The sequence below is a fragment of the Telopea speciosissima genome, chromosome 11 (assembly GCF_018873765.1).
Source record: "Telopea speciosissima isolate NSW1024214 ecotype Mountain lineage chromosome 11, Tspe_v1, whole genome shotgun sequence".
NCBI lineage: Eukaryota > Viridiplantae > Streptophyta > Magnoliopsida > Proteales > Proteaceae > Telopea > Telopea speciosissima.
Window position 1 is genome coordinate 16946506 of NC_057926.1, and position 121896 is coordinate 17068401.

The 121896-nt window shown below is 40.6% G+C and overlaps 1 protein-coding gene across 6 annotated transcripts; it reads right to left on the minus strand.

Annotated features, from left to right (window-relative positions):
* Positions 1–2406: 2406 nt before the first annotated feature.
* On the minus strand, positions 2407–121670 carry LOC122646492 (DNA (cytosine-5)-methyltransferase CMT2-like). Of its 6 annotated transcripts, XM_043840059.1 has the most exons (21): positions 120362–121534; positions 119782–119813; positions 119573–119672; positions 99012–99119; positions 98791–98910; positions 98543–98636; positions 85451–85656; positions 85280–85345; positions 84962–85189; positions 75922–75980; positions 75781–75847; positions 75358–75687; positions 75152–75220; positions 74973–75059; positions 74806–74893; positions 45709–45827; positions 45519–45623; positions 45198–45241; positions 45049–45118; positions 44844–44947; positions 2407–2620 (listed from the first exon to the last, which is right to left on the minus strand). In XM_043840059.1, exons 1-21 carry the CDS (start codon positions 121523–121525, stop codon positions 2443–2445), a joined length of 3438 nt encoding a protein of 1145 aa, XP_043695994.1. In that variant the 5' UTR covers positions 121526–121534; the 3' UTR covers positions 2407–2442. The 6 variants fall into 6 exon arrangements, with proteins under 6 accessions (XP_043695994.1, XP_043695995.1, XP_043695996.1 ...); XM_043840060.1 differs by lacking the exon at positions 98791–98910; XM_043840061.1 differs by lacking the exons at positions 119573–119672; positions 119782–119813.
* Positions 121671–121896: the final 226 nt, after the last annotated feature.

Consider the following 121896-nt stretch of genomic DNA (forward strand, 5'->3'; position numbering starts at 1 on the left):
TGTTTACTGTCAAATCAGCATATTACTGTTCCATTTCCTTCCCGCCCCCCCCCCCTCCCCCCACTTTTGATCCTTTTGGGGGTTTACTATGGAAACTTAAAATTGTTCCCAAGATTAAAATGTTTGTCTGGAGATGCTTTCAAACTCTATTGCTGTTAAGCAGTGCTTAATGAGTCGTAATCTTGTCTCTGATGCTCTTTGCCCATTTTGTCGTAGTAATGAGGAGACCATTGTGCATGCTATGGTCTCTTCAAATGCTTATTCGCTGCAGATTGTTGGTTAGTCTCTCCTTTACGTTTTAATGTTCATGATTTCAATGGTATGTATTTTAAAGATTGGCTAACTTTTCTTTTCTCAAAATATAAGAGTGCTCCTAATATGATGGATTTTCACATCATCTGGACTTCTGTGCTATGGCAGATTTGGAAATCTCGGAAGAATGTGATTTTTAACCATGCTGAGCTCAATCTTCATGGGACGGTGGGTGCAATTATGGTGACAATTCAGGAGAGTCATGTATGTGCAGCTGCTTGGATTCTAGTTCTATACCAGGCACTTCATCATCAATTCAAACGGTGCTTTGTATGCACACTCAAAGAAAGGTGGTCGAGGCATCCTCATCCGAACCAATCAAAGGTGTTTTTATAGCTGCAAAGATCAAAGCTGGGATCAGTTTCTCTGCTGCTGCCATGGAAGCAGAGGCCATTAAAGATGGTATTCCACTGGCCAGATCGCTGGCTCTATCTGTTGTGCATGTGTTTAGTGACTGTTTGGCTGGCATTCTTAGCCTTCCAAGGAGCTGTTAGTGCTCTTGACGGGCAACTAAAGCCATTGTTGACGATTTTCTAGATCTTGTTTCTTGTTTCTCTACTTTTGCTTTTAGTTTTCTTCCACGAAATTTTAATACAGAACTTCTTAGCTAAAGGTGTTCTTGTTTTAGGTATTTCTCGAGTCTGGTGGCTTCACCAACCTCAGTGTCTTGTAAACTCTTTTTTCCTGCTTCATTGGGTTGTGCTTAATAAATTGTGTTTTTTCCAGAAGATCGCAAAGCATCAAGAAAGAAGTCTTCATCCACATTTGGTATAGCCTTTAAAACATTAACCACATTCTCTAGAGTATTGGATGAATCATTCTCTTTCTTATTTGCCTGTGAAGTAACAGCAATTGCCATTTCACGAAAAGTATCCACCATCACTTGGTCACACCGCCCTGTATTTTTTGAGAATGTCCAACAGTTGATGGCAGAGCAGGGCTTTTGTTTGGTTGATTAGATATATCCACAGCCCTATCAGATTGAGATGATGACTCCTGCGAGTTAATAAGTGGACTTCCATGGCCCACAGACTGGAGACATTGGTTCCTCCCACACTTTTTTTTTGGATCCCACTGCACGAGGCTCCCGCTACTGCAGGGTCTAGGAGGGGCAAATGTAAGCAGCCTTACTGCTGTTTCACCCGTGTTTCAAACCCGCAACCTGAAGGTTACGATACTTCAATTTAACCCACACTTCATGCTAGCTAATGATAATGTCATGTCATAAAAGCTGTCTGAATATTACATGCACCTTTAGATAATCATCCCAAACATTATCATCAGCTGTCACCATTTGTTGTGTTTCATCCCATCGAAAACCATTGTGATCAAAAAGAGCTTTCAAAGCATTTTATTGCATCCTCAATTTCCAGTATCGGTTCCTAAGAGCCTCCTTATCCAATTCCAACCCGAATTTAGCATCAAACAATGCAAGCATTTGTGCCCATACTTCTTTCCTAAATGCATTACCAACCTTGTACCTTTTTTTTTGGATAAATAAAAAAATTCATTACCAAAGGAAAGAGGAAGGGGGGGGGAGGGGGACCATACAAGCACAAGCCAATTACAAGACCCTGCAATTACAAAGGGGGAGGCAAGGGCCTGCAAAAGAGGAGGGAAGAGCCCCAATAAACTACAACACTAAAAAGGGGAGAAGCCTGATCACAGCATGACAACCAAACCCAATCTCGACAAAAGCGCTCTACCCAGGATAAGAAGGATCCGTATTCCCACAACAGAGGGCATGACCTCTGATATCCATGCTTAGAGGAAAAATCTTCTCGTTGGTGGGCAAGTAGTCTTGATCCATCATTAATTCAATGAAATAACAGTCCAATTAGTCTTCAAACAATCATTAGTTGGAGGATCTTGGTCATCTATTCCTTCAAACTGAGAAGACCTATATCGCAAGAAAATATGACATAATTGGAACACATGTTTCCGAACTAAAGCATGGAAACACCAAACTAGAAAAGATATGTTAACTAAAGAAAAAGGAGACCAAGACAGCTTGGTATCTTTTCAATTTGGCATCACATTGTCCATTCAATTAAAGAGGCAAAAGTTACCTGTCCAAAAAAAAGAGGCGTTCATGCTGGCACATGGTAAAATCGATGGGAGAGATTGAATTTATTCTTCTACCACCGGAGATGAGGACTGTACCAATTGAAGGGCAGTAGAATGGGAAAACTTGGGCGGGAGGGTCATGAGTGGTTCATCCCCAGTCAGCTTCAGTGATGCCATCCCCAGTGCATATCCAAGAGCTCTTGCAACAGGAACAGCCACTGCATTTCCAATCTGACAATATCTGCAGAGGGGACAAAAAAAAAAGCAAATGAGTAGAGCTACGTTTGACGTGGTTCACTAAGAAAACTCAATTGGGAAGACAAAAATTTGAGACCAAATGAATGATCAGTCAAGTAATGTCTCATGACTCAATAATCAGTCCTGTTGGAAGCATTCCATGTGAATGTCGCTGATGCAAATTCATCACCCAAATGGGCTTATTTCATTAGGAATAAATCTAGGGTTGAGATATATATATGTTGGGCCTTTGATCCCAAGGGTTTTCTATGTAATAGGCCACTTTAATGAGCCTAAACTAGGGGTATATAGGTTGCATACGGGATTTGCCCAATACTTAGTTATTTTTATGTTTTTTAATTGAACCAGTTCAAATTGGTTGCATCCAATTGGTTCAATTTAAGTGATCATGTGACTTGGTTAAGTGGTCATGTGGTTTAAGTTGGGCTGGATTAGGACTCTATAAGTCCACCCATGTTTTTAGTCTATTTCCTCTAGTATTCTAGTTTCCTAGTCAGTTTAAGTTACCTAATAGGTTAGGGATAGGGTTAGGCTATTCCTTTTTAGTGTCTAAGTCTATTTTTGAATCTTCTATATAAGTTTGTAAGGGAGGCCAACATTATATACGAATTTGATTAACAAAAACTCAGCTTTATGATTGCTGCCTTTGTTGCTGCCTTTGCTCCATTGTGAGCGTGCCTTGTGAGTAATATCAAGGTGAATGGATTGGTGGATCTCCAATCGACTCCTTGCATCTTGTAGATCGGGAGGTCCTCTCTTAGCTTTTCTTCAATCTGCTACTGTTGGAGATCAGTGTTAATTCAAGTAAGTAGTTTTATAATTCTGCAATTTAATTCCTCTTCTTAATCCTCCACTTAACCCTAATCAATTCCTATAACCCTAGCCTCACTCTAAAATCTGTCCAGCCTTATCCCTCCACTCGATCTCAGTTGTAGCCAAATCTGTCCATCAAAACCCTAAATCCAATTCTGCCCTAAATTGCAGAATTTCATAACTCATCCAAACCTTAACTTCTTTATATCAAAATAACCCCCTAGACCTGCCCATTAATACCCTATAAACCCCTTTCCCAAAATCCACCCCTAAACCCTAGATCCTGAAAACACTCCATTTTTACAAGGCCTCTAACCCGAAACCCTAGATTTCCAACTTCATTCAAATCAATCCAAACCTACACCAATAGACTCCTAAAACCTGCACATCATTACCAAATAAAACCCTAGCTTGAAACCCTAATCCTAACCCTAATTCTGCCCTAATTAGCCTAAGCTGTCCCAATCAGCCAGCCTTGTTTGGTGATCCTATTACCCTGGTTCCTAGTGGGACTACTCCTACCTAGGACTACATTAGTCGCAGGTAGAGAATTCATCAAGTTTCTATTATACAATTGTATTTCTTTTACGAAGCCAATGAACCGTTAAGAGTAGAAGATAATGTTATTGTCCCTTAAGAAATCCTTGAGTCAGATCCTATCCTGCCATTAGGCCTTCTTAATCTTCCCTATTTTGAAAGGTAAATACAAGAGTGCAGAGTTGGAAGCTTGAGTAAGAGAGGAGTGGGTAACGAATTGTTAATGAAGTTGTAATGGCTATTTTCAAGGAACAGCCAACCTCCATTACAGCTGAATGAGAGAGAATTTTTGAGAGTTCCAAAGCATGCCAGTCCTTTAATTGATCTAGAAATAAATACTGAGTTAAAATGTTACAATGTAAGTAAATAGGGTGTTGAATGTTGGCACCTCTACCAACTCTCCCCATTAAAAATGTAAGAAGATCCTCAAGGACTCTAAACTGTTTACAAATTTCTCAAGAATCCAACTACAAAATCTTGTCCCCACTACAACAATAACAAACTCAGCCTTATCCCAACTTAATTGGGTTGGCTACATGGATCCAATCAAGCAAAGTAGGTAAAAACTGCGAAGTGAAAGAGAAGAATAGGAAATGAGATGAGAAGTGAAAAATGAAAAATAACAAATGAACAAAGGAAAATACAAGAAAAGTGAAAGAGGAAAAAGGCAGTCCAGCAAATCAAGAGAATCTTAGCTAAATAGGGTCTGCTACATGGATCCTAGCCCTCCAACAGGCTCTATCCGAGGTCATACATGGCACGAGACCTAGATTATGCATGCCCTTTCTCACAACTTTTCCTATGGTCATTTTAGGCCTACCCCTTGCTCTTTTAGCTCTATCAATCGGAATTATATCACTCCTTACTGGGGCGTCCCTAGGCCTTTGTTGAACATGACCAAACCACCTCAGACGTCTCTCTCGGAGCTTGTCATTGATCTGAGCAACTACCAAATCAGCTCTAATACGATCATTCCTTACTTTATCCTTGTTTTTCCACACATCCATCTTAACATCCTCATCTCTGCCACACAAAGTTTCTCAATATGATACTTATTAACTGCCCAACATTCGGCCCCATACATCATAACTGGACGAACAACAGTCTTATAGAACTTTTCTATAAGATTTAAAGGAATACGTCGATCATAGAACACTTCGGACGCACCTCTCCACTTCAACCATCCCACTTTAATTCTCTGTGAGACACATCATCTTCTATGTCACCTTCGTTATTTATGATTGACCTCAAATATCTAAAATAGTCACTTTGTGGTATCTCTCTTTCCTCAATTCGCACCATGTCAGTATCCATCATAGTGTGACTAAAATTACACATCAAATACTCCGTCTTTGTTCTACTAATCTTAAAACCTCTTGTTTCTAGGGTTAATCTCCATAGCTCTAACTTAGCATTAATCCATGCTTTTGTCTCATCCACCAAAACAATATCATCAGCAAAGAGCATACACCACGGGACCTCGTCTTAAATGCTCTTGGTTAGGTCGTCCATGATAAGTGCAAAAAGATAAGGGTTTAAGGCTGATCCTAGATGGAGCCCAGTCGTAATTGGGAATTCCTTACCCTGACCTCCCACAGATCTCACACTAGTCACCACGTCCTCATACATAACCTTTATTATATCCACATATTTACTCGATACCCCTCTCTTCACTAGAACCTGACATATTAAATCTCTAGGGACTCGGTCATAGGCTTTGTCCAGGTCAATAAAGACCATATGGAGATCCTTCTTGCTATCTCTATATCTTTCCATAAGCCTCCTCAATAAGTAGATAGCTTCATTCGTGGATCTACCTGGCATAAAGCCAAATTGGTTCACCGAGATATGGGTCTCTTTTCTCAAACAAGCTTCAATAACCTTCTCCCAAAGTTTCATAGTGTGACTCATAAGCTTAATGCTTCTTTAGTTATTGCAGCTTTGGATATCACCTTTCTTCTTGTAGATCGGGATAAAATCTTGTCCCCACTAAAACAAAGGCATACCCAGTGCACAAGGCTCCCACCATCGCGGGGTCTGGGGAGGATCATAATGTATGCAGCCTAACAATTAAATGACTCATGGACCCTAACACTGTAATATTATTTATTATTAACTATCTTCCCAAATTTATTGCATCTGGCTTAAGGTGAAATCCATGTTATCAAGGTGTTGAACAGCACATTATATTGTCATTGGTGTTGTTGGATTGTATGGGCCAGAATACCGTGGGGGTATTTTGGACTTTTTACCTATTTTATGATATGTACAGCCATGTCGGCTTTGTTAGGGACAGTTCTGTCCATGTAATATTTTCTATTGATTATAAATATATGGCTTGGGGTCTGCCTTAGACTATCCAAGCATTCAGCTCTAATTTTAATCCTGTTAACATGGCATCAGAGTAGGTTTGGAATTAGGGCCTCTCCTCTTTCTTTTTTCAGCCTTCGCTTTCCCATCTCTCTCTCTCTCTCTCTCTCTCTCTCTCTTCCTCCCTTTCTTCCCTTGTTTCTCTTATCCCTTTCTCACCTCATTCAATGCAAGAAAAATTCGGATCGATAGGAACCTCCTCCCTGCCTGCAATATTTGAAGCTTCAAGTTCTTGAATTGTTTCCCCCTGAACTTATTGGAACCAATTCCTCTTATTGAAGATCAAGACCTACAACAGATTTTTTTCCGAACAAGTTCCTATCTACAGCCACCTATTGTGAAGACCTCCTTGGATCGATTACTCCCAAAATCAGGGTTTTCTCAAAACCTTGACATATATCGATCTTGGAGTTAGAGGTTTCTGTTGGTGCTGATATTTGAAGGACTGATCAAGCCCATTTAGAACTCCACTCGACCAAAGTTTTAGCCCCAAACAGTGTTTTTTAAAAGGATTCTCCCCTCCATCGATTTCATCCAAAATAGGGTTTTTTTTCAAAACCTTGACAATGTTGATCTAAGGGATTCCCTTGTCTGCTACTACTGATTTTTGGAGACATACATTCTCCCATTGAAAGAGGATTCTCCACCAAATTTCAGCCCTTACCTTGAAGGGATTCTTGGGTTTCTCATCCCACCAACTTCTTTGTGATCATGGGTGACTCAGTTAACTCGACTACAACTTCTATTGGTGATGGCCAAGGCTGTTGGAATATGGGTATTCGTGTGACATGGGTCGACCCATGGGGTGTTTTTCTTATTCTAGTTATTATTTTCTATTCCTATTCCTAGTTCTATTCTGATTATTATTACAGTCAGTTAGTTAGAGTTAGAGTTTTATTTGTAATTGGTTTATGCTTGAACTTCTATTATAAATAAATCGTGGAGGGCTACCACATTGGTAAGCCATTCAATTATTTCTTCATGGTATCAGAGCTGAAAATCGATACCTGAGAGATAAATCCCACATTCCAAAAATCGATCTCCCTCTTTGAGATTGATTTATTCCCTCATCCATCTTCTCCCTTCAAGGTCAATCTCTCCTAGATCGATTAACTCAGGTATTCTAAACCCCTAAACCCACCGAGACCCTTCTTCTCTCCTCTTCTCAAGTCTCCACTGTTTCATGGGGGCGGTACTTTGGGGTGATCTAATAATGATCTAGTACCTGCCCTAGATCTTACCTCCTTTCTTTTATCCTTTTTTTATGATCACCATACAAAGTGAGATCACTGTTTGAAGTTGAAGACCTGCAGATTTTTTCTGTTCGAAGGTCTACAGATTTTTTCTGTTCGAAGACCTGCAGATTTTTTGTTTGAAGACCTGCAGATTTTTTGTTTGAAGACCTGCAGATTTTTGTTTGAAGACCTGCAGATTATTTCAGTTTGAAGACCTGCAGATTTTTTGTTTGAAAACCTGCAGATTTTTGTTTGAAGACCTGCAGATTTTTTTGTTTGAAGACCTGCAGATTATTTTTCAGCCACTGCAGAAGATTCTGCAATTTTTTTCTGAAGATTCTCGGTTATTGAGGCTCTCGGCATTCTAGGATTTATATTTGGTTTTCATCTTATTTTTTCCTGCACTATCAGATTGGAACCATAAAGGATCCCATCTACTACACAAAGCCGAGACTTATTTCTTTTGCAGGAATCGATACCTGCACTTTTCACATCATATTTATACTTTTGGTTTTTTTTGATCATCAGTATGCCTGATTCAGATGTATCTACCACCACCACTGGCCAATCTTCTACACAAGGGAACCATCATGATTATCCCTCTTTTCCAGCCAGCCCAGTGAAGCTCGATGGCACTAATTATTTACTCTGGTCTACATCAGGCTTTCTTTCCATTGATTCAAGGGGCTATAAGGGATATATATATGGTACCACTGTCAAGCCAAGTGAGGCTGGTTCATTACAAGATAAGTGGAGTTCAAGTAACTCCCTGGTTATGTCCTTTCTTCTCAGTGCTATGACTCCTTCCATTGCCCGTGGCTATGTACTACTTGATTCAGCTGCCAAAATTTGGAAGGCTGCTAAAGATACTTATTCCCAGGTAGGGAATGATGCACAAGTTTATGATATTCAAAGAAAACTCCATGCAACCAAACAAGGTGAACTTACTTTATCCCAATACTACTCTGAACTCCGTAGTCTGTGGCAAAAGCTTGACTACTATGATAACTTTCAACTTGATTGTCCTTCTGATATTACTAAATTTCAGCATAGGGAGGATAAATTCAGGGTATATACTTTTTTGACTGGACTTAATGTGGAATATGATCAGCTTCGGTCTCAAGTTTTGAGTCGTTCCCCTTTTCCCAATTTGGAGCAAGCCTACTCTATGATACAGTTGGAAGATACTCGTCGTTCCACCATGTTACCACCTACACAGCAAGAGAGAACAGCTTTACTTAATTCTGGGGGTGGCCCTTCTAATACTGGTACACGTTCCTCGTCTGAGAAGGAACCTCTTATATGTTCCCATTGTGGAAAAGAACGACATATTGTGGATTATTGCTGGAAATTGCATGGTCGGCCATCTGACTCATCTGATGGTCGTAGTGGTGGTCGTGGTCGAGGCCTTGGTCGTGGTCGTGGTGGTTGTGGTGGCACACAAGCCCACCTTTCTGAAGCTACTGAAACAGCCCCTACTACCACGCTTTCTGCAGAAGAACTTGCTGTCTTTCGTCGTATGATGACCAACTTTGGGTCTCTCACATCTTCATCTGCATCTACCTCTACCTCGACTGTGGTTCCCTCTTCTGAATCCAACCATGTTCTCTCCAAACCAGGTATTTCTTTTGCTAGTCATTGTGCTTCGGCATTATCTCATCCTTGGATAATCGATTCCGGAGCCACTGACCACATGACTAGTCAATCTAAATTATTTTTTCGCTATTCTCCTTATCTGGCAAAGATAAAATTAAAATAGCCGATGGTTCTCTTTCCTCTGTATCAGGGAAGGGAGCCCTCCATTGTTCTCCTTCTTTATCCTTGTCCTCTGTTTTACATGTCCCTAAGTTAACTTCTAATCTGCTTTATATCAGTAGTTTGACATCTGATCTTAATTGTAAAGCTTTTTATCCTTCACATTGTGTCTTTCAAGACTTGGGGACAGGGAGAACGATTGGAACTGGTAAAATGCGTGGTGGCCTTTATTTGCTTGACGATGATCTGGATAATAGGACTGTTTGTGTTCCTTATGTGCAATCTGGAGAACAGTTGGCTGATGTGCTCACCAAAGGATTAAGTGGCAAAGTTTTTCAACCTCTAGTGTGCAAGTTGGGCATGACTGATATCTATGCACCAGCTTGAGGGGGAGTGTTGGAATATGGGTATTCGTGTGACATGGGTCGACCCATGATATGTGGTCGACCCATGGGGTGTTTTTCTTATTCTAGTTATTATTTTCTATTCCTATTCCTAGTTCTATTCTGATTATTATTACAGTCAGTTAGTTAGAGTTAGAGTTTTATTTGTAATTGGTTTATGCTTGAACTCTATTATAAATAAATCGTGGAGGGCTGCCACATTGGTAAGCCATTCAATTATTTCTTCAAAGGCAAATCAGAATTTTAGACCTTTCCTCCTAATCCTATCAAACTAGATGGTTCCAATTACTTGCTTTGGTCTCGGTCTGCTTCCTTTGCCATTACTGGCCCTGGCCTTACTGGTCACATTAATGGCACTAGTGTTATGCCAACTGAGACTGGTCATGCTCAAGATAGATGGCTTGCCAATAATGAGATGCTCATGTCATAATGCATTGGTTCGATGACTTCAGATCTTGCGCACGCATTTCTTCTCCTTGATACAACCTCTCAAATATGGGCTGCTTGCAAGGAAACTAATGGGCAGCTTGGCAATGATGCCCAGGTGTATGAACTTAGGCAAAAGGTCCTTTACACTACTCAGGGAGAGTTGTCAGTCTCCAAATACTATGCTACTTTGCGCAACCTTTGGCAGCAATTGGACCACTTCTCTAATTATGACCCTACTACAGCTGCTGACATTACTTCTTACCATGGTACAAAAATTTCGAAATTTAGGTAATTTTGGTAGGGCCGAGACGAGATGGGCTTCCGAAATGAAAAAAGTTCAAATTTTGGCGAAATTTTGGTATATTTCGTAGAAATACGGTGTATTGAGCAGTATATTTCGGTACATTTCGGTATATTTCGGTAAATTTCGTAGAAATACTTTGTGTATTGAGTATTGAACTATTGTCTATTATGAAGTTTATGAGTTATGACTTATGTGCTTATGACTTTATGACTTTAAACTTTAAACTAAAGGCTACATTTGACTTTATTTTTGTTTCATTACTTTGTTTAAATTTCTTATTATGTCTTTTAGTACTTAAACAATATGTATTTAACTATTTTATACAACAGGGTCCGACCGTATACAGTCAATCAAGGGTGCAAACCCAAAACACCACTTTGAGTTCATTTTTTTTGCAATATGAAGGTTTAAATGTGTTTATTTAGCTTAAATAAGGGTGTCCATGAAGTATCAGGCCTAGATATGGCCAAATACCCATCGAGATGGACTCTCGAAATATTGCAAAAAAAATCCAATATTTCGGCGAAATTTCGCCAAATTTCGGATATTTCGGATATCTCGGTAGGCCTGAGATACCGATATATCGCGAGGTATAGTACTATGCTTCTTACAAGAAGCATGTGGACAAGATCAGAGTTTATAATTTTCTAACTGGTTTGAATGTGGAGAATGACCAAATTCGGGTACAGGTGTTGGGCCATAAACCTTTTCCCACCCTTGAACAGTCCTATGCTTCGGCCTCCTCTGAGGAAAATTGTAGGGCTGCCATGCTGCACCCACCTATTACTGACAAATCAACCCTTAAGGCTGTTGCCCTGGCTACTCATGTACCTGTTGGCACTGCTTCTTTTGGTGATTCTACTATTGGGACTGTTGTTTGTGAGCACTGTCACAAACCCTACCACACCAAAGAGAAGTGCTGGAAACTTCATGGGAAACCAGCTGACTTTGAAGTTAAAAGGGCTGCCAAGACAAAGACAAAGCCAAAGAACAAGGCTCATCACATTAGGACTGTTATTACAACCCCTTCTACTGACATTGGTCTATCCCAGGATGATCTACAGGCATTCCTACATGTGCTAAGGATTTCCGCTGCTGCTGCCTCTACTACATCTACTGATACTGCCAACTCTTCTGCTCCTTCAGGTTCACACTTTGCCCGGTCAGGTATTCCATTTGGTGGTCACTGTGCCTCTGTAGCTTCCCATCCTTGGATCATAGATTCTGGAGCTACAGATCACATGATCGGTTCTTCTAGCCTGTTCCATCGTTATTCTCCCACTTCTAGGAAAGACAAGGTCAAAGTAGCTGATGGTTCCCTTTCTTTCATATCTAGAAAAGGAATCATCAACTGTACTTCCTCTCTTCCTTTGTCCTCTGATTTATATATTCCTAATTTTACTACTATCCCTCTTTCCATTAGTAGTATTACTCGTGATCTTAATTGCAAAGTAAGTTTTTTCCTTCCCATTGTGTTTTTTAGGATCTGGACCCTGGGAAGACGATTGGATTGGGTAAAGTATACGGTGGATTGTACCTGCTTGAAGATGGTCGTCCCTCTCCACCACCATTACCTACTCTGTTACATCAGAACTCTTTGGTCTCTTTTGAACTTTACCAATGACACTCTAGATTAGGTCAACCTCCATTAAGAATTTTAGCACATTTATTTCCTAGTTTGGTCACCCAATGTACTAAGGATGACTTTTTTTGCGAGGCTTGTGTTCTGGCCAAACAGACACGATCAACTTATTCCTTATCAAATAAAAGTTCTTGTTTTCAATTGGTGCATTCTAATGTTTGGGGTCCTAGTCGTAAAACATCTCTTTCTAGTCACTGTTGGTTTGTTTCTTTTATTGACTGTTACTCTAGGAACACATGGGTGTATTTTTTACACACAAAAAATCAAGTTTTTTATTATTTTCGGCATTTTCATAAAATGGTCCAAACTTAGTTCCAAGCTACTCTCAAAATATTGAGAAGTGATAATGGAACCGAGTGCAAAGAATCTCAGTTTCAAAAATATCTAACTGACCATGGTATTGTTCACCAGACTAGTTGTGTTGATAACCTTGTCCCAGAATGGTTAGAAAGAAAAAACTGCTACTTGTTAGAGGTGGCCAAGGCTTTGATGTTTGCTAGACATGTCCCATCTCAATATTTGGGAGATGTTGTCATCACTGTTGCCTATCTCATCAATAGGCTACCTTCTTGGGTTCTTGACTCCCGTAGTCCAGCTGAAGTTTTACTAGGGAATTCCTCCTTTGTTGTTACTCCCAAGGTGTTTGGTTGTGTGTGTTATGCTAGAGATACAAAATCTCCAGGCAAACTTGAACCTAAAGGATTACGTTGTATTTTTTTGGGTTATTCTCCAACCGAGAAGGGTTATTAGTGCTACCATCCCCCTTCCCGTCGTACTTTGGTCAGTATGGATGTTATTTTTCATGAGACCCTTTCCTATTATTCTCTACCTCTTCAGGGAGAGAGTTCTAGTGAAGATGTGCTGTCCTTTGAGGTTCCTCCTCTTCTAACCCCTATGGCTGCTGTCCAGCTCTCTACGGCTGTTGCCCAGCCCCCCAACCTCCTCTGGCTGTTCCCCCCTCATCCAAAGGGAATCCTTTATAGGGGGAGCCCATGGAAAAGAGTGTTGTTGATGTTCTTAATCAGGGGGAGCTGACTCCAGTCCAGAGAACTATTGGTGAGTTTCAGAAGAAGATTGGCAACTCCAATATGATCACCTATAAAAAGGGAAGCACCAAAAGGGGGCAGCTTCAATCCACTGTAGCACCGATACCCATCCAGTTGCCGGCTTAAGATCCAGATCCTTCCTCTCTTGGTAAGCCCTCTTCTTCCTGTTAAGAGTACTTAGTTTCAGGGGTATATTTGTACTTAGACACTTACTTATGTATTTTATGTGCTATTTGTATCAGGCTAAGGGCCTGAGTGTAATTAGATATTCTTCTCAATATAAGGCTGTTTGTCTCAAGTTGAGAGACATAACAGATTACACCAAATCGTGTTTGAACTTTGCCTCCCTTGGAGCTTTTCTCCTCTCTTCTCTTTCTCCTCTAAAACCTAACACTTCCAACCTACCTATTGCTCATCGCAAAGGTGTACTAGGACTTGCACTCTGCATCACATATCTCATTTTGTTTTTTATAGTTCTCTTTCTCCATGCATTTGTATCTTCTCTTTCTTCTGTTTCCATTCCTAAAAATTGGCAGGAAGCATCTACAGATGAAAAGTGGAAGGCAGCAATGTTGGAAGAAATGAGAGCACTACACAAAAATAATACGTGGGATCTTGTGGCTCTTCCTCCAGGGAAAAAACCAGTTAGATGTAAATGGGTCTTTGTGGTCAAACAGAAGGCAGATGGGACAGTGGATCGTTATAAGGCACGACTGGTTGCAAAGGGGTTCACTCAAACTTATGGAGTTGACTATTAGGAGACCTTCGCACCAGTGGCGAAACACAACACTGTAAGGGTGTTATTGTCTTGTGCTGCAAATCTTGGGTGAGATCTTCAGTAGTTGGATATAAAGAAAGCCTTCCTCCATGGGGAGCTTGAGGAAGATGTATATATGGATATTCCACCAGGCTTCTCTGATGACAGGACCAAGGGCAAGGTCTGTAAATTGAAGCGTGCTTTTTATGGGTTGAAGCAGTCACCTAGAGCCTGGTTTGGCAGGTTTCACAAGGCCATGATTTCAGCAGGATATAAGCAAAGCAATGCTGATCACACTTTATTCATCAGACGAGTTGGTGACAAAGTAACTATTCTCATAGTCTATGTGGATGATATTGTGGTCACTAGTAATGATGGTGATGCTATCAAGAAATTGAAGCACTTCCTCGGCCGTGAGTTTGAAGTAAAGGATCTAGGGACTCTAAAATATTTTCTAGGGATAGAAGTTGCTCGATCTTCAAAGTGCATCTTTCTTTCTCAAAGAAAATATATCCTAGATCTATTGTCTGAGATTGGGTTGCTAGGTTGTCATCCTTCAGATACTCCTATGGAAGCTTCTACAAGACTTAAGGAGAAAGAAGGTGAACCTGTTGACAAAGGCTGTTATTAGCGATTAGTGGGCAAACGAATCTCTCTCACACACGACCTAACATAGCAATTGCTGTAAGTTTGGTGAGCCAGTTTATACATAATCCTTATTCCTCTCACATGGAGGTAGTCCTTCGTATTTTACGATATTTGAAGTTTGCTCTAGGAAAAGGAATCTTTTTCTCTCCCAATGGTCATCTAAAGATTGAAGCTTATACTGATACCGATTGGGCTGGCTCTACTGACAGAAAGTCAATTTCTGGCTATTGTTCCTTTGTGGGTGGAAACCTTGTCACATGGCATAGACAAAAGCAGAAGGTTGTGGTAAGGTCCAGTGTTGAAGCAGAGTTCCGTGCAATGGCACAAGGAATTTGTGAACTTTTGTGGCTTAGAGGATTGTTACAAGATATTGGTGTTGCTGTCCATCTTCTCAAGATGCTTTATTGTGATAATAAAGCAGCCATTAACATTGCTCATAACCCTGTCCAGCATGATCATACTAAGCATGTGGAGGTTGACTGATATTTCATCAAGGAGAAGCTCGAAGCCGGACTCATCTGTGTTCCCTTTGTGAAGTCTGCTGATCAGTGAGCCGATGTGTTCACTAAGGGACTAAGTGGAAAAGTGTTTCTTCCTATCTTAGTCAAGTTGGGCATGCATGACATATATGTTCCAACTTGAGGGGGAGTGTTGGATTGTATGGGCCAGAATACCGTGGGGGGTATTCTGGACTTTTTACCTATTTTATGATATGTACAGCCATGTCGACTTTGTTAGGGACAGTTCTGTCCATGTAATATTTCTATTGATTATAAATATATGGCTTGGGGTCTGCCTTAGACTATCCAAGCATTCAGCTCTAATTTTATTCCTGTTAATAGGTGTCACCACAAGTACACAATGTGTACAGTGCATGAGAGTATCAGAAAAGCAAGTGCATGGCTGTCCAAGTAAGTTGGTGATGCAATCCAGTAGATTCTATTATTGACTGGTTTGGTTTATGGTTTAGTCAATAAGCTAGTTTAATGGTTCAATCATGAACCATCTCAAATTGAGATGATGATATCAAGCTCTCGGTTACAATTGTTTCAGCATGTTGCTTAAGTGGAGTGTCGGCCAGCTCATTGTATGGCTAAGACATTTAATTAATGGCCATCTCAGCAAGGTGAGTCAAGCAGCCTATGAGTATCGGCCAGCACTGAGTCAAATCAGAGAGACTCATTTCAACAAGGTGGTTATGACCAGCCTCTTAATTCTGGTTCAGACTTGATATGATTGAGTGGATAATGTCTTGGTTATAAATTGGCTGATTGAATTCATCTAGGATCTTCTTTTTTTTTTTTTTTGCAGCTCGGCTGTATAATATCACAGCAAATTAGATAAGGTGGAATGATGACATCAGCACTTTGGATGGTGGATAGAAGGATAAAGGATAACGAACTCAGCAGCTCTTCAGACATTGTTCCAGTAGGTGAGATAATGGACTTAGCCAGCTGTGTAAATAGAGGGTGACAAGGAAACAAATAGCAGCACTCGGCCAGCAGTTATACAAAGAGAATGCTTGCTGTCACAGCTTCATGCATTGAGTTAATAAATTAAAAATAAATAAAAAAGGATCGACCAGAAACTCAGTTGAAGTGTTCAAGGGAGAGTCTCAGATATAGTATATTACAGCAAGATTACTTAAGAGTCCTATACAGATTCAGCAAGCAGCTCCAGTATTTGTTAAAAATATAAAAGAAAAGCAATTATACAAATATAAGTGGCAAGACTTACAGCACACCAGTTAAAGATATAGCAGCTCGTTGAACAGCAAAGGAGGCAAAGTAGGACTCCTAAGTAATGACTCAGCAGCTTCTCTCAAAACTATTTCAGTAGTTGAATCTGTGGAATTTCATGAATACTGGCTTGTGAACAATGTGCCCACAGCCCCTTTATTTATAATAGGAGGAAGAACATTCTAGAATGGATACAATGACCATAATACCCCTATAGCAGAATTAACCTTGTACCCATTACATTACAACACTCCCCCTCAAGTTGGTGCATATATATGAAGCATGCCCAACTTGCTAATTACAGAAGAAAAAGACTTGTGACAAAGACTTTTTGTAAGAACATTTGCTAGCTGATCAGTAGATTGAACAAATGGGACACATACAACTCCTTGCTCCAGCTTCTCTTTGATAAAGTGCCTATCAATCTCCACATGCTTGGTACGATCATGTTGGATTGGGTTGTGTGCTATACTAATGGCAAATTTACTGTCACAGTAGAGATGCATGGGAAGAGTTATTGGAAGGTGTAGGTCCTGTAGAAAACCCTGTAACCATTGTAACTCACAAACTCCATGTGCCATAGCCCTGAATTCAGCTTCAACACTTGATCGACCAACAACAGACTGCTTCTTGCTCGTCCAAGTGACTAAGTTATCTCCAACGAAGGTACAATACCCTGATGTAGATCTCCTGTCGTCAGGTCAACCGGCCCAGTCAGCATCCGTTTATGCTTCCACTCGAGTATGGCTATGAGGAGAATATAAAATTCCCTTTCCAGGGGAAGACTTCAAGTACCACAAGATTCTGTAGGCAGCCTCCAAATGAGAAGAGAGAGGATCATGCATGTATTGACTGACCAAGCTCAAGGCAAATGCTATATCAGGTCGGGTATTAGACAAGTATATCAAGCGACCAACTAATCTCTGGTAGCTGCCTTTATCAATCGGATCTCCTTCCTTGCTCTTCCGATGAGTAATAGGCTCCAGTGGTGTGTCTGCAGGTTTACATCCTAGCATTCCCGTTTCACGGAGCAAATCAAAGGTATATTTTCATTGGGACAGAGAGATGCCACGAGCTGAATGGGCAACCTCAATTCCCAAGAAATATCTAAGTTTCCCTAGATCCTTTACTTCAAATTCAGTTCCCAGGTACTTTTTTAACCTCTTCACTTCTTCGGTATCACTCCTAGTGATCACAATGTCATCAACATAGACAATCAACACTGTGATATGCTGCCCCACTTTCTTTATGAATAATGTGTGATCAACATTACTCTGCTTGTAGCCGTTTGACACCATAGCTTTGTGAAATCTCCCAAACCAAGCTCTTGGTGATTGCTTTAAGCCATACAATGCTTTCTTTAGATGACATTTTTCCCTCAATCTTTGAAGTAGCAAATCCGGGTGGAATTTCCATGTAAACTTCCTCTTCTAGATCACCATGGAGGAAGGCATTCTTTACATCTAGTTGTTGAAGTTCTCAACCTTGGTTAACAGCACAGGAGATTATCACTCTAACTGTGTTCATCTTCGCAACTGGGACGAATGTTTCCCTGTAATCAATGTCGTGGGTTTTGGTAAATCCTTTTGCAACTAATCTGGCCTTGTACCTTTCAACAGACCCATCTGCCTTTTGTTTGATGGCAAAGACCCATTTGCAGCCAATCGGTTTCTTTCTAGGTGGAAGAGATGTCAATTCCAAGGTTTTATTTTTTCCCAAAGCACTCATCTCCTCATTCATTGCTTCTTTCCACTTCTGTTCAGCAATAGCCTCCTGCCAAGAGTTGCGAATGGAAACAGAGGATAGAGAAGAAACAAATGCTTGAAAGGAAGGGGTTAGAGAGTCATAAGACACAAAATTAGAGATGGGATGTTGGGTACAACTCCGTTTAGGTTTCCTAACAGCAACAGGTAAATCAAGACTAGGATCATAGACAAGGTTACTAGGAGTGGAGCTTGGACTAGGTTGAGTAGAACTTGACCCAGTAGTATAGGTGGAGATGGTTCAGTGGTGGTAGTCTTTTTGTGCCATGTTCCTCTGGCGAATGTTTCATCGAAGTAAGGATATTTTCCAGTCTCTCCCTGAATAATAGGCTGCTCAACTTCTCCTTGTATTAGAGGCTGGTCTTGTTCCTACCCAGTGATCCCTTCTTAAAGCTCTATTTCTGTAGATGGTTCTTCAACAGTGGGAATCTCAACTTCTAATGGCTTAATGAGAGGAGACACATCTTCACTCCTAGGCTCCCCTGAAGAGGTGTAGTGGGTGAAAAATATGCCTCAGATTCACGGAAAACAACATCTATAGTAACAAACATCCACCGTGTGGGGGGATAGTAGCACTTATAGCCGTTTTGAGTGGCATAATACCCCAAGAATACACACCGTAGTCCTCGAGGATAAAGCTTACCAATATGGTGATGATTGCGGGCAAAAACAACACACCCAAATACCTTTGGAGGGACAAAAAAAGATGAATTACCTAAAAGGACTTCAAGGGGGCAGCAAGCATCCAAGACCCAAGTAGTTAGGCGATTAATGAGATAGGAGGCAGCAAGAACAACATCTCCCCAAAACCGTGGAGGGACATTCATGATAAACACGAGAGAGTGAGCAACCTCTAAGAGATGGTGGTTTTTTTGCTCAGCAACACCATTTTGGGCCGGTGCGTCAACACACGAGGTCTGATGTATAATCCCATGAGAGGCAAAGTAAGCGTGAAGGCAGCTGTCCATGTACTCCTTCCCATTGTCAGTGCGCACAATCTTCACTCGGGCATCAAATTGAGTCTCAACCATTTATGAAATAATTTGAAGCAAGTAAAGACATCACTTTTTTGATTCATCAAGTAAACCCATGTGGTTCGACTAAAGCAATCAATGAAAGTAATGAACCAAGGAAACCCAGAAGTCGATACACACCGGGCAGGGCCCCACACATCCGAATGAATCAGACCAAAAAGAACTAAACTTCTTTTGTCAGAAATGGGATAAATAGCTCTAGTTTGTCTAGCAAAGGTGCAAGCATCACAACTAAAATTCTTTGGATTACAACTCTTAATCAAAGTAGGAAATAACGTAGATAACATGCCACGAGAAGGATGGCCAAGACGACAATGCCATTTATTGAGTTCAACAAGGGCAGAATCTGAAGTGCCAGAAGTAGAACCGGGAGAAGCCAAAGCAAAATTTGCAGAAGAGGATCCGTCAAGCACATAGAGACCACTGACAACCTTACCACTACCAATCGTACGACCCTTATCCAAGTCTTGAAACAAACAGTGAGAAGGAAAAAAGGTTACTTTGCATTTCAAGTCCCGGGTAAAACTACTAATAGATAAGAGATTAGTAGAGAATTGCGGGACATGTAAAACAGAGGAAATACGCATAGAGGGAAAGCACTGCACAGTCCCTTTTCCAGAGATGGGAGAAAGGGAACTATCAGCAACACGAACTTTGGAATTACCAAGTAAAGGAGAATAAGTCAAAAAATTAGAAGGAGAACCTATCATGTGATCTGTTGCGCCAGAGTTAAGTACCCAAGAGGTGGAATCAACAAAGGAACAACTACCACTAAAAGACATACCTAAACAGAATTTTTGGGCAAGAAAATGGCAAAGGCAGCCGTAGACGAAGCAGAGGAAGAATTAGTGTCCAGCTTGGTCATCAAAGTGCGAAGGTGTTGAATCTCATTCTGGGAAAGAGGCCCGGTTGGATCAGAGAAGTGATCATCAAAAACAGCTTGGTCTGCTCGAGCAGAACGGTTGGAACCACGTCCCCAGGTACCTGCAGGGCGCCCATGAAGCTTCCAACAGCTGTCCTTGGCATAGTTGTTAAGGCACCTAGGCGAACCAAGGCGAGTGAGGGGATTAAAAACCAAGGCGACAAGGCGACACCAGAAACCAAGGCGAGAGAAAGGCACCTAGGAGACGCTTTGACAACTATGGTCATTGATATGACGTTCTTTGCCACAATAATCACACTTGACCGGAGGACGATCATTGCCCATATGATAAATCCCAATACCACGGGCACCAGACTGAGAGCCAGAGAGGAGCCAATAGTTCCTGGGTAACCGGCTGAATCATTGCTGCCGGCGATCGTCTTTAGCAGCAACAAAGGAATATGCTTATTCAAGAGAGGGAAGAGGATCTTGATTGCGTACGGATGATCGGATTTGATCAAACTCAATGTTGAGTCCAGCAAGAAAATAAAAAACACGCAAGTCCTCTACCCACTTCTGAAAAGCAGTAGTATCGGCATCACATGTAGCAGTCAAAGTCCTATAAAAATCCAGCTATTGCCACATGGTACACAACTTGGAATAATACTGGGAAAGGGTCAACTCCAGTTGCTTGGTTTGAAGAATTTTTTGGCGAAGCTCATACCAAGCAACAACATTGCCAACCTTAGAGTAAGTATACTTAGCTGTCTTCCAAATCTTCGCTGCCGTGTCAAGAAGAAGATAACGCCCGATGATTTCTTATTCCATAGAGTTGACAAGGTATGACATGATAAGAAAATTAGAACTCACCCCACTTGTCCTGTGCAGAACCAACATCAGTTAGTTTGGCCACTATTCCAGTAATATAGCCAGAGAGACCACGGGAACCGACAGTAAATAGGCAGGAGCGAGACCACAGTAAGTAATTGCTACCATTTAATTTAATGGAGCTGGTTTGGAACTGAAGGAAATCATGCTGAGTCGTGCCTTCGTCTCCAGAGGAGACAGCGGTGATGTTGGAATCTCCTGGCATGATGGCTGGTTGTAAAAACTCAAACAATAAATTACCGAGAAGGGGAAAAAATCTGGACAAAGTGTTTAAGGCATAGAGATCAGAAACACCCCTTGGTGGTGAGTCAACTCATCACCAAGGGTGAAAAGTGGTGGCGATAGCAAGGTGTGGAGAAACCCTTCCGCAAAAAAGGAAAAGAGGGGTGGAAGGGCCTAGGGAGGTGGAAAAAAGGTAGGGAGAAGGGAGGCAAAAGGGATGGGGGTATCCGAAGGTGGTAGTGAGGCGGAAGGTGTGGGAGGGTGGCGGAAGGTAGAAGGGAGGCAGAAGAAAGGGTGGCTGGCAGTGGTGGTTGGTGGGGCTAGGTCACAATCACGAGAGAGAAGGGAGGAGAAAATCGGAAAAAAAAATTCTCTAGGATTCTCGGATGGATTCCCACTCTGATACCATGTGGAATTTCATGAATACTGGCTTGTGAACAATGTGCCCATAGCCCCTTTATTTATAAAAGGAGGAAGAACATTCCAGAATGGATACAATGACCATAATACCCCTATGGCAGAATTACTCTTGTACCCATTACATTAATCTAACTAGGATTCCTTGCTCTTGCGTGAATTGTTCTTTCATTAATATTTCAGCTATATTATATATATTTCAGCAACTATCTTTTGCCAGAAATGTAGATTTCGATCAGAAGTATTCCCAGGTTCAAAAGGACTCTCTTCATACAAGGACAACATAATGGGGGACAGAATAGGAGAAGAGAGAAGTTACAAAGAAATCAGAATTTCAGAATTGTAGGGGGGAAATCTGAGAAGAAATCAGAGTGGGGGTGGGGGGGGGGGTTGTGTGTGCACACGCACAAACTCACTTTTTTTTTTCAATTCATTCTTGCATAATCTCTAATGATAGGGAATTACATCATTTATAAAGAGAAATAAAAGGCACCCAAAATTAAGGACTCTTAATTACTTACTAAAACCAAGCTAACTAAAATAGAAACCTGTTGGAATATGGGTATTTGGGTATTACGTGTGACATGGGTCGATCCATGATATAAGATCGACCCATGGGGTGTTATTTCTATTTTAGTTATTTTCTCTTTCCTAGTTCTATTCTAGCTCTATTTAACTAGTTAGAATTAGAGTTATATTTGTAATAGGTGTCAACCTTTCTTCTATTATAAATACATATCGTGGAGGGCTATCATTATTAAGCCATTCACTTATTTCTACATGGTATCAGAGCTTAAACTCGATACCTGAAAAATTAATTCTGCTCTCCTCCATCGTCTCCCTCCACAATTGATCTCTCCTAGATCAACTAACCCATTACCCTAAAACCCTAAATCAACCGAGACCCTCCTTCTCTCTTCCCTTCTCTCGTTTCCATTATTTCATGGGAGCAGTACTTTGAGGTGATCTAAATATGATCTAGTACTTGCCCTAGAGTTTACCTCCTTTACTTTATCCTATTTTATGATCTCCATGCACAGTGAGATCCATGTTTGAAGATTGAAGAACTGCAGATTTTATTTTAGAAGACTTGCAGATTTTTTTCTCGAAGATTAAAGACCTGCAGATTTATTTTTTCTCGAGACCTGCATATTTTTTTTCTCGAGACTTGTAGAATTTTTTTCGAGACCTGCAAATCCATATTGTGCGAAGATCTGCAGACTCCTTTCCTCTTTTTTTGAAGACCTGCAGCTGTTTTAAAACACCTGCAACAGTTTTTTATTGAAGACCTGCAATTTTTTGAAAACCTGCAGCAGCTGTTTATTGAAGATCTGCAGATTTTTTTGCAGGAGTGTAGTATTTTTTTAAAGACCTGCAGATTTTTTTCTGTATACAGATCTGCAGCTTCTCTTTGTTTGACAACACTGTAGTTATTTATTTTACAACCTGCAGAGTATATTTTGAAGAACTGCGGCCTATTTACCTATTGCAGAATATTCTGCAATTTCCTGCACTTCTCGGTTACTGAAGTTCTATCAGTATGCCTGATTCAGCTGCATCCACTGCTACCACCAACACTGGCCAATCTTCTACACAAGGGATCCATCATGATTATCCCTCTTTTCCAGTCAGCCCGATAAAGCTCGACGGCACTAATTATTTACTTTGGTATACATAAATGTTTCTTTTCATTGATTCAAGGGGCTATATACTGTCAAACCAAGTGAAGCTGGTACATTACAAGACAAGTGGAGTTCCAGCAACTCTCTTGTTATGGTTTTTCTTCTCAGTGCAATGACTCCATCCATTGCCCATGGCTATACACTACTTGATTCAGCCGCAAAAATTTGGAAAGCTGCTAAAGATACCTATTCCCAGGTAGGGAATGATGCATAAGTTTATGATATTCAACGAAAAATCCATGCAACCAAACAGGGTGAACTTACTTTATCTGAATACTACTGTGAACTCCGTAGCCTGTGGCAAGAGCTTGACTATTATGATAACTTTCAGCTTGATTGTCCTTCTGATATTACCAAATTTCAGCTTAGGGAGGATAAATTCAGAGTATACACTTTCTTGACTGGCCTTAATGTGGAATATGATCAGCTTCGGTCTCAAGTTCTAAGTCGTTCACCTTTTCCCACTTTGGAGCAAGCCTACTCTATGATACAATTGGAAGATACTCGTCGTTCCACCATGTTACCAACTACACAGCCAGAGAGATCTGAAACAGCCCCTACTACCACACTTTCTACAAAGGAACTTGCTGCCTTTCGTCGTATGATGACTACCTTCGCCTCTTCATCTGCACCTGCCTCTACCTCGACTGTGGTTCCCTCTTCTGAATTGAACCTTGTTTTCTCCAAACCAGGTATTTCTTTTGCTGGTCATTGTGCTTCAGCATTATCTCATCCTTGGATAATCGATTCCGGAGCCACTGACCACATGACTGGTCAATCCAATTTATTTTTTCGTTATTCTCCCTGTTCAGGCAAAGATAAAATTAAAATAGCCGATGGTTCTCTTTCCTCTGTCTCAGGGAAGGGAGCCATCCATTGTTCTCCTTCTTTATCTTTGTCCTCTGTTTTACATGTTCTTAAGTTAACTTCTAATTTGCTTTCTATCTGTAGTTTGACATCTGATCTCAATTGCAAAGCTACTTTTTATCCTTCACATTGTGTCTTTCAGGACTTGGGGACAGGGAGAACAATTGGAACTGGTAAAATGCGTGGTGGTCTCTACTTGCTTGACGATGATCTTATCTCTAATGCTGTTACTATGTCTGGCCAGGCTCTTACTGCTACTTCTGCTGAACATCATTTATCTGAATTGCACCGATGGCATCATCGACTGGGCCATCCACCTTTAGGAACCTTAGCTAAGATTTTTCCTATTTTATTTCAGCATTGTAAACCTCACTCTTTATTATGTGAGGCTTGTGTTTTTGCAAAACAAACTTGTTCTGTTTATTCTAGTTCAAATAAAAGATGTTCTAAGCCTTTTTCTATGATTCATTCTGATGTCTGGGGTCCCTCACGTACCTCTTCTATTTCTGGCTTTAAGTGGTTTGTCACCTTGATTGATTGCCACACACGCACCACTTGGGTTTACTTAATGCGACACAAGAGTGAAGTTTTTTCCTGTTTTAAAGTCTTTAATAGCATGGTTCAAACTCAGTTTCAAGCTACCATTCAAACTCTCAGGAGTGACAATGGTCGTGAATATTTAAATGGAGCCTTTCAATTATTTCTTGCTACTCAGGGTATTATTCATCAAACCAGTTGCGTTGACACTCCACCCCAAAATGGAGTGGCTGAACGCAAAAATAGACATCTTCTTGATGTAGCTCGCTCTATTATGTTTGAAATGCATGTTCCTTCTCAATTCTAGGGAGAGGCTGTTTTAACAGCTGCTTATCTTATCAATAGGATGCCCTCTCAGGTACTTGACTATAAATCTCCTCTTGATCTTATGAAAGGGGTCTTCTTCTTATATTATTCCTCCCAAAATTTTTGGGTGTGTTTGTTTTGTTCGAAACCACTATGCCCATGGCAAACTTGATCCCCGCGGTCTCCATTGTATTTTCATTGGTTATTCTCCCACCCAAAAGGGGTATAAATGTTATCATCCTACATCTCGTCGTGTTTTTGTTTCCATGGATGTCGTTTTTCATGAGGCCGTGGCTTTCTTTCCATCTTCGGCACCTCTTCAGGGGGAGTCCATTCCTACTCTAGAAGAAGCGCCGATTCCCATTCCTCCTCTACATGAACCCATTGATGACTATCATGTACCTTTAGATAATGATGTTCAAGGGGAGCAGCAGGTACAGCCAGTGAAAGATTTCACACAGCAGTATTATCGAAAGAAAAAAGGGCAACAACAGCCCACCACTGCAGCATTACCAGACCAAGAGTTGTTCTCTGACCCAGGATCGAATGACACCTCCTCTGGTAATATTTCTAATCCTTTAGATGCTGCTACTTCTCCTATTACTTCTGATCCATCACTTGATCTACCCATTGCTCTTAGAAAGAGAAAAAGGTCTTGTACGCAACATCCAATATCATAGGTTGTTTCGTATGAATCTTTATACCCATCATTTCATGCTTTTGTTTCCTCTTTATCCTCTGTTTCCATACCACAGACTTGGCAGGAGGCATTTGAAGATACTAGGTGGAAGGAGGCCATGATCGAACAAATGCTAGCTCTAAAGAAGAGTGGTACATGGGATCTTGTCACATTTTCAGCACAAAAGAAGACTGTTGGCTGCAAGTGGGTCTTTGTAATTAAACAAAAAGCTGATGGAACTGTTGATCGTTTTAAAGCAAGGCTGGTTGCTCGCAGATTTACTCAGACATATGGGATAGATTATTTGGAGACTTTTGCACCTGTTGCCAAAATGAACACTATCAGGGTAATTCTCTCTTGTGTTGTGAACTTAGGATGGAGTCTACAGCAGCTTGATGTTAAAAATGCCTTCCTCCATGGCGAATTAGAGGAAGAGGTATATATGGATGTCCCTCCTGGGTTCTCATCTGCTGCAACTCATGGCAAGGTTTGTAAACTTAAGCGTGCGTTGTATGGTCTGAAACAATCACCACGTGCATGGTTTGGTCGTTTTCAGACAGCGATGTTGACATTTGGTTATAAACAAAACAATGCAGATCATACTTTATTTATCAAGACATCGGGCAGCATTATTACTCTCCTCATAGTATATGTCGATGATATAATTGTAACTGGAAATAACCCTGCTGAAATTTCCAAGTTGAAGAATTATTTGGCCAAGGAATTTGAGATGAAGGATCTAGGCATACTTCGCTATTTTCTAGGGATTGAAGTGGCCCATTCTTCTCAAGGGCTGTTCTTTTTTTTTTGGGTGAATTCCCAAGGGCTGTTCTTATCTCAACGCAAGTATACTCTAGATCTTCTTTCTGAAACTGGCATGTTAGGCTGTTCCCCTGTGGATACTCCCATTGAGGCAAATGCTCGTTTCCAAGACACTGATGGTGAACCAGTGGACAAAGGGAGATATCAGAGGCTAGTTGGGCGACTAATTTATTTATCTCACACTAGGCCTGATATTGCCTATGCTGTGAGTCTTATCAGTCAATTTATGCATGATCCCCGGTCTAATCATCTGGAAGCAGTATTCAGGATTTTGAGATACTTGAAGTCGGCTCCTGGTAAAGGAGTATTATTCTCTCGTCATGATCATCTACAGATTGAGGCCTACACTGACTCAGATTGGGCTGGTTCCCATGATCGAAAATCCACCACAGGTTACTGTACATTTGTGGGTGGAAATTGTGTCACATGGCGCAGCAAGAAGCAAACACTGGTGGCCCGTTCTAGTGCAGAGGCTGAATTTAGAGCCATGGCTCTTGGTATTTGTGAACTATTGTGGCTCAAGACTTTGTTACAAGATTTGAGTATTCCTATTACTCCGCCTATGCGACTCTACTGCGACAGTAAATCAGCAATAAGCATTGCCCATAATCCAGTGCAGCATGATAGGACGAAACATATTGAAATTGATCGTCATTTTATTAAGGAGAATCTGGATAATGGGACGGTTTGTGTTCCTTATGTGCAATCTGGGGAACAGTTGGCTGATGTGTTCACCAAAGGCTAAGTGGAAAAGTTTTTCAACCTCTAGTGTGCAAGTTGGGCATGACTGATATCTACGCACCAACTTAAGGGGGAGTGTTGGAATATGGGTATTTGGGTATTACGTGTGACATGGGTCGATCCATGATATAAGATCAACCCATAGGGTGTTATTTCTATTTTAGTTATTTTCCCTTTCCTAGTTCTATTCTAGCTCTATTTAACTATTTAGAATTAGAGTTATATTTGTAATAGGTGTCAACCTTTCTTCTATTATAAATACATATCATGGAGGGCTATCATTATTAAGCCATTCACTTATTTCTACAAAACCCAATAAAACTCAAATTGGAAATTTCCCATGTGTCTAATAACTACCTTAAAATAAAAAGATTACATAATAATTTCCCAAATAAAATAAACTTCCTAAAATCCTACTAGATCCAAACACTCAAACTGGACCCGGTTCAACTGGGTTTGGGTTAGTCCAATGTATTACACCAGTTGGGTCGGCCCGGTCCAAGATTGTCCTGCATCAATCGCCCGATGTTGAGAAAAACTTATCCATGAGTTTTAAAGGAGGAAAGGATCAGCACCACTAAATCAGCATCCACGATCAAAAGCTTAGTTGGGACGGTGATCCCGCACATCTCCCGATTAGCCATTACGATCTCTTGATGGTCGTCAACAAACGATATGATTTTGATTGGAATCCGATTGCGAGGTTTTACTACTGCAATCGGACCATTGGTCGGCTCTTCGGTTGCAACCTTGATCGGATTCAGCTCCACCCTTTTTTGAACGACTATCGACGCCATCACTTCCATCAGTGGTGGCTTGCCTTTTGGCTCTTCAGAGACATCTTCAGTAGAGTCTTTCGTTAGTGCAATAGAATCTCCTGGAAGTGATTCAGTCGGTGATGCTTCAATCATAGTTTTTCCTGTCTATCTGTTCCAAAGGCACGGATGTGTTCGTAAAACCCGTTGACCATTTGTAGTTCAATTCTACCTCACTTAGGCATGAAAATTGAATGTTCAGTGTACAACAATCATCATAAATATTACGGCCTTGAAGAATATTCCTTGCTCAAACGGCACTCAAGAGTGAGTGATATTGGACAAAAGCTTGACAAATAATAGCAGGCTGATGAAAAATCTTGATCTTTTCAACAAATCCATGAGGAGAAAACACTTGATGCAACGCTTTCACAGTTATAGGATAGAGCAGCTGGTGGATTTTAACTAAAAGATTCGGTTGGGTAGTGGTTTGGAGAACATTGATAGCACAATTGTAAATACAATGAAGGTTATAAGGACGGTGTCAGAATTGTAATTAAACTGAAATTGCAAAATGGATGGCAGATTTGTAATTATGGAGATTCAACTAAAATTCTGAATGACACATGAGAGATGGAGGGGTATACTTGGAATAAAAGGAAAATAAAGGGTAAGTTAGCATTGGACAAAAGGGGGAGGGTAGTTTAGGAAATAAAAATAAATGAAGAAACGAGACAAAAGTTGGATCGTGGGTGGGGTTACTGTTGGGAGTTGGACTTAGTTACCCCAACAGTGCAAAAATGGCGGAAGCAAAGGACCTTTGGCAGAATCGAAGAACCAGTGTGCGACTTCCATAATACTAAATCTCGCGAAATCTCGGTCAAGATCCCGAATATTTCGAATATCTCGACCTGACCGAAATGAAACAGCAGCTCAAATAAAAAAAATGCAAAAACTCGGTCAAAATTTCGACCATCTCGCGATATCTCGAGACAAAACCAAAATCTCGCGAGATATCGAGATTCCTTTTTCAAAAGTAGCTTTATAAATACCAAAACTCGTTAGTCTCGGTCGAAATTTCGACCGAGACTTAACAAGCTCTGGTTTTTTGGCTTTTTTTTTCTCCTTGTTCTTCATCCTTTCACTTCTCCTTATTGATTCTTGCACCGGGCTTCGAATCTTCGCCGCATCTACGCCGGAGAACACGCCATTAGCACATCTGTGTAGCCTTTCCACTATTCCAGGTAAAACCATTTTCTCAAAATTTGTTTTTTTTTTTGAAAAATGCATGATCAATATTTGTTTGTTTGTGATGAAAATAATATATGTCAGATACCGGAGGCCAATCTACAACCCCACGGTGTCGAAATTTTTTTTCAGTATATATATTATTTATTTTTTTTTTCTGCTTCAAAATTTTGATTTTCCTACAACAAAAATTTAAAAATAATAGGGGTTATGTACATTGTATGGTTATCAATTAAATATATGTAAGACACCATTGACCGATCTACGGCCTCACGGTGTCGAAAATAATTTTTTGTACATGATTAATTATTTTAATTTTCGGAAATTATAAAAAATATTTAAAAAATTCCAAAAAAAATGGAAAAAATATGAGGTTTTTGTTTTAAAATTAATGAAAAATATAAAAGTAAATTGTACATGTTTTTTAATTGCTGCCCATTTGCATATCATTTCGGTTTTGTTGTGCTAGGCTAATATTTATTTGAAAAGTATTTTAAAAATGAGAAAAATATGAGGGTTAGGGGAAAAATACTAAATAGCTATAAGTAAATTCTACATGTTTTTTTTTGCTGCCCATTTGCATATAATTTTGGTTTTGCTGTGCTAGGCCAATATTTATTTGAAAAATATTTTAAAAAATTGTTTTTAAAAATGAGAAAAATATGAGGGTTAGGGGAAAAATACTAAATAGCTATATACTTGTTTTAGTGCTCTCAAACTAAAAGAATTGATGTGCTTCAGTGATTAATGAATTGTCTTTTATTCATGCAACAGTAAACAAGTTCGATTATGGCGGACCGTAGTAAACGACAGAGCCAGAGGCAGGGGGCCAGAGGTAGGTGGCCCAGGCCCAGGGGGAGGAGAGAACACCCAGGCGCACTAGGGGTGACATTGTATGGTTACACGGCACTCCAATTGATGGGGATAAAAGAAAAACATAATGCAATTACTGTCACCAGAAGTTTTTGGGAGGTGGTGCCACTAGACTCAAACAACATCTAGCTGGGAATTCTCCTGAAGTGGTCTCATGTCATGGTCTCTGTTGAGGTATCTAGGGCTGTCATTGAGTACATGAAGGGAGGGAGTACGAGGAAGGCTCAGAGGGAGAAGGCAAGGGTAGACCTGGAGGATGCAGTGAGGTGTACAGCAGGAGGCTATAATGATGTTGATTATGGTAATGATGATGACAGTGATGATCCTGTCTATGTTTATGATGATATAGAGACTGAGCGAGAGGCTAGGGATTGGAGACAAGCACAGATGATGAGCAGAGCCACTTATCATGAGGATCAGGAGAGACAGAGAGTAGGTGGTAGTGGAGGAGCTGGTACCTCTAGAGCTGGTGCTAGTGGTAGTGGAGGAGCAGGTACATCTAGAGCAGGTGGTAGGCAGCCTGGGTTACCTAATCTCTTTAGGAGATCACAGAGTACAAGGGCAGCTCCATCTCCACCACCTCCAGTAGTACCACCACGAGATGACCCAGTACTTCACCAAGCACCTGGTGATTACAGAAAGAAAGGCAACAAGCAACCAAAAATCAAGGGAGTATAGAAAAATCTGAAGGGGATGGAAGGAATCTATAGCTAAGTGGATGTTATACAATACCATCCCAACAAACACAACACAAGGCCCCTTTTATAAGACTATGATAGATTCCATTGCTGAGGTTGGCCCAGGGTATAAGGGGCCCACCCCACATGAGATCATGAATGTGTATTTGCCTCAACAGAAAAGAGAGATTCAAGAATATATAAATGAAATGAGGGGGATGTGGGAGAGCTATGGGGTGACCATAATGTGTGATGGTTGGACTGGTCCTACAAGAAAGTCCATCATCAACTTTATGGTGTATTGTGATGGGAGGACAGTCTTTCTCAAGTCTGTTGATGCATCCAAGGAGAAAGAGGATGCAAAGTATATCTACAAACTGTTGAAGGAAGTGGTAGATGATGTAGGAGTGGGGAAGGTTGTCCATATTGTAACGGACAAGGGAAGTAACTACAAGAGTGCCGATGAGAAGTTGATGAAAAACAGTAAGTACCGGCTGTTTTGGACTCCTTGTGCTGCCCATTGTATAGACCTCATGTTGAAGGATACAGGAAAGATCAAATTGGTACAACATGTTGTGGAAAAGACAAGACAAATGACCAACTTTGTGTACAACCATGAGTTTGCTTTAAACCTCTTGAGGGAGAAGCGTGGGGGTGACTTAGTGAGGCCGGGCATAACTAGATTCGCCACCAACTACATTGCACTCAAGAGTATAGAGACCAAGAAATCCGGACTTAGATCAATGTTTGCTTCTGAAGACTGGTTTAACTGAAATGGGTCCAATACCCATAGTGGTAGGGAAGCACAAGCTACCATTTCATCAGATGACTTTTGGTTAAAGTTGCATAAACTGGTACAACTTTTGGACCCAGTGGTTAAAGTTTTGCACATAGTTGATTCTGCTCTCAAGGGACTAACCATGCCACATTTATATACTGCCATAGACTTGATGAATGAAGGTGTTTACAACGCGAATCCACGAGGTAGCAAACACTTTCTCAAATTATCAAGGAGCGTTGGGAAAATCAACTTATGCATCCACTACGTAAGGCTAGTGAGTGTAGTTTGTTTTTTATGCAATTACATCTTTTAAAATTAATTTGAAAGATATATTACTAACTATTAAGGCATTAACAATATGTAATGTCAATTTCAACATACTATTTGAACCCTAAGTACCAATACAATCATAGGCTTGGGTTGAATAGTAGTCTTATTGAAGCAGTAAAACAAGTAGTTGCCAAGTTGGAGCCGAATAGTAAATTACAAGCTATATGCAACAATGAGGTGAGTCTTATAAGTTGGTAAACTCGCTTTTTGTGCTACCATCAACCAAATTTGGATGGAGCGTAACATTAGGAAATGGACTTCCAACTCCAGGACTATTGGCCAGATTTGGGATTCCATCTCCTTCGACATCAAAGGAAAACTCACAAATGTAACTTCCCGTTGTATTGATTCCCCAAGGAACAGCCATATTGTTGTCTCCTGGGATCTACCCCTTTCTTCCCTCCAGCCGACCTCCTCCTCTGTTTGAGGCTGTGTTAGCTTGTCTTTTGTTGTCTCCCCTTCTTTGGGGCCTTTGTAGCTTCTTTCTCTTTGGTAATATAATTCTTTATTCACCCAAAAAAAAACAATGAGGTGAGTCTTATAAATTATAATTCATTTGGAATTACCTCAGTAAATACTAAATAGTAATGAGTCATTACTAATTTTAAATATTTTCCAAATGATTATGGTTGAAGTGATGCAGCACCAAGTAGGAAGAAGAAGAAGAAGAAGAAGTCCTGAACTTAGGATTTAATTAGGGAGCCATAGGTTAGGTTTATTTTGCTTGCATTTTCCATACTTAGTTTATTTTCTGTTTTTTAAATTGAACCGATTTAAATTGGTTGCATCCAATTGGTTCAGTTGGTCTATTTAAGTGAAGTGCTCCTATTGGCTAATAGGTTCTTAAATCCTATTGGCTAGTAGAGAATCTTCTTTTAAATTAGTTGTCTTTAAGTTAGATTCTTTTTTTAAGTTTTAGGGGTATCTTGGTCATTTTCTATGTTAATTAATGAGTTTAGATTTAAACCTCTCCCTTCCACGATTTTGTGAAGGAGAAGTCATTAAGTTGTATTAGGATTTGGCATAAAGCCATATTATAAATAAAGTAAATCGTGGAGGCTCCCCCACAATTGAATTTTTTTTTAAAAAAGAGACTGTTAGTTGGCTGCCGATTGCTGCTACTGCTGCTCCTTGGAGTGTTGCCTTGTGAATCTATCAAGGAAGAAGGACAGGTGGATTTCATGTGAGTCCTTACGCCGTGACGGCTCGGAGGTTCTCTTTGTGAAGGTGGTCTATCCTTTAATGTTAGATTTGCTGCCGGTGGATATTTGCTGTAAGTCTGAATTTAAATATCTGTTTTCATTCCATTCTTCTTTCCCCCCATTCAATCCCTCTTATTTTTCTGTTTGAATTTTAAAAAACCCTAAATCATCTAAGTCTTGCCCAGCCTTCATCCTACATTTGTTTTTCACCAAAATCAGATCACAGCCTCCCCATACCAATCCCTCCACTCGATCAGACCTGCAGCCCATTCTGATTAGTCCAAACCCTAGTTTCCCCTACCACCATTAACACCCCAAAACCCTAAAATAGTCTAAAACCTGTACAGCCTATTCTAACCATCAGAATTGGCCTAAACTTTGATTGAACCTTGTTCCCCCTGCCAGTAAAACTCGACCTCAGTCCCAGCCCAAAAATCCCATCCTAAACCCTAGTTTTCAACTTAGATCCTAAAACCTCAAACCCAAACCCTAACCCTAAAATTCTGAAATTTGATTCATAACTTATAAAAATCTGTTTTAATAGCTTCCCCTAAGCCTGCCTATTAAAATCAGATATACATTACCCCATTCCCCCATACCTAACCCTAGAATGTAACCTAAAAACCCTAATTCTGCCCAATCAAACCAGCATCCCTTTTTAGATCCTATTGCTTGGCCTCTAGTGGGATTTTTCTCCTATCTAGAGCTACATTATGAAGACTTTTAGGGATGCATTGGGGAGTTTTGGAATCGATGCTGTAGAGCAAGGCCGGACACGTGGTGATGCCGGTACTCATTAGTCATTACTCAATTCAATATCTTATTCTTTAAATTATGTATGTATTGAAACTTTTGAAATGAATATAACATGTCTCTTTTGTTGTAATGCAGCTGAATAGTGGGTGTTGTATGGGGGTTCGGCAGAGAATTTAAGGAAAATAGCAATCAAGGTTCTCTCTCAGACATGTTCCGCATCTGGCTGTGAATGCAATTGGAGTACATTTTCTCTCATCCACTCCAAGAGGAGAAATAGATTGGGTTTTGAATGTCTATTTGACTTGGTGTATGTGCATTACAATTTGAGATTGAAGATGCAACACATACGCATGGGACAAGAGGGTATTAGGGAAAATATCGATCTCGCCGACATTTTCCAGGTGGAGTCAGATGATGAAGATACTATTCTGGATTAGGTGAGGTATAGAGGTAAGCCAGTGTTAGATCAGCCTGGAAGTAGGCGGTAGGCCTGACCTTATGATAGCCGAACATATAGAAGCTAATGTGGATGAGTTCATGGCTGAAGAGGGTGAGGTAGATGCATGGGACACGTCACCCATACCATTCCAGCCTACTGGTGGCAATGTTGATGAGGAGGACGAAGATTGGCCCGTGTCCTCCGGTGGCGGTGGTGGGACTCGGACTCAGACTCAGACTCGTAGAGATGATGATGGTGTTGATGGTAGTGATGGTGGAGATGGTGTCCGTGTCCTCCGGTGGCGGTGGTGGACTCGGACTCAGACTCAGACTCGTAGAGATGATGATGGTGTTGATGGTAGTGATGGTGGAGATGGTGTCCGTGTCCTCCGGTGGCGGTGGTGGGACTCGGACTCAGACTCAGACTCGTAGAAATGATGATGGTGTTGATGGTAGTGATGGTGGAGATGGTGGAGATGGTGATGATGGAGGTGATGGTGGTCAAGCATATGAGGGAACTCGAGTCCCGTATGTGGTAGAAGAGCAGCAAGAGGCACTCCGATTCACTGGAGAAACACAATTTGATCATGCCACACAAGATATAGACCACGATGCACGTGCCCCCACACCGGCCACCTCGACCTACTCAAGACAGCGTCGTGGCCAGTCCCGTCCTCATGGTACTAGTAGGCATGCTGATCTTATGGACATTGATACCTTATCTGGCTATGTTGGTGGATTGAGTATTGGTGATAGGGACAACAGATCGAGTGGGCATTTTCGTGCCCCATCTTTTCAAATAGAGAGCAGTCCATCTCTAGCACAATCAGAGTATAGTTCATCTCATTCACATCCATATGGCGAAGGGCAGTTGACTTTGGGGGGGGGGGGGAGCATATATCTTCTCCATCCATTCCCGGTTTTAAGTATGACTCCCACTCACAGGGACGTAGTGGATCGTCTTTTGTGGATGACATCTTTTCCTACCCAACCCACCAGCCTTACGGCCCATACCCGTACATGCTCCCAGAGGCATCATATCATAGTGGATCAATGGGTAGTACTTCTTCACAGTTTGGTAACCCATATCCTAGGATAGCATGTTGATGATGCAATTTACATGGCCACTGTGGATGACTACACTCGTTTCTCCTCCCAGACTATGACGTGGCATTTATTTGTCCTACAGTCGAAGAACAATACACGTCGGCTCCATCGGACTATGAGTAGGGTCGATCCTGGACGGCGGAGTAATTATTTTTAGAAAATTTGTAAACATTTGAGTCACTTGATGACTACTTGACTTGTATTGGACTATTGGGGATATTGTCATATTGACATCATCTTCTTAAGTTGTTAACTTGTTATTGACTTAATGTACTTAATATTATGACTTAAGTTATGACTTATGAGTCATCCACTTTATGTTTCCAACTTCCAAGTCAATTTACTTGTTTAAATTGCTTATTAATCATTAATTTATTATGTGCTTTAGTACTTAAAGTCTTAAACAATGTGTATGTGTAATTAACTAAGTTATACATTAGGATTCGACCGTACATTGCCAATCAATGGTGCAAATCAAAAACACCACTTTGGGTGACTATTTTTGCATTTTGAACATATAGCTTAAAATAGGGTTTCCATGAAGTTTCAGGCCTTAACTTGGGCTAAAACCCACCGAAACATAACAGAAAAAATGCAAAATTTCGACCGAAATATCCACAATTTCGGATATTTCCGCCAGCCCGAAACACCGTAACAAAACGAGTTTTCGAACTATGGCAACTACGACTCCAAGGGGAAGACGGTGACTATGAGTGAGGGCGTCGAATCACAGCGGGAACTCGAGACACCAGAAGCTAGGTATGTAATGTTTCTTTGTCCTGTACTGTCTCTGCCCTCTCTTCTATTCTTCTTTCTCTATCTCGCATATTTTTTTTGTTCAGTTCTGGCTGAACCAAGGAAGTAGGTAATGATGGGTTGGGGTTATGCTGAGGGAATCGAAACAGATGGGATTTTGGGTTTGTCTGTAGGAATCGCAGGGGTGGGATGGGTCGACAGAAAGAGTAAATCTGCTTTTTTTTTTTTTTTTTTTCGGGTTCGCTGTTACAGCGAGGAAGAAAGGAAAGGGAAGGTGGACTGGATTCTGCTAAGAGGATGGAACGAAGGGAAGGCGTGGTTGCTGGAGTCAAAGGAGTTTTTTTTTTTTTTTTTTTGATGAGAATCGCAGGGGTTGCTGCTTGGGTTTCAGTAGAGTCGAAGGACAGGGAAAGGGGGTAGGGTTTCAGCGGGAGATAGGAGAGAGAGAGTTGCTGTGGGAAGGGAACAGAAACGGTTTTATTTATTTATTTTTCACTGCTGATATCGGCAGAACAATGGTGGGGTTAAAGAATAGGGAAAAGGAAAGGGGTTGCTGATGGTGCTGTTCGATCACAACCACAGTGAAAAGAAAAGAGGGAGAAGAAAAACAGAATGGGGAGAAAGATCACTGAGAAGAATAGCAGGGAAGAGAGACTGAGAGGACGAAGAATCAGAGAGAGAGAGAGAAGGGAAGAGATTCACCCAGGTTTGGGCTCTAATACCAGATAATGGGGGACAGAATAGGAGAAGAGAGAAGTTAGAAAGAAATCAGAATTTCAGAATTGCTGGGGGGAAATCTGAGAAGAAATCAGAGGGGGTGGGGGGTGTGTGCACACGCACAAACTCACTTTTTTTTTTCAATTCATTTTTGCATAATCTCTAATAATGGGGAATTACATCATATATAAAGAGAAATAAAAGGCACCCAAAATTAAAGACTCCTACTAAAACCAGGCTAACTAAAATAGAAACCCAATAAAACTCAAATTGGAAATTTCCTTGTGTCTAATAACTACCTTAAAATAAAAGATTACATAATAATTTTTCAAATAAAATAAACTTCCTATAATCCTACTAGATCCAAACACTCAAACTGGACCCGGTTCAACTGCGTTTTGGGTCGGTCCAATGTAGTACACCAGTTGGGTCGGCCCGGTCCAAGATTGTCCTGCATCACAACAGCCTTTAAAGGAAGATTTGGACACAAAAACCAAGGATATTGAGAGCCCGAGAAGAGGTTGATCTTAAGATTATGTTACCGGTGCATTCAAAGTCCATTGCACATGTCCATGACACCTCAAATGACTTTCTCTGAACTTATCATGCATCGGAGCTACTCTTAAATTAGCTCTAATTTGTTATTTCCTTATTATCTTTTTCTAGTTTTAGCCCTCATCCATCTCAACATCGTCATTTCAACAACACTAAGTTTGTTTATATGTTGTTTCCAAGGTTCAAAATCTCGCGAAATTTCGGCAATATTTCGCCAAATTTCATATATCTCGAGCTGTCCGAGATACGATACCAATCCGAAATGGAAAAATACCATATTTTGACGATATCTTGTGAGATATCGACGAAATATCGTGGACTCACGATATATCGCGAGATATTGAAAAAGTCACTAAAAGTGTCACGTGCAATATTTCGAATATTTAAGAAATTTCGGTCATCTCGTTTTGGAAATTTCGGAAATCTCGGTAATCTCGTTTCGAAAATTTCGGAAATCTCGGTTATTTTGGCATTTTACACCCACAGAAAAATACCATATTTCGACGAAATTTCGGTATCTCGAAAATTTCGATCAAACCGAAACACCGAAACGAAACGAGATTTAGTACCATGGTCGTTTCTCCACCTCCCAATATTCAACCAAATCATTTCTGGTCTAATCATTGTCCTGTAGAATTATCCTTAAGTTTTAATGGAATACATTGATCACAAAAAAATCCATAAGTACCTCTCCACTTCATCCATTGCTCTGATTATCTAAGCAACATGTCCTCTATTTCTCCTTTATCTATTATGCTTTAACCTCCACCTAAATTATCACTTTGAGGTATCTCCCTATCATCAATTTTTCACCACCTCACTTTATTCCAATTTTTACTAAAATTACTCTCCATACAGCAAAATTACAGGAGATGCAGTAGATAGACGTATCTCAATCCACTTCCCTCATTTAGCCCTAAACCAAAATTACATGCATTGCCTCATCCAAAACCACATGATCATAAGTTTTCTCTAATTCAATTTGGCATAGTAGTCCTTCATCATTTGCCATGTAGAGTCAATATCTCATAAGCTATAAGAACCCTATCCAAGATGTGTCATCTAGCGATGAAAGTTCCTTAATGAGGACTGAAACACTCCTTTAGAACGGACCACAGTTCCCAGCAACCACCTTATCAACCATATTATAAAGATTAGGAATAAGATTTTTTGCTTTAGATTTCCTTATATCTTCAACCAATGTTCGGCAATGAGAACAATAAAGGTGTTGAAATTTCCATTCCAACTCTCCCTTGTATGAAACTTGAAAAATACCAATAGCACTCGAACACCAAGAAAGAGGTTCTGGGAAGAGCCGTAGGAATGACTAGGGTTTAAAGTATAAGAAATTATGAATGAGTAAGAAATAAGGAACTGTTATGGGGCTGTGAACAATACTCTCGAACAGTAACTTTCAAGAAAAGTACAAGAACAAGGGGAAGAAGCTGTTCCAATGGGGAAACTAGAAACAATTGAAGTTGCTGGTTGCTCTTGGAGATCTATAAAGAGAATAAGTAGCTATATAGTTGTTTCAGTGGTCTCAGTTGATGTGCCTCAGTTATTAATGGCTTGTTTTCTTTATGCAACCATACACTGGTGAGATAATGGCACAGGGAAGGCAATAGGGGAGAAGGCAGGGGATGCGACAGGGGAAACATAGCATGGAGTTCCCATTGATTGTGACAAGAAAAAAAAAGTGTAATTATGGTCACAAGAAGATTATGGTAGGTGGAGTCATAAGACTGAAACAACATTTGGCTGGGAATGCCAAAGATGTGGCTACATGCTCAATGGTTCCTGTGGAGATTTCTAGGGCCATAGCTACACACATGAGGGGAGAAAATCGGAGGAAGGCAGAAAAGGAGAAGGCGATAGAATTTGAGTAGGCAGTTCATGCAACCTAGGAGGATAATGATAAAGATGATGACTGTAATGAACTTGTGTATGTGCCTGATAATGTGCAGACAGAGTAGAGACTAGAGGTTTTCGGCAGGCACAGGCGAGGAGTAAAGCCACTTTCAATGAGGAACAGGATAGACAAATAGCCTCTATGAGAGGAGCTAGTCCGTCTAGAGCAAGTGGTAATGATAGTGGATCTGCATAGCCACAAGGAAGGAGGCAGGATGTGTTGCCCTTCAGGAGATCACAGAGTACAAGGGCAGCTCCACCTCCAGTACTACCACAACAAGATCCCGTACAAGAGCAAATTGTTAAACCTGCCCCAGACTGACTGGAACTTTGCTTGAAGGATATGAGCCTGAGACCAATCACCCAAGCACACTGTAGTGTGTCACCCCTGTGGTTGAATTTAGTGGAGAACCTGCAAGGATGTCATCCATCATACCTGTGAAGAGATGGGTTGCAGACCCATGCAGCTGCTCAGCCCATAGCCTGATGTACAATTCCAACTCCAGGTAATCTCTCTCTCTCTGACACATATATGGGGGCCATGCCCATTCAGATGTTCATTTTGCCTTGGAAATGGTACTGGTGAAGTGCCCAAGTGGAAGCCTCAACCCTTGTGCAAGGCCAAAGCAAATACAACAGAGATCCATTCTCTGGGCGATGCACTGGGCGATTGACCCAAACGCCCAGAGTGGCTAAAACTCATATTTTGGATTCCAAACCAATGGGAACAATGCATATTGCTTGTGAACACCCCCTACAGGTAGATGGGAATTTTAGGAACCATTACCCATCTCTAGAACCAAGTGGGCCCCACCTATGCAGCTGGAATGGGCCGGAATGCAATTGAAAATGCATTTTTAAAGAGGGGACAGCATGGCCAAACAGGCCTTAAGGCCATGAGGTCTATAAATAGTGGGCCCAGCCTCTTATTTCATTTCCACTGTTCCTACAGTAAAGAGAAAGGAAGAAAGAGAGAGAGAGAAGGAAGAAGAAGAGAAGGAAAGAGAAGAAAGGGAGGAAGGAGTAGAGGATTGGATTTGAGTGTGGATTGTGCATCACCATCACTTGAAGGTAATGAGACTTAGCTCATAACACTGCTGTCCACTTAATGCTGCACTTGATTCATATGGCTATAAGTGAAGTTTCTAGCTAGTAATGCTAACTTGCTAAGAACATCACCTGGGTGCCTAGGGGAGCTTTGGATCATGCATGCATGTCCAATGCATGTATGATCTGACCATTAAAATGGGATTTGGAAGCTGTTACTGTGTAGGAAATAGGAGTCAGTCTTAGAGATGAGCTAAACTTCAGAGTTACACTTAGATCATGCAGTGTAAGCAGATCTTTGCATGCATGTGACTTTCTTCATGTCTTAGCTTAAGACCAAGCCTGTTTTAGATAAACATAGGTGATCCATGCTTTGCATGCAATAGATTTCGAATTCAAGCCAGAGCATAGCCATGACAGGTCATTCTCTGTGATGTCAGAACCCAAACCAACTCCCAAATGGATAACCAGACCTTGGATCCCTTAAACCCAGTCCATCTAGCTTCATTTTAGGGTCATAATCCCCCTGAGGACTTCCATGATCGAAATCTTGGCCAAACCAGCAGCCAAATCCTGTTTTTGGAGCCAAAACTCGTGTTTAACAGGCACTGGGCGATAGACCCAAACGCCCAGTGGTGCTATTTGGGCTCAGATTTGTTTCCAGCCTTTTGGACCTTCACCAACAGATCAAGGACAGTCTAGAGAGAATGAAAATGACCTGAAAACCTTACCCCATTGGTCCTTGCTGTTATCCACACCTTGGATGCTCAAGTGGACCCCACAGAGCCAGGAACCCACACATAGACTAGCCCAACATTAGCTGGGAACCTTGGTACTGTTTTATGGGATTGATAGGGCCATGCATAGGCAAACCCTGCTGCAAAAATACATAAAAGATGAACTTTGCATCTCTGGATGATGCACTGGGAGTTTGACCCGAAAGCCCAGTGCAAGACCCAGAGAATTATAAACAATACTCGTGTGTTCAAAGCTGAATCCAACTGAACCTAGACCAACCCTAGGACATTAATATACTTTTGAACTTTGATTGACATACTTTAATGATCCGGTTAACTTAGGTTTTGACCCCGAGCTAACTACAGAGCAAGCGAGACTAGTGCAAGGTGAGTGGAATTACACCATGTGTGTAAATGTAAAATGACTAACAAGTCATGAAAATTACAACAACCTTATTTACTGTCTTCAATTACTTTAATTGCTTTATGTTCTGTCTAAATGTTGAATTCTTATATGATGAACATTGGGAATAAATGATGATACCTGTGTGTGAAATTGTTAGATTAGATGTCGTAGTCGGCTTGGAAATGAGGCCTGTGGTAGCCCGTAGAATGGGATGCGGTTGACACCACCCGACTCATACTATGCCATATAGAATGCATTGGGCTAGAGTATCATCACCAATGTTACGAACCCTTGCCAACAGGGGTTAAGGTGTTGGATGTCTGTGGAATAACCTATATTAAAGAGAAAAAGGAATAGAATTGTGTTACACCGAAAAGGTGATTATGTGGCTAAATGTCAGAGAAAGAAAATGTTATACCGGAATGGTGATGGGTGATCCACAGACTAATCCTAGAGGGCTGGTCGGGCTGACCTTGGTAATTGATGCGGCAGCTGACTGGTCTTCTCCGACAACTCAATGGGTGTATCGTGGGCAGGGGATAGAAGCCCGCACCAGGGATACATGTATTGGGGATTGTAGTAGCACTTTTACCTGCCTTAGTTGTGATGTTAGGTGGCTAATTAATAAAATGGACTGCCTTGCATGTAGGACTCATTTGGTTGTGCTTGCATGTGCATACATGGTCATATTTCATTCACGGGCTCGGTGGAGCTCACACTCTTGTATATGTCTTTTTGTTAGATGATATTGCAGGTGCATTTTACGATAGCGGGGAGGCTCATCTCGTGCAAGCGGGCCATGATTATTATGACTGTGTGGGTTTGGACCCGGTCGGAGGTCATTCCTCTGGTGTAGGTGTTTTCGGTGATAGTTGATGATGACCCGTAATGGGTGGGCAGCTGACTTTTCTTCTAACCTTGGGATTCTTTTGTTATAGATAGAAATCTACTAACCAATCCCCTTTTGTATAGCTTTATTTGGGGCCCAGGTTGTCTTACCCCTTTTATTATTTTGTAAAGTTTGGTTTAAAGAGTTGGGACTGCCGGTGTATCTTCAGAGAGAGCAAGAACAAGAACAGTATTGTAAATATTTATTTTGATGTTTAATGTAAATATTAGCTTCCGCAGCACTCTGTGTTCTATTTTATTTATTGTTGTGGGTTGACGTGTTTGTGAATGGTATTAATAGCTTCTCGATCCTTGGGGTTTGGCGGATTGCTATCGTGCAATTTGGGTCACCTACCTAATCCTCTCAAAGGGTGGTTTGGGGTGTGACACAAATACCCTCCGATATTGAAGTTCAAGATTGCTTAAATCTGATTTATATTGAAGGAGTTATGTACTAGTAAACTTAATTTGCTGTGCGCGAATGCTGTCAAAATCGCTCTGAATGAAAATATTCTTTTGGACATCAAAACAAATGAATATTTTACCGCACTTTTGGTTTTTAGCAATGTTTTACCACATTAAGATTTATGGAATTTTAGATTTGAGAAAAACCCCAGCTTTAGAAAGTTGAAAATTGCACCTACCGTAGAAAATCCAGTTCTTGTTCTTGAGCTGAGGGGTTGACTTTTCCTTTTGGAATTTGACTTTGTAACTATTTTTATTGGATTCAAATAGGGGGTATTTGCTTATTTATGAATAATATCTTAAGTAAATGTAAAACATTTACTTAAATGATATTAAGCAATAAGTGTCTGTATATCAAGGTTTGCATAAATAGGTGTCTGTATACCAAGATTTCCCACCGACATGACCAAAACCACCGAGATCTCGCCTCTCGGTCGAGATTTGGCACTCATATAATGGTTTTTGGGTTGAAATCTCGATTGGGTCAAGATCTCGACCCGACCGAGATTTCGAATGAGTTGGGGTAAAATGGGATTTCGACCTTCATCTCGTCTCGAGCTTTTGAAATTGCGAGATATTTGCGAGATCTCGTCGAGATGTCACAAGTTTTTGTTCCATGATGCTGACTAGGATGTAATCAATTGAGGCTCAGCCTCCATCTATAAATTGATATCATGGGTGACCACTCAATCATCCAAGAAAATCCAAGAAAAATCTGAAATATGACTACTTCTTTAGTGAGAGTTTTTCCTCGTGAGATGCAAGAAGGTTTGTGAGACTCAAATAGGATCAAGGTGACTCCTTCGATCGTGAGTTCGGTGGGACTCCGACGGTTGGGCAACCAGTGCAACTCTGGATTGCACCTATCTAACTATCATTATCACCATCATCCATTTTCATCACCACAGCTATTTTATTTTAGATCCGGTTAATATTCTCTACCAGAATTGGCCCTGGCATGATAACCTTCCTAGACTACACCAATAGGGTTCGATGTTTACTGCCAACCAAGGATACAAATCCAAAACAATACATTGTGTGACTTTTCTTACAATATGAAGGTTTGCATATGTTTAAATAGGATAAAACAAGGTTTACATGAAGCAGTGGAGCCTAAAGTCTGTCTGCCCTTCGAAACGCCAACCGAAACAGACTGCCAAGAAATACAAAGTTTCGGCAAAATTTCGGTATTTTGATCATCTCAGTATGACCGAAACAGCCTACCGAAACGAGTTTACCTTGGTTGGAAGGAGAAGCCAGTACCATCAGCTACTGTAATGAAGGTTGGAATGGGCTTGTTGGTGGAAACCTTAACACAAATGCGAGCAAAGGCCAGATGTTCCATGGTTTTCGTTCTGCGGTATGAATGAAGCGGCTTTCTCAGAAAAGATCCGATGATGCTTAGGCAGTCTTTGCACTAGGAATGGAGAGGGAGACCAGGCAGGGAGATCCAGAGAGGAATGGTGTTCAAATCCAAACAATTGAGTTGCATTTGAAGATCCCAATGGCGGAGATTAAGAGTTTTCTGGCCTACGTACCAAGGGCCTTCTTCCAGAATACGAAGCTTATCCTCTTCCTCAGAAAATCTAAAGATGAAGAAGCCATTGTCCATCAGGTATGTATCCGAGAACCTCAAACTTTCCATTGTTTGCTAAGCGATGGCTTGGCAATGGTGAAAGGGGGTCTGCTACCTAGAAGCGGCCTACACGAGAGTTTTGCCAATTGCGAACCTCTTTCTACAAATGACTTAGGGGGCAAGGGCCAAAGGGCAACCAAAGAGTTGCATACCTTGGGTTTTTTTAGAGTATACCATATATTATTGTCATATGGATCATATCATATAAAAAAAACCACATACTGTATCTCAACCATGGCATACTCAAATCAACACTTATTGGAAAGATGAAGGGGACAAAATGGAGGGGAAAAATTAAAATCAAAACTAAAAATATGCATAATATAGCTAAACTCGCTCGTTGCAAGTAGAGGATCTCTTCATGTAGGCAGATTTAACGCCAAAGTAGAAAAAAGAAAAAGTTTTGGAAGAGCTTGGAAGAGTACCTCTTTTTTAGTGTCCCACAAAACCTGTAATAATCAGGAAACCCCTGCAATCTTGCATATTCCCGTATAGTGAGGACTCGATCTTGCTCAGGATGTAAAGATACCTAAGGGCAATGAAAATCTGTCTCAGTTGGGCATACATTAAAGAAAAGCCATGCATTTCATGTATCAAATGTTGAAGAAAAGAACTAAACTGTGAAGATACCTTGTTGTGAGGCTCTGGGGTAGTCAATACAGTTGGCACTGTCTCATCCCACCATAGTCGTGCAAAAGGTCTACATAAATTACAAGAAATTCAGAAGATCCAACAGAAAAGGGAATATATGCATCAATCCTACAATGTATAATCCTCACCTAGTAGACTTTCCTTGGGATAAATTTAGAGCATAATCTGGAGCCTGTCAATAACCGAAAACAAAAGACATACAGAAGCCTGGGTAATTTAAATATGGAGACTAAATTGAAGGACAAAAAATCCTCCAAATGGCCAATGTGCATATGTGTTTACCCATCAAAGACGAAATAAAATACAAAGTTATAAATGGAAACAAGATGAAGATGCACATCTTGGGAGGGTTAAAGGAAAAAAAAGAGAAACATCAAACATCTAAACCAAATTTTCATGGGCTTTTTTTTTGTGGGAGGGGGGGGGGGGATGGGATGGGGGAATCTTACCAGTGGTTTTCCAGATGGTAGGAGCACTCGTTCCATTTTTGGATCCAACCGAACAACATTGTCAGCTCCAACAATTACACCAGGGAGGTCCCTAAAGTTTGCTCCCTATAAAATGAAAAAGATAAGAAATTAAAAAAAAAAAAAATTAAGTGACAAGGATATTGACATACAATGCTTTTGCTTAACCAACCTTTCTCTTTGGGATTTGACAGACACGCAAATAATCATCCTCATTTAACGGAAGAGGCCGATGATCATTCAGTACAGATTTTTTAGTTATTTCTCCATTCAACAAGGAACCCATCATCTCTAGAAATCAAAGCAAAGATAGTTCATCAAAATCACCTGCTTAGGAGGGGGTGGAGAAAGGAACTATGGAGAGGTACAAGAGTTTGTAGTCTGCACTCTGCACAATTATGCTAGTATAAAAGATGATGAATGTGATTTGACTAACTAAACTTATGGAGGTTGGATCATGCACACCAAATCCAGGTGGAAAGTTGAAAAAAGAAAGACAACTACAACATGGGGATCACAGATTGGGTTCTAAAAGAAACCCTGTGAAAAGATAAGCCATTACACCAGAAAATTTGCCAGTCCAAAGTTGTTAATACAACAGCCATATTTAATGAAAGGCTTCACTAATATGAAGGACATATTGACACACAGGTCAGAGAGAGCTACTGGCCCTCTTGCTATTATTTCCATGTCTCTTGATGAGACTTCGGATGAAACTTTTAACCCTATTAAGGGGGGTTAACATAGAGTAGTACAAGGATAGAAAGCAAAAGGAACCAAAATCCTAGGCCATCCTGATAATCCCAGGTGGACTGAGAGGGGGGGTGAATTAGTGTCTTCAAAAATTCTTCCAAAGTCAATCCCGTAGCTATAACAATCACACACAAAGATTGGCCGGGGCAGTCCAATAATTACCAATCACACATGCACGTCCACCTCGCAACCACTGTGTGGCCAGGTTTACTAGACAATGCACCACCACTCTGCAACAAACACACTCCAAAAATATGCAGGAAAAATAACAAACACACAGTACACCAAGTATACGTGGTTCGACCAAGCTGCCTACATCCAAGGAGGAAAACACGTAAGGATTTTGTATTTCCTCAAATACTCAACTCGAATTCGACTACTACAATAGCCCAGGTGCTGCAACACCTGCTTCTGATTCCACAACAACGAAATCTAGGGCTACAACCCCAAGCCAATCAAGTCCCAACTTGATTGGTATTACTATATGAATATAAAAAATTCAATTAATTACAAGTCCCTCCCAATAACATGAACAAAATTAGGATTCTTTCAACATGAATCAAACCCTAGATATAAAATAGGACTTGTCAAACAAAAGATTACCTCTCCCTGAGTAATCCCATGACCAACCCACTACTTGAAGCCTTCCTGATGTCGTGCATGTTCTCCAATGTTCAAAGTAGCTTCTCAAATCGATCAATTAGAGTTTTCATGCATTATACCTTCTTCTCTGCGTCTTCTGCCTCTGAAAGTAGCTCTAATGGATATCTCTCGAAAAAACACGCAGTATCAAAAAAAAATTTGTTCAATTTGGACTTCAAATGGCCAAGATACAACCTTCCAAAGTTGGATGCTCCAAAAATTGGTAACCAGTGGCAAATCCGTAACTAAAAAGATTCTTCGTGAGAAACCGTGCACACTAGGAAAGCGTCAGAGATTTTCACTCTCTGCCTTCGTTAGAAATGGGGGGTGATGTCATGCCAACATCACACTCCATTACAAATTAATTATTTCCTTTATTTCCTCCTTTTTCTTTTTCTTTTTTTTTTTTCTTTTAATGAACCAAATCTGATGCAAGATGTCGATCTGACGCTCGAGGAGATTCTGAAGTTTTAACAAAACAATGGTAATCCACTGTTTACAGAATCGCACTAAAGATGTAAGCCAAAATTTTGGCTCAGTATATAAGCTTTTGCCCATTCCGGATTTGCTCTGTTTTCACTCGTCGACACGAAAACATCTGTAACTTTCTCGTCCGATACTGAAATGACTCGAAACCAGTTGTGTTGGACCCGCGACTCGACGAACTTCATTTCTCGTGAGAACTTCACAAAAAAATGCTATTAAACCTTCCAAAAATGCCCTTAAAGTTGCAGCCATTGTATGAACCTGTGAAATCACAACATTTAATACACGGAGCCTTCACCTGCTGGTTCTCCCCTTTGCCAAACACTATATAAGGACTTAATATGCTGTTAAATCGTGTTCTTCAAGTGCGGGTACCCCTGTAACCTTTCCAAATGACCAAAATGCCCTTATTGTTGTGTAGGTGACTGTTTGACCATTTCAGCTCTTTCAACTCACCAAATACCACTGCCGCATCACCAATATGGCTAATAAGGTTGCCAACAACGACAACACCACTCCAGAAAACCTCAGTTGACTCAGTTGACCAACACATTCAATACCAATTGAATCTGACGTAGATTAAGATGACCTAAACTAAGCAACTACATGGTGTGAATCATGTATGCCACTTAGCAAATAATTCAGCATTCACCATTTTGAAAACCTTGAAATGGAAGTGCAAATGAATGTACGAGTCAAGTTTGAAAGTGCCTCAGAAAAGTCCAGCCTTAAGTTCCTGCAGTTTCTAATTTAGCTCAGTTTGAGTGCTACAAAAAAGCAGGTTCAGAGGCACTAGCTAGAAAATATGGGGGAGAACGCCATATAATATGAAGACATCCTCTGACTTCATGGCAATGGAATATTAATCTTTAATATTGTAAATATTAATCAAACACTTGAGTGAAATATTTGTTTAAATTTACTGCAGTAGAGGTGATGCAACTACAAGCAAGAAGAGGAGAAGAGGGTAAGAAAGTGAAGGGGTTGGCCCAGGAGTGACGGGGCCCATGGCATATGAGATGTAAAATACTTGCACCACCAGAAGTAGTTGCAGGAATTATATTGACGGGTTAAAGCTGATGTGGGAGAATTATGGACTGACTGTGATATGTGATGGTGGGACTGCTTGAAGTCTGTGGATGCATACAAGGAGAATAAGATGCAAAATATATAGACAAGTTGTTGAAGGAGGTGGTAAAGGATGTAGGGGTGGAGAATATAGTACAGGTTTTCACTGACAACAGGAGCAACTTTAAGAAAGCAAGGGAAAAACTGATGAATAATCCCAGGTACCGACTTTTCTGGACTCCATGTGCAAGCCACTGCATCGATCTAATGTTGAAGGACATGGAGAATCTTAGGCTCGTAAGAGAGGTTGTAGAGAGGGCAAGACAAGTGACCACTTTTCTTTACAATCATGGATTTGCCCTACAGATGTTGAGGAGCAAGCGTGGTGGGGACTTGACGAGGCCAAGGCTGATACGCTTCGCCACAAACTACATCGCTCTAAAGAGCTTTGAGATGAAGAAGGTTGGACTTAGTTTCATGTTTGCTTCACAAGATTGGATTGAGTGGCAGGAGTCTGCTTCTCATGCAGGTCATGTAGCTCAGGCGACCATTTCTAGTGACAAGTTCTGGGATAACTTGAAGAAGGTCGTTAGAATCTTAGAGTCGATCGTCAATATGTTGAGAATGATGGACACAAAAAAAGCCCACCTTACCACACTTGTGGGCTGCTATTGATATAATAAAGATGCAGGTAAAGGAAGTGTACAAACGAGGTAACACAAAGTTCTTTGCCATAATCAAGGATCGTTGGGAGAGGCAGCTCATACATCCACTGCATAAGACTGATGAATTTTTACTTTATTCACCTCTGTTGTAATTTGGGATTATAATTTGGGATTAAGGGTATTTTAGGTATTCTTGTAAGGATGCATTGCCCTAATGGTATACTTGTAATTTGATTTTTTTCCCTTCTGGTATAGAACATGGTTTTGCTCTCAAGTGACACAAGTCATTATTTTCTCCCCAATCCATTTCATCAGGGTATCACAACGGGAACCAATTTTGGGATCCCTGCCCTAGGACCTACCCTAAAAGACTTATGATGCCACCACAGTGACGCTGCCACTGCTCCACCAGTCTACTGCCCCTTTCTCCCTCTATCTCCTCTCCTCTACTGCCTTTTTCACCTTCTTTCTCCTTCTCTATTGCCTCTCCTTTTTCCGCCTTCTCTCTCTTCACACCACCCTTAACCACCACGACCTTCTCACAACCTTCTTCTGCCTCTCGCGCTTCTCTCTCTCGCTACTCTCTCTCTTTTGACCTTTTCTCTCGTGACTCTCTCCCTCTAGTGACTTCCTTTCTTTCCACCTCCTTCTACAGCCTCTGCCTCTTCTCTGGAAGTTCTCTAAATGGTCTAACCCTCGGTGGATTTCTTTTTCCCACCAAGCGTCCTTTTTCTGCTTGCTTTGCTTTCCATGTCTTAAACCAGTAGTTTCCAGTGGTATTTCTCCCTGAGATGCTCCTTCGCTTCAGCCATTTTTTTTTTATATTGTCATGCTGTAGTGAACATTTGGGATTTTCTTTCAATCAGCAGTCATGTCTGATGGAAGCAGTAACGTTACCACTTTTCCTCTTAGCTCCATCAGGTTAGATGGAAGCAACTATTTGATGTGGTTTCGCTCTTATTTTCTCTCTATTGCTGCTCGTGGCCTCACAGGGTATCTTTTGGGTAATGTTGCGAAGCCGACGACTGCTAGTCCACCATTGGAGAAGTAGCTCTTATATGACTCTCTTGTCATGTCATTTCTCATCCATTCTATGCAACCAACTATTGCTCGTGGCTATCTTCTTTGGGACACTGCTGAGAAGAACTGGAAGGCTGCAAAGGAGACTTACTCCCAGGTTGGAAACGCAGCCCAGGTGAGTTGCGTAAGAGGATCCATGGCACCACCCAGAAAGAAATATCTCTTTCCCACTATTACTCCGAGTTATGCAGCATGTGGCAGGAACTTGACTTCTATGAGACCTTTCAGGCTACCTGCTCTATAGATGCTACTAACTTCAAGAAGCGTGAAGATATGATTCGCGTTTATGATTTCCTAGCTGGCCTGAATGTGGAATATGATCACATTCGCTCTAAGGTACTCGGTCAATGTGGAATATGATCACATTCGCTCTCAGGTACTCAGTCAAGACGCTTTTCCTACTCTTGAGCAGTCTTATGCCCTTGTTCAGCTTGAGGAAAGCCGACTGACAGCTATGCTTCAGCCTTTCTCTATAGGCTCAGGTTCTCAGCCCAAGGATACTTCTCTTCGTCCTATTGGTCATCCTCCCTCTGATCGTGATGGTTCTACCCGTGATCCGGTGAAATGTGAGTATTGTGGGAAGGAACGGCACAACAAGGAGTATTGTTGGAAGCTACATGGTCATCCCACCTCTACTGCTTCACGTGGACGTGGACGGGGAGGTTCTAACTCAGCTCATGCTCACCATACTGAGGTGACTCCTGCACCTACTGAGGGCCAGTTTTCACAGGACTGGTTCTCTCAAGATGAGATGTTCCTCCTTCGCCGCATGATGTCTAGGATGGATGCCGCCTCTTCATCAGCCTTACCTCCGTCGACTCCTGCCTCTGCCACCTTGGGTTCGACCTCTTCTGCCTCCAACTTTGTGCACTCAGGTATCCCTTTTGTTGGTCATTGTACTTCTGCTTTTGGGTCATCGTGGATAATTGACTCCGGTGCCACAGATCATGTGGCTAGTTCTGCTAGTCAGTTCTCTACTTTTGTTCCTGGTTCAAGTAAGGAAAGTGTTTGAGTTGTTGATGGATCCTTGTCCTCCATATCTGGAACAGGATCCATTGCCCGTTCTACCTCCATGCCATTGTCCTCTGTCCCTAATGTACCCAATTTTTCTACTAATCTTCTCTCCATTAGTAGTATTACTCGGGATTTGAACTGTAAAGTCTCCTTTTTCTCTTCTCATTTTATGTTTCAGGACTTGGTAACAGGGCGAACGATTTGTTGTGGTAAGCTGGGTGGTGGCCTAATCTGTTGGAGGACAGTACCCCTACAGCTTCAATTCTTCATGCCCAGGCTCACCAGCTGGATTCATCTGCTTCTACTTTATCAGAGTTGCATCAGTGGCATCAGCGCTTAGGCCACCCACCCCTTAGGAATTTGTCTTTTGTTTTTCCTAGTCTTTTTCAGAAATGTAATCCTAACGACTTCTTTTCTGATGCTTGCGTTTTTGCCATGCAAACTCGTGTTGTTTACCCTCCTTCAGAGAATTCAAGTACTGAACGTTTTTTTTGAATTTCACTCTGCTATATGGGGCCCTTCCCGCTGTGTACTTCCATTTCTGGTTATCGTTCGTTTGAGACTTTTATTGATTGTTATTCTCGTACTACTTGGGTTTATCTCATGCATCATAAAAGTGAATTGTTTCAGTGTTTTCAGCTTTTTCATAGCATGATTAGAACTCAGTTTAATGTTGTTATTAAGGTCCTCCGCAGTGGTAATGGCCGGGAATACTTTGAGGGTTCTTTTCAGTCTTGTCTTTCTGCTGTAGGGATCATTCATCAGAATTGTTGTATGGATACTGTTAGAAGTGTTGTGTGGGCCCATTTATAGGTCTCGGGATTAGCACCTGCCAAGCGCTAATCCCGAGATCCCATATGGGTCTAGGTTTTTATGTTCTTTATTTTGGTTTATTCCAGATCTACCCCTAGCCCCTTTTTATATTGTTTCTTCCCTCATTAATGAATACACACTATTACAGGTGCAACTCTTTTCTCTTCTTCTTCTTCTCCTTTTACTCCTTTTTTTTTCTGTAGATTACAGATACACCTGCCCAAAATGGTGTCACGGAACGAAAGAACCGCCACCTTTTGGAGGTTGCTCATACTCTAATGTTTGAGATGCAAGTTTCCAAACACTATTGGAGTGAGGCTGTCCTCACTGCCGCTTACCTGATCAACCACATGCCTTCTCATGTGTTTGGATCCAAATCTCCTTGAGTCCAAATCTCCTTGACTCCTTTGGATGTCCTCCAGCACCAACCCTCCTTCCCTCTTCCGCCCCAAGTCTTTGGTTGTGTATGCTTTGCACGAAATCATCGGCTTGCAAGCAAACTTGATCCTCGAGGGCTCCGGTGCATTTTCGTTGGCTATTCTGCCACTCAAAGGGCTATAAGTGTTACCACCGCCCTCGCGTCATATGTTTGTTTCCTTGGATGTCATGTTTCACGAGTCTACTGCCTATTATTCCTCCTTGGCACCTCTTCAGGGGGAGTGTTTTAGTGATGACGCTCCTCTAGTCGTCCCTCTTGACAACCCCTCACTGTCTTTTTTTGAGTTTGATGTATACCTGTCAGTTATATTGGGCCAGAATACCGTGGGGGTATTCTGGACTTTTTTCCTTTATTATTTGTTAGTTTCTTATGTGGTTTAATCCCACATTGCTTATGTAATTATTTTGACTATTTCATTATAGTTATAAATACAATGTGCTTGGGATGAACTAATCATCCAAGCCTAATTCAAATCTGTTTCTACATGGTATCAGAGCAGATTTCGAACTAGGGACACCAATTTTTCTCGTTTTTTGTTCTTCTTCTCTCTCTCGATCTTCTTCTCTTCTAGTTCCCTCCTTCTCCCTTGTTCTTCATTCCCATATAGGGCAGCACTGATGAGTTAACCATGCGATCCAGTTGCTGCCCCCATTACCTCATTTATGACTTATAATTCTGTTCGATAGACTCCAATCAACACTGCTGCGATATTGGTTCTTCAGTTCCTTCTTGGAGATTGCTTCTACATCAGATACAAGGGCTCCTCTCCTCTCTTTGAAGACCAGAAGCTGCTGCAGAATTGTTGTTTTATTGGTTCAGAAATTATTCCTCAAGATTGAAGACTTCCTTGAGATCGATTCCTCCATTATCAGGGTTTTTTCAAAACCCTGACATCTATCGATCTTAGGGTTATTGCTGCCCACTGTTGCGATTTTTTGCAGGTGTTTTCTTCACTTATAAGGGCTCCTTCGACAGCTATATCAGCTTCTACAGATCTGTTTTTTTGGTGTGTGAAGACCTTGAGATCGATCTCATCATTACAAGGTTTTTTAAACCCTAATTCTATCGATATTGGGCTGCTGCACCTGTTTTTTGGATCTGATTTTTCTGCAGATGTGTTTCTCTTATTAAGGACTTCTCTACCTCAGTTTTTCAGCCACTTTGATATTATTTATTACAGCCTAGGCTCATTCATCGATTCCATCACTTTAGGGTTTTGTTCAAAACCCTAAAAACCATAATCGATCAAGGTTCTTTTTGGCTGCTGGTTCTATTTGTTTGGGACTTTACTTGAAGTTGTTTGCCCTTCTCTGCTGCCGGTATGGGTGACTCTACCAACTCTACTGCTACTTCTGTTCATGATGGCAATCACAAGACAGATTATCACAGCTTTCCACCTAACCCCATCAAACTGGATGGCTCAAATTACCTTCTGTGGTCCAGATCAGCCTCCTTTGCCATTGCTGGCCGTGGCCTCACTGACCATATTGATAGCACTATTGTTAAGCCTAGTGATAAAGGCCCTGATCAGACTAAGTGGCTGGCCAATAATGGTGTTCTCTGTCCTACCTCATAGGCTCTATGACTTCAGCTTTACAGCATAATTTTCTTCTTCTGGATACTGCCGACTAGATTTGGGCTGCTTGCAAGGAGACCTACGGACAGCTTGGCAATGATGCCCATGTTTATGAAATTCGAAAGAAGGTCCTTCACACTATTCAGGGGGACCTTTCTGTTTCGGACAAGTATGCTTCTCTCCGCAGCCTGTGGCAACAGTTGGATCATTACTCTGATTTTCACCCCTCTATAGTTGCTGATATTGCCTCTTATAAGAAACATGTGGACAAGATCAGAGTCTATGATTTTTTAGCTGGTTTGAATATGGAGTATGATCCCATTCGTGTTCAAGTGTTGGTCCATACACCTTTTCCCACACTTGAACAATCTTATGCATTGGTTTCTTCTGAGGAGAACCGTAGGGCTGCCATGTTACATCCTCCTATTACTGACAGATCTGCTCTCAAGGCTGCTGCCCCCATCACTCCTACACCTATTGGCACTGCTTCTCTTGGTGATTCTACTACAGGGACTGTTGTTTGTGAGCACTGTCACAAACCATATCACACCAAGGAGAGGTGCTGGAAACTTCATGGGAAACCAGCTGACTTTTAAGCAAAACGGGCTGCCAAGACCAAGAACAAGACAAAGCCCAAGGCCCATCAGACTGAGACTGTTACTACAGACCCTACTACTGACCCTGGTCTATCCCAGGATGAGCTACAGGCATTTCGACGTATGCTAAGTCTTCCGCTGCTGCTGCCTCTACTACATCAGCTACTGCCAATTCTTCCGCTCATTCAGGTTCACACTTTGCCCGGTCAGGTATTCCTTTTGGCGGTCATTGTGCTTCTGTAGCCTCCCATCCTTGGATCATAGATTCTGGGGCTACAGATCATATGACCGGTTCCTCTAATTTGTTTCATCGATACTCTCCTACTTCTGGGAAGGACAAGGTCAAGGTAGCTGATGGTTCTCTTTCATCTATCTCTGGAAAGGGAATCATCAACTGCACTTCCTCTCTTCCATTAACTTCTGTTTTGCACATTCCTAATTTTACTACTAACCTTCTTTCCATTAGTAGTATTACTCGTGATCTTAACTGCAAAGTTACTTTCTTTCCTTCTCATTGTGTGTTTCAGGATTTGGCCTCTGGGAAGACGAATGGATTGGGTAAAGTGCACGGTGGGCTGTACCTGCTTGATGATGGTCGCTTCTCTCCACCACCATTACCTTCTCCACTACACCAGAACTCCATGGTCTATTCTGAACTCTACCAGTGGCACTCTAGGTTAGGTTACCCCCCTTGAGGAATTTTAGCACCATTTATTTCCTAGTTTGGTCACCCTACATACTAAGGATGACTTTTTTTGTGAGGCGTGTGTTCTGGCCAAACAGACACGTTCAAATTATCCTATTTCAAATAAAAGAAGTTCTTGTTGTTTTGAGTTAGTGCATTCTGATGTTTGGGGCCCTAATCGTAAACCCTCTATTTCTGGCCATCGGTGGTTTGTATCTTTCATTGATTGTCATTCTAGGAACACATGGGTCTATCTCTTGCACACCAAAAATCAAGTTTTTTCATGCTTTCAACACTTTCATAAAATAATCCAAACTCAATTCCAGGCTACTCTCAAAATATTGAGAAGTGATAATGGAACAGAGTATAAAGAATCACAATTTCAAAAATATTTGGCTGACCATGGAATCATTCATCAGACTAGTTGTGTTGATACCCCTGCCCAGAATGGTATGGCCGGAAAGGAAAAACCGCCACTTGTTAGAAATGGCCAAAGCATTAATGTTTACGAGGAATGTCCCCGTCTCAATATTGGGGGGATGCGGTTATCACGACAGCCTATCTCATCAATAGGCTGCCATCTCGGGTACTTCACTCCTGTAGCCCCTCTGATGTTTTAATTGGTAATTCCTCCTTTATTGTGCCTCCCAAGGTGTTTGGTTGTGTGTGTTATGCTCGAGATACTAAATCTCCCAGCAAACTTGACCCTCAAGGACTCCATTGTATTTTCTTGGGTTATTCTCCACCCCAGAAAGGCTATAAATGTTACCATCCCCCTTCCCGCCGTACCATGGTTAGCATGGATGTTGTTTTCCATGAGTCCCTTTCTTATTATTCTTCGCCACCTCTTCAGGGGGAGAGTGCTGGTGAAGATGTGGCTTTCGAGATTCCTCTACCGAAGGAGCCTCTGGCTGCCCAGCCCTCTTTACCACCCACGGCTGCTGTCCAGCCCCTTTTGGATGCTTCCCATCCACCCTTGGATGCTGCCCATCCTACTTTGGAGACCTCCCAACAACCTCTGGCTGTTCCTCCCTCACCTAATGGGAATCCTTTACAGGGGGAGACCACAGAAAATAGTGTTGTTAATATTCCTACTCAGGGGGAGCAGACTCCCGTCCAGAGAACTATTGGTGAATTTCAGAAGAGAATTGACAACTCCAACATGATCACCTATACAAGGGGAAGGTCCACAAGAGGGCAGTTGCATCCCACTATAGCACCAGTACCCATCCAATTGCTGGCTCCAGACACAGATCCTACATCTCCTGGTAATCCATCTCCTTCCGACCTACCTATTGCACTTCACAAAGGTACTAGGACTTGTACTTTACATCCCATATCTCATTTTGTTTCGTATAACTCTCTTTCTCCCTCTTTTCGTGCATTTGTATCTTCTCTTTCCTCTGTTTCGGTTCCTAGAAATTGGCAAGAAGCATCTACAGATGGAAAGTGGAAGACAGCAATGTTGCAAGAAATGAGAGCACTACACAAAAACAATACGTGGGATCTTGTGGCTCTTCCTCCAGGGAAAAAACCAGTGGGTTGTAGATGGGTCTTCGTAGTTAAACAGAAGGCTAATGTTTCGGTGGACAGGTACAAGGCACGTTTGGTTGCAAAGGGGTTCACTCAGACTTATGGAGTTGACTATCAGGAGAGCTTTGCACCAGTAGCAAAGCTCAACACTGTCAGGGTGTTATTATCTTGTGCTGCAAATCTTGGGTGCGATCTTCAGCAGTTAGATGCCAAAAATGCCTTTCTCCATGGGGAGCTTGAGGAGGAGGTATATATGGACATTCCACCTGATTTCTCTGATGACAGGACTAAGGACACGGTTTGTAAATTGAAGCGTGCCCTTTATGCCTTGAAGCAATCACCCAGGGCCTGGTTTGGCAGATTTCGTAAGGCTATGATTTCAACAGGTTACAAGCAGAGCAATGCTGATCACACTTTGCTTATCAGACGAATTGGTAACAAGGTTACTCTTCTCGTAGTCTATGTGGATGATATTGTGATCACTGGTAATGATGATGCTGCAATCAGGGATTTGAAAATTCTTCTTGGCCGTGAGTTTGAGGTCAAAGATCTTGGGCCCATAAAATATTTTCTAGGGATAGAAGTTGCTCAATCTTCAAAGGGCATCTTTCTTTCTCAAAGAAAATATGTCCTTGATCTATTGACTGAGACAGGGCTATTTGGCTGTCATCCTTCAGATACTCCTATGGAAGCTACTACAAAACTTAGGGAGAAAGAGGGTGAGCCGGTTGACAAGGGGTGCCTATCAGCGGTTATTCGGCAAACTAATCTACCTTTCCCACACACGCCCTGACATTGCAGTTGCTGTGAGTTTGGTGAGTCAATTCATGCATGATCCATATTCCTCTCATATGGATGCGGTCCGTCGTATTTTGAGGTACTTGAAGTCTGCTCCAGGAAAGGGAATTCTTCTATCTGCCAATGGTCACTTGAAGGTTGAAGCCTATACTGATGCCGATTGGGCTGGTTCTCCTGACAGGAAATCTACCTCTGGCTACTGTTCCTTTGTGGGTGGAAACCTTGTCACATGGCGAAGCAAAAAGCAGAATGTTGTGGCAAGGTCTAGTACTGAAGCCGAATTCCGCGCAATGGCACAAGGAATTTGTGAACTTCTGTGGCTTAGAGGGTTATTGCAGGATATTGGTGTTGCTGTCCATCTTCCAATGAGTCACAAAAAGCGGCCATTAGTATTGCTCATAACCCTGTCCAGCATGATCGCACGAAACATGTGGAGGTTGACCGACATTTCATTAAGGAGAAGCTTGAAGCTGGCCTCGTTTGTGTTCCCTTTGTGAAGTCTTCTGATCAGCTAGCTGATGTGTTCACTAAAGGATTGAGTAGCAAGCTGTTTCATCCTATCTTAGTCAAGTTGGGCATGCATGATATATATGCTCTAACTTGGGGGGGAGTGTTAATTATATTGGGCCAGAATACCGTGGGGGTATTCTGGACTTTTTTCCTTTATTATTTGTTAGTTTCTTATGTGGTTTAATCCCACATTGCTTATGTAATTATTTTTACTATTTCATTATAGTTATAAATACAATGTGCTTGGGATGAACTAATCATCCAAGCATTAACCTAATTCAAATCTTTTTCTACAATACCCTTCCGTGTAGGAGCAACTGAATACTAATAATGTTCCAAATGCTAAACCATTACAGGTGTTTACTCTCTCTCGCTCTCGGTCTCAAAAAGGTTCAGCAGATATAACCATTACCACTGCTCCACCTAACCTGTCACACCCCACTCCTAGTAACCCAAGTGGTGTGACTCGGCGTGTTCTCAAACACCCAACTCATCCACCAGGATCACTAGTCAAGTGTATAGTCCTCACAATCATAATCAAATAAAATCATAAACTGTGGAAGATAGAATATAACTGGAAATCAGAGTGCAGAAGCTATGTGATATCATATATTGTAATTTGTAACTGGTAAGTTATCCAAAACATATAAGGTTTAACCCCAGACATATGTAATAATTACAGTAGATTATTACATCAAAAGAATAGTGTCAAATATATTGACAGACAATGTACCCAAAAGTTATCCAACAATATATCAAAAAGAATATGGGCAACATACCCAAGCAATCAATGTGCCCAGGGGGCATTGGTATCATAATCACCATCAAGACCACCTCCCTCTACCTCGGGAGCCTACCAATCATCAGTCCCATCCATGGGAGGATAAATATTCTCTGAGCCTACCGGCTCCAACGTACTTGCATCACAATCTAAAAAGAGAGACCCTCGAGGGATGAGCTTCACTAAGCCCAATGAGCGGTCAAGTCATGAAAGCATACACAATATTATATGAATGCACGATACACATGATGCATGGATGTATTCATTTTATTATTCCACCTAACATGCATACTAAGTCTGAGGGTAAGTACTATTGCAACACTTTAGGTAGCATCACCGGTCCCGGTATCGCTGTCGGACACCCTGTGATGTCAAACCCGAGTTGCAAACTAGAGCTTGCCGGTCTGCGTATGCACCTTGGATTCCCCAGCAAGCCCCTGCAACCCCATCCTAGCGTTCGCTTCAAGGATCACGCATCAGACACCGAACTAACAATCACATGTACCGTAAAAAGGGTATTCCGGAAAGTCACATCAGACCTATCCTTGTGGGTTGCCCAACACCTAACTCCTTGTCAGTAAGGGGTCATAGTACAGGATATATCATATCCTAACCAGCATATATCTATATGCAAAATGAAGGTATGCATATGTGTATACCAAGGGCCCAAGCCACGGTACCAGAATCCCCCCCAACCACACCATGCCCTGTATCCCCTAGTATATACACACACATCACAATAGTACGACGACAGTGGTACCAGAATCCACCTCAGCCACACCACAACCCCGTTTCTAACCTAGTTCCACAATATCACTATTGCAATAAAAATACAGCAAGGGTACGGGCGACACGGAACCGGGATTCCCATCGGCCCCACCGTATCCCGTTTCCATACCTAGCCTAAGCATGCATGAGTTACATCAATCAACATGGCGATCATGGGCTCAGCAATACCCTCGGCCCCCGGATCCCAACACATTCACATAACAATATATTAAATTCATAAATCATGGTCTCAAAGCTTTTAAACAACTACACATTCATAATGAGAATCAATTCATAACTTAGCACCTTACAGATGTCAACACATCGCATTCCTATACTAGCATATATCATGAATTTCTCAATATACATGCATCATTAAAATGGCATAGGTGCACATATGCATAATCCATGCCTTTAAAACATTTCAAAAATTAAGATCGTGTTGAAGGCTTAACTTGAATTCCCCGCGTACGGGACGATCTTGTTGAAGGCTTAACTCACCCTAAATGTGCATAAATAATCCCTATATTAGATGATATTAAATGCTCCAAAGTCCCATAAACATCCCACAAAGATTCCCCCTCAAAAGCCCCAAGACAGCAGCCACTTTGCTTCATGCAATTGATGGAAGCAGTGGCTACCTGAATTCATGCAGTTGATGGAATCCATCAGCCGTATGTGCCCAGTTGCGGTATTTTTTGTTAAGGCTCAGGTTTAAGCCATGGTGGGGCTTGTACAAGCCAAGGAGAAGTGTTGGACAACCTTCTCACACCTATGGGGATTGTCTACACCCCAAAGGTCGCTCTCTATACAAGGTTTAACATTCACATTAACTTTGAAACTCCAAAACCCTAAACTGAACTCTCCAAGCACCTAGGGTTTGTTGGGTCTTAGATGGGGTAGGAGGGGAGTGATGAGTAGTATATGAAGGCTCCATTTATAGCCTCAAACTTCATACAACCCAAGTCCTTAGGCTACTGTCCCCAAACCCAAGCCTTGGTCTTAAATCCTAGGTTGAATAATAGCAGGGGAAGAGGGGAAAATGGTGCTTACCCAAGTGAGGCCAAGCAAGGCTAGATAAGCCCTTGTTCCTTTCCTTCTTCTCCATTCCTTTCTTTTCCTTTCTCCTCCTCTTCCTTCTCCTTCTCCTCAGCTTCCTTTCTTGCCCGGCTTCAAGAGTGGAGGGAGAGAGTATGAATGAGGTAGGGCAGGGCAGCAACTAGGGTTTTCCCCACTTCTTTCCCCCTCCTTCTTCTCCTTTCCTTTCTCCTCCTTTCTTCTCCTTCAGCTCTCTCTCCCGCATTTTCTTTCTTCTAAGAGTTGTGGACTGAGCTGAGAGAGCATGTGTCATTTATAGACACATGCCACTAGGGCTTGTTTGGTTTCCATAAATAGAGTCCTAACTCAAAATCACTTTACATCCCTAGTTAACCTATAGGGATTCATAGGTCAGGGTTTCAAGTGTGTAGGTCACCTAAATAGGTCCCACACACCTCAAATCCATGGAGAAGAGAGGCCCCACACAAGCCCAAGTGGGCCCCACACTCCAAAATATAATTTCTGGGCATGACAACACGTGCGGCTGATCATGTGATTGATGGACTTCCATCAGCCGTACAGCTCTATTCTTGCCTTTGAACTGCTGTCTTGTGCCTCGACTTACCCGGGTCTTCTCCGACACTCTTGTACACGTACACGCACCTCAATAAAATATAATAAAGCCCTTGAATGCACTAACTACTATGTATGATAAGTTGAAAAGTCATGGTTAGTGACTTATGACCAGTTATCCCAGAGTAATGGAGGAAATAGGTACGGGCCTCAGTCTGCCTACGGAGGGTAAGCCAAGAATACTCCGTTGTCGACAAACTTCCCCATCTCTGTCGATAAACCTTTCCTCGATGACTTTCCCCTTGTCACGGTCGACAACCTTGTGTGATGGCTTGAGTATCATAGCCCACAAGTCTCTAGCGTATACCGCCACCGATTCTACATACGAAGTTCAAATCAGTCCGGGTTTTAAACCGAGTTTTGGGCATGGGTTTAACATAGCCAGTCGCTTCCCTCAGATCCAGGACCGCCCATTACTTCATCAAAATCTGATAATCTTCCCTCTCTGAGTAATGATGACACCTTAAATTTGCCTATTACTGTACGAAAAGGGAACAGGAGTTGTACTCAACACCCTATTTCTCATGTTGTGTCTTACGACTCCCTTTCTTCCTCCTATCATGCATTTGTGTCTTCCGTGTCTTCTATTTCCACTCCACAACCTTGGCAGGATGTGATGGCAGATTTGAGATGGGAGGCTATGATAGAGGAAATGAGGGCTCTTGGAAAGAATGATACTTGGGCCTAGTTTCTCTCCCTCCAGGCAAGAGACCAGTGGGCTGCAAATGGGTCTACACTATGAAACAGAAAGCTGATGGAACAGTGGATAGGTATAAAGCCAGGCTGGTTGCAAAAGGGTTTACCCAAACATATGGGATTGACTACCAAGACCTTTGCACCTGTTGCAAAAATGAAAGCTGTTCGAGTTATCCTCTCATGTGTTGTTAACTTGGGTTGGGAACTACAGCAACTTGATGTGAAAAATGCTTTCCTCCATGGAGAACTTGAAGAGCAGGTATATATGGAAGTTTCCCAAGGATTCTCAAGCAATCAAACTCAAGGGAAGGTGTGTAAACTGAAGCATGCATAATATGGCTTGAAGCAGACCCCTAGAGCCTAGTTTGGGCGTTTCCACAAGGCTATGGTCACAGCTAGTAATGCTGACTACACCTTGTTCATTAAGCTGTCTGGTGATCATATTACAGTTCTCATTGTCTATGTTGATGATATTGTTCTTACCGGAAGTGACTCAGCTGAAATAACAAAATTGAAATCTTACTTCGGACAAGAGTTTGAGTTCAAGGACTTGGGACAATTGTGATACTTCCTTGGAATCGAAGTAGTCCGTTCTTCTAAGGGAATCTTCCTCTCTCAACGGAAGTATACCTTGGACCTTTTATCTGAAATTGGGATGCTTGGTTGTCAACCTGTTGATACTCCTCTTGAGACTAATACACATCTGCAGAGCAAAAATGGAGAGCCAGTGGACAAAGGAGGCTATCAGCGACTTGTGGGACGATTGATATAACTCTAATACTCGAGCAGATATTGCCCATGTTGTGAGCTAGTTAGTCAATATATGCATGACCCACAGTCTACCCATTTGGATGCATTTTATCGTATTTTGATGTATCTGAAGTCAGCTCCAGGAAAAGGGGTTCTTTTTTCTCCTCATAATCACATGCGTATAGAGGCCTTCACGGATGCTGACTGGGCAGGTTCCCCGGATGATAGGAGATCCACATTCTGGCTATTGTTCCTTTATAGAAGGAAATCTTGTATTGTGACCTGGTGCAGTAAGAAACAAGGTGTGGTTGCTCATTCGAGTGCAGAGGCAGAGTTCCGTGCCATGGAACATGGCTTATGTGAATTGTTATGGCTTAAGTGCCTTTTGAGGGACCTTGGTATTTGTTCCAATTCTCCCATGATGTTGTACTATGACAACAAGACTGCTATTGCATTGCCCATAACCCAGTTCAACATGACAGGACAAAGCATGTGGAGATAGACCGCCATTTCATCAAGGAGAAACTTGATTAGGGAGTTATATGTATCCCTTTTGTTCAGTCTGGTGATCAGTTGGGCTGATATCTTTACCAAAGGGCTTAGTAGTAAGGTTTTTCATTCAATTTTGTGCAAGTTGGGCATGTGCGACTTCTATGTACCAACTTGAGGGGAAGTTGTAATTTGGGATTAAGGGTATTTTAGGTATACTTGTAAGTATGTGTTGCCCTAAGGGTATACTTGTGATTTGTCCCTTTTCCCTTCTAGTATTAATAGAACATGAGTGTGCTCTTAAGTGACACAAGTCATATTTTCTCCCCAATCCATTTCATCAACCTTAATTCAACTTACTTGTCAATTAGTTGCGTATTACTAGTATGCATTGTTTTCAACATACTATCTCAATTCCAAGTACCAATACAAGCATAGACTTGGGATGAGACAAGATCGGATAGATGCAGTTCAAGTAGTGGTGGAGAAGCTTGAGCGAAATGTAAGTGCTCAGTCCATTGCCAATCAAGAGGTGACTAGGGCTTTGTTTGGTACTAAAAAAAAATGCAATTATAAATTTGATATTTATGCTAACACTGGTACCACATATTGAAAAGGATATAAATGCAAGACTTTAGGGATGGCACTGAGAGTTTCGACAGGGCAACGGTTGTTTCGGGTTTGGATACTATTGCCACTGGTTGGTCCGATCACCATAGTTTATTCATTCATATTTAAGTATGCACCATTGTTTACCATCAGCTAACAATATTCTTTAATGCTTTTATGTAGCTGAATGGTGGGTGCTATATGGAAGAGACTTATCTCTGACTAGGATAGCAGTTAAAGTACTGTACCCAGACATGTTCTGCCACAGGGTATAAGCGCAATTGAAGTACTCATGTACTCCAAGAGGTGGAATCTATTTGGTGCCAAGCGAGGATTTGGTCTATGTGCATTATAATATGAGGCTGAGAGAGGACCACATACTGATGGGGGACCGGAAAGGAGAAAAGAAAATCCAGAAAAAAATCAGAATTGCAGGGGGGCGAAGAGAAGAGTGCACACGCACACAGCCTCAAACTCAATTCATTCTTCCTTCATTCATTCTGTTCATCATTTCTTGTCTTCGTTCTCAAAATACAGTCTTTAAAAACTCAAAATCAAAAAAAAAAAAAAAAAAGAGAGAAGAAAATAACTCCCTAACAACTACTTCTACAGCAATAACTGCCCCCCTAACAACTACTTCTACAGCAATATCTGTCCCCTAATAACCACTTCTACAGCAATAACTGCCAAATAACTCTAAAAAATAAAAGATAAAACATAAATAAACTAAATACAGGGCTGGTAGGGCTTGGGCTTGGGCCTCTGAGATGGTATCCCTTGGAGTATCTAATTGGGCCTGGGCTAGGGCTAGTAGGAGCAGCCCCTAAATGTCCTGCATCAACTCTCCCATGATTAAAAAAACTCGACCTCGAGTTTGGATAAACCCAAGAAACCAGTCCATGTGATGCACATCCATGCCGTTCAAAAGCTCCGCTAATTCATGAGAAGAGGAGATGAAATCTTGAAACAGCACGTCCTCTCAATATTGTTGAGTGGAATGTTGAAGTCATACACCGTTATTGTTGCAGCATCTCCGGTGTTGTTCGTCATTCCAACTTGGGATAAGATGGAATAATATGGAATGACTGGTTGTTGCAATTGTGTGGGTAAAGGGGTTCAATGGATGTTATGGTAAAGAGGATAAGGTAGTGGTATATGAGTGTTTTGGAGTTCTGGCTTGGGGTTTCCAGAACAGGGAAGGGAACAAGATAAGAGAACTGAGATAGAAGAAGAAAGATAAGAGGGAAGAGCGACTGAAAGGGAGAAGAATCCAAGAGAGAGAGAGAGAGGGAGAGATCACGCAAAAGGGTGGGAAGGAAAGCTTCAGCCACACAGGGGAAGAAGAGAAGGGAGAGAGAGATTCACCCAACCTGTCTCTAATACCAAATGATGGGGGACCGGAAAGGAGAAAAGAAAATCCAGAAAGAAATCAGAATTGCAGGGGGGGAAGAAAAGAGTGCACACGCACACAGCCTCAAACTCAATTCATTCTTGCTTCATTCAATTCTGTTCATCATTCCTTGTCTTCCTTCTCAAAATAGTCTTTAAAAACTCAAAATAAAAAAAAAAAAAAAAAAAAAAAAGAGAGAAGAAAATAACTCCCCAAGAACTACTTCTACAGCAATAACTGCCCCCTAACAACTACTTCTACAGCAATAACTGCCAAATAACTCTAAAAAATAAAAGATAAAACATAAATACACTAAGTGCAAGGTTGGTAGGGCTTGGGCTTGGGCTTGGGCCTTTGAGATGGTATCCCTTGGAGTATCTAATTGGGCCTGGACTAGGGCTAATAGGAGCAACTCCCAAATGTCCTGTAACACATACACTTCGGCATGGACAACATGATGTAGTCCTAGGTAGGAGAAGTCCCACTAGGAGCCAGGGGAATAGGGTTACCTAAGAAGGCTGGCCGATTGGAACAGATTAAGCTAATTAGGGAAGAAATCAGGGTTAGGGTTAAATAATGGTAATGGGGTTTATAGGGTTTTAATATGCAGGTTTAGGAGGCTTTAATGGCGTAAGAATATTAGGGTTTGGAAGGGTTCTAAAATTCTGCAGTTGGGCAGAATCGAGTTGCAGGTTTTTAGGTTTAATGGAGTGGGGGAATGGAGGGGTTGTAGTGGAGACTAAGGGCTAGGGTTAAGGTCGAGTGTGGGGAGTGATGTGGGGAATGTAGGCTGGAAGTAGGGTTTGTAAGTGAAGGCTAAACCTGGAATTATGGGGGAGTCCTAGTGGAGGTAGGAGTGCAGGTTTAATGGAGAACTAGGGTTTAATGGATGGAGGGGACTGTAGATTAGGTCTAAGTAGAAGAAGGTTTAAATAAAAAACAGACTGCAGGACAATGGCAGCAGCTTGAATGATTTGAAAGGACCTCCCGATCTTCACAACGCAAGGAGTGGCAGGAGTCCACCAGCCCTCACCCTTGATATGACTCACAAGGGCTCCTTGATATTACCCACAAGGAACACTCTCAAAGAGCAAGCAGCAGCATTCATGGCAGTAGCATAAAGAGACGATTTTTTTAAAGCATAATAGGTGGGGGAGCCTCTCCCACGGTTTGTATTAAATAAGAGGCCAAAGGCCTTAACCCTAAATCTATTACAATTCAAATCTCTCACTTAAATCGTGGAGAGGTGGACCAATTTAAAAATAACTTAAAAACTTAAAAGGAAAAAACTTATCTACCCCTAATGACTTGAGACATCTTAAAACAACTTAAACTACTTAAAATAAAAGAAGATTCCCTACTAGCCAATAGGATATAAGAACCTCTTAGCCAATGATCACTTCACATAAATTACACCAATTGAACCAATTGGATGCAACCAATTTAAACCGGTTCAATTAAAAACACAAAATAAAAACTAAGTATAGAACTAAAATAAACTAAGCTAAGGCTCCTACTAAAACCCTAGGCTTAGGGTGGCTTCTTCAATTCGAGGAGGCTAGGATCTGCATCACAACGATTCAACCCCAATCCAGTTGAATGAAATCTTCCAATTGGAAGAAGATGAGGATCCCCATTATGAGTGGGTCAGGGATTGTGGTGAATTTGTGTTAGATCAGGTTGAGGGTCGGCCCAACACCCAAATTGCTTCACAGATGAGTGTTGATGTTGAGGAGTATATGGTGTTGAGGGTAGAGATCACTCACAAACCTAGTGTCCATTTGAGCCGCAGCCTAGCAGAGAGGATGACGAAGAGGAGTTGTCTCGTTCCTTAGATGGCACTCGCACACCTTCCCAGGCTCAAGGCCATGATGATGATGGTGGTGGTGGTGGAGGTTATGAGGATGGTGATAGATTAGCAGCTTTACAAGAGGAAGACTAGATGATGCAGGATCCGAAGCCAGTAACAGAGCGGCAGAGCCCGTCAGATTCACAAAGAAGGCTCAATTTGACCAGCCATGCAAGATAGGGGTTATGGTGCATGAACCGGGGGAGGGTACACTCAAGGTCTACGCCATAGTCCGAAATCTCGCCGAGATCTCTCCGAGATTCTCAGTTTTTTAGAAAGCCGAGTCGAGATGCCAAGCGAAACACAAAAGTGCACTTTCTCGGCGAGATCTCGTCTCGAATAGGCTTGAAAAACAGGGAAAAAATGGAAGAAAAAAGGCAAAATCTCGCCGAGATCTCGGGTCGAAATCTGGGTCTCGGGTATGGGGCTGTGTGGTTTGACCCAAATGACTTGTTTTAAGTGATTTCAGATGTGTTTTGGGGGCTAAGGCTCGACAGAGACACCTCTTCTTCTCTCCAACTCTCTTCTTCTCTCAATCTTCTCTTCCCTTCTTCATTTTTTGGTTGGATTCAAACATTTGGAAGCTGAATTTGGTGCCAAAATGAAGATTGCAGCTCAATTTTGGAGGATTGCTCAAGTTTGTGAAGGTTTTTTTAAAGGTAAACCTCTTTTCCCTAAACCTATTTTTTTGAAAAAAAATTGATGAAATCTTGATAGATGGGTGTGATTTTGAGTTATGTTAAACAAGTTAGGCCGATCTATCACTTGATGGAGGCCGAATTTTTTTTGGGTTATTAAATTATTTATTATAATTTCTGCAAAAAAAAAATGATTTTTTTCAAAACAGAAATTAAAAAAAAATAGGATAAATACTTATTGTTTGGATGTGATCTTGATGTATGTCAGACTAGTTTGCATGCTCTACAGCCTCATGGAGTCATTTTTTTTTTTCACCGATTAAAAGAAATATTTTATTTTTCAGATTTAATAATAATATTATTAAAATAGTTAAAAAATATATAAAATTAAGGAAAAATACCTATTTTTGTTGGAAAATTATGTACAACATTTGTACATAATGTCCAACTTCAAATGATGTCAAATACATCATTATGTTATAATATTTTATATTTGAAGGTATAATTATTTTAAAAAAAATTGTAAATATTATTTTTAATTAATAAATAAATACTAGGGTTAGGGAATAAATAAGAGATAGGTATTTGATTGTTCTAGTAGCTTCATATTATGTTTAATTGTTATGAATACAATACTTTATGTGTTTAATACCTTACTTTAAGTCTGTAATAGTAACTAATACATGTTTTTTTATGTAACAGTGTAAAAAATAAGATATTTCTTACACAATGGGGGATATAGCATGGCTACATGGAGTTCCGATGTCTGAGGACAAAAAGAAATCAAAGTATAAGTACTGTGGAAAGATTTTAAATTCTGGAGGAGCAACTAGGTTAAAGGAACATTTGTCTGGTCTGGGCAAGGCTGTTGCCAAATGCCGAAATGTTCCGAGCCAAGTGAAACTGGTAATGGCACAAAACTTGAGATGAGTACGAACAAAGAAAGCTGAGAGGGAAAGACAACAAATAGCTTTCGATGAGGCAGTTCTAGAGAGGCTTGGTGTAGACATCATTGGAGGAGTAGGAGATGATATTGAATATAGGCCTACACCTGGTGAGTTCCAATCAGAGGCTGAATATAGGATTTACCAGCAGACTTTGGCAGAGAGTAGGCAAAGTTTTCATTTTGAGAATATAAGAGCATATGAGCAAGCAAGAGGAGCTGGTGGATCTGGCTCAGCTGCACCAGTGCAACAAGATGAGAGGAGGAGAAGCACTGGCACAAGAGATATCCCATGGCCCTAAGCCCGACCACGAGCACGTTCCCCAGATACCATTTTTTAGCAGGATCCATCTACCTTTAGGCAACAAGATGCCTTCCAGCCAACCATCCCGCAAGTGTTTGGTGGTAAACAAGAGGAAGCACGGAAAGCCTTCAGCAAGTTCATGCTATACAATGGCATTCCAGCTAATGTAGCACAAGGAACATATTATAATGCATTTCTTGACGCTGCAGGGAGGGCTGGCGCAGGATGGAAGGGGCCTACACTATATGAGTTGTATAATGTATATTTGCCTCAAGGGGGAGAGGAGCTGAAAGAGTACATAGAGGGTCTGAAGCCAAATTGGGACACATATGGGGTTACTCTTATGGCTGATGGTTGGACTGGGCCTACTAGACAGTCCATCATAAATTTCATGGTGAGTTGTAATGGGAAGACTGTCTTCTTGAAGTCTGTTGATGCATCAAAGCATGTCAAGGATGCATCATACTTGTATAAGCTACTGAAGCAAGTGGTGGAGGAAGATATAGGAGCAAAGAACGTTATCCAAATTGTGACGGATAACGGTTCTAATTTTAAGAAGGCTGGAGAGAAATTGATGAACAAGAAGAGTAAGAGGATCCGCCTCTTTTGGACTCCATGTGCAGCCCATTCTATTGATTTAATGCTGAAGGACATGGGAAAAAAAGCTTTGGTGGCTGGTGTGGTCAATAGGTAAGGCAAGTAACCACCTTTGTGTATAACCATGGTTATGCTTTAGCCATGATGAGGGACAAATGCAAGGGGGATTTAGTGAGGCCTGGTGTCACTCGATTTGCCACCAATTACATTGCATTGAAGAGCATTCAGTCGAAGGTGGTATATTTGAGGTCAATGTTTGCAAGTGAGTAATGGTTTAATTGGCCAGGTTCTAGGACACAAGAAGGGAAGGCAGCACAAGAGACCATTGCAAGTGATGGCTTTTGGAAGGACTTGTATAAAGTTGTTGCCATATTAGAGCCAGTGGTGGCAGTACTAAGGATGGTTGACACGGAGAAGAAGCCTACCTTGCCCCACATATATGCTGCTCTGCAGAAGATGAAGGAAATGGTCCGAACTGCAATACCCCGAAGTGCTCGCTCATACATTAACATCATTGATGAGCGATGGGAGAAGCACTTGAGTCATCCCTTGCATAAAGCTGGTGAGTTCAACACTTTGACATACTTTACACTTTATATGGGTTTTTACATTTACATATTCAAAACTCAAAAGTATTTAGTCACTAACAACTTATATTTGTGGTTTTCCCTTTACTAGCATATTATTTGAATCCAAAGTACCAGTACTCGCATAATCTTGGGCTGGACACGGATTTGTTACTAGCAGTTGAAGTTGTTATTGAGAAGTTGGAGGTCAATCCCAAGACACAATCTGACTGCAATGATGAGGTGAGACTATAGGACTTTGGTACATTGGTAGTCAGTAAAGGAATGTAATTACTAAATAGCAAATACTAATGCCTCTAACACTGTTTGAAATTTAAAATGAAAATAGATCAAAGCCTTCAGAGAGGCCTTAGCAAGTTTCAGTCGAAAAGCTGCAGTGGAGGGTAGACAAAAGTCAGACCCTGGTAGGTAGCAATGTGGCATGACTTTACATTTATGAATTATAATTTTATCCCTTTATAATGCACATATTCTTAATATTCTATGTTTATAATGCAGCTGACTGGTGGGTGCTTTATGGTACAAGTTCACCCAACCTGAGGAAGGTAGCAATCAAAGTGCTCTCACAAACCTGTTCATCCTCTAGGTGCGAGCGCAACTGGAGTACATTCGCATTGATACACTCAAAGAGGCGGAACAGATTGGGTAGTCAACGACTGGAGCACCTGGTGTATGTGCATTATAATATGAGACTAAGGATGAGGCACATACGTGAAGAAATTGAGAAGAATGACAAAGATCCCATCGAGCTAGCCAACATATTCCAGGAGGACTTTGATGATGATGAGGATCCCCTATTCCAGTGGGTGAGGGATCGTGGTGCACCAAAGATGGATGAGCCTGGAGGTAGGCCCGACTCCACCATTGCGTCCGTAACCGGTACAGATATTGACGACTATATGTCGCAAGAGGGGCGTGCACATTCTCAGTCATCGAGACTTTTTGAGGCTGCAACAGGAACTCCTCCTGATGATGATGATGATGATGGTGGTGATGGTGATGGTGATGGTGATGACCCTGCTGGTGGTGATGACCCTCCTGGTACTGCTGGTGGTGGTGGTGGTGGTGGTAGTACTGGTGGTGGCATGCCTGCTGGTGGTTATTATGATGATCGTCATGAGGGGATGCGCGAGCAATACCAGTATGAAGTGGGAACACAGGAGGACCCTGTGTGTTTCACAGGTGAGTCTCAGTTTACACATGCCACACAAGATCAAGACCATGGTGGCCACAGCAAAACTTACAAGAAAAGGACGGGTCGCAAACACAACCAACCTCAGTATGATGACACGAGTATGAACACCATGCTAGCAAGTTTTGGAAGCATGAGTATAGATACTGGTAGTCAGCATCAGCCGTGGCAATCATCTTAACCTCATTATGCCTATGAATATGGCCGGCAGAGCACCGGTTTTGAATATAGTTCCTATGGTCAGTTTGGGGCCTTTGGGCAGTCAACACCTGCATATGACTGTCAAAGCAGTGAGGCTGGCTCTGGCATTGGGTCCAACATTGGGTCCACATTCCCAATCCCATACGTTCCACAATATGACAGTAGCACAAGCAGTGGATATCAACCTTCACAGCAACGGTCTAACGCCACTGTGGAACAGCTATACCCTAGGATAGGGGTCTTGGCATATGTGGATGAGAACTCTTATATGAATGCTGTGGAACACTATATGCAACAGTGGAGCAACAATGTGTCATGGGAAGACTATGTGGGACAAATAGGGAATGAATATGTCATTCCATCTCATTATATGTGATGATAGTTGTAACTTGTAACTAGTAACATTGTTATTTGTTAAGCTTGAGCAATTTGATGTATCACTTATTCAACTTAAACATTTGTAATGCTTATTAACTTGTTTTCCTATTAATTGAATGTTTTGTTTGAGTTCTATGTACATAAATTATATCATTAATGTATATACTATGCTATTTTAATACGTTGCCGCCTACCAACTAAGGGTCCAATGTAAAAGTCATCTTTGGACTTTGTGTTTGCAAAATCTAATAATGCCATTGTGTTTAAATGGCCTAAAATAGGCTGTATACCGATTTTCAGACCCAACAGAGGTCTAAAACCCACCGAGCTGGGCTTCCGAGTCTAACAAAAAAAACAATGCACAAACTATGCGAGATCTCGGCCCAACTCGATTTTTTCATGGGCCGAGATGGCTCCGAGACCCGAGTTTTCGAACCTTGGTCTACACAGGCAATTCAGACCTGAGGAGGAGGCAGCTGGGATGGGCATGTGTGTATCGAGCTTGTCTGGCACACTGGAAGCCATGATTTTGGGTGAGTAGAAGATTTGGGCATTAGCATGCACCATTCTTCACAGGACAGGCCCCCAGTCCAGCATATCATGTTGATAGTGACTTCGAGAGCATCAATTCAACTGCTGGGTATGGTGGATATGGTGGTGGACCATCATCCTTTGAGAGCACCAATTTGGCATTTGCAGGGTATGGTGTCTATGAGGGTGACTATGGTGGTGGCTATGGGGGATCTTCTAGTTTATTCCCTAGCACTACGTATAGGGGTGGCTCAGGTGGTGGGTCTTCTTTCATCGACAGCATCTTCTCAGGTCCAGGTCAACAATTTGTGTCGGCTCCACCTAATTTCAGTCTCAGTGAGCCATTCTCTAGGTTGGGATACCTCCGATATGTTAATGGTGGGGCTTATAAGTGGGCAGTCATGGACTATCAGAACAATTGTGCCCAAAACATATCATGGGATACATATGTCGTGCATTCCTAGGAGCAGCTACGATTTATTCAATTACACAGCTCATGGAATGGACCCTCCAAGAAACTCCATGCAGAATTGAGTGGTGAGTGTTGTATGCTTGTATTTCCCTAACCTAATGTACTTTTTGATTGTCTAAATTGCACATTCCAATAGCTAAATTATATGTAGTCGGTGTTTATAGTAGGGCTAGTGTATAGAAGCATTCAACATACACTAGCAAACTTGGGTCCAAACCACAAGTAGCATTTTGGTTGGTTTTTTGGTGAAACTAATGCATGGTATAGGTGTAAAATGATTAAATTAGGCAGCCCACAAAAATTCAGGTCATAAAAAACATTTACTGGGCCTCGAAGAAACCTAGATTTCGAGTTTGGCCTAGAATACCAGGTTTCAGTTACATTGAGGTGCAATTAGCGGGCTCTCCTGTATTTTGAGGCTTTTTCTCTTCTGGTTGTGCTCTTTCTTTTTGGGTAGGCTGTTTGCCCAGTTGCAATTGGCTGATTTTGGTCTGTTGTGGTGTGTTGGAGTACTTCCCTTTCACTTCCTCGGGCCATTGCATTGGTAAAGCAGGCCTGTAAATGGTGGTTGTTTGTTTGTTCTCTCCCCCCCCCCCCCTTTTCTCCTTCCTTTGGTAATGAACTTTTTCATTCAAAAAAACAAACCAGGTTTTGGTCAAAACATGGCATATCTTGGTTTCAGCCGGGGTCGAAACCAGCCTCGAAACCCAGATTTAGACCCTTGTTCCCAATGAATGGTATTGTATTGTTCTATTGATATTTCTGAGGATTTTACAGTTGGAGAGGGGGCAAAAGATACGAGAGAAGAAAGGAGCCAACTGTCTCCTGCACTTTTATTGCATGCTCCTATTGTACCTCAACACCCTCAACAGACTCAACACTACTTCTCAAGCTGAGGTATGAAGATCAAGCATGCCCAACATGCTTTAGATATGATAAAAACAGACATTATATGTACCTTTGGCAAGGATGTTGATGCAGCCAACAACTTGATAGCCTACTGGTATTGGGACCGACTGAGGGAGTAGAAGTACCAGAAGTAATAAGAACCTTAAATTTTCAAATCAATGAATTGGGAACGGGCAGCAATAGATATCAGCTCTGAGGTTTCAAATCACTATCGAAATAAGATATCATTAAGACAAAACCACTTTATTGTACAATGATGGTAACATTGGTTGCTTTTTGTTTCAAATACTACCCTAACAAGATAAACTTAAGGCTTTTAGGTAAAGCTTCCTGAGATCCAAGGGAGGCACATGTACAACAGTACAAGACAAACACATTAACAAGGTAGGAGAGGATATATCTAAAGCAGACTTTAGACCCTAAACTCGTTAGTGAATCCATTCATGGAATAAGAAGCAATAAGATGATATGAGCCCATCTTGAAATACCGTAAACTTAAGCAACATTATTTCAGTGGAATCTTTCAAAGAGTCTGGGAAGATCAAACTGCCCCTTCATACAGCATCAAGTCCATATACAAGCACCAAAATCACACAGAAAACCAGACAGAACAGCTTTATCAATTAAATTTTCTGCAGATTCAGGAACTAGGAAGCTAAGCAAGGCAAAATGCAAAATAGCATCAAAACCAGTTGTACCTTATACTAATATTAGAAACTTACCATATTTAGTTGATCTTATAAATTTTTTAAACTCAGTTTCTGGATGCATTTGGTGTGGCATCTCCTCATGAGTTTCATGATTTGTCACCTATGAACTAATATTGTAAGACTAAAACTTGAGATTAAAAACTTACCATATTTAGTTGATCTTATAAATTTTTGAAACTCAGTTTCTGGACGCATTTGGTGTGGCATCTCCTCACGAGTTTCATGATTTGTCACCTATGAACTAAATATTGTAAGACTACTACTTGATTAAGCAAGGGCATTAAATCAATGAAGAAAAAGATAATAAGTATACAGCTGGGAGATCAGAGATAGCATCACGAAGACGAAGTGCTCTTTCTAGTTTGCGGGGCTGGCCTTCATCATAAGCAACAGTGTTGCGCTGAAATATTTAAGATAAAGTAATAAACTAATTAGTAATAAAGGAGAGATGAGATGAAATTAAAAGTAAATATATAAAATTGAAATTAGTACCTCAAATTCATATGGAGTACCATATCTAAGAATTACATCGTGTGTTGGAAGTGGATATTGAGGTAGTTTCTGCAAGAAAAAGAAAAACCATTGACAAATTAAATACTCATAAGAAAATAAAATACCCACTTGTCTACATGCATGTGCACATAAATGTACGTGCACACACACACACACACACACAGAGAAAAAGAGAGAGAACTAGCCTCACAGGGATGGGCACCCCACAAGAAAGCACGCAATCGAAATTGTGGAAGACCATAACAACCGGCAGCCATGATTCCAAGCCTAGCTTGGTAATTCAAATGAACCAAACGACTTAAAGCATATCTTCCAAGAGAACCATCAGCAAACCTCAAAATGTCAACCACATTCTCCATTAAAACAAACTTGGGCTTTAAAAACTTCACTATATCCATGAAAAATACTATTTGAAGATTTCTTTCATCTTCAAGTGGGGCATCAACATTTCTAAATCGGTTATAGCCACTAATCCCTTGGCATGGAGGCCCCCCACAAACAACATCAGCATCTCCCTGGAATTCATCAATTTGCTAAGAAAATGGAAGTTTGATAGAATTATATCATTTTAAAGGAGTGAAAATTGAAGCATCTCAAGTAAGGCTTACCGGAAGTGGCAATATTTTTAACTTAAATCCTTCTCTCACAAAATCCCTTATTCCATCTTGGCATTTACTGAGAAACATAAATATTGTTAACTAGTAATATATCATATTAAGAAGATGTCATAAACCTAGAAAATGACATACCTCAGCTCTTCAATTGGTTCCCATGTATCATCGCTAGGACCATAACCTTTCCAACGCACCTATGCAATGCCATTTGGAATAAAATTTTAACAAATTTCCTACTTCCTTATTCTATCGATAACAAAAGTAGTTTACCCATTGTCAGTGAAAATTGAAAACAGAAGATGATATTCCGAAAATATGATGAGGATTTATAAGAATTACATCATAGAAATACTATTTTTCTGATAAGTGCACTATGGGATTATATTCTAAACAAGAAAACCAATGAGTGAAAATCTAAATAGCTTGACTGCTTAAAGTAGGCTCTTTTGGAATTATAAGTGGTCATATTTTTAAATTTTATTTTAAGTCCGCAAATGTTTTGCTACTGGTCCCAAGACCGGATAGAGGATGTGTCAAGTAAGCAGCCGACACCAAAAAAACCTTTAGCCAAACCCTTTTTATATGGATTCTAGAACCTTATATTTTCTATCTTATGCTAGGACCTACACACAGAGAGAAGAAGAAAGAAAGTAGAAGGTGAAGAAGAGAGTGGAGAAAAACAGCCCACGATTAGAGAGAACAGAATACTCCTCTAACCGTGGGAGATGGAATGTACTTATAACATTAAAATATAAAGTATGGGAAGGGGTTTGCTGCCAGGCTGCATGGCCCCTGTGCCAGTGCGGGGGAGGGGGCAATAGAATCGTGTGCATGGGCATCCAAGGTGCGGGGCGGGGAGGTCATTTCACTTCCCTATGTGAAAGTGAGCAGGAGAATGCTGCCAGGCAACATTCTTTTTTCCATAAAGTATTCACAACTAAAGATAAGACTTATGTGTAAATTACACATAAGCACATAAAAATATGAATACACAACCAGAAAGATCACAGAATCTGAGGCTGAAAGTAAGGTCGAAGATTGCTTTTGATGGTAGTAAGCTACTCCGAAGGAATCAGCACCAACAAGAAGTGCAGCTGCTCTAATCAAGAAGTCGATTAGAGTTAAGGTTTTGGAAAGAAAAAACTGAAGAAGAAGATCGAATAGGGTAGGATCTTCAAGGAAGAATGGAAATAAGTGATGGCTGCTGATTAGGACTGAAGAGAAAGAATCTCGAATGCAAAGGGGTCTCCTCCAAAGCAACTAGCAGCAGAAAAAAGAAGCACAAATCCCAAAAGTTGATAAATCTCAGGGTTTTGAAAAAACCTGAAAAGAAGTGACCGATTGGAATAAGAGGCAGATCTGAAGGTTTTGAAGGAGGGATAGATGCTGCAAATGTGATGCAGGTGAAGATCCAATTGAGGGAAGAAGGGCCTATAAGAGAAAGTAGCCTAAATCTTCAAGGATTTGGAACTCTTCAGTACCACAGGGAGGTAGGCAGCATCTATCGAACAGATAAAAGTGTCAAAACATAAGAGAAAAAAGAGGTAGGGGTGAGGGCAGCAACTAGATCATAAGATCACCTCATTAGTGCTACCCTAAGGTGAAGGATGGAAACCAAGAGAAGAAGGAAGGAAGGGACCGAAGGTAGAACTTAGAAGAAATGGAAAAAAGAAGGGAAGAGAAGAGATGGAGGGTTTGAGAGATTGGATCAGAATAGGGTTAACTCTGATACCATGTTAGCTAAACAGAGAATGACCTGAGTGAGTTGAGACTCTCCTCAGTCCCTCTATAGATTTCATTAATTAGGACAGAATTACAAGTATACCCTCCATAGCGGACTATGACAGCTAAGGAGAAAAATAAAGAAACAAAATAACAGAGGAAATGCCCAAAGTACCCTTATTGTGAAAACCATTATAAATTTAAACTTTGGAATTTGTGTGATTTCAGGTTCCAGTTCTGTGTCCATGGTTGCCTCGATGCTGTGGGCTGCATCTGTTGTGGACATAGATCAATCTCTTGACACACCTATGGAGGATTCCAGGGAATCTTCCCAACTTGCTCTTCTGGAGTCAGAGGACCTTGTTGGTCCCCCGCACCAAAGCTATCTGTGTCAGATCTGCTGGCTGGACAGCATGCAGAACCTTTCTATCTCCTAAACCTACTGTAAGGACTATTTACTTGTATTGTATATTGAATTATATTGATCAATTAGAATTTATAGGGGCAAATAAGTAATTTACCTCTGTGGGACCCGCATCCCCAGTGGGGAATCCAGTTTCCAGTAGTTACCCGTGTTTGGATTGCCCCTGATGTCATATGACATCATTTTATAATTAAAAGAAGATAATTAGGTACAAAATTCTAATTAAAATCAGTTTTAGGAGATAATTTAGAAAACAGGTTTTTGGATTAAGTAAACAAACAAACCTTAAGTTAACAACTATATAATGAAATTACAATACACTATTCACTATTCTAAAACAGAAATCGATTCAGCCTTAAAGAAGAAAATAGAAGAAAGTAGAAGGAAGGAGAAAGGAGAAGAAGAAGAAGGGAAAAGAAGGTGTAGACTTGGGGCTGGTTCTCTCTACCTGAAATTGGAACTTGGGACTGATTTTGGTCATCTTGCTACATACCATTAAGCTGTCTACAAACTGAATTCAGAGCTGTACCCAGGTAAGCCCTAAATTCAACTCTTCCCATCTTCTTTTCCTCCAATTCTCAGCCCTAATTATGCCCTAAACCTATTTCAGCCATTAAAGCTTAGGAAATCAAGCTTAGTTAATCAATTCCAGCACATATAAACCTGTTTTGGATCAATTAGTGTTCAATTATGGCTGTGACCTGAAAGCTGCCCCCTTAGGAACCCAATTTCTGTTTTAATTGATCAATTGACAAACCCTAGGATTACCAATTTGAGGTTTATTTGTTAAAACCCCAAATTAATGTTAGTCTTTGGAATTAAATCATTAAATAGGCTTGACCCACCTTAGAATAGGCTGGGAACACAGAATTTGGACCTTGCATGTCAAGATCCTGGGGTTACAAACAAAACCCCCAATTCTGCCCTTTGGACCGGATGCAATTTCAGGTCTGCAACCGGTCGACTGTAGGGTTTGACCCCTGAATCCGGTCCAATATTTTTGCCCCAAATTGCCCCCCAATGCTTGGGTTTGACCTGGAACTGTTCCTGACCCTAATCTATAATGTTTTGTGTTATTTTAGGATTGTATAAGCCTGTTCAAGACTGTTTTTGTCTGGATTGCTGGAATCTTGCTGCCCTAGACTAGACTGTCATAACAGGTAAGGGAATTTTGACTTAATTTTGGCGTGTTTATTGACTTAATTATATCTTGTTCAATATGCCATGTCATGCATCATAATTATGACTCAGTTCATGTAGTTTTATAGCTTTATATTCTTTGCATTAGTTGCATGTGAATTAGGATGCATCGGTATACTGCATTGCATTGTTACTTACTTTGGAATTATATGAATAGTGTTGATATACTGGTTAACTTGCAATTATTCTATTTGATACATATGCCATCATGATAGACTGCATTGGGTTAGGATTTTCATTGCCTAGTACTACGTCCCTTACCAACGGGGGAAGAGGTGTTGGATAACCCGTGGTAGGTCCGAAGGGTAAATTCCGGAATGCCATTCACTGTCCCATGTTACTGTAGAACACTCAAGTGTGGGAATAAACAGTAGGGTTAGTCACTGGGGGTCCATTAGCGTCAGATGTATGATGCCTGAGCTGTCGGGTCTCCACCATAGTAGAATGCTTTCGCTCGGGTGACCGACGTCTGGTTATGTGTTTCTGGGACCGAGGCTAGTATTTTATTACAGTAGTACTTATACCTCATGTGACTTAGTATCCATGTTAGGAGCATGCTTGTTTAGGACATTCATCATGGATTATTTGTATATGTTTGCATGCATTTCTTTACTGGGCTCAGTGGAGCTCACCCCTGTGGTGTACCTTATTTTCAGATGACATTGCTGCTGGTTCTGTGGGAGTCACTTCTACCTTGGACACTCCTTCAGTTCTTGGAGTTGATACTCCTCTTGTAGTGGAGCACGATGCCTCGTGCTCGTGTGATGACTACGCGTTCTCTTGAGCCGCCTGATAGACAGGCTACTTCCTTCCTTCCTTCCCTTTTTGTTATAACACTTTTGTATAGACTACTGTAATTAAGTCTTTCTGGGTTTTGGGTTACTGTTTGTGGAATATCTTGTAACTCAGCTTCACTTATATGTATACAACAGCTTTATTATTAGCTTTCCTTATTACTATCTTGATTCTATATTTAAATTGCTTCTGCTGCATTTAAATTCTGTATTTGTGAACATAATTGCAAATAGAGTACTGCACTTGCAATCCTAATGGGTTGGTTGGATGTCATCCAGTCACACTTGGCCCTTATAAACCGGGCCGGGTTGTGACACTTATCGGGTTACATAACTTAACACAACCAAAGCCACTCTCAGGCGAAAGGTAAAGGTCTCCTAGAACAGAGTCAGATGGAGTGAAGGGCTTTTTTACAGATGGTGGAGGTGAAAGGGCAAGTGAAAAAGAGGTGGTTAACGTCCTCAGTACCATCCCAACAAAGAATACAGGCTAGGGAGATAGGAATGTGACAGTGAATGAGAAAGGTTTGGGTAGGAAGGCAGTTGTTTAAGGTTCTCCAAACATTGAAACTATGATGCAGGATGTGACCGTTGAACCAAACAAGTTTGTGCCATAGGACGGTGGAGGCATGGTTCCTAACAAAATTTCAGGCGGATCTAAAGCTAAAGAGGCCATTGGGAGAGGGGAACCAAATAATCTTGTCCGAGAGGGAAGGGGAGGGGGGGAGATAGGCCTAGACCTGGTAGAGGCATGGGGGAAAAGGGGAGGAAGGAGATGATATGTTGTTAGAAATAAAAGAGGACAGAGGGGAATGGTTGGGAATGCCAGAGGAGTAGACACAGCTAGCTCCTAAGATGTTAAAGAGGACTTCAGAAGGGTACCAAGGATCAAACCAAAAGGAAATGGAAGATCCATTAGCGATCTTGAAGGAGGTAGCTCTAAGAGCTAAGGGACAAAAGAGGAGAATTTTACGCCAAACCCAAGAGGTATCTACAGGGATAGGGACAGACCAGAGGGAATCATTTTTGAGAAAGTGACAGTAGACCTAGTTGAGAAATTTTCCAGATAAGCTTAAGGATGCTCGCGGTGTTGAAATCACGGATCCTACGAATGCCTAGACCTCCTTCAGATTTGGGGAGACAGATGGAAGCCCAACTAACAGGGTAGATGAATTTGGAGCATTCTTTGCCTTCCCAAAGGAAAGCACAAAAGAGGGATTCCATTGCCTTGATTGTGGATTTGGGGAGCCAACAGATGCCGCACCAATAGATGTAGGAGGATTGGAGGACGGATCTAATTAGCTCAACCCTACCAGTGAAGGATAGGAGTGTACCCTTCCAATGGAGTTTCAGAGATTGACCAAGCTGCCTTCCTTGCCATATTAGGGTTCCTTGAAGGTCAGCTGCCAGTCAAATACTTAGGGATTCCATTGATCCCGGCTAGACTTTCTGCCCACCACTGCACTCCCATGTTGGATCTGATCCGGAAGAGACTTCAGCTCTAGAAGAGCAAGCTTCTATCCAATGCTGGCGGGTTGGTCCTTATTAGATCAGTTCTGGAAGCTTCTTATATCTACTGGTCCGGTATTTATAGGCTTCCTCAAGCTACTATCAAGTCCCTTGAAGCTCTTATGGCTTCCTTTCTTTGGAAGGGCTCCGATTCCACGAGGCTCCTTCACCCCTTAAGTTGGGTTGTTGTGTGCCTTCCCAAGAAGGAAGGAGGGTTAGGCATTAGAAGAATCAAAGATGTGAACATAGCTGGTATCATCAAGCTTCTATGGAAAATTGCCTCGAAAAAAAAAAGCATTTGGGTGGATTGGATTTATTCGGGTCCCCTGCGCCATGAATCCATTTGGACTGCCTCCTCTTCTTCTGATGCCTCTTGGGTCTGGAGGAAGATTCTTGCTAGTCGTCACCTGGTCCTTCAAGTTATTCACTCCAGCATTGGCGATGGTCGATCTACTTACCTCTGGCTTGACAACTGGCATCCTATGGGAATTCTCCTTTATCGGACTACCCTGAGAACCATTTACTCCTCGGGCCTTCATAGGCTTTCTTTGGTTGCTGATATTCTAGATCTCAATGGTTGGTCTCCTCCCCTCTCTGGCCCTACCCTCTCTCCTATCTGGAATGAGTTCCACTCTGTCACTAGAAGGTCTGCATCAAGAGGTGATTGTGTTACATGGTCATCAAACAGCTCTTGCTCTTTCTCTTCCTCGGCTGCTTGGAATTTGGTTCGTCTGAAAGGCCCTTTGGTTCCTTGGCGCAGTCTTCTTTGGTTCAAGCATCACATTCCAAGGTACTGCTTCACAGCCTGGAGAGCCTTCAACAACTGTCTCCCAACTCAAGCTTTTCTGCGCAGCTGCCAGATCTTAGTTTCCCATGCTTGCTGCCTCTGCTGGAACAATGATGAAAACTTGAACCATCTTTTCTTTGAGTGCCCTACTGCAGCTTCCATCTGGACGGGTGTTTTCCTCAAATGCTGGCCTACTCGTAGAAGAATCCTTCCCTTCTCTAGAGAATGGATTTGGATTGATATGACTTATGCTGGCTCCACTACTTGTGACTCGGTTGGGAAGATGGCGTTATGTGCTACTCTCAACCATATTTGGATGGAGCGCTATTTGAGAAAATGGACCTCCAACTCTCAAACTTACCAGAAGATTTGGGATTCCATTTCCTTTGAAATTAAAGCAAAGTTATCTTTTGTTCCCCCCTCTTCTTGTATTGACACCCCTAGGAACAGGACCATTGTTCAATCCTGGGGTCTCTCTAATGTTTCTTTAGTTGCTCCGGCCTCCTCTTCTATTGTTTAGGCTGGCTGGTTTGGCTTCCCCCCTTTGGGGCCCTTTGTAATTCTTCTTTCTCCTCTCTTTTGGTAATGAAATTTCTATTCACCCAAAAAAAAAAAATGTGCGAGATATTTTGTTTGAAAGGAAAATGATTTTTACACCTCAGATCTTAAGTCCTCTCACTACTAAAAGGACTTGCTATTTACTAAAACCACTAAGAACAACCACATTACAAAAAAGAACCAGACCAAATGTATGGAGCCCTCACCCCAGCCAGTTATGCATGTTCACAGAATTGCTGGACCCCAATACAAAATAAGCCATAAAGATAACATAATGCTGGAACAAACTTTTAATAACTTTTAAAAAACCTAAACCCAACGGGCGCATCATAGCATGCATAGGATCCTCATCTGCCAAGCAAGCTTCCACATGGGTACACAACAAAATGAACCCAAGTTCTAGTGATTAGGGCGCCAGATGTCCTGCATCAGGATGTATTGTAACGTTTGTCTAGAACTCTCTAGTGGCAATGGTAAGACATTTAGATCATTAGGAAAAGTCCTGGGAAACCAGTTCCTCTTAAGATGGAAGGATTTGTTGTCATTGGACCACAATAGGGTATTTTAGTAAAGATTCAGTTGACATACCAATATGTAATGAGTAAGGAAGTAGAGTCAAATGCTTATGAACTTGTTCACATTGCAAGACAGATAGGGTTATATGCTCTGATATTTTCGGCCTCTTCTGATGATCTGATTATTTCATGGCCAAGTAAGTATCAACTTTGGTATACAGAATAGTATTCTGAGGAAGGAGACTATTTTCAACTTTGTTGGTAGGTGAAGGATAGGAGCAGAATATGTATATTCAGAAAAGGTATGTCCATAGTTCTAAAACTCGTTGAGATCTCGGAAAACTCAAGAATCTCGAGCTTCTCGAGACGAGTTAACATACAAGACAAAGATTATGCACAAACTCGAATATCTCGACCGAAATTTTAGTGAGATTTCGGTACTTTGTACTCTTGCCGAAATTTTGGAAAACTGCTACATTCTACATTATAAATAAACACCACCTCGAGATCACTTTTCGAAATTTTGAAGTAACTAGACAGAGAAGGAAGAAAACCTTGTTTCTTGACTTTTTTGGCCCCATCATCACTCAATACAATTGGGATACACTACTGGGGGTTACCACATCCTACAAAGAGATCGATTGTATTGTTGGGAGTTGGGACATGGAAGACTAGTGAAGTAGGGTATCTATGACTAATGTATTGTTCACTGTTGGATGTATGCAATATGCATTGTGAACACTTCACATGGAAGAGTTTGTAGTAGAAACTTTAGGTCTTTAACTATTTTTTAAATACTTATTCAATATTATGTGACTTCATTCATTATTGCATAATTTACTTGTTTTACTTCCCATTTATGTCTCATAGTACTCAAACAATGTGTAGAATAGGCAATTTACATTAAGGGTTCGACGTTTACTGCCAACCAAGGGTGCGAATCTAAAACACCAAATTGGGTTTGTTTTTTTGACAATTTGAAGATTTAAATATGTTTATTAAGCCTAAAACAAGCTTCCCTTAAAGTTTTGGAGCCAACTGGGGCCATTTGTCCACCGAAACATCATACCGAAACCCACCCCCCAAAAAAAAATGCACAAACTCACCGAGATCTCAGCGCGATCTCGAGATCTCAGTCGTCTCGACCTGGTCGAGACACCAAATCCATACGAGTTTTTGAACTATGGGTATGTCCATTTTGAGGATATGTGGGTATTCAAGTTCATTTTTTGCGGGAGTAGGCTTGGGCCCACAGAGAATAACAAATTATCCTGGTATGAGCTTGCCATGATTTTTGTCCTTGTGGAAAGGTAAGGATAACATGATGCATAATATTATAGAGGATCCCTATGCCTTTCTACATATTCGACAATTACGAAAAGCAAATTTGCAGTTGCCATCAGCAAGATATATAGGTTTTTGAATTAAAATAGTGTAAAGGGAAAGTAATGGAATGATCACATTAGAAATGAGGGATCATACTATTGTGCAGACTCTCAATGGTCCATAGGATAATAATATGACCGCATCATGCTATACTGAGAAAAAATTTAAAGGCTAATGGCCACTATATTCTGACATCAAAATATTAAAACAGAAAGAGTCAAAATTGGTTTTAAGCAACCATGTGTTAAGATTCCTAGAAATGTTTAATTTGTTGCCAAACCTTAAATTTCAACCCGCGTTTCCCTGTTTTACTGGGATCACCGTAGCAAATATCTACCAGCCTCAAAACTTCATATTCACCAGTTGAAATCTTGTCCTCTGGATTTACTTTTCCCTCATCTGAGTTTGGAACTCTGTACGTATTTCTTAAATCCCCGATATACCGTTTGCAAAGTTTTTCCCATTCCTTCAATAGGTCAAGAAAATCCTTTGCAGATTCATTCCTAATCTGTAAAAAAAAGCATGAAACAATAAATATTAATTCCAATGATTTGTGCAGTCCACCTACTTAATCCATGAGAAGTCAAGGCATAATTACTTGTGAATTAGGATGATTTAGGCGCAAGCTTTCGCAAGCAGATTCATTCAAATCAACAGCCCATTTCTACAATAGCAAGGGAAGAAAATAAGTATTCCACAAAGTGGACTGGTTTGAAGAAAATATCTGAATTCGGGAAAAACGGAAATGTGTAAGGTTTTGAAGATTTACCGTAACAAGATTTACACCAGAGAGTTTGGCACCAAGACACAATCCAGTTGACATTCCCCCACAACCAGAATAAAGATCTAACAGTGTTAGCTTTGACTTTTTGTATCCATGGCTAGATCTTACCTCCAAACAGGTCCCACTAGTGTTCATATGGACTGCATCAGTGGAACTGGATGAGGATATGTTGCTGTTCACTTTTGGGTTGTCTGAAGCAACAGAGGGAAAAAAAAGTAGATACAGAAGCAGACTATGACTAAAACTACATGGACTTACAAATTTGAAAAATTAAAAACTCAAACAATGAATTCATCCTCCATTGAGGTTTTAGCATAGACCAGTTAGACTTAATTAGAAAGGCAAAGCTACTGGGTCTTGATATCCCATCACTTTCAGCAAGCATATCAAACATAGTAGGCTTTAAATAACATTTATGGTTTACACATGTTACAGATTTGAACACTGAATAGGGCAGAACAGAAAAAAAGAAAAAGAAGAAGAGGAAAAGAAAAGAGAAGAGAAGAAGTGCGAAGAAAGGTGATCAATCAGAGAGAACACCCTCCCCACAATCTAATACATATATTAGTGCATGTTCAGTTATGACAATAATATCCTTAATAGAGTACTGATCCAGTACATCAAACCACTATGATTCAATCCAACTCTACCATAGTTGTCAAGGCGACCCAAGGCAATGGAGGGGTGCCTAAGCACTTGGCAACCAAGACGCCCAAGTGTTATTTTTTATTTCCCCTCTTCTCTAACATTATTTAGTACGCTACAATATATAACTTATGTAATCAAAAATTCACATTAAGCCACATCAAGTCATAAAAAATCAACATTAAGTCACATCAAGTCATCAAAAACCAACATTAAGCCACATCAAGTCATCAAAAAAGCAAGCTATTCAAAGTTTGAAACAATCACAACATACATTTTGTTTATAATGTTCTTGGAAATGACCACTGTCCTTGTATACCTAATCTCACATTTGGTTTATACTGTTCTTGGAAAATATGATATTATCTATAAGTAATTAAATTGCTCTCGATTTAGAGAAATATTATTGTTCTCTAATAACTTTGACCAGTCAAATGATTTTATTTTTACATGAGATTTTTGTATTAGGTAGAGCACAAAACCAGCTTTCCAACAATCCAAAAGTGCTTAAATTTGATTTATATTGAAGGAGTTATGTTCCGGTCAAAACCATATTTGGTGTGCACGAATGCTGTTTGAAATCGCCATGAATGGAAATAAATTTTAAGAAATCAAAACAAAATATTATTTTACTGCTCTTTTGGTTTTTGAGCTTATTGGAGGGCAAAGATCCATGTCGCAGACCCCATTTAGCTGAGATTATCTTGACTTACTGGCCTGCGCCTCTTTCCTCTTACTTACATCTTTCATCTTTTATTCTTTTTCTTTTTATTTTCCACATTTATTTGTCATTTTTTATCTCTTTTTCCATCCCTTTTTGGCGTTGACCTCTATTTTCCGTACTTTGTTTTGTTTGGATCCATGTAGCCGACCCCATTAAGTTGGGATAAGGCTGAGTTTGTTGTTGTTGTTATTTTGGTTTGGGAAAATTACACTGCCACCCCCTGAGGTTTGTACTTAATACAGTGCGACCCCCTATGTTTTCAAAATATACACCCAACACCTTTAAGTGGACGGTGTTAAATATAAAATTTAAATGGCAATTTTGCCCTTCAATTAATATAACCCTATTCTAATTTTTTATTTTTCTAACATAAAAAGTGGGACCCACCACTATTTCTTCCTCTTCTTCAACCACCGCCCCACCACCGCTGCAACCTTCATCCCTCTCTCTCTCTCTCTCTCTCTCTCTCTCTCTCTCCTTCCAAACCCTAGAATTTTTTTGTTCTTTTTTCACAAGTTCTGTCAGTTGAAGGACTCATAGTGCATCTCATTAACCCTGCCTTAGGGCAGGTTTAATTTCTCTCTCTTCTTCAATCATCAGATTCAGTTTTTCCTCTCTCTTTTTCTCAGATTTCTCCCAAAATTCAGAAACATGTGTTCGAAGATATCCTCAGATAGTTCATGCCGATTCTCCCTGGCTTGGTGATGCTCTGTAAATGGATAAGAAGGGAAACATCTTGATGCAGATTTTGTGTATTTAAGAAGCTCCAAAGAATCCAAGACCCTCAGCCCTCCCTAATCCTTCTGTTCATCATCTCAATGTTTCTCATGGGTTGTTGCTTCTCCATCGTCTCTCTGATTTCAATTTTCTCTTCCATCAATTTCTGCTTCTTCTTCTTTTTTCTGTCTTTCTTGTTTGTGTTTGTGTTTATGTTTATGTTTCAAAGTAGCAGCTGTGACGAAGATTTGTCATGCACCACTCTGATATCGATGATGACATCTATCAACCAAACCAGCTGGTCGACCATATCCGCAACTCCTACAAGTCGTGGATCTTATCTAGGACTCTTATCTCTATCATCTCTTAGCTTTCTCACCAAGCAACTCATTGTGATCTGACTTGTAAGTGGAGTTCCACAAGGACTCTACCAGACTTCTCTAATATCTCTTGTATATATATTTTGGTCATCACATGTAATCTGATAGCTGAGATAATTCAATTCAACTAATCTGATAGGCTATCTGAGCCATGGCTCCACCGAGCATCTTATTTTTCTCCTTTTTTTTTCTCTCTTCCATTCTCTTCCTTTGTTGCCGCTGCAACCATATCGACTCTGTTGCGCTCCGGCTGCTGTGTTGTTGCACCATTACCAACCTATCTGATCACCATTATTGCCTTCTCTTCTCCATTCACTATGTGCGATCCCTCTACAGCATCCACTACTGACCCTATCCATTCACCTCTCCCCACCACCATTCCCTCCACCATCTCCTCTGCTTCCCCTACTTCCATTCCCAACACCCACCATTACCTTTCCATCAAACTGACCTCCCAAATCGAGCTACGTAGTTTTATTTTTTGGAAGACTCAAATCGAGCCTTTTCTTGAATGCCAAAAACTCCTCAGCTACCTCGATGGATACATTCCATGTCAGAAGATGCAGCAGCGGCTGCCGCTTGGCGCCAGCAGGATGCGCTCATCCGCTGCCTTCTTGTATCCTCTCTCTCTCTCTGATGAGGTTTTTCATCTGATTATTGGGAAATCTACTAGTTGTGCCATATGGGATGCTCTTCTCACAGCTTTTGCATCTGTCTCTACAGCACGTCTCCAATCTCTTCATTTGGCTTTGCATGATTTAACACATAGGCCTGTGAATCAGTTTCAACTTTTCTCCAACGAGCCAAGGGAATTTCTGATGAACTTGCAGCGACAGGAAACCCAATCTCAGCCACAGACTTCAATGTGCCTAAACTCTGAACAGATAGAGGCAACCTCAAGATCTCCGATTTTGGCCTGAGCACACTCTGCTAGTCTTGCTGGAATGATGGGCCCCTCCATACGACATGTGGAACGCCAACATCAAATTCGAGTAGTAGGGGAAGGGGGTGTGAAGTTTGGGCTGCCTTATGGGCAGAATGGTAAACTCACACCCCATTAAGGGTATATGTGTCATTTTAAGGCATCAATAGCCAACATGTCAGCAACTAACGGGAATGCTCTAACGGAGTGGGGCTGAGTGTAACAAGTACCTTAAACTCAGGGGTCCGGGGTGTATATTTTGAAAACACAGGGGTCGCACTATATTTATTACAAACCTCAGGGGGTGCCAGTGTAATTTCCCTTTAGGTTTTTAGTGATCTTCTATCACAATAAGATTTATGAAATTTTAGATTTGAGAAAAACCCTAGCATTTGAAAGTTGAAAATTGTCCCTACAACCGAAAATTCAGTTTTTGCTCGTGAACTGGGGAGTTGACTTTTTATCCTTTTGGAATTTGAATTTTTAACTATTTTTATTAGATTCATTTAGGAGGTGCTTGTTTATTTATAAACAATGGAGAGATAATTAAATGATGTTTGGCATAAACCAGTGCCAAACCTGGTTCGATACCAATAGAATGTAATAATGGAATAAAAAATTAAAGGGAAATTTCCATCGAAACTCCCTCCAATAGACCGTCAAATTAATGCCACCCCTGTAAGGGCCAATATATCAATTTTGGCCCAAAAACTAATGGAAAAATGCTTTTAACGGTGAAATGCTGATGTGTTAGTATTTTTGTAATGACTTATTTGCCCTTCCCATTAAAACAAACATCTGAACCTAGCTTCTTCTTCTTCCTTAATCGAACCTCCTCATCTCCGCTGCCCATCTCCAGCACTCTTGATAATGGAAATCCTAGAACCTAGGGCTGCCATTAGTTCTGAAGGGATATCCTCCCCTCTTTTTAGCTCTTCGTTGTCTCTAAAGGTGTGAATCCCATCCCATACCAACTCGTTAAAGAGGTGATCGATGAAATTGGTGCGAGTGTCCTGACCACAAAAACTCAAGAACACATCATACTTCCACAGACGGGTGGAAGAAGAGGCTCCCTAGTTCATCTCGGCAGCCATGGACAAAAGCACAAGATCAGATGAACTATGATTTTCATTTACCTTACCCGTCTTCTCCCACTACCAGAACCCAAACCCAGCACCGACCAGCCACACAACTATTAAATCGACTCTCACCGCCAGAACCCCAACTCACCCCATATTTTTCTCTGACCTCATACGATTCTCTGACCCCAACTCACCCTCACATGACTCCCATCGATTTTATCCCCCACTCATTGACTCTCTTCATTTACTCTCTCTCTTACATCTAACCCCTCTGATCATCTCACTTACAGCAAACCCCTCTGATCATCTAACTTACATTGGACCCCTCTGCCCTACTGCTGTTCGCTCTGATCATCGAACCCCTCTGATCATCTCTCTTAACCGCAACTAGGGTTTTCGATTTGGGGAGTGTTCCTCTGTATACGCAACCGAATCCGCCAAACCCTAGTAATTCCTTTTCTTTGAATCCTCTGGTTGCAATCCTGAGTTCTTGGTAAGAGAACCGATTCGGGCCAACATGGAGCTCTCATTCCTTGATTACATCGGTGTACCTGATTCAGATGAAGAAAATAGAAACGCAAATCGCACCAACCATGAATACAGCTGCACCGATTGCTAGGGATGTGTTTCTTCTTGAGTCTGGGGAGTGATGGGAGGGCTGGGTTTTTTTTATATTTTTAGCATAAAGGGTAGTTTAGTCATTTTCTTATGTTTTTAGCATAAAGGGTAGTTTAGTCATTTTACTTCCACTCAGTTAACCCACAGTTATTTCCGTTAGTTTTTGGGTCCAAATTGACATTTTGGCCCTCACTGGGGTGGCAATAATTTGACAGGCCATGGGAGGGGGTGTCGATGAACATTTCCCAAAATTAAACCAGCACTTTGCACTAAGGAGACAATCCCCTAGAACCCAAAAAAAACCACTTGGACACTAAGGCGATGCCTTGACAACTATGAACTCTACTAAATAGGGTACCAATCCAATACCCACCATCACTCCCCCTCAAGCTAGAGCATAGATATCTCCCATGCCCAGCTTGGAACTTGGAAGATATGATTAAGCATGGGCCATGAGTAACAGCCTTAGTAAAAATATCACCTAACTAGTCTAGAAAACAAACATAACGAATACAGATAACTTTTTTCATAACCGTATCCCGCACAAAATGACAATCTACTTCAACATGTTTGGTTCTCTCATGAAAAACAAAATTTCTAGCATTATAGACAGGAACTTCATTATCATAGAACAGCTCCATTGGGTTAGTGACTGAAAAACTAAGCTCTCCCATGAAAGTTTTTAACCGTATCAACTCAGCCAAGATATGAGCCATAGTATGGTACTCAGCTTCAACACTAAATCTTCCAATAGTACTCTATTTTTTACTCCTCCAAGTGACTATGTTACATCCACAATCCGGTAGTAGAGCTTCTACATCAGTAATACCAGCCCAGTCAGTATCAAAATAGCCAGCATCAAGATGATTGTGTCGTCTTTAAAGGAATAAGTCGATCACACAAAAAACTTCGGACACACCACTCCACTTCATCCATCCTATTTTAATTCAATGAGCAACATCATCTTCTATATCATCTTTATATTGATTGAGCCCATATACATAAAATAATCACTTTTGTGGAATCTCCCTCTCATCGATATTTACCACCTCATTAACCATCCTAGTGTAACTAAAGTTACACACCAAATACTCCATCTTAGTTCTACTTATCTTAAGACCTTTTGATTCCAAGGTTGATCTCCATAACTCCAGCTTGGCATTAATCCCTGCTCTTGTCTCATCCCCGAAGACAATATCATCAGCAAAAAGCATACACCAAGGAACCTCATCTTGTATGTCTCTGGTTAAATTATCCATGACAAGCGCAAACAAATAAGGGCTTAAAGTTGATCCCTAATGTAACCCAATTATATTTGGAAATTCACTACCTTGAGTTAGAGTTTATATGTTGTAGGGGTACTTTAGGAACTAGTTAGTTAACTAGTTGCTTTACATTGTATTTTTTCTGTTTTACCTTTTACCTCCCTAGGGAGGTGTATGTAATTTCTTTTAGCTCATTAGTGAAGTAATATAGGTGTGTTGGAGTCTATTCTCCACTGGTTTGAGAGTCGTCCTACAAGCTCTCCACCTCCTTTCCCTCTCTTTGGAACCCTAGGTTACAAAGGGGTTCCAAGGAAGAGGCTGATATGTGAAAAGTTTGAAGAAATCATGCCATATCTCTTGATGAAGCCTATGGAAGCACTAAGATAGGTCTTCATGTGAAGACTTGACTGTTTGAAGCCCAAATCAATGAAAGACAACCCAGAATACAATTCTGCGAACAGTAACCTGAGAAATTACTGTTCCTTTTTCTGAAACAGCCATTGTTCTCCCTCATCTTGGCTTTGTTGAAGCTTGGACCTGGCCCATTGGAGTCGCCCTAGGGTCCCCTTTCAAGCCCCCAAAACATTGGTTGCAAAGGAGGAAAGCCCAAGGTCTGCAACTCACTTTTTATGCTGCTGCTACAGTAACTCCGACAGGTCTGGGAAGTTTTTCTTGTTTCTCCTTCATCCAAGGTCAGTTGGAGATGAAAATATGAAATCAGGTCCTGTGGAGTCAAGTCTACTTTCAAGCCTATATAGGCTCAGCTGGTGATATCTAGCCCTCTTTCTCTGCAACTCCACACTGTGATGCTCTCTAATGCTGCCAGTTGTTGAAATATAGGCTGTTTTGTGATTTACTACTGTATTGAACCTATTTGATGGGTTTTATTTGCTGAGTTATATTGTTTTAAGATTATGGGTTGTTTTATAATGGATAGAAGGTGCTATTGGTGAAGAAGGGAGCTACCAACCTAGATGGTATGTGATACTTTCAGCTGCTTGGTGTTGGGGCGGTGTGTTGTTTGAGTTTCTCGTGTTGTTGTATCATGTATGATGCCAATACACCTTGAAGCATATGGTGGAATTGGATATTGTTGAAGTATTAGCTTGGTTTGTTTGCTACCTGGACTGCAATTACCAGTGTTTGAAATTTTCTTTTTGGGTTGAGAATATACTCCCCATTGGATTTGGGTATCATCCTATAATCCCCTTTGTTTGTGCATTCCTACATTATGTCAGCTATTGGAGGAAATAGGTTCAGCTGTGACTACTGTGGGAAATATGGACACACCCAAGAGAGATGTTGGATACTTTATGGCTATCTCCCTAGTATGCATGGCAGTAGGAGAGGGGGAGCTAGAACATCTTCTATAAGGCTTGAGGTTGAGCTTATGGGACTTCCATCTCGACTGCAGACAGACACCATTCAGGATGATAATGCAGCCCAACACCGGATATTGCAGCCCCACCACTCTTCTACTACTCCTGTAAAGTTCCATTCTTCGGCCTCTGCCTTACTGGCTTCTACATCTTCCCACCATTGGATCATTGACTCTGGTGCCAGTGTGCCATAGACCATATGACTAGGATGTCTCAGTGTTTTGATTCCTACACCATTTGTTTTGGTAAGGATAAGATTAGAATTGTTGATGGTTCTCATTCTTCTATCTCTGGTAAGGGTACTGTTCAAGTTACTTCTACTATTTCTCTTGACTCTGTTCTTCAAGTTCCTAACCTTGCCACTAACCTGTTATCTGTAAAACATCTCACCAAATCCTTGAATTGTTGTGTTACCTTCTTTCCTTCTCATTGTGATTTTCAGGATCTGGTGACAAAGAGGATTATTGGCAGTGGACGGGAGGAAAATGGACTCTACCTTCTTGATCTAGGATCATCACCCCTATCTATTTGTCAATCCTACGTATGTGGGCGTAGCGACCATAGTACTGTTGACTTTGTGATGTTGTGGCATCAACGGTTGGGCCACCCTTCCTTTAGTGTTACGAGGCAAAAATTGCCACATTTGTTTTCTTCTTCCCAAGTATTTCAGTGTGAACCATGTCTATTTGCTAAACATTGTCGCTCTTCTTATCCTTATAGTGGCAATAGATCCACAGTTCCCTTCCATATTGTGCATATGGATGTTTGGGGACCTTCCCCTACTATCTCTTTATTTGGCAATCGTTACTTTGTGTCATTTGTTGATGATCTCGTGCTACTTGGACTGTTCTTATGAAACATAAAAGTGATGTTTGTGATGCATTTCAGAATTTTTATCAGATGATTCTTACTCAGTTTGATACTCGTATCAAAATTGTTCGGTCTGATAAAGGAGGAGAATACATGTTTAGTGGCCTCCAAGCCTTCTTTACTAATAATGGCATTATCCATCAGCTCGTGTGTGTTGACACACCCCAACAAAATGGGGTTGCTGAGAGGAAAAATCGTCATTTATTGGAGATCACCCGTAGTCTCTTGTTTGGTATGCAAGTTCCCAAGACCTTCTGGTCTACAGCTCTTCTCACTGCTTCCTTTCTTATTAATCGCATGCCTACCAAACTTCTTGGTATCAAATCTCCCTTAGACATCTTGTCTCTACAGGTTTCTGCTTTCTCTCTCCCTCCTAAAGTCTTTGGCTGTGTATGTTATGTGCATGTTAACAAACCCCATCGTACTAAACTTGATCCCAAAGCCCTCAAGTGTCTCTTTCTTGGGTACTCTTCTACTACTAAGGGTTACAAGTGCTATCACCCCTCTTCTCGCAAGTGCCTAATCTCCAAAGATGTCGCCTTCCTTGAGTATGTCCCTTTCTTTATTCCTTCTCAGCATCCTCTTCAGGGGGAGAATTGTCGAAGTGAACAGGCTGCTGATTTCCTTCATTATCCTCTACCTATCTCTCCCTTTATGCTTGACATTGGAAAGCACAGGACTGTGGATGTGCATGTGAATACAAAATTGGTTGTTGAAAGTAGTTCTGGTAAGGAGAAGGATTACCACATTAAATACAAACGGGTTAAAGGCTTGCATAATGAAGGAAAGAAGACCTGCTAAGAGTCCTCTTTGGATCCAAATGCAAATCTTGCGATTCATTCTCCTCAATCAAGTGGCATCCCTTCTCCTCCATCTGATTTAGATCTTCCTATTGCTGTTAGAAAATGGAAAAGAGCTTGTACTAATCCTATAGCCCAATTTGTTTCCTATGATGCTCGTTCTCCTACAGATCTTGCCGTTATTGTTGCCCTCTCCACTGCTTCTATTCCCAAAAATGTTACTGATGCTATGTCTGACCATAAGTGGAGACAAGCTATGTCTGAGGAAATCATGGCTCTTGAAAAGAATGGTACTTGGCAATTAGTGGATCTTCCCAAGGGACATGTCCCAGTTGGATGCAGATGGGTCTACGCAATCAAGTATAAATCTGATGGTACTGTTGAGAGATACAAAGCAAGGTTGGTGGCCAACGGGTACAGTCAAGTCTATGGGATTGACTATCAGGAGACATTGCTCCTCTGGCTAAGCACAACTCTATAAGAGTTCTTTTATCATTGGTTGCCAATAAAGATTGGTCATTATATCAGTTAGATGTGAAGAATGCCTTTCTTCATGGTGACTTAGAAAAGGAAGTGTACATGCAAACCTCACCAGGCTTCAAAATACCTTCAGCTGAAGGGAAAGTGTGTCTCCTCAAGAAGGCACTATATGGACTTAAACAGTTACCAAAGGCATGGTTTGAGCGCTTCCGATAGGTTACTCTGAAGAATGGATATTCCCAGAGTCAAGCTGACCACACTCTCTTTACCAAGCGGGGCAATAGTACCATCACAGCCCTCATTGTCTATGTTGATGATATTGTATTCACTGAAGATGATATAGCTAAGATAGATAAAATGAAAAACTACTTAGCTCAACAGTTTGAATTCAAAGATCTGGGTCCCTTTAAGTAGTTCTTAGGCATTGAAGTATCAAGGACCAAGAGAGGAATCAACATATGTCAACGGAAGTTTGTTCTTGATTTGCTGACAGAGACAGGGATGTTAGGCTACAAACCAGCAAGTTGTCCTATTAAGTAGAATCATAAACTAGGAAAAGATTGTGGTCCTTCTTTTGTTGATGCAGGGAAGTACCAGAGATTAGTGGCGAAACTCATCTACCTATCTATGACTCGCCCAGATATTTCTTATGTAGTGGGAGTTATGAGTCAGTTTATGCATGCCCCCAAGAGTGAGCACTTGGATGTTCTATACCGTATCCTTGGATACTTGAAGTCCTCCCCATGGAAAGGACTATTGTATGCCAGACATGATCACCTGAGGATAGAGGGCCTTACAGATGCTGACTGGGCTGGATCCATCATAGACAGAAGATCTACATCTGGCTATTGCACATTTGTTGGTGGTAATTTAGTCACATGTAGAAGTAAGAAACAACCTGTTGTAGCTAGATCCAGTGCAGAGGCAGAGTTTAGGGTAATGGCTCATGGAGTTTGTGAACTTATATGGCTGAAACAATTGGTTCAAGAGTTGGGCTTTGATACTAATGATCCTATGCGGCTCTATTGTGATAACAAGGCAGCCATAAGCATTGCTCACAATCCGGTGCAATAAGACAAAACAAAGCACATCGAAGTGGACAGGCACTTCATCAAGGAGAAAATAGACTCTGGTTGCATTTGCGCCTCTTTTATGAAGATTGGTTATCAATTGGCAGACATCTTTACTAAAGGGCTTTCTTCTCTTCAGTTTGGTACCCTATTATGCAAGCTGGGAATGCATGATATTTATTCACCAACTTGAGGGGGAGTGTTAGAGTTTATATGTTGTAGGGGTACTTTAGGAACTAGTTAGTTAACTAGTTGCCTTATATTGTATTTCATCTGTTTTACCTTTTACCTCCCTAGGGAGGTGTATGTAATTTCTTTTAGCTCATTAGTGAAGTAATATAGGTGTGTTGGAGTCTATTGACCAATACACAGCATTGCACCGTATTCTCTTCTTCTCCTTCTTCTTCTTCAACATTCTACCTTCATTTCTCACCTTGTTCTCTTACATCCCTTAACTTCCAACTCCTTGACCCCTCACAGTTCTTACGCTAGTCACCACACCATCATACATATCTTTTAATTATGTCCACGTATTTTCTTGAAACCCTTCTCTTCTCTAGTATATGCCAAATTAACTCCATAGGGACTCTGTCTTATGCTTTTTTCTAGGTCAATAAAAACCATATGGAGATTCTTTTTGCCTCTCTAAATCTTTCCATAAAAAAAGGGCATACCCAATGCACGAGGCTCCTACCACTGCGGGGTCTTTAAATCTTTCCATGAGCCTCCTAAATAAGAATATAGCTCCCATCGTGGATCTTCCTGGCATAAAACCAAATTGGTGCTCCGAAATAGTAGTTTCATTTCTCGACTAGGTTTCAATGACCCACTCCCATAACTTCATAGTATGGAACAAGATGACAACTTGTATTAAGAGTTTTGCTAAAGAGGTCCTAGGGGAAATGAAAGGAAACCGTCGCATCCCTAGGGAGACTTTAAGGTGGAATAATGAGGTTCAAGCAGCCATTAAGACTAAGAAAGCTAATTTTAAGACACAGCAAAATTAGGGTGTCTGAAGTAAAAGAAGCTTTAAGAAAGATGAATGTAGGCAAGGCATCAAGCACAAACGGGATCCCAATAAAAGTATGGAAGAGCTTAGGTATTTATGGTTTATCTTGGCTAACCAAGCTGTTTATTAATATTATGAGTACAAGGAAGATGCCAGATGAATGGAGGAGAAGCATTGTGGTCACAATTTACAAAAATAAAGGTGATATTCAAAGATGTAATCCACGTTGAGTGGTCAAGCTCCCCAGGTATAATCTTACAGTCTTTACAGAACAATCTAACGAACCTTCTAGTTAGAAAGAAATTTATTTAGCTGATATGATCCCCACTTTTGTAGGTCACTAGATGCTTCTCTCTCTTTTCAAGGTGACTGTTCACAATGGATAAATCATAAGCCACAGCAAAATCTAAAACTGAAATCCCCTTTTCATTCCTCTCTTCAATACCATAACCTCCATATACACCTTCAAAAACTCTACAATCTTTCCCCACATGTCCATTCATATCACCCTTTATAATAATCTTTTCTGCTTGACTAAAACCTTGCACTAATCCATCCATGTGTTCCTAAAATTGTAACTTCTACTTTCATCCAATCCTATTTTGGGTGCATAAGCGCTAATAATATTGACAAATGACAAACTCTTTCTCCACACAAGCTTGAAGGATATAATCCTATCTCCAACTCTTTTAACATCCACCATATCATTCTTTAGATCTTTATCCACTATTATGCCCACTCCACTTTTATTACTTTGATCTCCCGTATACCAAAATTTAAAATCGTCCAACTCCTTAGCTTTTTTGCCCTTCCACCTAGTCTCTACAAATACAGGCAAAATTAATCCTTCTTCTCCTGGTCATGACTTCTATCAACTCTAGACTCTTACCCCATTAAGGATTAAATATTCTAAGATGCTAATCTAATCCTATGCTAAATAATTTGTTTAAACTCTAAACATAAAAATAAGCAAATTAGTACTGGATTTTGCTTGCAAGATGTTATCTATATTCATGAATACTTGAGGAAATAATAAATATTTTAATATCATGACTATAAGCACTATTTGATAAGTCTTAATGTTGTAACTAACCAAAAACATTATCATAGACTTACCATCCACAGTGGTAGAAAATGTTGAATAGTCCACAGAATATTTCATATCATAGTAAAAGTCACATGGTGGAATATATTTTGATTTTAACTCTACCTGCAAAAAATAACTGAATTACTAAAAAAATTCAACAAAGGAAAAAATGGAAATTTAAAAACTTCAGCATTGCAACATAATCACACACCCCAAAAGAAAACTGCAAAATAAAACTATTAGATTTACAAACTCAAAGTTCAAAATTAAAGCATACACTAGGAGCTACTTGTATGATCTTGACTTTTGAAACAATGCAATTTAATATGTTATCGTTCATGAGATCAGAGAAAAATAGGCGTTTCTTGTCGTGGAATTCAGCTTGGTCTTTCATAACCTGAGGAAAGTTTAAATAACAAAAAAGGAATAGTAAGCATAAAAACTACATGAAACAAGATCAAATGAGTTAATGAAATTCAACATAACCAACATTCTCACCGTATCCTCAGCTCGAAAGAACCATTGAACCCTAAAGTAATCTTCTCCATCCACTGTCTTAAAAAACTCTAAGATCTTTCCCACGTAATTTGGTCCCCCTTCTTTTCCCTGGAAGATACTTTAGTGATAATTAATCATTTTAAAGATGTAGAGATTGCAAGACCAATAATAAGTGTTACCTCAATCATGAAAAGGACAAACTCCCAACATCCCACATGGACATGAAAATTTATAAATTCTTTATTATAAATGCCTGTCTCAAAGTAAACTTATATTTTCCATGTTTCTAGTGAAAATCAACTAAGTTCTTATTAAATTATAATGATTTTGATCCAAATCATAAAACCAAAAGTGAACTCAACAAAATATAAATAACAAAGTAGGACTGAAAGCGGAACCTGATTCCTTGGCCCCATCTGTTAGAGTTTATGTAATAAGGGTTCTTTGGGCACCAGTTTATTATCTTATTGACTTGTATTGTAATTTTAATTTTTACCTTTTACCTCCTTAGGGAGGAGTATGCAATTCCGAATATCATGTTAGTAAATCAATACAACAAACTCAGCTTTATCCAACTTAATGGAGTCGATCATGTTAGTAAATCAATATAGGGAGAGAAATCTATTCTTTCCCACATTCGGTTGGACACTTCTTTCTCTCTTCTACTCTTCTCTTTCTCTCATCTTCTCTATTTCTCTTCTCAGCTCTTACCTTCTCCTCTCTTCTCTTGAATCAATCCTTGCACTATTTCCGACTTGGGATCAGAGCGTGGTTTGAGAGTCAACCAAGTGATGCAGATTCATCACCAAACTGTGCTTCTTTGCTTAGGAATAAGTCTAGGGTTGGGTTGTGTACATGTTGGGCCTTTGATCCCGTGGTTTAATGTAATAGGCCACTTTTATGGGCCTAAACTATGGGTAATTAGGTTGCATACGGGGTTAGTTGTTTTAGTTCCATACTTAGTTTTATTTTGGTGCTTTTGTTCATAAATCAAACCAGTTCAATCAATGGTTAAATTTAAGTGATTTTAGTAGTTTTCTTTTAAGTATTTAAGTTAGCTTGGATTAGGACTCTGTTTTGAGTCTATTTCAGTTTCCTAGTCAATTTAAGTTACCTAATAGGTTAAGGATTGGATTAGGCCATTCCTTTTAAGTGTAGGAGTCTATTTTTGAGTCTTTTATATAAGGTTGTAAGGGGGCCATAGTTGTCATGGCGTCGCCATGGCGTCCTGGCGCTGGAGAGGGTTGCATGGCGACCTACGCCATGGCGTCCCTCTTTGATTTCTTCTTCCTGTCTCTCTTTCCCTCTTCGATTTCTTCTTCCTGTCTTCGATTTCTTCTTCCCTCTTCGATTTCTTCTTTCCCTCTTCAATTTCTTTCAATTTCTTCTTTCCCTCTTCGATTTCTTCCTCCTGTCTTCTTTCCCTCTTCGATTTCTTCTTCCTGTCTTCTTTCCCTCTTCGATTTCTTTCGATTTCTTCTTTCCCTCTTCGATTTCTGAATTTTCTTCTTAAAACTTGAGAAACAATAGAGAAAAAATAAAACATGGCTTGAGTATACATCTATTAACACATTAAAAATAGACAAAATAAAAAATAAAACATGGTTGCCATGGCGAGCGACATGTCGATATATCGACGTGACACCCCTCCACCGACTTGGATCGCCGTGACGCCGTGACAACTATGAAGGGGGCAAACATTAAACTCGAATTTTGATATTAATGAAAAGCTTTTGCTGCTCTTCTCTTCCATTGAAGATTTTTGTCTTGTGTTTGATCAAGGCTGGTGGGATTGGTGTTTGATCCAATCGACACCTTGCAGTGTGAAGCCCGGGTGGTTCGTTGGTTGGATTGATGTTTGATCCTATTGACACCTTGCGAGGTGAAGCCCGGGTGGTTCTTTCGAAGATCTCCTTTGAGTTCAAGTTCAAAATCTGATTTTTATTCAAGTTCAAGATCTGATTTTTATTCAAGTTTCTCCTTCAAACAAGCTGCCGCCAAGATAATTCTGCTATTCCAGTAAGTTTGAAACATTCCCCATCCCCTAATTCTTCTTCTAAATCCTCTACAACCCTAACCCTAGTTTTCCCCTTTTGCTTTTTGAGTTTTCCCATAACCTAAAACCTGCACAGACCAATCCGCCCATCAAAACCACACCAACCCAGAACCGAATTACCCTCTCTGCCCCTATAGCACTCGGTCCAAACCACAGTTGTCATGGCGTCGCCATATCGCCGCCATGGCGTCATATTGCTGGAGAAGTGGGCATATCGACCACCGATATGGATGATGTAAGAATATCGACCGATATAGCCTCCATGTCATCGCCATGGGGCCGCCATGGACGCCATACCACGACATATGGCCATATCGGGCAACATGGTTGTTTCAAATTATAAAACTTAATTTTTTAACAAAATTTTTTTTAACCATTTTTTATTTTAATGCTTTTTCCTTGACATAAAAAAATTTTAAAAAAACATCAAACAGAAAACACTAATACACTATTGACTAATACATATTCACATCAGCAAATTTTTTTTTATTTAGATGGGTTGTTTATTAGCTTTATTCGCTCAACATAAATTATGTTCTTGTAATTGTTTTTTTGTTTTGTTACTTTTGTAGTCACTTTCATATGAATCATATCTCAACTCTCATAATTTTTCAACTTTATTATCAGCAAGACTATTGCTATCAATTATTTGATATGATTTCATATACACTAATGAATATTACACTCTCATGAATTAAACCATAGTAGATTAGTCGTACACTTTCATGTTAATTTTTTATGTTATAGGGTATATATTATAGCATACTAAATGACATTAAAAATAGAGAAAATAAAAAATAAAACATTCGACATGTTGATATATCGACATGACACCCCTCCACTGACTTGGATCGCCGTGACGACGTGACAACTATGGTCCAAACCCTAGCCTCATCCTCCCACTTTAAACCCTAGATTCCCCTATTTTACTCTTTTCAAAAACCCAAAACCCTAACCCTATATTGCTATTAATTCAAATCAGCATACTTCCCTCCATTAAAACTGTAATGCCCCAAAATTTTGAAAGCCTAAATGTGTTAATGAATAATTAATTATCTATACCCAGGGGTATTTTCATAATTTTACACTTCAGGGGCAAATCCGTAAACTAGTAATTATTATTTTTTATTTTTGCCATTGTGTGTAGAATGTAATTCTGGAGGTAACCTAGTACTGAATGGGATAATGACATTTAAGAATTTAAAAGTGTTTTCGTTCTTTATTTAAATATTGTTTTGGGGATTTAATAAACAAATGAGTATCTAACATAGTGGTTGAAACTTTAATTAATCAAGAAATCTTGGGTTCAAGTCTTAGGGGTGGGTGCACAACATAGTTAATTCTCTTTTATTTTTATTTCAGCCTTAGTCTGGTGGACCTCACCCTACCAAACAACCCGTGAGAAGGGGGAAAACTTCAGAATCATGGAAATATTAGAAGGCAGAGATAAAATAGGAGAGTGGGTTAAAATAAATAAATAAATAAGGGAGGACAGACGTATCATGTGTGAGAGAAAGGGAGAGAATGAGAGAATCTCGTAAGAGGGAGAGGGAAAGAAACCCAAATAAAAGGAAAGAGAGACTAAGTGATAGAATCGTGTACTTCAAAGTGAAGAAGGAAAAGAGATAGAGTTTGAAATCGAGAGGGAGTGTGAGAAGGGTGTGCATCAGATATAAAGAAAGACGAGAAGGAGATCTGAAACAAGAAAGAGAATCGAACCAACTTCTGGTCTGTGGATTTTGGGCTACAGTTCGGACTGCAATTGGTGATGGAAGGCTGCTGGACTTTATTTTCTATTGCTCTTCCATCCTGTTTTTGATCCACAATGTCAGGTCAGTCAAAAAACTTGTATTATTTTCTTATTATTGAACCCTTGCTGTCAAGGTTTTCTTGGACAGATCAGTTCTGCCATAACTCTTGGACCTACTGTCCTTCTCTCAAGCCCTTTTGAGGGATTCCAGCGCATCATTAGGGCTCCTTCAATCTGGGTTTCAGCCCCGTATAGGCTACCTACTGCCAACCATAGGTGACCCCCTTCCTGTTCCAAAAAAACAAAAGAGAGAGAAAAACAAAAACCTCAACTCTGACTATGTATTGCTCGATATGTTTCTGATCTCCAACAGATTATCTTTGACCAGACCTACTTAATGTGTGATTCATATTACTCATGATGATTTTTGCTTTGTTTTAAGGATTAAATTCTGACTTTTCTCTACTCTATTTTAAAGTTAATTTCTAAATTTTGCTGCATGGGAACCTTCTCTGATTTCAAAGTTAATTTCTAAATTTTGCTGCATTGGAACCGTCTCTGATTTTAAAGTTAACTTCTAAATTTTGCTGCATTGGAACCTTCTCTGATTTTAAAGTTAATTTCTGAATTTCACTGTATTGGAACCTTCTCTGATTTAAAGCTAATTCCTGAATTTTTACTGCATTGAAACTTACACTGATTTAAAGCTAATCCCTGAATTTTTACTGCATTGAAACTTACACTGTTTTAAAGCTAATTCCTGATTTTTACAACATTGAAACCTATACTATTTAAAGCTGATCTCTGATTTTTATTGCATTGAAAACCATTCTGTTTTAAGATTAAAATTCTGGTTTTTCCTTACATTGAAAACCATTCTGTTTTAAGGTTAAAATTCTGGTTTTGCCTACATTGAAAACATATTCTCTTGGGACCCAAATTTGCAAGACCCAATGTAGGTCAGATTAGGATGACGTTTTGGGGTTTTGTTGGCCTACCAGGGGAAGAAACTCTATTCTGATTTGGACCCATTCTGAGGTTGCTTGTTGTTATGATTGAGAAACTTCCCTATTTTATTTTGGACCTTATTTTGACTCTTGAGGGAATAGGGTGCTGGTTTGATTTGTGAATTAAGGTGATTAATAAAGAACACCTTATAATTGCAGATAGGGACCTTTTGGAAACCGGAAACTCAGAGGGTGAGGATAACACATTTGCAGACTAAGGTAAGTAGATTATAGTATGGGTACATCATAGGTATGTGGTTTGGTTGTGTGATGTGATGAGTGATATGCTTGTATTATTGAGAAGTGATGACATGTGCTTATTTGAACTGTGTTTAAGTGTGTACCATATGTTTATAGGAGATAATTGAAATTTGGAGACAAATACTTTTGTATGTTGTATATTGTAATGTTGATGGTTACTTGGAGATTTCACCTCTGTTTTCTTTTCACATCAGTGTTTTAATTGGAGAGAGTGATTTTGAAAGGTGATATAAAAGGAGATTTTGAGGGTAAATAGACAGCCCCGGACCAGCACCAAAGAGGTTGTTTGTTCCGTGGAGCCACGGAAACATACCCACTGTACACATATGAGTTGTCGGTGGGATATGATATTAATAGGAGACAATTGGAGATAATTGGAGACGATTGGAAATAATTGGAGATTGTCCGTGTCCTCTCTCGTGTTATGGGCGGTGGGAGCCTGTTTCCCTCAGTGCTGGCTAAAGAATGATAAATGGAGATGACTTTGTTTTAAAATGATGGTGTTTTATTAAAAGTTTTATTTTCTTGGAAAACTAAAAATTTTTTTGTTCTAACTATTGATTCTTTGGTTGTTCTGCGTTGTATTTCTACTATTTTCTGGCTTACTGGGCTGTTGAGCTCATCCCATTAATTTTTATATTACAGAGGAGTAGAGTGGAGATACTGCTTGCAGCAGAGCTTGAGGGCAACCTAAAGTTTTCTTTGCATTGGTTTTTATTTTAGTAGATGGATGTAGTAGGGTTATGTAAACTCTGATAGAGTGACTTGAAGTTTAAATTAAGGACATACCTTAGATTGCCACCAGTAGGTACATTTTGAGATTTAAGAATTTGATTTAATTTTTGTTGAGACTTGAATTAGGTGATGTGTTTTGAATGTTTCCGCATGATTTTGTCGATCGTTTGATCAGCACCCGTGAGGGCTGTACCTTTACCTGTATCTGGGTTTGGGTCGTTACAGAAATGGTATCAGAGCATAATTTTGGGGTAGAGTCTGGTGGCATAGGGACATCAATAGAGGAATTATAATAAATCACAATATACCGACATTGTGGGATGATTGATTTGTTGAACTAAAAACTTTATAATAATTATGGTTAATTTTTCTGTTAATAGGGAAATGAGTCATTATGATAGAAGAAGGGCAGCCGCTGTTGGAGGTAACGGGCAGGTTGGAGAACAGGATGATCCGGTAAGAGTGATCGAACAGTTTAGGAAGTTGCGGCCAACTACCTTCAAGGGTACCACTGACCCATTCGTTGTTGAGTCTTGGGTGCGGGAGATGAATAAGATTTTCAGATTGTTCGGGATTACGGATGCAATGAAGGTGGAGTGCGCTACTTTCATGTTGCAAGGAGATGCTGATTACTGGTGGGAGACCACCAGACGAGTGCTTGAAGGGGGGAACCAGCCCGTGACTTGGCAGAGATTCCTAGAGACATTTAATGAAAAATATTTCCCATCCACCGTCCGTCGACAGAAGGAGGCGGAGTTTTTACTACTGCAACAAGGGACCAGTACAGTGGCCGAGTATGAAAGGAAATTTGATGAGCTTGCCCGTTTCGCACCACGACTGGTGGACACAGATGAGAGGAAGGCTAGGTGATTTGAGGATGGATTGAAACCGGAGATCAAGATGGTGGTTGCTACTCACCAATCTGATGTTTATAGTGACGTGTTGAATCGAGCCCTGATTATAGAGAGCAATAGTAAGGATGTAAGCCACCCTGAAGCAAATGAACAAAGGAAGAGATTCAAACCAAACAATTATCAAGGTGGTACTGCTAAGGGATGACGTGATTTTGGCTCCAACAAGAAATTTGTTGGAACTTGTCCTAGGTGTGGGAAGGTACATTCTGGGGAGTGCCGTCAGGAGTTAGTGACTTGCTTCAAGTGTGGGAAGAAGGGGCATTATGACAACAGTTGTACTGAACAACAAGAGGGAAAAATCTGCTACAATTGCAAGAAGCCCGGATACGTGATCAAGGACTGTCCGGAAGGGTTAAAGCAAGGGAACCAAAGTACTCAAGGAGGACAAAGGCCCAGGGCACAGGGGAGAGTTTATGCACTGACAAAGCAGGATGCTGAAGTATCACCTGAGGCGGTGACAGGTACACTTATCATTTCTGATCGACCAGCTTATGTATTGTTTGATTCTGGGTCAACTCATTCTTTTATTTTGCATGCTTTCTCGTCAAAGATAAATATTGTGGGAAGTGTATTAGGTAGTGAGTTGTCTGTTGCCATCCCATTCGGTGAAATTATGGATTCTTTTATGCTGTTCGAGTCTGGTGTAGCGAAAGTTAATGGGCATGACCTAGTTGCAAATCTTTACCTTTTAGACATGAAGGACTTTAACGTGATTCTAGGCATGGATTGCTTGTCTGCATACCATGCTAGTATTGATTGCTTGAGGAAGGAGATAATTTTCAGACCTCAGGGTGAAGTTGAGTGTCGGTTGGGTAGTGCTAAAACCAAACCGTCTATGCCTATGATATCAGCCCTAAAAGCAAAGCGGTTGCTTCAGATTTCAGAAGGGGTGTTGGGGAATTTTGGCCAATGTAGTTGATATTATGGCCAAAGGACCGGCTGTTAAGGAAATTCATGTTGTTCGGGGTTTTCCAGATGTATTTCCGGATGACTCGCCAGGACCACCCGATCGAGAGGTCGAATTTACCATTGACCTTGTCCCTGGCATGGCACCAATTTCTAATGCGCCTTATCATATGACTCCGTCAGAGTTGAAAGAACTCAAGGAGCAGTTGCAGGAGTTGCTTGACAGGGGATATATTCGCCCCAGTGCATCACCGTGGGGTGCTACCGTGTTATTTGTGAAGAAGAAGGATGGCACGATGAGATTATGCATCGATTATCGAGAGTTGAATGGAGTCACTATCAAGAATAAGTACCCGCTATCCCGAATCGATGATTTATTCGACCAACTGCAAGGAGCGTCGGTTTTCTAAAAAATTGATCTTCGTTCGGCTATCATCAGCTAAAAGTCAGAAAGGAAGATATTCCCAAGACGGCTTTCCGAACGAGGCATGGTCATTATGAGTTCGTAGTGATGCCATTTGGTTTGACTAACGCACCTGCTGTTTTCATGGACTTCAAGAACAGGGTATTCCACAAGTATTTGGACCAGTTCGTGGTTTTCTTCATCGATGATATTCTGATCTATTCTAAAAGCACTGAAGAACATGAAGAACACCTGAGGATTGTGATGCAGATTTTAAAGGAGGAAAAGCTGTACGCTAAGCTCAAGAAGTGTGAGTTTTGGTTAGACCGAGTCAATTTCTTGGGCATGTCGTATCAGCTGAAGGCATATTGGTGGACCCTAGCAAGGTCGAAGCCATTACCAATTGGCCTAGGCCCACTAATGTGACGGAAATCAGGAGTTTCTTGGGTTTGGCCAGTTACTATAGGAGATTTGTGGAGGGTTTCTCTCGGATAGTTGTATACTTGTATCATTGACTAAGCTAACAAGGAAAAATGCCCGATTTGAGTGGACCGAGGAATGTGAAGCAAGTTTCCAAGAGCTTAAACAAAAGAAGTTAATAACTGCCCCGATGTTGACAATTCCCTCAGATACTGGAGGACTCGTGATATACAGTGATGCATCACGGAAAGGACTTGGATGTGTCTTAATGCAGCATGGCAAGGTAGTGGCTTATGCATCGCGACAATTGAAGCCGAATGAGCAGAATTATCCAACACATGACTTCGAGTTGGCAGCGGTGGTGTTTGCACTGAAGATTTGGAGGTATTACTTGTATTGTGAGAAGTGTGAGATATACACTGACCATAAGAGTTTGAAATATATCTTTACCCAGAAGGAATTAAACATGAGGCAACGGCAATGGCTCCAGTTGATCAAAGACTATGATGTTGCTATCAATTACCACCCGGGTCAAGCGAATGTGGTGGCGGATGCCTTAAGTAGGAAATCATAGGGATACTCTGCAGCTCTCTTAACTAAACAACGACACATTCTCGAAGACTTAAGGAAGTTGGACATAGAAGTGAGGGTGGATGATGTTGCAGGAAGATTGGTGAGCCTGACTATGCAGCCATCACTGATTGAGAAGATTAAAGCCGCTCAGGATGGAGATCATAAATTAGTGAAAATCAAGGAGTCAAAGAAGGCAAACAACCTGATTTTGGTACAAGACTTTGCGTACCTGATGATGCTGAATTGAAACATGAAATTATGGAAGAAGTACATTGTACTCCTTATACGGTACACCCCGGTAGTACAAAGATGTATCACGACTTGAAGGGTGTATATTGGTGGAACAACATGAAGAGGGAGATTGCTAGTTTTGTGAGACATTGCCTGACATGTCAACAAGTGAAGGTGGAACACCAGAGGCCGTCGGGACTGTTGCAACCACTTTTCGTTCCTGAATTAAAGTGGTAGAACATTACCATGGACTTTGTTACATCATTGCCAAGAACGAAAAAAGAGACATGATGCTATTTGGGTGATTGTAGATTGGTTGACGAAATCAACACACTTCATTGCAGTTCAGGTGACTTATTTGTTAGAGGAAATGGCTCAATTGTATATTAAAAAAGTTATCAGACTACATGGGGTATCAGTCTCCATTGTGTCTGATCGGGACCCAAGGTTCACGTCACGATTTTGGCGTAGTTTGCAGGATGCCATGGGTACAAGAGTAGACCTTAGTACAGCCTTTCACCCACAGACTGATGGACAATCGGAGCGGACTATTCAAACATTAGAGGATATGCTGAGAGCTTGTGTACTAGATCTCAAGGGTTGTTGGGAAGACCATTTGCCACTTGTGGAATTTTCCTATAATAACAAATACCAAGCCAGCATAGGGATAGCACCATACGAGGCTTTAAATGGACAAAAGTGTAGATCTCCAACCCATTGGGATGAAGTGGGCGAGCGAAAGATTTTAGATCCTAAAATTTTGCAAAGGACTTGCGAGAAGATAGAATTGATTCGAAGGTGTATCAGTGCAGCACAAAGTAGACAGAAGAGTTACGCCAACAGTCGAAGGAAGAAACTCGAGTTTGAGGTACATGATATGGTGTTTCTAAAAGTTGCTCCTATGAAGGGAGTGATGAGGTTTGGGAAGGAGGGCAAGTTAAGTCCTAGATACATTGGACCATTTAAAATCCTCAAGAGAATTGGACCAGTGGCATATCAGCTTGCTCTACCGCCTTCCTTATCCGGTGTGCATGATGTATTTCATGTATCAATGTTGAAGAAGTATATGTCGGATCTTTCACATGTTTTGAGCTATGAATCACTTCAACTAAAGAAGGATTTGACCTATGAGGAAGCGCCAGTTTGGACAGTAGAATACAAGGAGCAAATGTGGCGGAACAGGACAATACCGTTGGTGAAGGTGCTTTGGCCAAATCATTCGATGTAGGAAGCAACTTGGGAACGCGAGGACGAGATAAGAACTTGCTATCCACATCTTTTCAACAATTCAGGTAAGTGAAATTTCGAGGACGAAATTTTATGAGGGGAGGATGTAATGCCCCAGAATTTTGAAAGCCTAAATGTGCTAATGAATAATTAATTATCTATACCCAGGGGTATTTTCATAATTTTACACACTAGGGGTATTTTCAAAATTTTGCACATCAAGGGCAAATCCGTAAACTAATAATTATTATTATTTATTTTTGCCATTATATGTAGAATTTAATTCTGGAGGTAACCTAGTACGGAATGGCATAATGACATTTAAGAATTTAAAAGTGTTTTTGTTCTTTATTTAAATATTGTTTTGGGGATTTAATAAACATGTGAGTATCTAGCTTAGTGGTTGAAACTATAATTAACCAAGAGGTCTTGGGTTTAAGTCTTAGGGGTGGGTGCACAACATAGTTAAATTTCTTTTATTTTTATTTCAGCCTTAGGCTGGTAGACCCCACCCCACCAAACAAACCGTGAGAAGGGGGGAAACTTCAAAATCATGGAAAGATTAGAAGGCAGAGATAAAATAGGAGAGTGGGTTGAAATAAATAAATAAAAAAGGGAGGGCAGAAGTATCGTATGTGAGAGAAAGGGAGAGAATGAGAGAATCTCGTAAGAGGGAGAGGGAAAGAAACCCAAATAAAAAGAAAGAGAGACAAAGTGATAGAATCGTGTCCTTCAAAGGGAAGAAGGAAAAGAGAGAGAGTTTGAAATCGAGAGGGAGTGTGAGAAGGGTGTGTGTGAGATATAAAGAAAGGAAAAGGAGATCTGAAACAAGAAAGAGAATCGAACCAACTTCTGGTCTGTGGATTTTGGGCTACAGTTTGGGCTGCAATTGGTGAAGCAAGGCTGCTGGACTTTATTTTCTATTGCTCTTCCATCCTGTTTTTGATCCACAACGTCAGGTGAGGAAAAAAACTTTTATTATTTTCTGATTATTGAACCCTTGCTGTCAAGGTTTTCTTGGACAGATTGGTTCTGCCATAACTCTTGGACCTGCTGTCCTTTTCTCAAACCCTTTTGAGGGATTACAGAGCATCATTAGGGGGTCCTTCAATCTGGGTTTCAGCCCCATATGGGCTACCTACTGCCAACCGTAGGTGACCCCCTTCCTGTTCAAAAAAAAAAGAGAACAACAAAAACCTCAATTCTGTCTATGTATTGCTCGATATGTTTCTGATCTCCAACAGATTATCTTTGACCAGACCTACTTAATGTGTGATTCATATTACTCATGATGATTTTTGCTCTGTTTTAAGGATTAAATTCTGACTTTTCTTTACTCTGTTTTAAAGTTAATTTCTAAATTTTGCTGCATGGGAACCTTTTCTGATTTTAAAGTTAATTTCTAAATTTTGCTGCATTGGAACCGTCTCTGATTTTAAAGCTAACTTCTAAATTTTGCTGCATTGGAACCTTATCTGATTTTAGAGTTAATTTCTGAATTTTACTGTATTGGAACCTTATCTGATTTAAAGCTATTTCCTGAATTTTCACTGCATTGAAACTTACACTGATTTAAAGCTAATTCCTGAATTTTTACCGCATTGAAACTTACACTGTTTTATAGCTAATTCCTGATTTTTACAACATTGAAACCTATGCTGTTTAAAGCTGATCTCTGATTTTTATTGCATTGAAAACCATTCTGTTTTAAGATTAAAATTCTGGTTTTTCGTTGCATTGAAAACCATTCTGTTTTAAGGTTAAAATTCTGGTTTTTCCTACATTGAAAACCTATTCTGTTTTAGAATTTTGGGACTACTTGGGACCCAAATTTGCAGGACCCAATGTAGGTCAGATTAGGATGAGGTTTTGGGGTTTTGTTGCCCTACCAGGGGAAGAAACTCTATTCTAATTTGGACCCATTCTGAGGTTGCTTGTTGTTATGATTGAGAAACTTCCCTATTTTATTTTGGACCTTATTTTGACTCTTGAGGGAGTAGGGTGCTGGTTTGATTTGTGAATTAAGGTGATTAATAAAGAACACCTTATAATTGCAGATAGGGACCTTTTGGAAACCGGAAACTCAGAGGGTGGGGATAACACATTTGCAGACTAAGGTAAGTAGATTATAGTATGGGTACATCATAGGTGTGTGGTTGCTTGTGTGGTGTGATGAGTGATATGCTTGTATTACTGAGAAGTGATGATATGTGCTTAGTTGAACTGTGTTTAAATGTGTGCCATATGTTTATAGGAGATAATTGAAATTTGGAGACAAATATTTTTGTATGTTGTATACTGTAATGTTGATGGTTACTTGGAGATTTCACCCATGTTTTCTTTTCACATGAGTGTTTTATTTGGAGAGAGTGATTTTGAAAGGTGATATAAAAGGAGATTTTGAGGGACTGCCCCGGACCAGCACCAAAGAGCTTGTTTGTTCCATGGAGCCGCAGAAACATACCCACTATACACATGAGTTGTCGGTGGGATATGATATTAATAGGAGACAATTGGAGATAATTGGAGACTATTGGAAATAATTGGAGATTGGCCGTGTCCTCTCTCGTGTTATGGGCGGTGGGAGCCTGTTTCCCTCAGTGCCGGCTAAAGAATGATAAATGGAGATGACTTTGTTTTAAAATGATGGTGATTTATTAAAAGTGTTATTTTCTTGGGAAACTAAAAATTTTTTTGTTCTAACTATTGATTCTTATTGATGGTTGTTCTGTGTTGTATTTCTACTATTTTCTGGCTTACTGGGCTACCTCTCTTTGGAACCTAAAAAAATAGAAGGTTCCACTAGAGACTATAGCATGTAAGTAAACATATTTAGAAGATCTAATGGAGTTTCCTCATCAACTAGAAGAGCTAATGGAAGAAGATTGGAGGTTGTGAAGTCCATTTGAAGAAGAATGGAGCATGTACACTGTTACCGCCAGCCTCTCCTTCAAGTTCCTTTTCCTCCTTCATCAAGCAATCTTTGGGAGTAAGGCTGGGCTTGCTAGAATCACCTAGGGTTGGCTTTCAACCACTCTTGCTCTTGGTTACTAAAGGGATGAGCTGTTGGAGCACAACTCATCCTCTTACAATCTGCCAGGTACCGCCAGGTTTTATTTTTTGCCCTTAATTTTGTTGAAAATGGTGATTTTGGTTGTTGTTGGTTAGTGAGTTACATCATTTGGGACTTACATATTGTCATGCGATGAAGCTACATCGTGAAGGGTGTATGTGAGTTGATTTTCTTCAAGTTTTTATGGTTGGTGATCTCACATATCAAAATTGGGAGACCGGGAACTCAACTGTTATGACTTGATTTTTGCTATGAAAATGGAGATTGGTAGCATGTTTATGAGAAAGGAGACTGCACCAAGGATATATAGGATAGTGTCTCCAAGACCTTTGACCGAGTGGGTGACTCAACTAGATCTATCAACTCCTTCAAAAAGTTATCATAATGAAGCAAGGAGAAAAGACCATCTCTATATATTAAACACAGTTATTGGTCTCTGGGAGGAGTATGACATTATCAAGATCTCCAATTGTCCAATCTTCAGGATGAAGCAAAGGTCTATAGAACTCTTAAAAAGGAACATGTTTTGGTTCTCCTTGGTGGGCTAAACCCGGACAATGAGCCAATTCAGGTACAAATATTGGACCGGTCACCTCTCCCATCTTTAGATGAAGTATGTAGCTACTAGCAAAGAGAAGAGATCCGAAGAGCATGACAGGAGGATATTGCAGCATTTCGCAAAGTTATGTCACAGCTGGGCAGCTCTTCTTCTACATCTACAATGTCAAACTCCTTTGATTGCTCCTTCTTGGGTTATTGATTCTAACTCTAATGATCAAATGACTGGTATGTCCCAGTGTTATGCAACAACAACAACTACTCAGTCTTATCCCAACTAAATGGGGTTAGCTACATGAATCCTTTCAAAACAAATTAGGGAAAACTGAGATCCACACCAAGGGAAATAAAAGTAAGAGGAATGAAGAAATGAGATAAGAAAAGTGAGAAATGAAAAATGAAAGTAAGAGGAAAGAGAATAGCCCAGGAAATCGGAAAATCTCAGCTACATGGTGCCGACAACGTGGATCCTTGGCCTCAATAAGCTCTATATGAGGTCATACTTGGCACAAGACCCAAACTATACATATCATTCTTCACAACCTCACCTATGCCCGCCCGTAGCTCTTTTAGCTCCTTCAATCAGAATTAGATCACTCCTCCTTACCGGGGTGTCCCCAAGCCTCCGTTGCACATGGCCAAACCACCTCATATGACATTCTCGAGTTTGTTGCTGATTAGGGCAACTCCACATTAGCTCTAATACATGCATTCCTCACTTCATCCTTCCTAGTTTTCCGCACATCCATCTTAACATCCTCAACTCGCAACACATAGCTTCTCTATATGGCACTTCTTAATAATGTAGTTCTAGATAGGGTAAAGCCCTACTAGAAGCCAAGTAAAATCAAGTTCCGATCAGTCTGCTGTTTGGGGCAGATATGGGGCTGTTTAGGGCAAATTTAGGGTTTAGGCTAGGGTTAGGGGTGAATGTGATAAATGGTAATGATCAGCAGGTCTAGGGGTTATTTTGTTATAAAAATATTGGGATGAGTTTAAAATTCCTGCAGAATTAGGTTAGGGTTTGGTTGTTAGGTTTCACGTTCTAGGTGAAACCCGGGTTTTGGATGGGAGTTTGAAGTTGGGTTTTAGATGATCAGATTGGGTTCAAACTAGGATCGAGTATAGGGCTGGGATAGGGATGATATGCCTGAAATCTGAGAGAATTGGGTGAGGGGATAGGGCTGGATAGAACTTAGATTGAACTAGGGTTTAAGAAATTAAAACAGAAATTAAAGGGGGATCGAATGGGAAAGGAGAAGGAATGGAAAACAGAATTTAAATTCAAACTTGCCACAGGATTCCCCCGACAGCAGCTTGAACAAAGAAGGATAGAGCCACCTTCAAAGAGAGAACCTCCCAGCCGTCACGGCGCAAGGAGTCACAGGAAGTCCACCTGTCCTTCTTCCTTGATAGATCCACAAGGCAACACTCCAAGGAGCAGCAGCAATCGGCAGCCAGCAAACAGTCTTTTCTTTTCAAAAATTCAATTGTGGGGGAGTCTCCACGATTTGATTTATTTATAATAAGGCCTTAGGCCAATTCCTAATACAATCTAACTACCTCCTGACTTAAAATCGTGGAAGGAACCTAATTAAAACAAAGTTACTAATTTAAAACCCTGAAAAGACTTAGTTACCCCTATTAACTTAAATTAAAAGATTCTAACTTAAAACTACTGATTTAAAAGAAAATTCCATACTAACCAATAGGATTTAAGAACCTATTAGCCAATAGGAACACTTCACTTAAATTAGACCAATTGAACCAATTGGATGCAACCAATTTAAATCGGTTCAATTTAAAAAACAGAAAATCAACTTAGTATGGAAAATACAAGCAAAATAAACCTAACCTATGGCTCCCTACTTAAGCCCTAAGTTCAAGACTTCTTCTTCTTCTTCTTCTTCTTCCTACTTGGAGTTGCATTACTTAACTACCCAAAGTCCACCCCATACATCATAGCAAGTCGGACAGCAGTCGTGGAAAACTTTCCTTTAAGCTTTAAAGGAATGTGTCGGTCACACAGTACTTCGGTCGCATCTCTCCATTTCATCCATCCCACTTTAATTCTTTGTGAAACATCATCATCTATGTCTCAGTGTTATGATTCCTATTATATCTACTCTAGTAGGGATAAGGTTAGGGTCGTTGATGGATAAGGCAGTGTCCATGTTACTTCTTCCATTTCCCTTGACTCTATTCTTCATGTCCCTAACTTTGCCACTAATCTCTTATCTATGAGGCACTAAACCAAATCCTTGGGTTGTTGTGTCACTTTTTTTTCTTATAATTGTTTTTTTTTCAAGATTTGGAGACGAAGAAGGGTGAGGAGAAAGGACTTTACCTTCTTGAACCCCGCACACCTATTTTGCCCACAACTCAGTCCTATGTGTGTAGGCCATCCTTCTTTTATTGTTATGAGAAAACAGTTGCAACATTTGTTTTCTTCTTTTTGTTCTTTCTATATTTTTCAGTGTGAACCATGTATATTTGCTAAACATTGTCATTCTTCTTATTCCTATCATTGTAATAGATCCATTGTTCCTTTTCATATAATGCATTCTGATGTTTGGGGACCCACTCACACTACTTTATTTGACTGTCATTATTTTTGTTTCATTTGTTGATAATTATTCTCGGTCCACCTGGACCTTTTTTATGAAACATAAAACTGATTACTGATGTCTACGATGCCTTCAAAATTTTCTATCAGATGATTTGGACTCAATTTAATACTAGAATTAAAATTCTTCGTTCTGATAAAGGGAAGTACATGTATGGTCGACTCCAAAAAAAAAATTTACCAATTATGGCATTATCCATCAAAATGTTTGTGTTGACACACCCAACAGAATGTGGTAGCTGAGAGGAAAAAAAATCGCCATTTGTTGGAAGTCACTAGGAGTCTACTATTTGGCATGCATGTCCCCAAGACTTTTTTGTCTAATGCCCTTCTTACAGTTCACTTCTTAATCAACCGCATGCCCACTAAACTCCTTGGTTCCAAATCCCCTTTAGCAATTGTCTCCTCAAGTTTCTACTTTCTATCTTCCCCATCCTAGGTGTTTGGGTGTTTGTTATGTCTCTGTTAATAAGTCTGCTTGGACTAAACTTGACCACAAGGCCCTCAAATGCCTTTTTCTTGGGTATTCCCCCTCTACAAAAGAAAATAAGTGCTACTATCCCTCTTCTTGAAGGCAACTACACTCCAAAGATGTCACTTTCTATGAATCTATACCTTTCTTTACTCCTCATCAACATCCTCTTCAAGGGGAGAATAGTGGGAGTGAAAAGGTTGTTGATGTCACCCCACTTCCTTCACTGTTACCCATTCCTCCATTTCTATTTGATGTTGAGAAAAATAGGGAAGTGGATGTTATTGATGTTGTTGATTATTTAGGGAGTTATGGTAAAAAGGAGTTACTTGTGTACCAAAGAAAGGGAAAGAAGACCTGCAAAGAGTTCTCTTTGGATCCACATCCTGAAATCCACCTCCCTCAATCAGGTAACACTCCTGATTTAGATCTTCCCATTGTTATTCGAAAGCGAAAGAGAACTTGCACTAATCCTATAGTCAAGTTTGTTACCTATTATGCTATCTCCACCACAGGTGTTGCCTTTTCTGTTGCTCTTTCCTCCACTTCCATTCCCAAGAATGTCATTGAGGCCATATCTAACCCAAAGTGGAAGGAAGCCATGTCTGAGGAAATGATGACACTTGAGAAGAATTGCACTTGGAAGCTAGTTAATTTCCCCAGGGGGAGAGTTCTAGTTGGATTTAGATGGGTCTACACAATCAAGTACCGATCAGATGGTGTTGCTGAGAGATATAAGGCCAGGTTGGTGGCCAAAGGGTACAGTCAGGTGTATGGGATTGATTATCAGGTGATATTTGCTCCAGTGGCTAAATACAACTTGGTAAGAGTTCTCTTATCATTAGTGGCCAATAGAGACTGGCCATTGTATTTGTTGGATGTGAAGAATGCCTTTCTCCACGGTGACTTAGAAAAGGAAGTGTACATACAAAACTCCACCCAACTTCAAGTTTCCTTCAACTAAAGGGAAAGAATGTATCCTAAAAAAGGCATCGTATGGCCTCAAACAGTCCCTGAAGGTTTGGTTTGAGAGGTTTAGACAAGCCATTATGAAGAATGGGTATCCCTTGAGTCAAAATGACCACACTTGATTTACCCAACGAGGTAATGGTACTATCACAACCCTTATTGTCTATGTGGATGGCATTGTGGCGACTAGAAATGAAAGGGTTGACATAATTAGACTGAAGTCCTACTTGGACCAACAGATTGAGATTAAAGATCTTGGACCCTTGAAGTATTTCTTGGAGAGTCAAGGTCTAAGAGGAGAATAAATATCTGTCAAAGGAAGTTTGTTCTGGATTTGTTGAAAGAAACAAGAATGTTGGCTTGCAAACTAACAAACTCTCCTATTGAACAAAACCACAAGCTTGGAGAAGACTGTGGTTCATCCCTTATTGATGCAAGGAAGTACTAGAGACTAGTGGGGAAATTGATCTACCTCTCTTTGACTCACCCAGACATTACCTATACAGTTGGGGTAGTAAGTTAGTTTATGCATACCCCTAAGAGTGGGAACTTGGATGTTGTATATTGCATCCTCAGGTACTTGAAATCCATCCCAGGAAAAGGACCATTATATGCCAGGCACAACCATTTGAGGATAGAGGACCACACTAACGCCGATTGGACTGATTCAGTTTCTAACAGACTTTCTACATCAGGCTATTGTACATTGGTGGATAGTAACCTGGTCACATGGATGAACAAGAAACAGCTTGGGGTGGCCCAATCTAGTACAAAGGCAAAGTTCAGGGCTATGCCTCATGGAGTTTGTGAACTCCTATGGTTGAAAAGGCTGGTCCAAGAGTTGCGGTTTGATACTAAAGCATTGTCATAACAAGGCTGCTATAAGTATAGCCCACAACCCTATGCAACATGACAAGACAAAACATATTGAGGTGGATCGACATTTCATCAAAGAGAAGATTGACTCTAGCTACATATGCACCCCTTTTGTGAGGACAGGTAATCAGTTGACTGACATCTTCACCAAAGGGCTCATTCCTCATCAATTTAGTACCCTTTTGTGCAAGCTGGGAATGTATGACATTTATTCTCCAGCTTGAGGGTGAGTGTTAGAGTTTATGTAATAATGGTAATTTAGGCATTGATTTATTATATTGTTGTCTTGTATTGTACTTTTACTTTTTACCTTTGACCTCCCTAGGGAGGTGTAAGCAATTCCTAATATCATGTTAGTAAACCAATATAAGGGAAGAGAAATTTATTATCTCCTTCATTCAGTTGGACACTTTTTTCTCTCTTCTTCTCTACTTCTCTTCTCTTCCTCTCATCTTCTCCAGTTCTCTTCTCAGCTCTTACCTTCTCCTCTCTTCTCTTGAATCAATCCTTGCACCATTCCAACTCTATCCGCTTAGTTCTTAAACCCTAATATCCACTTTTCTTCTTCTTATCATGGCACTTAACTTTCGATAACCATTCCATTTGGTTTTATAGCGGGCAAAACCTTATGAAGACCCAACCCAGTACCCCAGTAGTCTTCTATCTAGCACTATTTCCTGCTTGTGATAGTCTAATTTGAAGTTCTGCCAAAATAACTCAAACAGTCAAAAATACCTTGTCAATATTTTAACCATAACACCCAATTCAACTAGGATAGGAAAAAAATTGATCTTGATTGGAAAGGTAACAAAATAACCAATCTGATGACACCAAAAGTGTTCATGGACATGTTCAACCCCTGGAAAACTGGACCAGAAGACACAATGGATCCCAAACTAAGTTTCTACTTCTAAAATTAAAATAAAGACAACCCAACTTGGAAAAAATAAAAAGGACTAAAACTGACAATAAAAATTTAATCCAAAAACACCATACATTTCTAAAAATGAAATAAATCTAAAACGAAATATATCAGGAATTCTTACTTTTTCCCCCTGACTTTTTTATGTTTAAGCATGAGTTAAGTGTAAAGAAAATAATCTTACCCAAAAAAAAGTGTAAAGAAAATAATTATTTTTTTTCCTATTTTTCATATAACGTTAGTCAGGCACAGTTGAATAAATGAGTAAACCCCATTTTCTGTTTAAGGTAAATCCATGCATCACCCCATTTTTCAATGAAGGGGGAAGTAGTAAAAAGTTCACACCATTTTTCAATGAAGGAAGTAATAAAAAGTGTGCATACAATTGAAACTGCTGCTATGTTATACTAACTCTCTCTCTCACACACACAATTTAGATGATATCACATGATTAAAAGACACCACTGTATTAGAGTTATCAGACCTATATTATAGTTCGTCTTTCGTGAATTACGCAATGCCCAATAATTTCATATGAAAATAACTTGCAACTTGACAAAGACAGAAATAACGAAAAGTCACCTTCACATACGCAAAATCTCCAATTTCGAAAACACATTTCAGAATTTCAGCTTGAGCATAATGACATTGCACATTTAAAAACATTTCATCTTCATCATTGCTGCCACAAAAAACATTTCAATTTTGAGCAGCCTAAGAAAGATGAAGGGCATACACATCCAAGGGATTATAAACACCACAGAAGAGACAAGTAGTAGAGTATCACTCACTCAGATGCTTTTTGACCCTTACTCCCTTTACCCTGCAAAATCCAAAAAAAAAATCCATACTCAGAATTTCAATGGTTAAAGCTTCATATTACCATTTCTACAGATTTGACTTTTATTCTGACACATGGCAAAATGATTTCAGGCTGAAATTCACCACATGAGTAGGTGGCCCATAGTCTTAGTGCAATAATAATAATGAAGAAAAAGGAGGACATCTATAATATCTAAAATCTTTATGGAGTGGAGTGCCTGGTGACCTGGTTCCCATACCATAATATAAAATTATATTTTTTCTTAAGTTGGTTTCAATTGAGTACAAGAGAGTAAAGCATAATAATTAAAATTTGTATCCCATGAAAATATCTATTAAGTCAATCACTTGGTAAGAAATGGACAAGTAAGACAGAATTTGTTCTTGTCATTACCATTTCAATCACTACACAAGATAAAATTAACAGCATTCACAAATAAAACTCAATATTGAAAAGGCATCAAACAATAGTAACTGTGATAGTTTAGCGTAACACAGGTCACATATATGCAACACATATCCATTCAAAAACATCAAAACTAACCAGACCTTTCCTTCATAGCGCCAAGGCCATCTTTTGCAAGCTTCCTCAAAAGGGATAGGTTCTCCAATAAAGAAACAGTTGTTCCCTTTAATCTTCTTTGAAACATAGCATTTCTGTTTCTTTGAATGCCACTTATAGGCTCGACCAGCCAACTTCGCTGAATTAGCCTTATGGGCACTGTTCTCTGTCCCTGCCGGAGCTGAGGATGTCCTCGGAGAACATCTCCGCCATCCTTCCTCCGACATTGCCAAACCAAAACTTGTAACTGAAACTTTCTGCTTCTTTGCAGGCTGTTTCTCAGCCAAACCAGGGAATTGTACTGAGTTAAACTTACGTCCACTTTTCCCAGTCCCAAGCGGAGGTGAGGACTTTCTTGGAGACTGTCTCAGGCAATGTCCCTCCATGGTTTCCAAATCAATAATTACGACTGACGTATTCCGCTTCTTCACCAGCTGTTTCTCCTCTGAAGCTGCCAATTGCTTTGAATTAGCCTTACAGCCACCACTGTACCCAGTCCGCAACAGACCTGAAGATAGCCTCGGGGACCGTCTCAGCCATATATCATCCAATAACGTCAAATCAATAATCGGAACCGAGATTTCCGGCTTCTTAGGAGGCTGTTTCTCAGCCGAACGAGCTAAATTATCCAATTGGACCTTACTTCCACTGTTCCCAGTCCCCTCTGGAGCTGAAGATATCCTCGGAGACCGTCTCAGGCATCTCTCCTCTGACGTTTCCAGATCAAAAATCAAAACTTCAGTTTCCTCCTTTGAATACTCCTCATCCGAACCAGCCAATTTCATTGCATGAGCCTTACAAGCACTATTCCCAGTCCCTTCCAGAGCAGAGTTAATCCTCAGAGACCGTCTCACTCGTCTTTCCTCGCGTCTTCCCTCCAACGTTTCCGAATCAACAATCGAAACCGAAGTTTTTCGCTTCTTTGAAGCATGTTTCTCCGAATGCATTGGATTAGCCACACATGCACTTGAAGACGATAATCTTGTAGACCGTCTCAGCCATCTTCCCTCCGACATTGTCGAATTTTTCTTTTTCAAGGCCCGTTTCTCATCCGAAACAGTCAATCGCAGAGCCGAGCATCTCCTAATATACCGTTGCATGCATCTTTCGTCCGGCACTGTTAAATCTATTATCATTGGAGCCATGTGCATTGAACCAGAAACAGAGGTTATCCTCGAAGGACGTTTCAGGGGTCTCTTGCCCGGTATTGCCGATGCTTTAATATTTATCTACGATAGATCTCTGCGATTACCATTCTGAACCAAATGAGGCGTTCTTGGATAGGATTCCATGATTCTTGGAGACCTTCCTAAGCTCTTTTAGTCCGCCATTGCCGAAATCAAGACACGCACCCCCCCCCCCCCTTCTCCCAGGAAAAAAATAAGAAAGCTTAAAACCCTAGCGTGGCGGAGATCGAACAAGGGGTCATCATTTCTGTTAGATCTGAGAGAAACTGTTCACCGGCTTCGAAGCTGAGGAAACGACTGTTGGGGTATATATACTCGAATTTTTCAAAAAAAAA

Bases quoted from the DNA above. Each gene is read 5' to 3' on its own strand.
- LOC122646492 (XM_043840059.1), bottom strand. From the start codon at position 121,525: ATGCACATGGCTCCAATGATAATAGATTTAACAGTGCCGGACGAAAGA. The intron at 119,673-119,781 runs GTGAGTGATACT...TTTTTGTGGCAG, and splicing joins AAGGGTCAAAAAGCATCTGA to CAATGATGAAGATGAAATGT. The intron at 45,828-74,805 runs GTAAGTTTTTAA...TTTGATTTCTAG, and splicing joins TATAAGATCAACTAAATATG to AGATGATGGGTTCCTTGTTG.